This window comes from Phocoena phocoena, chromosome 21, assembly GCF_963924675.1.
Source record: "Phocoena phocoena chromosome 21, mPhoPho1.1, whole genome shotgun sequence".
NCBI classification, from domain to species: domain Eukaryota; kingdom Metazoa; phylum Chordata; class Mammalia; order Artiodactyla; family Phocoenidae; genus Phocoena; species Phocoena phocoena.
Genome location: NC_089239.1, coordinates 10,541,525 through 10,685,703, shown reverse-complemented (window position 1 = coordinate 10,685,703; position 144,179 = coordinate 10,541,525). Strand labels below are relative to the sequence as shown.

Here is a 144,179-nt window from a genome sequence, read left to right as displayed (position 1 = left end):
CCAGAAAAAATTATTATAACACCAATTGGAGGAAGAGACATTCTAGGAGGGAGGAATAGCAATAAACTGAAACATTACTGTTTCAAAATCATTTTCTTATTATCTCTTTTATGCTCCAAAAGAGCTATGAAACAGTTGATTTATTCACTCATCTTGTTGAAGAATGGATTCCAGAGGCTTAGTACGGTGTGTAACGTATGACAAGCCTAATGAGGAAAAAGGGAGATAAAAGAAGAAATAAAGCCAGGGCAGATGATACGTGAAGCTAGAAATAATAAAGCTATTATTATTGCTCTATGACCTAGGAGGGGGTCAAAGACGTCCTACGGAAAAAGTGGTAGATCCTAGATTAGGTCATTTAACTAGTGTTCTTTCTCTTAAAAGAATCGACAATTACCAATGAGGGAGACCCTAACAGTAACAGATAAAATAGTCTGCAAGTTCTCTTAAAGGAATTTAGATTTTTGCAGATTTACTTCTGTATGCTTTTCCTACCACCACCTGAATTACGGTCATTGCACAAAAGTCACTCTAAGTCCATGTAAAGTTGTCTTATGAAAGAACCTTGCGAAACCGGATTGGTCTAACGAGCTCTCACCTCTGCCTCCATTCTTCTGTGTGTTTCTCCGAGCCCACAGAGTATTTTCGTGTCCTCTCATGAACACAGATGACTCTGTGTAATACTCCTCGGTGATCTGGTAGCTTTGAGAGCTGTTGCTACTGGGCAAGTCTGGGAAGTAAGCTGGGTGTGGGGTTTGTGATCACGACAAGGAGAGGTGGTGATAATGATACCTAAGGAGGCAGCCTGCTAGAGGGGTTAAGAGTGAAGGGCATGGAATCAGAATGCTGTATACAAGCCCTGCTTTGCCGTTTAGCGTATGATCCTGGGCAAGTTACTTTTCCCCTCTGCTAGTCTCCTCTTCACTTGTAAAACTGAAAATATAGCAATAGCTGCCTCATTCAGCGGATATGAGCATTAAAAGAGATAATACAGGAAAGCATTTGGAAGAGGGCTTGCTGCACAGTAAGCGCTGAAAAGAAGACTATTATTAACGTATAAGTGCTGGAAGTGACTTTCTCTGAAAAAGGGAATTTAAATTGCTTCCCTGGTCCCCTCACCTGATAATTTACAGTAACAATATGGAGCCTGGGCAGATGGAGACCCTTGTGTTGGAGAGGCGTCTGCCACTCAGCCAGCCCTTCCCAGTGACTAGCAAAGCGGGCGGGCAGCATTTCTCAGAGAATACCGGAAAGAAAAAAAACTTCCTAAAGAAATCGATTGGTTAAAATTTAGCACTCAAAGGCTCCACTTTGAACACAGGTAAAAGCAAAAGCCAAAAGGATCGAGTTTAAAGGACTGACTACAACTAATAGAGAGGCGCAGAGAGCTTTTTTAAAGAGACTACTCGGCCTGCCCAATATAATTTCTTCAAAGGAGAGGCTCACTCAGGACCCGCAAGCTCTTCACACAGCGCCCTCTGCTGAAGCCACAAGCACGGGATTCACCTTCCAGAAAGGACCACAGAGAGCGGACAGGCAACAGATGGAGGAGGAGGGTGCCAGTGATTCCTCTTCCAGCTAAAATCCACCTCCCTTCTCTTCTCTCAGCTACGCACCTTCTCAGAAGTCATCTCTGTGTGAAAGCTAAATTATAATGTATTGTACAGTATTACTATTATTTTAAGAGCTATTTTATTATTGTTTAAAGCTCTTTGACATTACCCTATCTAGAGTTCTTTATTTTCCTGTATATTTGAATATATAGAAATAATGGGAATTCCCTGGCGGTCCAGTGGTTAGGACTCCGAGCTTTCACTGCCGAGGTTCAATCCCTGGTTGGGAAACTAAGGTCCTGCAAGCCCCACGGTGTGGCCAAAAAAATAAAAGGAATATACAGTAATAAGGACTTTGGAAAATGCACTTGCCTCCAGGTGAATTTTCAGTCCCCTAATCGTTTTGCCGTAGATTTTTCAACCATGGATTATCCAATGACAAGTTTTAAAATTCTGACTCTAATGGTTGAGGAGGAATTTATGTGGTTTATATGTATTTCTTTTATTTTTATGTGCATTCTTATTTTTTATTATATTTTTTATTATTCATTTTTTAACATCTTTATTGGAGTATAATTGCTTTACAATGGTGTGTTAGTTTCTGCTGTACAACAAAGTGAATCAGCTATACTTATACATATATCCCCATATCTCCCCCCTCTTGCATCTCCCTCCCACCCTCCCTATCCCACCCCTCTAGGTGGACACAGGGCATCGAGCTGATCTCCCTGTGTTATGCGGCTGCTTCCCACTAGCTATCTGTTTTACATTTGGTAGTGTATATATGTCAATGCTACTCTCTCACTTCGTCCCAGCTTACCCTTCCCCCTCCCCGAGTCCCCAAGTCCATTCTCTACATTTCTGTCTTTATTCCTGTCCTGGCCCTAGGTTCATCAGAACCTTTTTTTTTTTTTTAGATTCCATATATATGTGTTAGCATACGGTATTTGCTTTTCTCTTTCTGACTTACTTCACTCTGTATGACAGACTCTAGGTCCATCCACCTCACTACAAATAACTCAGTTTTGTTTCCTTTTATGGCTGAGTAATATTCCATTGTATATATGTGTCACATCTTCTTTATCCATTCATCTGTCGATGGACACTTAGGTTGCTTCCATGTCCTGGCTATTGTAAATAGTGCTGCAATGAACATTGTTGTACATGACTCTTTTTGAATTACGGTTTTCTCAGGGTATATACCCAGTAGTGGGATTGCTGTGTCATATGGTAGTTCTATTTGTAGTTTTTTAAGGAACCTCCATACTGTTCTCCATAGTAGCTGTATCAATTTACATTCCCACCAACAGTGCAAGAGGGTTCCCTTTTCTCCACACCCTCTCCAGCATTTATCGTTTGTAGATTTTTTGATGATGGCCATTCTGACTGGTGTGAGGTGATACCTCATTGTAGTTTTGATTTGCATTTCTCTAGTGATTAGTGATGTCGAGCATCCTTTCGTGTGTTTGTTGGCAATCTGTATATCTTCTTTAGAGAAATGTCTATTTAGATCTTCTGCCCATTTTTGGATTGGGTTGTTTGTTTTTTTGATATTGAGCTGCAGGAGCTGCTTGTATATTTTGGAGTTTAATCCTTTGTCAGTTGCTTCGTTTGCAAATGTTTTCTCCCATTCTGAGGGTTGTCTTTTCATCTCATTTATGGTTTCCCTTGCTGTCCAAAAGCTTTTAAGTTTCATTAGGTCCCATTTGTTTATTTTTTTTCCATTTCTCTAGGAGGTGGGTCAAAAACGATCTTGTTGTGATTTATGTCAAAGAGTGTTCTTCCTATGTCTTCCTCTAAGAGTTTTATAATGTCTGGCCTTACATTTAGGTCTTTAATCCATTTTGAGTTTATTTTTGTGTATGGTGTTAGGGAGTGTTCTAATTTCATTCTTTTCCATGTAGCTGTCCAGTTTTCCCAGCACCACTTATTGAAGAGGCTGTCTTTTCTCCATTGTATATTCTTGCCTCCTTTATAAAAAATAAGGTGACCATATGTGTGTGGGTTTATCTCTGGGCTTTCTATCCTGTTCCATTGATCTAGATTTCTGTTTTTGTGCCAGTACAATACTGTCTTGATTACTGTAGCTTTGTAGTATAGTCTGAAGTCAGGGAGCCTGATTCCTCCAGCTCCGTTTTTTGTTCTCAAGATTGCTTTGGCTATTCGGGGTCTTTTGTGTTTCCATACAAATTGTGAAATTTTTTGTTCTAGTTCTGTGAAAAATGCTATTGGTAGTTTAATAGGGACTGCATTGAATCTGCAGATTGCTTTGGGTAGTACAGTCATTTTCACAATGTTGATTCTTCTAGTCCAAGAACATGGTATATTTCTCCAACTTTTTGTATCATCTTTAATTTCTTTCATCAGTGTCTTACAGTTTTCTGCATACAGGTCTTTTGTCTCCTTAGGTAGGTTTATCCCTAGGTATTTTATTCTTTTTGTTGCAGTGGTAAATGGGAGTGTTTCTGTAATTTCTCTTTCAGATTTTTCATCATTAGCGTATAGGAATGCAAGAGATTTCTGTGCATTAATTTTGTATCCTGCTACTTTACCAAATTCGTTGATTAGCTCTAGTAGTTTTCTGGTAGCATCTTTAGGATTCTCTATGTATAGTATCATGTCATCTTCAAACAGTGACAGCTTTACTTCTTCTTTCCTGGTTTGGATTCCTTTTATTCGTTTTTCTTCTCTGACTGCTGTGGCTAGGACTTCCAAACCTATGTTGAATAAGAGTGGTGAGCATGGCCATCTTTGTCTTGTTCCTGATTTTAGAGGAAATGGTTTCAGTTTTTCACCATTGAGAATGATGTTGGCTGTGGGTTTGTCATATATGGCTTTTTTATGTTGAGGTAAGTTCCCTCTATGCCTACCTTCTGAAGAGTTTTTATCATAAATTGGTGTTGAACTTTGTCAAAAGCTTTTTCTGCATCTACTGAGATTATCATATGGTTTTTATCCTTCAGTTTGTTAATATGGTGAATCGCATTGATTGATTTGTGTATATTGAAGAATCCTTGCATTCCTGGGATAAACCCCACTTGATCATGGTGTATGATCCTTTTAATGTGCTGTTGGATGCTGTTTGCTAGTATTTTGTCCAGGATTTTTGCGTCTATGTTCATCAGTGATATTGGCCTGTAGTTTTCTTTATTTGTGACATCTTTGTTTGGTTTTGGTATCGGGGTGATGGGGGCCTCGTAGAATGAGTTTGGGAGTGTTCCTCCCTTGCTATATTTTGGAAGAGTTTGAGAAGGATAGGTGTTAGCTCTTCTCTAAATGTTTGATAGAATTCGCCTGTGAAGCCATCTGGTCCTGGGCTTTTGTTTGTTGGAAGACTTTTTTTTTTTTTTTTGCGGTACGCGGGTCTCTCACTGTTTTGGACTCTCCTGTTGTGCAGGCTCAGCGGCCATGGCTCACGGGCCCAGCCGCTCCGCAGCATGTGGGATCTTCCCAGACCGGGGCACGAACCTGTGTCCCCTGCATTGGCAGGTGGACTCTCAACCACTGTGCCACCAGGGAAGCCAATACTAGCCCATTTTAATCACTGATGCCCAGCTCTGGCTCAGCTTTTGAAAAACCATCTCCTTCCTTCTCCTTTGCCAACAGCCCCACCTGACCAGCATTTGACTCATCTCAAACAAATAGATGGCAAATTTCATTCCATTAAAAAAATTAAAAAAGGAAACAGTCACTTATTGTCCTTAAAGCTTCTGGCTTTGCTGCCTATGAAATCCCATCAGTGTCTAGAATCCATTTGCTTTCCATGCTCCTAGATTATTCCAAATCTTCTCTTATCTACTGAAATCCACAACTCTGCCACCATCCTTACTCCCAGCTGATGACATTACTTCCTACTTCACTCAGAAGTGACCTTCCACAGATTCTCACAGCATATCTCCTGCCTTCCCACCTGTTAGTGGATCAACTTGTCATGTTCCTATCCACATGGGTACCAGGTCCCATGTCCTCCACCTGCTCCAGAACTTCACTCCTGAATTCTCCTTTCTCTTCTATGTCATCTAGTTTTAGTCTCTACTGTATTATTCCCATCAGCATACTAACGTGCAAGTCCTTCTCTCATCTTGGAAAAGAAAAGGAAAAGGAAGGTGACTCCACTTACCCCACCAACTTATACCTAATTCCTTTGCTCCCCTTGGTAGCAAATCTCTTTGAAAGAGTTACCTATACTTTCTGTCTCTCATTCCTCTCTTCTTATTATCTCTTAAACCCACTCCAGTCAACTCTGTATGAGATGCTGAAGCAGTTCTCAACTCAACACCAAGAGGTAGGGCAATGGGGTGAAAGAACGTAAGCTCTGGAGCTGGCCTGGCTGAGTTCGAATCCCCACTCTGCCACAGTCCAATCGTGTGAATTTAGAAAAGTTACTTAATTCCTCCGTTCTTCGGTTTCTTTATTTGTAAAAAGGGAACTATATTAGTATGTACCCCTAAATTTGTTGTGAAGATTAAAATTAGAAGTTGCATGTAACCTGCTTAGAACAGGGTCTGGAACACACTGCGTCCTCAGTAAGTGCCAGTTACTATTATAATCTAGAGCAGTGCTATCCAAAAGAAACATAATGAGAGCTACATATATCATGTCAAATTTTTAGTTGTCATGCTTAAAAATGGTAAATGGGAATTGGTGAAGTTACTTTTAATAATTTCTTTTATCCCGATACCCCAAATATCATTTCAACGTATAATCTATATAAAAATCATTAACAAGATATTTTAAGTTCTTGTTTTTGCATCAAGTCATCAAATCCAGTGAGTATTTTACACTGACAGTATATCTCAAATCCAGACTGTGCATATTATTAAGTGCTTAGGAACCACATGTAACCAGTTGATACAACAGAAGAAACCCATGGGGAAGTGCCCCCTCTTTGGCTTGCTGGAACCTAAATTCTAGGTTATAATGCTTTCTTGCAATACATGTCATTTGCCTTAAAGCTAAGGTAGAAGTCCCAAGATTCAGTCCACCATCAGTGTCAGAACCAGAAAATTAATGGGGACTTTAGTTTATAAGATCCTACACCTAATCTCCCCAAGTGGACCAGGTTAATCCATCCTTTTCCTAAGACATCATCCATTTCCTCTTTGAATGGGCGCACTGATGCTGGCATTCTGCCATCTGCCATTTTTCCGAAACATTTCTTTCCTTTCATTTGATTCATGTTCTAATTCATGTATTGATTTGTACTTTCTGTCTCTTTCTCTTGCTTTTCTCATCATCATCATTTTCTGGAAATGAGACATGGAATCAGACGACAGCTGGGTAAGGGAGAGGTCGGAAGGAGAGCTAAAGGAATGAGTTCCATGATACCAAAGTCAGGAGCTAGATGAAACATCAGTACTGGAGTATTGCGAGTGGATGTGTGGGGTGCCAGAGGGTGAGAGGAGGGATGTAAAAGCCTCCCATTTCTCTCCATCTTCACTGACACTGTTTCATCAGGTCACCCCACATACACACTGGACCAGAGCAATAGCCCCCTGACCAGCGAGTTGGAAACACCACGGTTAAATTTCTATCTCTTTTGTTTAGCTCAGCAGTGGAAGTCCTAACCGCTGGAGGCAATGGAATTCCCCATTTCTCATTTCCTAGGGGTCACTGTCCTTCACTACCTGATGTCCAATGCCTTAAAAACCATTGTTTTATATATATTGTCTGGGTGGTTGTTGTTGTTGTTTCTGGTAGGAGGATACATTTTGTTCCTGTTACTCCATCTTGGCTCAAGGCAGAAGTCTGGGATGGTACAAGTGTAATCTTAGTGAATTTGGAGGCTTCTCCCTGCTCTAGGATTTTATCTAGGATCAGGACACCTCCTATAATGCGGAGACATGGACTGATGTGAACCTATCGGGTCCTCAACCACTGGTCCATGCAGGTGCTGCTGAGACAGCCTTTGTCTCCGTGACCCTTCAGCTCTGGCAGCTCGTTACTGCTTCTGGGCTGTGTTGGACGTCTAGGAGCCTTTGTGAGTCTCTTTAGCCCCATTACCCCCTAGACGCACTACCATGTAGCCATGCTCTATCTTTCTGTGATCTGTTCATCTCTCCAGGCCTTTGCTGGAGAGGATGTGCAGGTTTCTCTCCTAGGATCATACTGATTTCTTCGCTCTTATCCTCCCCATCGCTCTTACACCCTCCTTAACCTTGGAGGAATTGTTTTCTTATCTTGGATGGGAGTGGATTTTGGAGACTGGTTTATAAGTGAATCCTTAAATTCCCCCAAGGGCTGGGGCTTTGGGAACACAGAACACAACCTCTCAAGCCTTTCATGCTTTCTGCCTGTCACATCCTTCCCCGTAGGCCACATAGAGAAAGCTGATTATTTGCCTGAAGAGAGGAGGTAGGAAAAGAGAAAATACCATAATAAAAAATTATGCCGAAGTGATAAGAAATGCTCTTTATTTTGTTGGGACATTTACCTTTTGAACTTACTCCATTTATAGCTATTTTAAAAGTAGCAATGTATTTTTTAGAGAGAGTGCACTGAGCAGAGGCTTAACTTAAAAATTCTTTTTAGTACCACTATATTTGTATGGCAGGTGTAAGCTAGATTGAGGATATATAATAACTTGGCTGTGTTCGACAGTAATGTTCAACATGGCGTACAAAGCTGTTATTTTTAGCATCCTGAATAAAGATGTTTTCCCTTCTTAGACTCCAGTCTTCCCTGCCACATCCACCCAAGTTAACCTTGATACATTATTGATGTATCCTCAATATTGTTTCTATACATAATTTTTAACCAATAAAAACTTTTAAAATATTTAAGATGCATAATTTCATCACTGAATTCTGATGTATTTAGCATGGTCTGGCTTCCAGCCTCTGTAATCCTTCTTTCCTATATGGCTATGGCCACGGACCCCAAGAAAGCCAGACGCTGGTCTCTAGGATGAATTCTGGCCTCAAAATAGGTGAAATTATGATTTTTGTGCCCACATTGTGAGATGAATTTCCAAGTGGCTTCTAGGTTGCCCCTAGCCTTTGGTTTTTTTTGATATTGAGCTATATAAGCTCAATATCAAAATTTGTATACTTTGGAAATTAATCCCTTGTTGGTCCCATCATTTGCAAATGTAATGCTCTTGAAAAAAATGGGTTATTATAATTGTTGTTTTTGTTATGGCCCTAAGAGGCAAATATTTAGCGACTGAATACGAGGGTGGTAATATCTCTTCATTACCTCCCTGTTAGAATATCCATGTGATGCCTTATTCTATGATTCAGTGGTTTCTCCTTTAAGCAGATTCCTTGTTATCCTTAAAGACACAATTCTCTCTGAACAATGTCTGTTTGGTCTTCGAGATGCCCTGTTTTGGGGATTGAGTCCTGCTACTGGAAATTTTCCCCACAGCCAGTGAAACATCACACCAGAGTCAGACTATGGCCTGCTGAACCATCTGGCAGGAGGTATTCCAACAGTGGTACCCCTCCTGGGCAAGTAGGATATCCAGATGCCACCTCTTTAGCATATGCTCCACATTTTCAGAAGGGTTCACGCTGAAAGTTAAAGGAAATGATAAAGTAAGCTAGTTCAGAGAAGGACTATATAAGCCAGGGAACGGTCTCATACATCCAGCTCTTCTGGGTTGAGAATTTAATATGTACCAGACACTGTATTGGGTGTTGGGTGTACAGAGATGAAATAGATGTGAATGAAATAGACATGGTGCCTACACTTTGTGGAGCTCACTCTGGTGTGGGTCTGGGGAACAGGGGCAGGTGAGCTCATAAGTAGGTAAACAAATGCATAAATCCATAATTATAAAATGAGAACATCCAACAAAAGGAAACAAGCAGCCAGCGATCATAAAGAACAATGAGTAAGGGTCAGAGAAGGCCTGCTTTAATCAGTAATATAAATATGCAACTTCAAGGAGAAGATAGATATTAAAATTCATTCCCAACAGAGAAAATGACAGAACAATGGCTCTAAGGCAGTGATAATCGCAGCAATGGGTTCAATCCCTCGTCGGGGAACAAAGATCCTGCATGTTGTGTGGCGTGGCCAAATAAATAAATAAAAGAAGTGAGAAACATTAAGAGATGAGCCCTAAGGTTGTCCCAGCTGACTGCCTTGAGAGCACTTCCAGGCTGCAGCTTGAGGAGGGGGGACCCAGGAGAAGCCCAGTGGATTCCCTGAGTTGAAGAGACAAATCTGAGTGACTGGAGTGACCAAGACAGCTAGAGTTTGTTAATCTACAATTTAAATCTAGCAGAAATATCTTTCACAAAATGAAGATGAAAGAAAGACTTTTTCTGACTTATAAAAGCTGAAAAAGTGTATCACCAAAGGGAAATGATACCAGATGGAAACAAGGATCTACAGCAAGCGAGGAAGAGCACGGGAAATGGTAAGCACTTGAGTAAATATGTAAGTCTTTTCTCTTCTTAATTAATCTCTTTAAAATATACCTGACTATTCAAACGAAAATAATAGCAATGTATTTTGCGGTTCATAGCATCTGTGTAAGTAAAATGCATGGCAACAACAGCATAAAAGCTAGGAAGAGAGAAAAGAAAGATTCTTATGCCATATGTGAAGTCGTGGTATATCGCTTGAACATAGACTGTGCAAAGATAAAGACGCAAACTATAAACCTTAAATAAATGACTAAATAAATAACAAAACAAAACAAAGTTATAGCTAATAAGCCAACAAAGGAGACAAATGGAATCGTAAGGATTACTCAATGCAAAAGAAGTCAGGAAAGAGAGGGCTAAGTTCCACCAGGAGACCTGGGTTCCAGCCCCAGCTCTGTCTCTGGCTGATGTAGGAACTTAGTTTCTCTCTGGAACCCAGTTTTCCTCTCTGTAGAGTTAGGTGTTTGGACTAGAGTCTAGTCTAGTCACTAGGTGATCTACAAGGCTCCATCGAGCCCTAACATTCTAGAGCATATGACCTTTTTGTCAGAATGTCACCTGAGATCTTAGACATGAGGGCTGGTTGAAGAGGCAAGAGAAACTCTAGCAGAACTTCCTTCTGGAAGGATGACTGGACTGGGAGTCAGGACACCTGAAATCAGTTCTACTCTTCTGCTGCCCATTCGACACCTGCAGACCTAGATTTCAGAATCCTCCTCAGTGAAGTGAGCTGACTGATGAATTCTCAGGTCCTGTCTCCTCCAACATTTCAATTTCTGATTCTAAGTATCATCCCCTATTGTGCCCAGGCTCTTAGTCAGTACCCAGGAGAAATAAATAAAAATACGTCTCATGATCTCTGATCACAGTCTGAAATTAGACAGTAAGTCCCCTACACATGAACCTTCAAATTGTGAACTTTCAAAGATGCGAATGTGCGTTCACATGTCCAATCACGCAAGTTAGTTCACGTGTCTGGCGTACACTGTCACACGCGTGCATCCTCTACAAGTGGTTATGCTTTTGTGTACTTTACTGTACAGTACTGTATAGAGTACAGTAGTACAGTATCTTTATTTCAAGCCCAGGATGTCCGGAAGCAAGCGTAAAAGCAGCAGTGATGTAGCTGGTACTGCTAAGAAGCACCAGGAATTGGAGGCTCAGAGAATGGACAAAGAGAGACAAGAGGAAGAAGAAGTAACTGAAGAACTGAAGAGATTCACGATGCAGGAAATGGCAGGGCATTTTCTTTATTTGAGGAGGCACTGTTAGGTTTTGAGGCACAGGAACCAAACGAACGTAGAACGGTACACAAAGGTTGCAGCAGCCGTTCAGAATGCAACCCAGTGCTACCGCGTCATCTATGATGAGAAAAAAAGAGCTACTACCCTGACATCACTGGATTGTTTTTTCAAGAGGGTAGATAGGCTTGAATCCATCAAGGAACCAGAACTTGTGCCATCAACGTCAGCCATGAGTGAAATTGCAGCTTGCCGTCCATCTCCTATTGCTGACGATCCTTCAGCTCTACCATCTCCCACCTGCTCTCCCTCCTCCAGTCAGTAACTCTTCCTGCCTGTCCACTTGATGCCAGCCCCTGTGTGCCAGCTGCTGTGCTGTACTACTGTAGCTTTCAAGGTACTGTAAGATTAAAGATGTTTTCTTTATTTTTTCTGTTTGTTTGTTTTTTATGTATTATTTGTGTGAAAAGTATTATAAACCTATTACAGTACATATAGCCGACTGTGTTAGTTGGGTACCTAGGCTAACTTTGTTGGACTTAACGAACATGCTCTCGGAACAGAACTCATTCGTACGGAGGGGCTTTACTGTATTATCCTTTAGATGATTATGGATACAAAAAGAATTTTCAGCCAAGTCCTGGTTACAAATAAAGCCAACCAGCTACTTGGCAGAGGAAAACTGAAGTACATGGTCATCCAAGGCAATGCTTCCTTCTTTAAGTCACCATGGTTTCAAGCAATTCTACTATAAAGGGAAGTCTTCAAGACCCAATTCTCCTGCTTAATTACCAATCCCCACTCTGCCTATGATTTATCTTTTTATCTTTAATGCCTTTTCTATGCCTGAGTGGATTAAAAATAGGAAGGGATGGGAGGGTTTTGTTCCAAAACTATAATTCTGTGACCACTTGAGAAACACTGCTTTCATGTGGATCTGTTGACTGGGTTCATGACTTGAACTGAGTTCTATTTCTGACAAATAGAGCCATAGAATTCTAGAGTTTGATGGCCCCTAATAGATCTCTGATGTATTGCTAACATGTAGAGAAAAAAAATCACAGTATGCAGCATTGTTCGGGTCCCCGTAGAAGACTGGCCATGTGGCCAATCACAAGATACCTGTTATGGGTTGAATTGTGTCCCCCACCCCCGCCGCGAAAAGAAGTTGATCTCTAACCCCCAGAACCTGTGAATGTGACTGTATTTGGAAATAGGGTCTCTGCAGATGACCAAGTAAAGATGAGGTAATTAGGCTGAACCCAAATCCAATGTAATTGATGTCCTTATAAAAAGAGGAAATTTGGACAGACGTGCGCCCAGGGAGAGCACCACGTGAAGATGAGGGCAGAGATGAGGGTGACGTATAACAGGCCAAAGAACAGCAAAGATTTCCAGCAAAGCTTGCAGAAGCAGGGAGAGAGTCATGGGACAGATTCTCCTGTTCCATGAGGAAATCAACCCTGCAACATCTTGATCTTAAGCTTCTAGCCTCCAGAACTGTGGAACAATAAATTTTTGTTATTTAAGCCACCCAGTTTACGGTACTTTGTTACTGCAGTCCTAGCAAGCTAATGGAATAGCCAAATGTGTTAAGAAAGCATTTTGGTAAAAGAAGACGTAGGATGAAATCTGGAAGAACAACAAGAAAATCTGAGGCAAGAATAAAAAGCAAGAAAACACTGGAGGGAACACAAAGAATAAAGAATTGAAAAAGAAAAAACAAATACATAAATAAAAGCAGCCTCCCCCCAACCCCCGTCATTTCTTTCTTTGTTACAATAATCAAGGCTGTTGACACTTTACTGAGTTTGAAGGTAACTGAAAAGGTTTACTATAAGAGAAGGGGGTCGGGCTTCCCTGGTGGCGCAGTGGTTGAGAGTCCGCCTGCCGATGCAGGGGACACGGGTTCGTGCCCCGGTCCCGGAAGATCCCACATGCCGCGGAGCGGCTGGGCCCGTGAGCCATGGCCGCTGAGCCTGCGCGTCCAGAGCCTGTGCTCCGCAACAGGAGAGGCCACAACGGTGAGAGGCCCGCGTACCGCAAAAAAAAAAAAAAAAAAAAATCTCCTGGCGCCAAAGACCACCCAAACTAAGAAAGCTCGTGACAGCTCCTTTTCCACCCTGATCGTTAGCTCCTCTGCAACGGAAAACCTTTATGTTTCATCTCAGACTTCATTTTGTTCAGTTTGCAGCAACAGCTCAGAGCCATACCTTATATCAAATCCTCAGAAAGCGATTTCTATCCTTTCTCTTCATCTCCCTGAAGTTTCATAAAATTACTGGTCTAGAGACGATCATCTGATACAACCTCCACCTGATGAGACATTCACACTCTTCCATGGTCAGAGTCATCTGTGCTTCTAGCATCCAGGCAGTGAAACACGTGTACCACCCTCCTCCATATCCCACTATTTCTGCTGCTGGTGTCTCTTCATTCATTCATTCATCCATTAACATCTGCTGTTAATTAATATCTACTGAGAACCTACTCTGTGTCAGGTACAATTCTAGGCTCTGGGAATACAGTGGGAGGAAAAGGCACAATGAACGCCCTTGTGAGTGTAATTTCTAATAGGTGAAGATCATAAATAAATAAAGGAATAAAGCATGCCCAGCGTTGATAAAGACTACTGAGGAGATTTAATTAGGGAGATGGGATGGAGAAAGGGGTCAGGTGGGAGTGCAGTTTTAAAAGCGTAGTCAGGGAAAACCAACTTCTGGTTATAAGAGCAAAATGTAACTACCAAGAGTACTTGATTGTACAAACTTTGTGTGTTGCTCTGAATGGCAGTAGGTTTTTCCTTCTGATTTTCTAGGAAAGTGTCATCCCCCCAGTGCCCAAGATCCATACCTTTTCTGTCACCTCTTTGGGAAAGCTTCTTTTCCAACCTTAGCCCCTCCCCAGTCATACTCCTCCCCTCTTTTGGGGGCTAATAGTTGCAAGTATTCTGGTGGCTCTGCCCCAGCCGTACTCTCTCTGAATATGGTGCCTAGAACTGATACCCTATTCTGGGTGGGCTCTGACCAACCCAGAATAAAACGGGACCATCACCTCTGACATTCTTTATTCTGTGTACTTTATATCTGATGGTGCAAACACAACTGTGCCTACTTCTTTGGGAGGGAGACGCAAGAGGGAAGAGATATGGGAACATATGTATATGTATAGCTGATTCACTTTGTTATAAAGCAGAAACTAACACACCATTGTAAAACAAGTATACTCCAATAAAGATGTTAAAAATAAATAAATAACCATATTGCACAGTTGATTCATACAGAACCTAGAATCAGTAAGCCTGTGCTTAGAAATTGTTATGTCTTCTAACTCTTCAGCCCCACTCCACTCTGTGGAGTCTCCTCCCTCTCGATTTATTGGCTTTGGGGAAAATTAAAAGCTAGTTAGGGCAGTAGCTGTGGCAGTCAGAACACACAGCATGTGCTGACCTCTAGGTATCCTCTTCTGTGCATCTAACTCTGCCTGTCTTATCCTGGAGATGTGATTAACACCATCACAATCTGCAAAGCTTTACAGTGCTGAGTTATCATCTGCCTATTTTCCCCCCTCTAATGTTTAAAAAGAAATCAACTGATGGCAGCTTATGTTTCTGTCCTTTGCCTCCCTTGCCAGAGCTGAATCCCACTGTTTCTGTGTGAGAATGGGCTGTGTGCCTGCCCTGCAGCCTCTCCAGCTGAGGGTGGGACCACAAAGAAAATCCATGTTCCCTTCTCACTACCATGCTCCCCCTTGTGAAGATTAAGCCATGTGGTGTGGAGGCGAAACCTTTTTCACATCCAATCTTTTATTGGTTTTACTGGTGTTCTTTTTCACTCTTTACGTTCCAAAATCAACAGAGAAAAATCATCAAAAGAGGCACTAAGATACAGTTGATTATCGATGTCATGAGGGTTGAAATCCAATTACTGGCTGTAGAATCTTGGATAAGCCACTCAACTGTTCTGTGACTCTTTCCCATCTGAAAAATGGACTTAATAATAGTAGCTGTGTCCAAAGCACATTGTAAGCATTAAATGAGGTCACATGTGGAAAGCGCTGGGGCACATAGTGTAAGGGTTAGCGTCCATTTGGAGTTAAAATTAAATACATAAATTCATAGTTCACTCCCAATTATTTGGAAGCAGATTATCTGCTCTGTGTTTTACCTGGGAGGGGAGAAACAGCATGATATAACAGGTCCTGGAATCAGACAGACAAAAAAATAGTATCTGACCTCAATTGCATGACCTTGGGAACATTATTTATCCTAGGTAAGCCTCAACTTTCTCATCTGCCAAATGGTGATAATAACACCTCCTGCACAAAGGTGAGGGGGTGGATCCCGGTGACTCAAGTGGTCACAGTGCCCCATACAATGCCTGTGGAATTTACAGCTTCAAATGCACAAAACGCGCACCCTTGGTTGCAGAAGCTTGTTCTTTGAGGAAGAAAAATTAATCCCACAAAGAGACCCTAACTCCTGACTTGCCTTTTCTAACAAGGGCCCTTTCTTTTGTCCTGGCCATCCAGGTATCCCTGTAACTAGGCACAAAGGCCTCAGTGCCCTATCTTTCCCTTCCAGCCCCTGTGAACTTCCCGAAGGCTTCTTTGCCGATAGCCCATCCATTATTCAGAACCTTCTTCCAAATCTGGCATCCATGAAATAAAACCTCCCCAATAACTGTGAGCTTATTGGTTATCCTTTCTGACTTGTTTGTAGTAAGGGCTTTCTGTGGACAAGACCAGGAAGAGCAGCAAGCGGGTGGGCACAGCAGGCACTGAGACAGGGTTGGCAAGAGTGGGAAGCATGGTATCTCCCAGGCAACTCACTCGGTCATGAAAACAGGTTGCCAAGTAGCCCATGTGACTGGTGTGTGCATAATTCTTCGACTGCCTCAGAAAAAGATAGCATTACACCGGTACAATATCATATTTCTGACTGCATCAGATTTTCTCTAGATGACCTGATGATAACAGTCTGAGGCTATACTTGCAAAATGACAGAGTTGGGATTGCCTTTGGGATCCCTTCTTCCACATGTCTTATTTTACACATGAATAAACTTAGACGTGAAGTGGCTTGCCCATGGTCACAAAGGTAAGAAATGACACATCTGGTCTAGTGCCCTGGTCTCAGCTTTTGATCTACTATACGTTCCACTGCATCACACAATTTCATATTCCTGCTGAACTTTAAATATCTCAACAACAGTGATACAGATACTTTGCTCATTTCTTGACTTTAGCCCTTTATGATACACTTAAAAGAATGCTTACAGAGCGCTCCTCTGTGTGTAAAACCAAGCGCAAAATGCTTCAACGAGCTAACCCGGAAGCTAGTCCTGCCCAAGAAATGCTTTCACTATACTGTCATCCTTGAATCCCTCAAAATGAATCTGTGCCCTTGTTCATCTAATTTTCCAAGTAAATATCATCAGTCACCTTGAAGCAGGTCATTTCCTGCTGATAAAAACAGTCTTTGTCAAGGCTGTAAGCAGTCAGGTTTTACCACCTGGTCATTAATCCCTAGAAATGCCCTATACCCAAATTCTTAATTGCTTAAACAAATGGTTTCCACGGGTGATTAAACATCAGAGCAAATCTGCAGCACTTGCACAGCAGTTCTTTGGGCGACTACTCCCAGGGAACTGGGAATGAGAAGTTGAGAGAACAATGGTGGTCAGAGAGAGGAGGTCTGAAGGTGAGGGGGGACTGTATTCTCACACCCTCCTCAGATGTCACTCCGAGAGCAGGTGAAACTATGAAATATGGGCATGTAAGACAGAAAGACCTGGTGGCGAAACACTGGAGTCTCAGCCATGATTTAACAAAGTTCTGTTGGGAAGCTTTAAATAAAAGCATACTTAAACAGGATTGGGGGTCACAGTTCTTGGAGAAACGGTCTCACAGCTGTCATGTTATGCCCATATCACTCTTCTATATTGGCTACATTGGCATCTCACTCAACCTCTAAGACATCTTCACATGACTTTGGCTTCTCATAGCAGGGTGGTCTCAGGATAGCTGGACTTCTTACTTGGTCACTGGATTTCCCCAAAGATATTGACCCAGAACATCACTTCTGCTGCATTATATTGTCAAAACCAAGTCACTAATACCAGCCCAAAGTCAGGGAGAAGGAAATAGACTCCACTTCTCAATGGGGGAATGGCATACCTGTGCACAAGGGAAAAAGTTAATGGTGGCCACATTGGAGACAAGCTACTGAGTATTCCTTATTATCTACCAAAAACTCAGAGCTCTCCTAGGGAAATAGCTCTTCTACCACTCTGCCACACCTCAGCCCAAATGGCACTTCCTCCAGGCAGTCTTCCTTGATTCGCCAAGAATATGTTAGAGGCCCCTTCTGAATGTTCACATGCTAAGTGCACATATCATAGCAATTGCTAGTACTCTTTACAAAGATTACTTGTTCAACTCTACACCCCCTTGCCTAGCTGCTGCTGAGAACACTGGTCATGTTCACCATTGCCTCCCCACTACCTAACATGGTACATCATGCATGGTGGACCCTCAGCAAATGTTTAGCCAATCATGGAAGCCTACTGGAGTTATCCTTCGGCTTCAAGAGTCAGGATTGAATCCTTGGTCTTTGTGTCTCTCTTCACTTGTTTCCCCATAACTTTTCTTCAGCCATATAAGAACATCTGTTTTCACATTAATAGCACCATCAAAACCTGTCCTGAACTAGTATTTTTTTTCTGCTGCAGCTCCTGTGGGCTGGAGTGGTGATTATCATGCACAAGAAAGATGCAGGGTCGGGGCGTAAGCTGCTCTAGAAAATGAGTCTGCCATGATGCACCAGCCAGGAGCTTAATAGGGAGCATGATCTCCAATTTGCTGAGCGTAGCTCGACAAGGAGCCCTGAGGTGGGCTTGTGACATGCCATTCCTCAGAGGGTTTCAGCTGCGGCTGTGCTACAGAGAAGGATTAATGACTCTGCTAAGAGATTTGAACACAGTCCTCTTACAAAACAGAAGGGCTGGGGTTGCTGGGCTAATTGGAGTTGCAGGCGTGTGTATGTGCACGCCGTACATAATCACGCATGTATCTTATATACGTAAAATAGAAGGGTAGAATATTTGAGAATAAAACAAAAGCCAAAAGGACAAAGGCAACAGGCAATCTAATCCACTTAATGGGTCAAGGAGCTCGGAGCTGAGCCGCAAATGCATCATTTGATAACAGTAATGAAAAAGACAGCAATCTGTATCTACAAATAGCATTATGGCAGATGTGGTTTAGAGGCCAAACTAAGTTGATGTGAAATTTACGAGACTGGCTGTCTCTCGGATATGACTGAGGAGGGAAGGCACATTCAATTCCTTCTTTCTTCCTTTGGCACTCAGTGTGAATTAGATCTTATTTCCAAGGTAGGCTTTCCTGCTATGTGGGACTTCGTTCTCTTTAAATAACAGTTAAGCGTTTTGCCACCCAAGTTTATCTTAATACGGAGGAGGCCAATTTTACAAGTGGGTGAGGTCTCTGTCCAGCCTCTGTAGGTCTCTTGCGCACCCACGCCACATACACATGTCCTCGTGTGCACGTGTGCATGCGTGCACACACACACACACACACACACACACACACACACACGGTTCAAAGTTGCAGGTGGCTTGAGCTGGAATTTGCAGGAAAGCCTGTGTCTGAATCATGACTTAGCAGCTGGTCCTGGAAAATGTCTGAAATGTGTCCTGATGATTTGGACAGTATGTTTTGTGTCTGCAAAACTCATTACAACATTCCTGTGCAAAATGCTGTTGGAAAGGTGCTTCATTTTCAACCAAAGTACTAATACGTCCTCCACGGAATCACAATACATTGCACCGCAAAATATGCAGGATGCATTAAGCTTTTTTCTCCTTACGATGCCTCAGTCGGTATCAGGTAGCACTTACAAAGGGTAAGGAAGTCTTCTTTCAACACAGCAATGTTCCTACAGTTGTGTGCTGACTGACCTTAACTTTGTGCTGTGCTTGCAAAGAAAGGGGACCCTGACAGACTGTACAGAGCAGAGCATGTACAAGTCAAGTGGTTGAAAGGAAGCAATAAGCTTGTTACTGCTGCGTGTGAAGTGAGTTTCACCCTAGACTTGCTCCTACTTCAACAGTGACAGCAGACGCAATCAGAAGTTTGGGGAGGGATTTTGAGAAAACAGTTTTTAAAAAAAGTCACCCCTGGATTTAGGTCTTCACCTGTTTTGTGAGAAATTTTATAATAAGGGAAGTCACTTGACTGACTGATTTCACACATCAAACCTAAGCAAATTCTCCCTTGTGAAGGAAATATGAATTCTGCATAAGATGCAACTACAGAGATAAATTCTCTTCCCTCTTTAATTTTCTTAATGCCTTTTGCAGGTCTCTCTCCTTTGGTCAGGGTAGGTAACTACCGTAAAGTAGACTCAGAAATACATAATGATTCAAGAACAATAGACAATGTATTTTTTGCTCACCTAACAGCCCAGCGCAGTTTCAAGTCATCGTGGTTGGTGGTGAGGGTGTGGAATGCTTTGTTTTACGCATCACTCAGAGACCCAGGCTGATGGAGGATTCATCAACTACATATGATGGTCTCCCTGGAGGTCTCCATCCCAGTCAGCTGGAAGGGAAAGGAACATGGAAAAGCCCACATGAAAGGTTGCATGGAGTATGGCCACATCACTTCTGCTCACACATTCTGGCTAGAAATCCGCCACACCAAGCTGCAAGGGAGGCTGGGTAATGTGCCCAGGAAGGAGAGGATGTGGATTATGGTGAGAGCTGGCCGTCCCTGCCACACTCCTCTCTTCCCTGTTCTTTCAATGGTGGAGTTCCCAGTTTCCCAGGGTCTCTCTGTCTTATAATAGGACATGCTCCCCCCAGACACTTTCAGGATGCAACGATTACTATCTATGGAATACTCTCAAGTGTCCAGCCAAAACACACCTCCTAAATTCAAGACTGAAATTTCCAAAACCCTACTGTACATCTATCTGACGATCAAATGAGCACCTCAAATTCGACACACGTGATACCAAATCTGTTATCTAACCTCATCTGTAAGATGGAGATGATAACAGTATCTATTCATAAAGTTGTGATGAGGATAAAATGAATTAATATGGTAAACCACACAGAAAAGTGATGGTACACAGCGGGGGCTCAATAAATGCTGGTCATTATTATTTTTTTCCCCTCCCTCCTTCTTCTCTGGCAAATCTGTTCCCCTTCCCGTGTTTCATAGCCTTCATCACCTACTTATTAGACCAAGTTAGAAGCCCTACTGGACTCCTTTGCAGCTCTTAGCACCATCCAGTGACTCTCACTAACTCTCAGAGCCGCTGTCTCATCTTCATTCTCATTGTCACGCTCTGACTCAGACACTCGTTACTTCTCAACTGAACTGTTGCAAAAGCCTGCTCAGTGCCCATCTGTTCTCTGCTGTCTTCTCCCTCTAGCTCTTGTTTGCCAGAGTAATATCTTTAAAATGTTCTAAACTGTGTTCTCAAATACTCCAATGGCTTTTTATTGTCAATACATATAAAGTCCACAACCCTTAGAGCTGGAAAAGCGAGTTAAGCCAAGTTGGCACAGCCTTGAATTCTATCCTGGTTCTTCCCTCCCTCCATTAACTTCAGGACGAATCATAATTGGTAAGTGATAGAGGTATGAATAAAATGTTGGCGGGGGGTAGGGGCAGACTAGATGGATTCTGATTGGAGGTGGATGGCTGCTCTGAAGACATGACATCTGAGCTGGAAATGAGAAATTTGAAAGAAGGAAAAATAGGGTGGGCTTTTTTCCAAATTTGGTTTCATGTGTGTCGGATTTGAGGTGCTCATTTGATCGTCAGATAGATGTACAGTAGGGTTTGGGAAATTTCAGTCTTGAATTTAGGAGGTGTGTTTTGGCTGGACACTTGAGAGTATTCCATAGATAGTAATCGTTGCATCCTGAAAGTGTCTGTGGGGAGCATGTCCTCCCTTCCTGTTCCAACCATAGCAGATTACTTACACTCTTTGCTCTCTGTGCCTTTTTGACTCTGATCCTTGTACCGTGAGAGCCCACCCTTTTTTCCTTCTTTCAAATTTCTCATTTCCAGCTCAGATGTCACGTCTTCAGAGCAACCATCCACCTCCAATCAGAATCCATCTAGTCTGCCTCCATCTGCCCCCCAGCATTTTATTCATACCTCTATCACTTATCAATTATGATTTGCCCTAATGTTAATGGAGCCTGTCTCCTCTACTCACCTGAGTCCTTGAGTGTCCCCAAGCAGAGTTAGTCTCGCCACCATGATACTTTAATGTTCCAATTTTCTCGGCTTACTGGTATATAAATATGGAACAGGAACTACCTGCAACTGGGCTACGTGAATTCCCTCTTCCTTACTGGGCAGTAGCTCCCTTAACAACGTGGAGTAGACTCCATTAATTTCCAGTACCTGTTAGATACCAGAAGGTCTCGTGATCTGGTTGAGACCTCTCCTCCTTCTCCTTTCCTAGCCTTACATCCCTCAAGTGTTGAAAAGAGAGAGGAGGCACGGTGGACCAGAATCTCCTTGCGTGGTAAGGGGCTCTCCCCAAATTCACTGTGATACAGTCTAGTTCCACCCGCAGCTGGTGGCTGCCAAGTAGGTGGGGTGATGATGTTCTTAGAAAAAGATTAGCTTTAACCAAGCACCCTCCACAACTGAGGGCCTCTCCCAGAAGGGTGCCACCATCTCTTGTGCTCACTAGGCAGGCTCACTGCTACTTCTCGGTTAAACCTGGTATCCTTCACAGAGAGTGGCCAGGACTGCTGGAGTCCTCTCCTATACCCTCTAAGGCCGATGAAGAACTTGAATGAGGTGCAAGCTGTCCCATCTTCTCCCCAAACACCTTATATTACAACCCATCAAGCCTGCTAGCCTGGCCTCCTGCAATGGGTCCTTCATCCTCAGAAATCTCTAGATCTGAACTCTGCTGGTCCCAGGATGTCCCCAGACTTCAGGGAACTTGTGAGATTCTGAGACCCAAAAGGACAATGTAAGCTCTGCCCTAGAATTCCAGCACGCTCCACCAATAACCCTGAGAGCATTCACAGCACATGGGAGCATCAGAGTGTCCCTGGGAGGCCGACAGCTCAGCACACGGCTAGTCAAGGAGCAAGCTGCCAATCTCCACATACTGAAGTTCCCTCCGGTCTTTAAGAAAAATTCTATTAGAAGCCCTCTTGTTTGGCTTTAGGAACGGGAGGCAATGGTCTCTCACCTGGGGCACTGCGCTGTAAGACGCCCCTGCCCTCCCAACACTCTCGCCTGACAGTGGATGGTGGGGCTGGGGCCAGCACGACTCTGGTCCCTCCCAGTGAGCCCTAAGGAGGCAGTACTGGCTTGTGTGCTCAGGGGTGTCTTTGGAATGTGGCATATGTGGGACCTTCCTCCAGCTACAATTCTGGGGCAGAGAAAAACCCATTTTGAGGGCTTCCCTGGTGGCGCAGTGGTTAAGAATCCGCCTGCCAATGCAGGGGACACGGGTTCAAGCCCTGGTCCGGGAAGATCCCACATGCCGCGGAGCAGCTAAGCCCGTGCCTCACAACTACTGAGCCTGTGCTCTAGAGCCCGCGAGCCACAGCTACTGAGCCCGTGAGCCACAACTACTGAGCCTGCAAGCCACAACTACTGAGCCCGCGAGCCACAACTACTGAGCCCGTGTGCCTAGAGCCCATGCTCCGCAACAAGAGAAGCCACCTCAGTGAGAAGCCCGAGCACCGCAACGAAGGGTAGTCCCTGCTCGCCACAACAATTAAAAGCCCGTGCCCAGCAACGAAGACCCAATGCAGCCAAAAAACAAATAAATAAAAATTTAAAAAAAGCTTTATTTAAAAAACCCATTTTGACACACTGTTAAATGTCTTTTAAGTACATACAGTCCTGTTGGCCTTATCACTGTTTTTTATAACACATTTTCTAAATGCACGTCTCCCCGCAGACGCTGGAAACTCTTGAAAAGACTTCATCGTCAACAGTTTGTTTCACCAAATGAGCACTTCATAGGCGGTCAATAAATGTCCGATACATTATTTTCTAATCTCCAAAAAAGTTAAAGTACCAGGATCATGAGATGCCAACCTCCTTATTTTTCAGAAGGCGAAACTCAGGTCCCAAAAGATGAGGTCGCTTATCCAAAGGCACACAGCTAGTTGGGACTGCATTTCACATACAAATTTGTACACTTAATGGTATAGCAGAAGCAGAAGCCAGCCAAGCAGATTTGATGACTGGCCTTTGGAGAAAAGAAAGTGGGTAATGGAAAACACTGTACAAATTCCAAAAGGTAATTTTTGCAAATGAGGCACATTTTTCATTCCCTGGTCTGGTAAGGTTTGCCAGTGTGTGCCGTGACTAATTCCTGTTGGCCCAGCCTAGGATTCTTGTTTGCAGGGCAGCATGACAGATTTGTTGGTAGAAGCTGGCTTTAATTCATTTCAGGCCAATCCTGGAAACCAGAGGCTCTGTCATGTCTTCATTGCAACATTAACTCCATTTTTCTTTCTTCACTCCTTCTATTAATCAGCAGAGGCCATTCCATAGGGCAATCTTAACTGCCCGCTGAAGGTGGCAGCCAGAAGTATAAAATAATTCTTCTCACGGACCCTTTTCTTCTTTTCCGGGAAGAGTAGTGGTTTTGTTCTTGGGCAGGCTTCCCAAGAAGGCGCAAGTCCTCCAGTGCCATCTGATGAACTCCCCGGGATTTGGAGTGGCTACAAGAATTCCCTCTAAGCCCCAGTTGTGTCCACACTTAACTCCATCCAGGAAAGCGTGGAGTGGTTGGAACCTGAGATATTATCCAGGGAGGTTTTTCCCCTGCTTTGTCTACAAACACAAGAAAGCAGCTGACTTATTGAGAAATCTCAGAATAGGGGTGGAGAGGAAGAAAGGTGAAAAGCGAAGCCTGCAGCTGTGGCCAGGGTCCTCCACGTGTGGGTGGATCCACAGGGGCACTCGGAACAGTCTGCGAGGGAGGGCGGTCTCTGGGCACAGCCCCCAGCAGAGGCACCTGTCTGTCTTGTTCATCTTCATGCACTGGGAAAGGCCTCATCTAAATCTACCCAAGTCCAAAGCCGTCCTTGGCAGAGAAACAGAAGCCAAACACTTTGTTCGCCGGTACGTCCTTTGCCTCACCAGGAACTAATCAGCTCAGCCAGGGCAACGTGGAGCCCCAGCTGGGCACTGTGTGCCGTGTGCCCACACCCAACTCTATGAAGGGAAAGGGGCACCCAATGAATAGCAGAGGGGCACCCACGAGACATGGGGGGCAAGGCAGAGGGTATTCCGCTGAGAAGAGTGCTGGGCAGACGTCTATACATCAGCACAAACCCCTATACACTTTTCAATTTATATTCTTAAACTCACTCATGAAAGCATTACCTAAGGTAACTGTGGTGTTTCCCTTAACATTTAGGTACTTATGTAAGGCCTAGTGAATCTATTGGACATAATATTAAAATGTATTGTACTCTTCCAGAGACTGTTAGGCCGTGTACACAACACCCAGGAACTGTAGAGCCTGCCTACATTCTGTGCTTTTCCAGCAACGTACCGTATGTCAAATTTCTGTGTCAAGTGTCCTATCATTCCCAACCAATTTCTCTTCTTTCCCACCTCGAAGAATCACATGGCACAGTTTTAGAAATACGCAAGTATTTCAGAATGGAAAAGATGGGGAAGGCATATTGTCATCGAGACGTCATACTTATCTATGGGAAAAGCTGAAATATAGAACATCTAGAGGGTCTAAGAATAGTAACTGATTATGTTCAAGTATGTTTTCAGAAAGCAAAGCAACAGTAGAATCTTCTTAGACAAAACCTAATTCTCACAGACTCACAACTTAGAGAACCAACTTATGGGTACCAGCGGGGAGGGGTGGGGGGAGGGATAGATTGGGAATATGGGATTGACATGTACACACGGCTATATTTAAAATATACAACCAACAAGGACCTACTGTACAGCACAGGGAACTCTGCTCCACACTCTGTAATAACCTAAATGGGAAAAGAATTTGAAAAAGAATAGATACATTTATATGCCTAACTGAATCACTTGGCTGTACACCTGAAAGTAACACAACACTGTTAACTGTACATTTTTTATTTATTAAAAAAAATAATCAAACAACTTCCCATGAGCACTACTTCCCAGGAGGCCCTTAATAAAAGCTTCATAACGATGGCAAAAAAAAAAAAAAAACAAGCTAACTAATTCTCACAAGGTGTATTAAAAGAGAGGCTGATATCTCTACTAGGATCTGGAAAGTTAGGAGTTCCCTTTTCCTTAATACTTCTCGTTTTTCTCATTCTGCTGCTGGAGCCGTGACCATTATTTCCATGACAAAACTCCTTGATACTGCAAAGGTAACACTAGGCTGATTGCCCCATTCATCACATGAGGTGACCGGGAGTCCCCAGTACTACAAACACCACCACACACAAGCAAGTGCCAGGTCCCGTCATTTTCATTTCACTCTAAAGTAAATGCAGGCAGCCAAGAATTGTGAGTGTTCGTCATGGGGTGTTCTTGTAAGGTTTCATACGTTTCTCGTCTGCCATCAGCATAACACTAGACTTTGGTATTTCTTATAAATGGGTCTTTCCTCTTCAAAGAACATCTTAGCTGCTCTCTGTCCAAAGATTCACTTAAGAAAAAGCGTGACCTAAGGGAAAATAAAAGAATGACCATCCCCTTTACCTTCTAAATCTTCTCACTAGCTCTAAAGGGAAGAGATGAGAAGATGCTGGGGTTACTGATTAGAGGAAGCTCTAATCCTTAGGTAGAAGGGCATTGCTCTAAGCAAGGCAAGGATGGAAAAAGGGAGAAGGAACGATAATTCCTTATAATGGTTGCTTCACTCCAAGCACTCCCTTAGTTATGAGGTTGACAAAGATAAATAGAAAAAGATTTCCATCCCTCAGAGAAATCAAACTCATAGGGAAGACAGACATGCATACTAACTAGAAAAGTGTTTCATGCATAGATGGGGTCCATTCAATGCTTGTTGGCCTGATGATTTACCTATAATAAAATTCAAATTCTCATACGGCACCATACCTGGGTCAAACTCTGGCTCCACCGCCAACAAGCTGTGTGGTATTACACAGGTTACTCAACATCTCTGTGCTATTGTGAACTACTTTGCTCAGTGCCTGGCAAATAAATGTACTAGTAGTTAATATTATTATTGTTACTGCCTGCCTCATCCTTCATCTCTCACTATGCTCCCCCATCATCCCTTCCTTATAAACTACACTCCGGTCATACCAAGCCAGGGGCTGCTTTCTGGACACACCATGCTACTTCACGTTTCTGAGTTTGAGATTTTCGTTCTGTCTCGTCCATCGAGAGTGGGCTTCTCAAACTGGCTGCGAACGCTTCGAGGGAGGCACTATGCTTTTTCACATTCATCATTACAGCACCTGGCACATTTCCTGGAACAGGGTAGACACTTAACAAATATTTGTTGAATTAACTACGTGTTAAACTAAATCATGTGAATAAAACTATACACATCAAGGTAGGGAAAAAGTGAGGAATTCTTCATAGGGAATAAATCAGAGAAAGGTTTCCCATAGGAACAGTTTAACTTGCAAGTTTAATTTGCAAGGCTTTGAAGGATAAATTCATCAGGGGCTGGAGGTTTGGTGTGTGTAAGTGTTGCAGTCAGCGTAAGAAAACGCAAGACGTTGCATAGGGTGGGTGCTCTCTAAGCAGGGAGCTGAATGAAGGAAAGAATGGAGACACACGTTTGTTCTCAAAACAACAGCTTTTCTTTTCACGCCAAGAAAAAGCCCAACTTGGATTGTTGGGCTTCATTTTAGTCTCTTCCCTGCATCAATAATATTATTTTTGTAACCTTGTGAGTAATGAGGAAGGAAAAGGTCTTAGACGTTTCTCAGACTTTAATAGATAAACCAAATAACAATAAACAATCCTCACTATTATTCAGTCCCCTCATCTTCCAAGTCTCCTTTGCCCCAGCTCTTTACTCCCCAAAGGCAATGGCAACCTCTTCTCCTTTCTCTTCTACATCATCTTCATCTGAGCCTGTGGAGAAGCAGACCTCAGCAACCTGACGTTCGTGGGGAAAGGGAATTTTGCTCAGAGCCACACCTTTATAAAATGTATACAATACAGACCAGCTACTTCCTGTTTATCCGTGGACAACAAGTAATCCAACAAAAGGCAAATGTGCTACAAGACCTAAACCAAGGCATATCACCACACCTCCCATGAACGCTGCCTCTAGACACTCTGCTAGGGTTGGGTGGAAAGACATAAAAGGCTAAAAAAAATGAGGAAGGGGCCACACAGAAGATCGGCGAGGACCAAGACCTGTGGCAAGAGGTACTTGGTATGTTTGGGGAAGAGCAGGGAGAACAAGGGAAGCGGGGAGGCAAGAGTGGCAGGAGGTGGTGAAAGTAGAAAGATCAAGGACCAGACAGGTAAGGTGTTGATGACCATGGTAGACTCTTTGGATGCACAAGACAGACATACTCCCATCCTTTATACACAAGTGGCCTACCAGGGAAAAGATACATCTAAGAAACAGTTGTCACAAACATGACAAGCACTACGAAATGAAAATGCAAGTATTAGAGGGTCATCGGATGAAGGACACTCATGCACCTAAGGGATTTGCAAAAGGCTCCCCAAGTTCTTTAAGGAAAGTATCAGTCAAGCAATAGATGAGTTGGGGTAGCAGGTAGAGCATTCCAGGGAGAGGAAACAGAATGGACCAAGTCTCAGGATAGAGAGAGAGGTAGAGAGAGCACTTGAGGCTAAACAGTGAGTCTAAGGAGGAGAGAGGCGCTGAGGAGGGAGACCACAGAGCGTGACAGGGCTGGATCTTAGGAGCCCTTGTAAAACATGGCAGAGATTTTGGGCTCTATCCTAAGAGCTACAGGAAGCCACCTTAAGCGTGGAGAAATTTATCAGATGGGAGTTTTAAGACGGTCGCACTGGCAGGTAATTTAGTGTGGCTGAAATACAGAGTGTGGAAGGGAGGTGGCGAGAGATAACACTGGGGAAGTTAGCCGAGGCCAGGTTGTGCAGAAAAAAATCCAGAAAGGTCCTTCTGTCCCAAAATTTTTTAAAAAGAAAGAAAAAGGATAGGCAATCTAACAGGCACGAAGGAAAGTATCAGACGTCTCTCTTGGGAAATACTGCTCTCTTGCCCACTAACTTTATCTTCTTGACCAATGAAGCTTATGTTTCCACCTTGTTCTTATCTTAGCTACACAGTAACTGTCAACGTATGGGTCATCTACACTAGTGCTTTTCACACTCACTTGAATGTGCATTAGGATCCCTGGTGACATTAATAAAATGTAGATCCTTGTTCAGTAGGTCTGGGGCAGGGCCCGAGACGCGGCATTTCTAACATGCTCCCAGGTAATGCTCGGGATGCTGGTCCGTGAACCACACTTTGAACAGCAAGCCATATACAGCTCTAGAGCTAAACAGAAGGTATCTGGGGCTTTCTGAACATATATGTAATAGCAGTGTTAAAAATGCAAAACAAGTAAGCAAAGAGAACCAGCAGATTATGCCTCAGTTACTGTGCTGCCTGCTTTCGGAGAACCTGGGTGTGACGTGTCTTTCTATAAAGAGACTTGAGGAGATGTTCAGTGTGTGACTGAATGGGAAGCAGCTCAACTCCAACAATCCTTCTCTATGAAGCTCAAAACTGGAGTCCTTCTGACTGTGACCCTACACCACAGTGACACCTGCTGGTGGATTGGTGGATTACATGTTAAGGCTTTGAGAATAATTGAGTCAAGTGAGCAAAACTTTTTCACACACAGCTTTAACGGAAGTGCAACTTCTGGTTGTGAAAGGACCCTTTAAAATAAAATGTCAGAAATACCTTGATAAGGATTAAGGTCTGCACCGTAGTATGCTGATAAAAGTTCAACAACTGGCTCTCCAGGAAAAAAATACGTGAGTAAACACATATATTATAAATTTTACTCATATAAAGGATATGCAGCACATGATTTATCAATAACAATAACAGGTTTTGTGGTCAATTCTGAATAGAAATTTATTCTCACAGAATACTTTCTCTTATTTTGCCAAACTCGTATCCGTTGCTAATCCATAATTGCAATTCGACAATGTTTTGACAAAAATAGTCTCTGAAACAATGCTTGTTGAGTATGCAATCTGCCAAAACTCCATTCATGTCACTGATGGCACGAATGTCGCTCTGACATGAACGTTGGCTGGTATTTCTGTTTACGTTAATGAATAAAACAATGAAACGACACAGACATACGTTAGGACACCACTCACTACTCAAGGACATGAGAACGACTTTTTTGTGAAACTGGACGACAGTTTTGAATACTGGAAGACGACTTCTTCAATTTGGGGACTATTTATAATATAACAGGTCACGACATGACACAATTTTAAGTTTAATCTGCATTAATAGCACTTCTCCATCATTTTCTTAGGTCTAGTTGATCAACAAAACAATAACTCTCGACCTGATCTGTGGCATTTTCCAGCTTCCATGTTGTAAATACTCCCACCAGGACCAGTTTCAAGCTCCTGAGGAGGCACCACTGCCTGTGAAGTTGGGGAGATGTGCGGCAGCGCACAACTCTATAGTATTTCTACCACGCAGGTAAAACAGAAGTACATAACCTCAAGGGTACAGGTAATAGAAACCTGTAGCGAAATAATCAAGAAGCAATGAAGTTTTGAGTGTTTTTAACCTCTGTTTAACCTTTGTTAACCTTTGTTTTTAAACAGTTTATCTAATTGTAATATTGTATAATTTAATTTTTAATAGTGACTGTTTTTAACAACCAGCTCACAACATTCCTAAAACTTTGACAGCTGGTTCTCATGAGCCAGGAAGAGGCAGCTCTAGCAACACCACTGGGTCTTTGGGATGGGGAGGTTTGAGGATAACATAGAAAAGGATTCAGGGAGCTTGGAGGCTACTCTAGGACTTGAGACCTAAGAAAGGTCTAGGCCAGCTCCTGACCAGGTCAAAACAAAATGGCAAATGAAGTCATGGAAGTCACAGTGAATATAGAACTACTCCTGATGTGGGGAAAGAACTAAGACAAGTTGCTCTACTCAACAGTGGACTTTAGCAGGGACATGGAAGGGACAAGGCAGGGGGCTGAGGCAACGACAAGGTTGCCAAAAGGGAAAGAAGGGGGAGAGGGCAGACTCCCGGGGCATAATCTCTTCCAGCAAATAGAAGAGGAGGAAATACTCCCTGATTCATTTTATGAAACAGGTATTACTCTGATACCAAACCAGACAAAGTACAAAAGAAAAAATTACAACTACAGCCAATATCCCTCATGAATGTAAACACAAAATCCCTTAATGAAATATTAGTATATAGAATTCATAAATATATTTTTTAAATTATATGTTATGACCAAGTGGAGTATAATCCAGGGATGCAAGAATAGTTCAATATTTTTAAAAAATCAATGTAATCCACCATACTAGCAGGCTAAAACATATGACATGATCATATCAATCAATGCAGAAAAAGCATTTGATAAATTTCAATACCCATTCATGACTTAAAAATTTTTTTTTAATTCGGAAAAATAGGAAATAAGGTGAACTTCCTCAACTTGATAAAGTGCACCTACAAAAAACCTACAGCTAATATTATACTTAATGGTTAAATATTGAATGTTTTCTCCCTGAGATCAGGAACAAACAAGAATATCCACCCTCATAACTCTTATTCAACATAGTGCTGGAAGTTCTGATCAACGAAATCAGGCATGAAAAGGAAAAAAAAGACAGAGAGATCAGAAAGGAAGAGATAAAATTGTCTCTGTTTACAGATGACATAATGATTGTCTACACAGAAAATCCCAAGGAACCCAAAATAAATTCTGGGAACTAATAAGTGAATTCAGCAAGATAAATATACAAAAATCAATTGTATTTCTCTATAGTAGCAGTGAACATATGGACACCAAAAATTAAAAGTACGATACCACTTATAAACAATACATAGGGGTAAGTACAACAAAACATGTTCCGACTCATATGCTATAAACTATACAAAACTGAAGAAAGAAATCAAACATCTTAATAAATGAAGAGAAATGCCATATTGATGGATTAGAAGACTGAACACAATAAAAATGTCAATTTTCTCCAAATTGATATACAGTTTTAATGCGATTCCTAGCAAAATGTCAGCAAGTTTTTAAAAAAATATAGACAAGATTATTCTAAAATTTATATGAAAATGCAAAGGAACTGGAACTAAAACAATTTTGAAAAAGAGGAATAAAATGGGAGGAATCATTCTACTCATTTCAGGACTTACTATATAGCTACAGTACTAAAGACTGTATGGTACTAGTGGAGGAATAAACACATAGATCAATAAAACAGAATAGAGAATCCAGAAATAAACTCACACAAATATGCCCAACTGGTTTTTGACAAAGGTGAAAAGGAGGAAAGATAGCCTTTTTAACAAATGGCACTGGAGAAACAGGATATCCACAGGCAAAAAAAAAAAAAAAGAACCTCGAGCTAAGTCTTATACCTTATATAAAAATTAACTTAAAATAGATCACAAACTTAAATATCAAATGTAAAACTAAAAAATTGTTAGGAAAAAACAAGAGAAAATCTTTGAGATCTAGAGTCTAGGCAAAGAGTTCTCAGACTTAACACCAAAACATAGATCCTAAAAGGAATTAATTATAATTAAAGTCATAAAATGATAAATTCAAAATCAAAAACTTTTGCTTTGCAAAAGATCCTGTTAAAAGGGTGAAAAGACAAGCTAAAGAGTGGGAGAAAATGTTTGCAAACTACTTACCCAACAAAGGACTAGTATCTAGAATATTTTAAAACTCTCAAAACTCAGCAACAAAAAAGGAAGCAATTCAATTAGAATATGGGCTAAAGACACGAAGAGACATTTCATAGAGAAAGATATAGAGGTGGCAAAGAAAGCCCATGAAAAGATGTTCAACCTTATTAGCTATTAGGGGAATGCAAATTAAGACCACCATGAGATATCACTACACCCCCATCACGATGGTAAAAATTAAAAATAGTGAGAACACTAAATGCTGGTGAAGATGCAGAAAAACTGGATCACTCGTACGTATTTGATGGGAATGTTACAGCCACTCTGAAAAAGTTTGCCAATTTCTTTAAAAACTAAATATGCAATTACCATATGACCCAAAAATTGCACTTCTGGGCATTTATCCCAGGGAAATAAAAACTTATTTTCACACAAAAACCTATATCAAATTTAATTTTAAAATATTTCATTGCCTTCTCAAGATTTACACAGACGTATAAAAGCAGACACAGGACAAAATCTCTGTCCAGTCTCCTGCCTTGTCACCACCTCTCTGTTCATTATATCTGGAATGGCATGTAAGTTTTGTCTTCATCTGATGGATAATGGATGCTTGCAATTCTGTGATGAAAAGGATTCTAAGGCCTTAGAATGCCAAGGTTGGCAGGAAAAGTTTTCACAATTAATTAGTGTTGTCTGCCATGACTATAACCAGTAAGAATGGCAATATACAAGCTTAATATTTGCCAGTTGTAAATTGAAATATGTTGCCTCACCAATCATAGAATACTAAATAAAACCAGAATAGGTATTAGCAATAACCAAGTAGATAACTCTTTTATTGTACTGATGTGGAAACCAAAGAAGTAAAATAAGAGAGAGCCAGACCCCAAGTTTATTATCTGACCTCCTCCATTTTACCAAGTCCAGCCTTGCTTCCAGTGGTAACTGAGTAGATATTTCAAGTCCATGAGTTCTCTCTTTGTGTGGAAGGGATTTTACTTCTGTGGTTATTTCTCACAAACAGCTTCTTGATGCTGGAATTGTCCTAGGAAAAGGGGGAGAGCATTCTAGAAAAGAAAACATCCAACTCCAAAAATTTGAAACAGAATCTCTTTCATATTCATCATCTTGCTAGTCAGGCTAAAGTTTTCAGAGACTATCTGGCCTTATTTTAAGAAGTACAAGTGTTCTCCTCTCATATTTGGGGAAGTGGTAGAGTAGAGACATGTAAAAATGCGATGCTGGTACCTTCAAGCCCTTTGCCTGTGAAAACCTGATCACCGCATCATGCTGGGAATTTACAGAGGTCTTTTCAGGCTTCCAGAAATAGCAGGTTCCATCTTCCCTGTTAGTTCCTTTGCCTGCTAATATCAAAGAGATCACTAAACTAAACTCCATGAATAAATGGAATCAAGTTAAGGTGTTCAGATTTTGACTTTTATGTTTTAAAAGAGGGAAAGAAGATGGCTACATAAACCCTTTGCCCCTGAGAACAAGCTGTGCTAAGAGATCTGAACTCATTACTGGCTGCTTTGGTTCCATGTGCCCTGAGACCTACAGAAACTCTGTCTGAAGCCTCGCTACAACCTCCCCAAGTAACTACGTAGTGACGGTTAATGAATATGCAAGAATTTGAGGATCAGGCTGGGGTGAGCAGGCCTGACATTTGATCTTTTGAGAGAAACTCAGGATAACAGCTCTCAGTGTGCTTTCTGAAAGCCTCCCATGGCCCTTACTGCTGCCAGCCTCCCACCTTATCTGCAGGCACCGAAAGCTTCAAATTACAGCAGCTAATCAGATGAAAGCAGAAATGCATCCTTCTAATGGAGGGAGAGGTTAATGCCCTGACCTTTTTCCTTCACTGGCAGAGGCAAAACAAAAACACAGATGAAGGTTGTCTTGCAGAAAAGCAGATGAGCTCTGCTTCAGAGCCCCCAGAGTGGATGTTCCAGCTAAAATCTAAGACGTTTTACAGACTACAGACACACATCAAAAGGACAGAAAACAACCCAAGACAGCAGTTACCAAATTATCCCGGAGACAATATGCAAATCCTTTACTCAGTAAAAGTGATCAGTAGAATTTACTACCATACATAGGTAAGTTACTTTGCACCTAAAATTAATTTCATTTATGGCCTGGTTTTATGATATTTTTATATCTTTGACACCCTGTATGAGCCCCAGGAATAAACAGAGCTGAAAAATAAGAAGCATCGAAATAAAGATTTAATGTGAAATGTACAATTGTCTAATGCAGTAGGGACTCATAATTTAGCCAAAAGAGTATATTTTTCTTGAGTATTCTGTTGCACCGACAGATTTCTTCTGGACTGATACAGTTTGTATTAAAAACATATTTGCCATTGATTCAGGAAAGAATACTCTTCTGACATCAACCTATTTGATCGAAAGGGGCGCAGTTAAAAATGTCTATGCGGTAATTTCATCTTTTTATTAAATTACTCTGTAGAGCAATGTTACCATAGGGTGATTGAGACACTAAAATTCAAAGAAACTTGAGAACGAGATAAATTGGATTTATATCATCTGAAAGATAAGTCTGAGATCAAGGTTCTGGGTGATTTTCTTCTGACAATCACCATGTGTGGTACATTTTAATGTGTTTTTATACTCCATTTTCGAGGGATGAAATATTTGAGCGCCTGAAGGAAGTATCATCCTGATGGCAGGGGGAACAGTGGGGAGTGAAAAGAGGAAAGATGATAGTAATCAGGCAATTACAGAACTTGGTATCTAATACATTTTTAAATAATAGCCTACCACTCAGTGCGAGGGAAAGAAAAAGAGAAAACTCTGTGAGAGGCACTGAAGATGCCTAAGAGTGGGCTAAATTTCCTCTCTGGAGTACTCACCTTATTGTTTTGGATAAACTTCTAGATCAATAGAGGCCCATCATGTTCTGTCATCTGAGAGTTTGGTTCACAGTGTCAAACCAACAAACCCATCTCTCTTAACCACCAATTAAAAGCGGAGCCTTGGATTATACACTGCACAAATGACCAATGTGGAACAGACGTAACATTCAGATGACAAGAAGAATATACCAATTCCATGACCAAAAAAGTGCTGCTTGTCCGTTTTATTTTGTCAGCTAAGGGATCTCTAAGTACATGCTTTGGAACAATTCTGTTTCTTTAAAAAGTATATTGCAGGGCTTCCCTGGTGGCGCAGTGGTTGAGAGTCCTCCTGCCGATGCAGGGGACACGGGTTCGTGCCCTGGTCCGGGAGGATCCCACGTGCCGCGGAGCGGCTGGGCCCGTGAGTCATGGCCGCTGGGCCTGCGCGTCCGGAGCCTGTGCCCCACAACTGGAGAGGCCACAGCGGTGAGAGGCCCGCATACCGCAAAAACAACAACAACAACAAAAAACACCATCTGACCTTCAAGATACTTAGTCTGCAGGAGACAAACATGTAAACAGATCATTAAAGTGGCTATACAGTAAGTCCTCTTAGAGACATTGCAGGATCAGTTTTTCCCATCTCACTTTTCTCCTCCTGATCTCAGGTGCACACCAGACAAGGATGAGAGGAGGGAACAGGAGACACATGGTATTTTAGCAGGACAATCTACAGGACATGCCTATGGGATTGCAGATGCTACATCGTCCAGAATATCAGGGAAGCCTCCTTCCCTCCACCTGGGGCGGCATCCAGCAGAGGGCTTAGCAGTGCGAGGAGACTCACCTGCAGGGAGAAGCAGACCCTGAGTGGGCAACAAAAAGTAAACGTGCTAAGTCTCAGACCAGTTGAGACAGACCAGAGAAGGAGAAGTTAATGAACTGTGGCAGGAGCGACTCCCAAAGCCTACCTCCTCATTGAAACTCTTAAATGAGCTAGAAGGTAGATCCCCAAATCAAAAACTCTTCAATGTTCTTCCTCGTTCCCTGTGGGTATGGGGCTGTGCACACATGTAAGTATGTACACATGAGCTTACCCTGTCAACTGTCAAGACCATTTGGGGAATGGGTTGTCCTGTTCACTCCTTCTCTACACTGGAGTATAATCTTGGTGATTACCAAGGAGAAATATACAATGTGTAATGAAGGAAAAGAAGAGAAAATAATAATAGTCTTTGAGGGTACTAGGGAAGGCTTCACTGAGGAAATCATTTGAGCTGAGTCTTGAAGCATAAATAGGGATTCATCAAACTGATATTCCAAGCAGAGGAAATAAAAGTGTATACAAAGATGCAGAGGTCTGAAGAAAGCATGGAGTGTTCAGGCAATGTACAGTTAGTTTGGTACAGCAGAGCACAGGGGCATGCTAATAAACGGGGAAGATGTAAGAAGTGAGCTTAGAAAGTCAGGGAAGGGCTGTTTCAGAAGAGTCTTTATCCCAGAGGGAATGTGTGGTTATTAAAGGATATTAAGCTAGGGAGTGTCTGATTTACAAGAGGAAGGTTTTTGTTGAAAGAAAGGTTCCAAAGTGAGCAGACTACAAAGTCAACACCATGTAAATATATTGGGGAAAGGCTATGCAAAGGTCTTTGAGCTGCAAGGTCGAAGGATGTGGGGCGTTACCTTGGAAGAGACCCACGGAGCTCCTGAACTTGGTGGGACTAGACTGTGGTTGGTGAGGTCCTACACAAAAAAGTGGCAGAAGGAAGGAACTGATGTGAATACATTAAAAGAGTAGATTGCTAAATAGGATGGGTTAACATGGAGAGAGAGGATGGTTGGATGTGTAGTTTTAGAGATTTGACAGACCAATCTATGGAGAAAGATCTCGATTTCCATCTCGTTAAGGTCAAGGGGCCTGGGTTGAATCTAACTCAAGTTTCCCAGTGGGTAGTTGAACATACACTTTGATCATGATTAGAAGCGTGGCTTTGAGGAGAAAAAAATGTTTGATGTCAGAAGACAGATCCCTGATTATCTAGGGCCAGGAATGGGGGAGTATTTACTAGAAAGGGGAACAAGGGGTCTTACTGGGGTGATATACATGTTCTACATCTTGACTGTGGTGGAGGATACACAGCTGTACACATTTGAAAAAAACTTATTGAACTTGAGATGGGTACACTGTAGTTTATGTGATTATAATGCAGTAAAAGTTCATTTTTTAAGACGTTTTGTCTTAAGTATACGAATGATAGTTGAAAATGCGAAGTGGACAAGATAGATGAGAAAAGTTATGGAGATAAGAAGAGGATGGAGGCAAGAACTGTATCACAGGGGTAGGAGAGGAAAACTCGCAAAATCACCAGCTAGTGTTTAGTGTTTAGCCATGAAACAGAATAGTACCATCTTACAGCTCTTTGCAGGGGACTTCCCCAGTGGCCTGGTGGCTAAGACTCCACGCTCCCAATGCAGGGAGCCCAAGTTCGATCCCTAGTCAGGGAACTAGATCCCGCATGCCGCAACTGAAGATGGTACACGCAGCAACGAAGATCCCACGTGCCACAACTATGACCTGTCGCAGCCAAATAAATATTTAAAAAATAAAAATAAAAAAGCTCTTTGGGGGCTTATATGTCATCTAGTTCTACTTCATTTTACATATGAAGGAACTGGGATTCATACTGAGGTAAAATGCTTTGCTCAAGGTCACAAAGGTAGTTAATAGCAAAGGCAACACTAGTTCCAAGCCAGGACCCCTGAGCCTGGGATGGCTCCGTCCTGGACTACTTCATCAGTGGGACTCAAATGTAAAAGGACACCCTACACCACAAAAAAGAGGTCCCACTGGTGTCCCACTGGAGTTGAGCCATATATTTCCTCCTCTTAGTTACTGCTTTCTTGTGCAGGGCTCATCAAAGAGCCATGTGACCCTAAGAGCTTGCAGAAAGCTTCAGAAGACAAACCCACCTTCCACTATCTGAGGTTTTGGAAGTGAAAGGAATACGGTTAGATCTAGACGTGCACCACCATGACTGAAAACAGAGGAGGCATTTTTTTCATCACACAGATATCTACCTACAAAGCAGGGGTTTGGGTTTTGTTTTGTTTTCCTGGGATGACACATCTCTGCACATTGCACAGGCACTTTCTGACAAATCAAATAAATGAACATGTCACGAGTCAGTGAAAATTAAGAAAGAGGAGGAGGTGTAGAGAAGGTATTGAACAATTTATCAAGCCAAACACAACCTTTCCGTTTTTATTTTCTTTTATGTTTCTTCAAAAAATGAACTCACATAAGTGTACTTTTGTTTATAATAAGAAAAGAGACCAAATGTTGACTTCCTTGGTGAGTATTGAACAGATGGAGCCAGAAGCATCGAGGGGAGAGGAAATGGAGACAAATACGGTTGTCATGGTTTCTTTGAGATGCAGTAAACGAAGGGACCCAAATGGACAATGAAAGCCCCCACTGGGTAAAACCACGTCACTCCTTTCTTTTTAGGTAATTGCCAAGCTCACTTGGAAGGTCTGAAGTCCATGGGAGATGAGAAAACAGCAATGCTGTCACTCACCCCTGGCTATTCTCAAATTACTTACCCTGGCACCATCCTATCCTCCCATATAACAGACATCAAACAATTAATGACTACCTCAGATTAATCTGTTACCCCAGTGCGCAGTGCCCTGCAGAAATATGTGACACATGTAAACACAAGATGTGAGGGAAGCTGGGCACTGCCCGAGACCAAGTTCTCTGTTTCACTGGGAAGCAGCAAGTACATATGCGAAGAACAGCATTGTGAAAGATCTGTAAATCCTGGTGACACTTCAAGGTCCCTGTCTTGGTGTCACTTTCCAGTGCTCTCCAAATTAACCCAAACCCACCTCCACTGTATTCCAGGTAATATGTAGATTGGACGAGAGCTTGATATACCTGTATTACCCAATCATGTCCCCATAATTTGTTTATGGGGGTGTTGGAAAGGAGAGAATGGGAGTAGAGAGGGACCCCTTCTCAACAGCTTTTCTGAGGGTCAAATTGAAGTCCAGCACAATGAAGACTGTCTCTACGTGATGGAGAACAGGCGAACGTCGGAAACATTCAAATGTTTGGCTGAACTCACGTGTTTTGTCTGGAGGTTCTGATCAGGTTGATACAAGGTCTTTTCCAAGGTCATCGTAGAGGCTGCCAGCGCTGAGATCAGACTGTTTCAACCCCGAGTTCTACAGCAGTCCCCGTCCGGTGCCTGCCAGAACGGATTCTTCCCAGTCCACACAAGATTAGGGGTTGTTTTCTCCTTGTTCTCCATGCCCTTCGTGAATGACCCTCTAGTTTGTTACGGACTAGTGCAACATGAGCAGAGAGGTCCTGTGTCGAGGGGAGGAACGTGGCTGTGTTTAGGAAACACTGGTTCTGGGGTGCTGGGTGGTGATACGCCGGGCACCCGAGCCAGCTGCAGACAGAAGGAGGAAGGGGGGCTCACCTTGGCTTGGCTGCATGTCCTCAGAAGCCAAGAAGAGCAATTTTTAGGCTGCTGAAATGTATCTCTCTCGTGAGTCAGTCCCCAAAGCCCAAAGCCTGCAACATCTCATTTCCTCTTTGGGGATTTCCTGAAATCAAAACGGAGATGTTGGCCTCTGTAAAGAAACCTGTAGGAAGACTCTTCTCTGGAACTAGGACCGTGTGTCTCAGCTTCAGTGTACAATTTGGCCTCACCAGCTTGAGGCTCTTTTTCCATCTCCTCTGGAAGTGCATGTCCCACACCTCTCCTTCATTGCCCATACCCTCTGCTCCTGGTCACTGGCACTGCCCCTCAGTTTTTGAAAATGCAAAAGCCTCTTATTATGAAGTTTATTTGGAGGTATTGCTTTTCCAAAAGAGGGGGGCAGAATCTGAATTTGGGGGAACCACATTATCCCCTATAATTGCAAAATGGAAGGAAAGTTTGGATAAGCATCAAATTTGAAAGAACACAGCCTTGATGAATGGTATCTTTGTTTCTTAGATCCGGGACTTGTGTGGGGAGGGTGGAAATGGGTATAATAAGTAGGCCATAGGAAATGACATCATACACTCTTTTCTTTCACCCTTAAAGCTGGTGTTCCATAACCATGATCATGGTTTACTAGAGTGTCACTTCCAAGATCCAAACATTTTTTTTTTCTGAGTTCTTGTTGTTCACACAAATACATCATCATTACTTCACAAGTCCTTTGTGAGCTTTGCTCTGCCAGCTCTCACAATGGGGAAGAAGGACTTGTGTCTACAGAATTGCGTGAGCTTCTGCAAACAAGCAGGCGCAATACTAGCAAACGGAGACCTTCCCAAAGATGGGAGTATGTCTAAGGCCAATGTATGGGCTTTCCCAAGTGTTTCCCTTCCCCATATATACAAACCAAATTACTTATAATTCCAATATCATGAGAAAGCTTCTGAAGAAGAAACAGACTGACTTATAAGCATGACACAAACTCCCCTCCACTAGTAAAGAATTTCATACCTATTTTAAAGGCTATAAGGGAAGAACTAGATTTTTCCCTATCAGTGGGGATAGGGACATGTTTTTTTCAGAGGTACGGTAAAGAACTGCAGCCACCTCTTTCTCTCCCCACGGGAGAAAACGGAGTGTGGCGGAAAGAACGTGAACAAAGAAAACAATCTTGGGTTTGAAATTCGGATCTGTCATTTATGAGTGATATGGTATTGCATAAGCTATGTATATAATTACTGTGTCCTGCTTCCCCATCTTAGGTGAAGTAAAATACAGTTCTTTTAATATGAGCTTCCACATTCCCTATCTCAAAAAGGATTTTTTCTCAAGGGAATGCTCCTACACTGTTGGTGCAGCCACTATGGAAAACAGTATGGAGGTTCCTCAAAAAACTAAAAACAGAGCTACCATATGATCCAGCACTCCCACTCCTGGGCATATATCTAGAGAAAACCATTAATTCGAAAAGATATGTGCACCCCAATGTTCACACCAGCACTACTCACGATAGCCAAGACACGGAAGCAACCTAAACGTCAATCAACAGATGAATGGATGAAGATGTGGTACATATATACAATGGAATACTACTCAGTCATTAAAAAGAATGAAATAATGCCATTTGCAGCAACATGGATGGACCTAGAGATTATCATACTAAGTGAAGTAAATCAGACAGAGAAAGACAAATACCATATGATACCACTTATACGTGGAATCTCAAATATGACACAAATGAACCTATCTACAAAACAGAAACAGACTCACAGACGTACAGAACAGACTTGTGGTTGCCAAGGAGGAGGGAGTGGGGGAGAGATGGATTGGGAGTTTGGGATAAGCAGATGCAAACTATTATATATAGAATGGATAAACAAAAAGGTCCTACTGTATAGCACAGGGAACTATATTCAATATCCTGTGATAAACCATAATGGAAAAGAATATGAAAAAGAATATATATATGTATAACTGAATCACTTTGCTGTATGGCAGAAATTAACACAACATTGCAAACCAACTGTACTTCGATTAAAAAAAAAGATTATAAAAATCCATTTTCAATGGCATCCCTAGAGTTACTGCAAAAATAAACAAATTATGGAGAGGGTGTCAGAGCAGATGTGTTTCATTTTCTTATTTCTGCTTCATCACCTCCAGGCTAAAGACATACACTGAAGTTGGGATTTTAGACCATAAAAACAGGAAGTAGAAGACATCTGGGATTATACTTTACTACCTAAAGATGTTCATCTAAGTGACCTGCATTCTCTCAGACTAGCAGATAATATTATTTCACTGGTGAAATGAGTCTTCTTATTAATGGTGTGTGAGCTATATACACGATGACTGAATGTGGCTTGTAAGATAAAACTTTTTCAGGTGCTGCAACTAAGTGAATATTGACTCGCCCCAGCCCCTGCACTGAGGGTGAACAGATGGAGTTTAGCCACACAGCAGGACGGCTTGCCCGGTGAGCACACCATTGTTATTGCCATTCCCAAGTCAGTTCTTATTCTTGCCGGAAATCACATGACGTTGACAGGAGAAATGTCTCCTCTTCTGGGGAACAGGAATAAAACAATAGAGTAAAAAATGAAAAGAACAGAGAAAGAATTTGCTTTCAGACTTGCCAACTCACTCTGAATCTGAACTTTCAGTACTTTTAACCATCTTGTCAATATAGCACATCTAATACACTCTATCAATATAATCCACTTATATCATATCTCATGCTTCAAATAGAGTAGTAGAAATTCAGGAAGTAAATTCCATCTCAAGGGGCTCTTACAGAATAAAGAAACAAAACCTTCCTGGAAGTGGTTTGTATTTTGCTAAGGCGTTTCCATATTCATTCCCCTACCAGAATTAACACAGAAGCTCTATGGTGGCAGGGGTTTTGTCAGTTTCACTCACTACTATAGCCTCTTGGCCCAGAATAATTCCTGGCACATATTAAGTGCTCAATAAAAAATTATTGAGTAAATTAATAAATTCCAGGCAGCCTGACATTCTGAGTGACCCAAATAATGATAATTTCCTTGATAATATTTTAAAAATAATTCTCTTGTTCTTGAATACATTTTTTCCTTGTTTCCCTAGTGAAAAAAACCAAAGGCTTCTTTTCCTTCATGGAAAGTTCTGATTACCTTTTACCTTACCCCAATTTTCAAGTGATCAATAATTTTAAAAATATCCACTAGAAACTCCATTTTCCCTTATGGAACACTTCAACCAAAAAAACTAATTTAAAACAAATGCTCTCTCTCTCTAGTATACAACACTATTTCTTCCTTCCTTCAAATTATAAAAACAAACTAATAAACTAAAAACTCCTGGCCTTTCTCACCTTCTGAGATGGCCCACACTCTATCTGTGGAGTGTGTTTCTCTCTAAATAAATCCACTTCTTACCTAAAAAAAATAAAAATAAAAATTCCTTTACACGTCATCACCTCTGTTTCCATTCAATGTCAAAAGTAAAATTTGTTAGTCTCATCAGGAAAGTCTCAAGAATCAGGAGGTTGTCAAGTTCGAAGTGGTGGAAATTAGTTTTCCAAAATTTTAATTTTCATTTGAAAGCTGAAATTTTATCATTGGCAACAAAGTCTATTGGTTCTCTTAAAGTGACAGGCTCACTACATTTCCATGAAGATGACTGACAAAAACCCATCACTGAACTACCCACAGTTTGCCAGACACTCTTTTGAGCAAAAATGGTTTTCCAGGGAAAAGTTTAGCTCACAACTCAAACAATCACACAGTGCTTTTCTTTGAGATTCCCATTGTGCTTTGGTGTGCGGCAGACATGCCTTATATATACGCCCCATTTTATCACATAGAATATTAAAAAGACATGTACTCGAAGGTCAAGGTTTTATAAAGTTAGTCATTTTTATTACTTCATCAAGGACATCATTAAGTAAACTGGCTTTATTTTTCTGTGAGTGTGACTCACCAGATGAGTCTGCAGTCACGTTTACTCTGTATACATACGAAGCGATCTATGTGAGGCTCATTCCAAAGGCTCCTGGGATACTGCCCTTGCCTTAAAACCATTAACGGCACCAGCTACCTACACTGATAGTCTCTAAAATCTTTAATTACCTACTCAATCAGTGTTTTTTTTAATTAAGGAGTTTGTGATAGTAAAATTCCAAGTATTCCTAATGGCCTATTGGGGCTGGTTGTATAACCTCCTCCGGGGAGCAAAGCTGGATGATGAAGTAAGTCATGGTTTGCAATGGGAAATAAAATAGGGAACAAATTTTTGACTTAATGTCCACAATTCTCCTGGAGACATTGATCAACGTTCAGTCCTGATTCATTTCAGAAGCTTCAAGAGACAAAGAGCTGAACGGCGCATGGCACTGGCTCCTGGGGGATACCGCAGAGCAAGGGTAGTTATCAGGGAAGAAGCCCAGAAAGGTGAAAGGAGGTCTCTGTTGATCATGATAGGTCATACCCTCCTGGGGATACAGTCCACCTCTGACTGACCCCAGGCTTGGCAGTTAAGCCCACTGAGTTGAGAGGACAAAAATCATGGAGGGTCACTCCTGCTCCTTCTCACACCTTGCATCCTGCCCAAGTCCTTAATAATCCCCCTTCCACCAGCAGCAACGGGGTCACTAATTTAATGGGTTGGGCCCAGGATATTGATGAGGTCACATTTACTAGTCAGAGAGGTTACTATGACTCAAAAGGGAGCTCTCATGCAACGCACCCCATATTCTTGCATCCATAGCAAGTGGAGAGCAAAGAGGGCTTGTCTCCTAAGAGGTTTCCCCCTCTTTTATTCCTGTTTTGATCCTTGGTTAATGAGGAAGCAGGGTGAGGACCTACAGACTTTCTCTCCTTTCTCTTGGCACATTGAACAGGCTGGTCCTAAGACTGAGAATTGAGAAACAGAAAGGCCATAAAAGATGCTCCTTAGGCTTCAAATCTAAATTATATGTTCAAATCCAGCTTTTACCAGAGTTCATTGCACTGGGTTTATTTGGGTTTGCACAGCTACTATAAAGAGGTTGCTGAGTTTCATTATGCTCTTGGGAACTTTGTGTAAAACTCCATCTGAAATCCCACGGAAGGGAGAGACAGTTATAGCACAATTCAAGCCTTCCTCTGTCCCTGGTTTTAATACCATCCGCGTATCACAATGCCCCTCACACCTTTCTCCATTGTCCTGCTTGTATCTGCTACAGCGCCTACCACAATGCCCATCTCATAACAATAAATATGTTTGAAACAACTAAACAAAGAACAAAAGGGTACCATCCCTGGTCCAATCATTAGTCATTCCCTTTTCCTGAACCAATCTCAACCCGGGTCTTCACAAACAGAAGGGTGATGGCCACAGATAGCTGGAACAACTACAGCTCGCATTTACTGAGAGAAGTATGAACACAAGCTTACTTAATCATCACAACAACCTCACAGGGAGCAAACATGACACATGAACAAGATACAGCTTTAAAAGGTCGAATAACTTGACCAAGGTAATAAAGATGGTACATCAAAGAGTAGGGACTAAAATCAGGTCTTTCTCATTCCAGTCACAGCTCATAATTCTATATTCCCTCTGAGTTCCTAAAGCATTTTCATTCCTGTAATCAGAAGGAAATAAAGATATATGTTGACATTAGAATTATGCGGTAAAGAAATTATTATCTAAGATATTACCTAACGACAACAACAACAAAAATGGAAACAGAGGAAAGAAATTTCTGAAAGAAGGGCGAAAAAATTCTTTGTAAAATATTCAAGATTGCAAAGGTACTTGAAACATAAACTGACTACCTTTATTTGTGGCCTGTGGGCTTCTATACTGTTTACTTTGAAGATTCTAAGAAAGACATATGTCATTTATACAGAGTTATACTCTCCTGACTTTAGATAATCAACATTATTCATTGAAAATTAACTTTACACTGGATTCCCCTAAGGAACTGTTGTCTTTAGCAGGAATTATGTGCTACTAATAATTTTTAATGCACAATATTACAATGGGTATTTCAAATTTCAAGTTCGGGTCTGGACTGTGCTTAGATCCTTAAGGTGTTCTATTGATACTGAGCCATTCTCCTATGTGTAATACACAATGTTTGACCCTGAAAGAACCATGCTCATTTTTGCCTTTGTCTTTATTTCTGAGAAGTGCACAGAACACTGTATGCATTCAATCTGTTACTAATAATGATAATGACCTCAACTGATATTTTAGTTGCTAGAATCCAGTCCTTAAGAGCAACAAAGAAGCCAGTCAGCATTCAGATTTTGAAACATTATATTTACTACGTGACCAAAGGTCAAAGTTGCCTCCATTTTCAGGTGAAGAAGTAAAGACTATTAACTAACATTAGTAATCATTTTCTTCAATATTCTGAAAAGGTTTCTGCCCACCTCGTCATACTGCTTTGAAAATCAGTCTTTGAGAAAATCCAAGTAAAGCGTACTGAAGCACTAAACAGAAAGCTGCATGGGCAGAAGACCTAAATAGACATTTCTCCAAAGAAGATATACGGAATGCCAACAAACACATGAAAGAATGCTCAACATCATTAATCATTAGAGAAATGCAAATCAAAACTACAATGAGATATCATCTCACACCAGTCAGAATGGCCATCATCAAAAAATCTAGAAACAATAAATGCTGGAGAGGGTGTGGAGAAAAGGGGACACTCTTGCACTGCTGGTGGGAATGTGAATTGGTTCAGCCACTGTGGAGAACAGTATGGAGGTTCCTTAAAAAACTACAAATAGAATTACCATATGACCCAGCAATCCCACTACTTGGCATATACCCTGAGAAAACCAAAATTCAAAGAGAGTCATGTACCAAAATGTTCATTGCAGCTCTATTTACAATAGCCAGGACATGGAAACAACCTAAGCGCCCATCATCGGATGAATGGATAAAGAAGATGTGGCACATATACACAATGGAATATTACTCAGCCTTAAAAAGAAATGAAATTGAGCTATTTGTAATGAGATGGATAGACCTAGAATCTGTCATACAGAGTGAAGTAAGTCAGAAAGAAAAAGACAAATACCGTATGCTAACACATATATATGGAATTTAAGGGAAAAAAATGTCATGAAGAACCTAGGGGTAAGATAGGAATAAAGACGCAGACCTACTGGAGAACGGACTTAAGGATATGGGGAGGGGGAAGGGTGAGTTTTGACAGGGCGAGAGAGAGTCATGGACATATACACACTAACAAACGTAGTAAGGTAGATAGCTGGGGGGAAGCAGCCGCAAGGCACAGGGATATTAGCTCGGTGCTTTGTGACAGCCTGGAAGGGTGGGATGGGGAGAGTGGGAGGGAGGGAGACGCAAGAGGGAAGACATATGATAACATATGTATATGTATAGCTGATTCACTTTGTTGTAAAGCAGAACCTAACACACCATTGTAAAGCAATTATACCCCAATAAAGATGTTTAAAAAAAAAAAAAAAAAAAAGAAAGCTGCACTGCAGGAAGTCCTTCACAGCCATGAGCCGTTCCACACAACAGCCTGTGAGGTAGGACACTTGCTGAGTCATATTTCAAAAATGGAGTCACTGAGGTAAAGAGAAAGGTGTCTTATGATGGGGTCAACACAGCTAAAATACACGGAGGGCCTTCCATGGAACTCCAAAAGCAGAGCTCCCGTTTTGCAGATAAGAATCACTCCATGACAGCAATTATCACAGATGAGAGGGCATTATCTTATTAATGAAAACCCTACTGCAAAAGACACATATGTTAAGCAAAAAATAATAATAAAGTCTCAAATCTATGGGTACTCACAGAGTTCCAAAGAATCCTTGGTTTATTTTCTTGAAATACACCTCACTTTTATTTTTAAATTTTTTACAATTTCTTTATTTTATTTTATTTATTTTTGGCTGCGTTGGGTCTTTGTTGCTGTGCACGGGCTTCCTCTAGTTGCGGCGAGCAGGGGCTACTCTTCATTGCAGTGAGCAGGCTTCTCATTGCAGTGGCTTCTCTTGTTGCGGAGCACGGGCTCTAGGCACATGGGCTTCAGTAGTTGTGGCATGCAGGCACAGTAGTTGTGGTTCGTGGGCAGTAGAGCACAGGCTCAGTAGTTGTGGCCCAAGGGCTTAGTTGCTCCGCAGCATGTGGGACCTTCCCGGACCAGGGCTCGAACCCGTGTCCCCTGCATTGGCAAGCGGATTCTTAATCACTGTGCCACCAGGGAAGGCCTTATACCTCATTTTTAATCCCATGAAATTCCCTCTCCTTTATCCTCTTCCTCCACAAAATTTTTATACCACATTAAATGAGCAATGATTTTATTTCACTAAATTTGCTCAGGGCTACATACTGTATACAGGTTTAGGGTGAATTTGATCGATGGACTCGTGAAGAAGAACCAAGCAGAACCAAAAAAACACATGAAATGTTGGGGTTTAAGACCTACATGCAGGGAATTCCCTGGTGGCGCAGTGGTTAAGAATCCGCCTTCCAATGCAGGGGACATGGGTTCGAGCCCTGGTCCAGGAAGATCCCACATGCTGCAGAGCAACTGAGCCCATGCGCCACAACTACTGAGCCTTCATGCCACAACTACTGAAGCCCGTGCTCCACAACAAGGGAAGCCACCGCAATGAGAAGCCCACACACCACAATGAAGAGTAGCCCCTGCTCGCCACAACTAGAGAAAGCCCACACGCAGCAATGAAGACCCAACGCAGCCAAAAATAAATTAATTAATTAAATAAGTTAAAAAAAAAAAAAGACCTACATGTAGCACATAAGAACTGGGGGGTATCTGCTTAAGGCATTTGTGAAGGAGAACTGAGTCTACTCGATAATGTCTCATCAGAGGCACAAATCATATCCTGGGCTTTTTTTAAGAGTGGGAGAAAAAAGAAAGAGAAGAAAAGAAACAAACAAATGGGTTTCCCTGGTGGCGCAGTGGTTGAGAGTCCGCCTGCCGATGCAGGGGACACGGGTTCGTGTCCCGGTCCGGGAAGATCCCACATGCCGCAGAGCGGCTAGGCCTGTAAGCCATGGCCACTGAGCCTGCACGTCCAGAGCCTGTGCTCCGCAACGGGAGAGGCCACAACAGTGAGAGGCCTGCGTATCGCAAAACAAAAAGAAACAGACAAATAAACCCATTTAAAATACAACTTAAAATCTGGCCTTTCCAATCCTTTCCGTTTTGATACTATCAGATAAAAGAGCAGAGAGATAAATAAATTCCTTTCCATCCCCAACACTACCCAACAAGTATGCTTCCTCCTTTAAAGGAGAGTGTGCTTCCCTTGAAAAACACAGTGGCTCTAACCTAGTTTGTTACTGTCCTAGTAAAAACACATACAAAATGAAGCTTCTTAAATTTTGATAATTAAAGAATGTTACACAGAAAAGAACTTCCAAGACCAGTCCAATCACTTCTTTTTAGGTACAAAAACTAAGGCCCAGGGAGGTTAAGAGATTTGTTCAAAATCATAGTTAGTTAATGGCAGAGCTGGGATGGAGAAGAACCCAGTCAGAGGGGAGAAACAATGTGACCCCTCTTGCTGCTAAAAGAATGTACTGGTTTCAGTCCTTATTTCTCTGGCACAGCCAGAAAGACAGCTACGTAAGGAAGAGATCACCCTTGGCAGGAACAGAAAGGCACTGGCCTGCGATACAAAGGCAGGTGGTGCCGAGAGGGTGCTTTCCTCAGTTTTCCCCTGATGCCACATCAGGGACATGAGCACCCAGGACTCGTCCTGTCCTCTGGAGCTTACGTCTTTCCACAATAAAGAATATCAAAGCCGTCACACACTGGGTGGCAGCAGGCTTTAGTGTGATCTAGAAGCCACCCCACGCTCACAAGGAAAGAGAACGAGAGACAGTGTTTTCTCCTTGTCTTCCGAGAAGCTCCAGCAGAAGCTCCAGGTAAGACAGCTGAAACTGCTCTGTGACAGGATCAGAAATGACAGGGAATGCTCCCAAACTGGCAGGGCTGCCCACCACTGCAGGCTGCGCGTCACCCTAAGACAAGACAAATCCGCTTCCACACCACTGGAGTTCCCCAGGGCACTCACCTTCATGCTCACAGCGATCAAAATGCACAGGCTGTCCAGCCTGAACCACAGGACTCTGTACTATTCTGCTCAGTGGAATAAGGGAACATAGGGAACTACTCACCACTCAAAACACACAAGGAAGAGGCACGTCTTCCCAAGACGTTCGCTCCAGGGAGGAACGGGGGAGGACGCAGGGCAAGGTGGTAATAAGAAAGGTGGGAGAGGTGGCTGAAAGTACGGAAGAGGCAGAGACATGCTATGTTCTTTAGATTTGGGGAGACAGCGGATCAACCCCATGCAGCCTTCACTACTCACTCACATCCCTGGAAACCAACAGATGGCATCCCTCATTGCCAAGTTCTAACGCATTTCATGTTCCTGCTCAGCGTCGGGACACTGGGCTTGCCAAATACCAATAAATACAGCCAGTGAGGTGAGTGTAAGAATCCACAGCTACACCCTCTGCCTTCCTTGCAAGGACTCTTTCCTTGCAGCAAGGAAAACACTCATTCTACAGTAGGTGAATTTCCACACAAGGCGGCAGGGATGTGGGTCCAGACATGTACACTGAAGGTGACCAGTGTTCATAAGAAATATTTCTTTTTTACTATAAAAAACAGAGAAGTGACCCCTAGGGGTAACTCATATCTATTATTCAATAGAGCTCATTATGAGTACTGCACCCATTAATTCTCATCCTAGTGGGCTGTCCACAGAGCAGCTATTATATTCAGAAATCAAGGCAACCTAGAAAATAGAACTCTGACACTTTTTGATATTAGTCCTTGAATACTAGGGCCCAAAACTCTTGAGTTGAAAAGTTTTGATTCCTATCAACCAGCCACCTTAGTGCTTGGGCTTCTTTCTTGGATTGTTGGAAGCTTGGTATCCACATCTCTCGCAGAGAGCTCCGACGTGGGGCGAGGGGTGAGAAAGCAAATGCTGTAGGCTCTGGACAGCTCAGGTGGGTAATGTCTGCCTTCCATCGTTTGAGTGGTAAGCCCTGCATTGAGAGAAGGGGCGGGGTGGGGGGAGAATTAAAAACATAAGATAAGTTAACACAAGTCTCATGTTCCCTGAAGCAAGTACCTTCACTCCATAGAGTCCACAAAGTTACACGCTGAACAGTTGAAGGAGAAAGAGTCTAACATTGAGAGTATTCTGTGCACTAGATACTTTGCTAGGCGTGTTACATAGCTTGTCTCATTCAGTCCTGCAATCCATTCAACATAAACAGTCTCGTGCCAAAGTACATTCTTATGGAATTTTATTTATTTATTTTTAATATTTATTTATTTATTTGGCTGCGCCGGTTCTTAGTTGCGGCATACAGGCTCTCAGTTGCGGCATGTGGGATCTAGTTCCCTGACTAGGGATCAAACCCAGGCCCCCTGCATTGAGAACGAGGAGTCTTGGCTGCTGGGCCACCAGGGAAGTCCCATTTATGGAATTTTAGAACACAGGGAAAAAGGAAGAGATTCTACAACATTCCTAAGAGGAAAAGATCAATTCTGAGGGTCAGAAGTTAGGATGGTTTTGGATTTCTGGACAGGAACACTGGAAGTTAAAAAGCAGTGGTGAAATTCATTGATGAATATTAACATTAGTTAGTACAACTTTAAGGAGAAGAAGGGTATTTGCATAGCCTCAAAATACCTCCCCCCCAGATATTTATTAATTATTGTGGTGGTTTTAACATATGTCCACAAATTATTTTATATTCCTCCCTCAAGGAGGTGAAGCTTAATTCTCCTCCCTTTGAGGGTGGGCTGGACTTAATGACTCGCTTAGTGGAAAGAGAAAATTAGCAACTTCACAGAGGAAAAATCTAGCAGACACCACCTTAACCAAGTGATCAAAGTTAGCATCACCAGTAACATGTCATGTTGATATCATTTATCCTCTGAAATGATACAATGAGAAGACCTTTTTCACCTCTGTGGTATTATTCTCCCAAATCCAAAACCCAAGTCTTAACATGAGAAAACATCAGAGAAACCCTACGGAGGGACATTCTACAAAGTATTGACCAGTCCTCTTCAAAAATGTCAAAGTTATTAAAAATAAGGAAAGACTGCACAACTGTCACAGACTTAAAGAGTCTAAGGCGACATGAGGAGTGAATACAGTCTGGTATCCTGGATCTGATCCTGGAACGGACAAAGGATATGAGTGGAGAAGCTGGTGAAATAGGACTGAAGTCTGTAGTTCAGTTCCTAGTAGTATTAACAGTCAATATTAGTTTCTCAGTGTTGACAAATGTGCCATGGTTATGTAAAATGTTAACATTAGAGGAAGCCAGGTGAAGAGAATTCAGGAACTTTGTACTATCTTTGTAACTCTTCTGTCAATCTAAAATCATTTCAAAATTTAAAGTTTTTTTTTAAGCCAATAACAAAATGCCTTCAAAATTCTGAGAAAAACTGATGACCACTGTAATACTTTACATTCAGCTAAACTATAGCTTAAATATTAAAATAAAATGAAGACATTTCAGGCAACCCCCATACACCAGGAAGCTATATGAGGATACAATCAACCCACAAAAGAGGGAAAGCTAAGAAAAAAGGAAGAAAACATACAGGAAACAGAAGTGTCAACACAACAGAAAAAGACAAGGAGATTCCCAAAATGCTGGGGAAGGGAGATCTCAGGCTGATGTTCTACACAGTGCAGAGGGCAGCCAGACGTATTGATGTACGTCAGAAGGCTCCGGGAGAGATTTACTCAGCAAGATGAAATGAACTGGATGCCTGGTATAGCTGAATGTCTTCAAAGGAGATTTAAACAATCAACAAGGATTGAATTAGTGATTAAAATTTTTAAATAAACAAGTAAGAAATAAGACAAGTATTAACTAGAAGGAAACCAAAAGCTGTACAAAGGGAAACAAATCATAGTATACTACATTGCTCGTATCTATAATCAGAGAAACACTGAATATCAAAAAATTAGTGTATAAGAGCATGTTATTTAGAAACATTGAGTAATAACCAAAATAATTAGCTAACTATGGTGATTAGTGGCTGCTTCTAGGGAAGGAGAAAAGGGAAAAGAAGTAGAAGACTTTTTTTTAAAACTAACTTTGCAGAACTATTTTTTTTTTTTTTTTTTTTTGCGGTACACGGGCCTCTCACTGTTGTGGCCTCTCCCGTTGCGGAGCACAGGCTCCGGATGCGCAGGCTCAGCGGCCATGGCTCACGGGCCCAGCCGCTCCGCGGCATGTGGGATCTTCCCAGACCGGGGCACGAACCCGTATACCCTGCATCTGCAGGCGGACTCTCAACCACTGCGCCACCAGGGAAGCCCTGCAGAACTATTTGATACTTTAACCTATGCACATGTACATCTTTTTCAAAAAAAATTTTTTTTTCTAATGTGAAGATAGTAGGGTTTCGGGGGTGGAGGCAAGATTGTGGACTAGGAGGATGCGGAATTCACATCCTCGCACAACCAGAGCACCTACCAGGCACCAGTGGGCCACCACGGACACCTAAGGGGATGGGAGGAACCCCCAGCGACCGGGTAGTACATGGAATGTTGGGGGGAATGAGGGGGGAGGAGAAGTGGAGGTGGGACGGGACTGGAGCCCCTGAGGGGTGGCTGGGGGAGGGGAAGGGATCCGACACTGAAGGGGTAAATTGGGGGACCATTGGGAGGGCAGAGGATCAGAAGGGAGCATGGACAGGTCTCCCCCGCCCACTTGGGCCCCCGGGAGCCTGCTGAGATCCTGGGCCTGATCTTCTGCCCACTGAGGCCTCCTCCAGCCGCATGGGTCCTGAGGGAGTGGGAGGGAGGAAGGGGGAGCAAAAGTAAAGGCCAGACCTCAGGGACCTGGCACCCCTGGGGGCGGCTGGGGGAGGGGAGGAGTTCCTACACCCAGCGGGATCCACCCACAGTTAAGGGTCCAGTGGGGACAGGAGAAACGCTGGCGGAGACCCCTGAGGTGTGGTGTGGAGGAACAGAAGGGAACGTGGCCAGCGCTTTCCCTGTCCACGTAGGCACCGGGGAGCCTCTTGGGCTACCGGGCCTAATCCTCTGCCCGCAGAGCCTTCCTGCTGCCTGCAGAGCCCAAGCCCCACCACTACCCCCCCACCCAGGGCCTTAACTCCAAACTCCGGAACTCCACATTTCCGAGGTCCCGCTTTGGATCAGCTGCGTCTCCCCTTCCGCACAGGTCCTAGGCAGGGGCCCCACCCTATGCTTGAATGTTGCCACACCCAGGCTCAAATGTCACCACCCCAGACTAGGTCCCACCCCTACCTAACTTCCACCCCTGCCTAAACTCCACCCCCCATAGCCAAGGCTTTTTTTTTCTTTTTTCCTCTTTTAGATTGGGGTTCTGTTTTACCTTGCTGTTGATTCATTTATATTTTTATGTTTTCTAATAAATCTTTTATTTTTCTAATTTTATTTTATTCTTTATACTTTGTTATTGTTCTGCTCCTTTTGGCTTGTTCCCCCCCCCCTTTTTTTTTCTTTTTTCTGTTGTGGTTTTGTTTTACCTTGTTGCTGTTGTTTAAATTATATTCTTATTATTCCTAATATATTTTTTATCTTTTAAATTTTATTTTGTTTTTTATTCTTTGTAAATTATACTGCTTTTGACTGTGCCATGCAGCTTGCAAGATCTTGGTTCCCATGCTGGAGGTCGGGCCCGAGCTCCTGTGGTAGGAGCTCTGAGTCCAAACCAGTGGACTAACAGAGAACCTCAGACCCCAGGGAATATTAATCAGAGTGAGGCCTCCCGGAGGTGCTCATAAGCACCAAGACCTGGCTCTATCCAACTGCCTGCAAACTCCAGTGCTGGACGTCTCAGGTCAAACAACCAGCAAGACACGAATACAGCCCCACCCACAGAAAAAAAAAAAAAATACAACAAAAAAATATGTTACAGATGAAGAAGCAAGGTAAAAACCTAAAAGACCAAATAAATGAAGACGAAATAGGCCACCTACCTGAAAAAGAAATCAGAGTAATGATAGTAAAGATGATCCAAAATCTCAGAAACAGAATGGAGAAAAATACAAGAAACAAGAAACAAGGATCTAGAAGAACTAAAGAGCAAACAAACAGTGATGAACAACACAATAACTGAAATTAAAAACACTCTAGAGGAATCAATAACAGGATAAATGACGCAGAAGAACGGATAAGTGAGCTGGAAGATAAAAAGGTGGGAATAACTGCCAAGGAGCATAGTAAAGAAAAAAGAATGAAAAGAATTGAAGACAGTCTCAGAGACCTCTGGGACAATAGTAAACGCACCAACATTTGAATTATAGGGGTCCCAGAAGAAGAAGAGAAAAAGAAAGTGTCTTGAGAAAATATTTGAAGAGATTACAGTTGAAAACGTCCTTAACATGGGAAAGGAAATAGTCACACAAGTCCACGAAGCACAGAGAGTTCCATACAGGATAAACCCTAGGAAAAACATGCCAAGACACATATTAATCAAACTAACAAAAATTAAATTCAAAGAAAACATATTAAAAGCAGCAAGGGAAAAATAAAACATAACATACAAAGGAATCCCTGTAAGGTTAACAGCTGATCTTTCAGCAGAAACTCTGCAAGCCAGAAGGGAGTGGCAGGACATATTTAAAGTGATGAAAGGGAAAAACCCACCACCAAGATTACTCTACTCAACAAGGATCTCGTTCAGATTCGATGGAGAAATCAAAAGCTTTACAGACAAGCAAAAGCTACAAGAATTCAGCACCACAAAACCAGCTTTACAACAAATGCTAAAGGAACTTCTCTAAGTGGGAAACACAAAAGAAAAGACAGACAAAAACAAACCTAAGTCAATTAAGAAAATGGTAATAGAAACATACATATCAATAACCACCTTGAATGTAAATGGATTAAATGCTCCAGCCAAAAGACAAAGACTGGTTGAATGGAAACAAAAATAAGACCCTTATATATGCTGTCTCCAAGAAACCGGCTTCAGACCTAGGGACACATACAGACTGAAAGTGAAGAGATGGAAACAGATATTCCATGCAAATGGAAATCACAAGAAAGCTGGAGTAGCAATACTCGTTTCAGATAAAATAGACTTTAAAATAAAGAATGTTACAAGAGATAAGGAAGGACATTACATAATGATCAAGGGATCAATCCAAGAAGAAAACATAACAATTGTAAATATTTATGCACCCAAAATAGGACCACCTCAATACATAAGGGAAATGCTAACAGCCATAAAAGGAGAAATCAACAGTAACACAATAATAGTCGGGGACTTTAACACCTCACTTACACCAATGAACAGATCATCCAGACAGAAAATTAATAAGGAAACACAAGCTTCAAATGACACAACAGACCAGATAGATTTAACTGATATTTATAGGACATTCCATCTGAAAACAGCAGATTATACTTTCTTCTCAAGTGCACACGGAACATTATCCAGAATAGATTACATCTTGGGTCACAAACCAAGCCTTGGAAAATTTAAGAAAATTGAAATCATATCAAGCATCTTTTCCAACCACAAAGCTATGAGACTGGGCTTCCCTGGCGGCGCAGTGGTTGAGAGTCCGCCTGCCGATGCAGGGGATGGGGGTTCGTGCCCCAGTCTGGGAAGATCCCACATGCCACGAAGCGGCCAGGCCCGTGAGCTATGGCCATTGAGCCTGCGTGTCCGGAGCCTGTGCTCCACAATGGGAGAGGCCACACAGCAAGAGGCTCGCATACGGCAAAAAAAAAAAAAAAAAGCTATGAGATTAGAAATCAATCACAGGAAAAAAACAGGAAAAAACACAAATATATGGAAGCTAAACAGTGCACTGCTAAATAACCAAGAGATCACTGAAGAAATTAAAGAGGAAATAAAAGAACACTTAGAAACAAATGACAATGAAAACATGATGATCCAAAACCTATGGGAAGCAGCAAAAGCAGTTTCAAGAAGGAAGTTCATAGCAATTCAAGCTCACCTCAAGAAACAAGAAAAATTCAAATAAACAATCTAACCTTACACCTAAAGCAACTAGAAAAAGAAGAACAAAGAAAACCCAAAGTTAGTAGAAAGAAAGAAATCACAGAGATTAGAGCAGAAATAAATGAAAAAGAAACAAATAAAACAATAGCAAAGATCAATAAAAATAAAAGCTGGTTCTTTGAGACAATAAACAAAATTGATAAAACTTTAGCCAGACTCATCAAGAAAAAAAGGGAGAGGACTCAAATCAATACAATTAAAATGAAAAAGGAGAGATTACAACTGACACTGCAGAAATACAAAAGATCATGAGACTACTACAAGAAACTCTATGCCAATAAAATGGACAACCTGGAAGAAATAGACAAATTCTTGGAAAAGTCCAACCTTCCAAGATTGAAACAGGAAGAATTAGAAAATATAAACAGACCAATCACATGTAATGAAATAGAAACCATAATTAAAAATCTTCCAACAAACAAAAGTTCAGGACCAGATGGCTTCACAGGCAAATTCTATCAAACATTTAGAGAAGAGTTAATACCTATCCTTCTCAAGCTCTTCCAAAAAATTGCAGAGTAAGGAAAACTCCAAAACTCAGGCTACAAGGCTCCCATCACCCTGATACCAAAACCAGAAGAAGATATCACAAAAAAAGAAAATTATAGACTAATATCACTGATGAACATAGATGCAAAACTCCTGAACAAAATACTAGCAAACAGAATCCAACAATGCATTAAAAGGATCATACACCATGATCAAGTGGGATTTATCCCAGGGATGCAAGGATTCTTCAATATATACAAAACAATCAATGTGATACACCATATTAACAAATTAAAGAATAAAAACCAGGGCTTCCCTGGTGGCACAGTGGTTGAGAGTCCGCCTGCCGATGCAGGGGACATGAGTTCATGCCCCAGTCAGGGAAGATCCCACATGCCGTGGAGCGGCTGGGCCCATGAGCCATGGCCGCTGAGCCTGCACGTCCGGAGCCTGTGCTCTGCAACAGGAGAGGCCACAACAGTGAGAGGCCCGCGTACCGCAAAAGAAAAAAAAAAAAAAGAATAAAAACCATATGATCATCTAAATAGATGCAGAAAAAGCTTTTGACACAATTCAACACCCATTTATGATAAAAACTCTCCAGAAAATGGGCATAGAGGGAACCTACCTCAACATAATAAAAACCATATACGACAAACCCACAGCAAACATCATTCTTAATGGTGAAAAACTGAAAGCATTTCCTCTAAGATCAGGAACAAGACAAGGATGTCCACTCGCGCCATTATTATTCAACATAGTACTGGAAGTCCTAGCCACAGCAATCAGAAAAGAAAAGTAAATAAAAGGAATCCAAATCGGAAAAGAAGTAAAGCTGTCACTCTCTGCAGATGACATGATACTAAACATAGAAAATCCTAAAGATGCCACCATAAAACTACTAGAACTAATCAATGAACTTGGTAAGGTTGCAGGATACAAAATTAATGCACAGAAATCTCTTGCATTCCTATACACTAACAACGAAAGATCAGAAAGGGAAATTAAGGAAACAATCCCACTTACCATCACAACAAAAAGAATAAAATACCTAGGAATAAACCTACCTAAGTAGGCAAAAGACCTGTACTCAGAAAATTATAAAACACTGATGAAAGAAATCAAAGATAACATAAGCAGATGGAGAGATATACCATGTTCTTGGATTGGAAGAATCAATATTGTGAAAATGACTATACTACCCAAAGCAATCTACAGGTTCAATTCAATCCCTATCAAATTACCAATGGCATTTTTCACAGAACTAGAACCAGAAATTTTACAATTTGTATGAGAACACAAAAGACCCTGAACAGCCAAAGCAATCTTAAGAAAGAAAAACGGAGCTGGAGGAATCAGGCTCCCTGACTTCACACTACACTACAAAGCTATAGTAATCAAGACAATATGGTACTGGCACAAAAAACAGAAATATAGATCAATGGAACAGGATAGAAAGCCCAGAGATAAACCCATGCACATATGGTCACATTACCTTTGACAAAGGAGGCAAGATGGAGAAAAGACAGCCTCTTCAGTAAGTGGTACTGGGGGAAATGGACAGCTACATGTAAAAGAATGCAATTAGAACACACCCTAATACCATATACAAAAATAAACTCAAAATGGATTAAAGACCTAAATGTAAGGCCAGACACTATAAAACTCTTAGAGGAAAACATAGGAAGAACACTCTATGACATAAATCACAGCAAGATCCTTTTTGACCCACCTCCTAGAGAAATGGAAACAAAAACAAAAATAAACAAATGGGACCTAATGAAACTTAAAAGCTTCTGCACAGCATAGGAAACCATAAACAAGATGAAAAGACAACCCTCAGAATGGGAGAAAGTGTTTGCCAAAGAAGCAACTGACAAAGGATTAATCTCCAAAATATACAAGCAGCTCATGCAGCTCAATATCACAAAAACAAACAACCCCATCCAAAAATGGGCAGAAGACCTAAACAGACATTTCTCTAAAGAAGACATACAGATGGCCAACAAATACATGAAAGACACTTAACATCACTAATCATTAGAGAAATGCAAATCAAAACTACAATGAGGTATCACCTCACACCAGTCAGAATGGCCATTATCAAAAAATCTAGAAACAATAAATGCTGGAAAGGGTGTGGTGAAAAGGGAACCCTCCTGCACTGTTGGTGGGAATGTAAATTGATACAACCACTATGGAGAACAGTATGGAGGTCCCTTAAAAAACTAAAAATAGAACTACCATATGACTCAGCAATCCCACTACCAGGCATATACCCTGAGAAAACCATAATTCAAAAAGAGACATGTACCACAATGTTCACTGCAGTACTATTTACAATAGCCAGGATATGGAAGCAACCTAAGTGTCCATCGACAGATGAATGGATAAAGAAGATGCGGCACATATATATATACCATGGAATATTACTCAGCCATAAAAAGGAATGAAATTGAGTTATTTGTAGTGAGGTGGATGGACCTAGAGTCTGTGATACAGAGTGAAGTAACTCAGAAAGAGAAAAACGAATACCATATGCTAACGCATATATATGGAATTTTAAAAAGCGGTACTGATGAACCAAGTGGCAGGGCAGGAATAAAGACGCATACATAGAGAATGGACTTGAGAGCACAGAGGGGAAGGGTTAAGCTGGGATGAAGGGCTTCCCTGGTAGTGCAGTGGTTAAGAATCTGCCTGCCAATGCAGGGGACACAGGTTCGAGCCCTGGCCTGGGAAGATCCCACATGCCACAGAGCAACTAAGCCCATGCACCACAACTACTGAGCTTGAGCTCTAGAGCCCGCAAGCCACAACTACTGAGCCCACGTACCACAACTACTGAAGCCTGAATGCCTAGAGCCTGTGTTCCACAACAAGAGAAGCCACGACAATGAGAAGCCCGCGGACTGCAACGAAGAGTAGCCCCTGCTCACCGCAACTAGAGAAAGCCTGCACACAGCAACGAAGACCCAACATAGCCAAAAATAAAGAAAGAAATAAATTTATTTTTTAAAAAAGCTGGGGTGAAGTGAGAGAGTAGCATTGACATATATACGCTACCAAATGTAAAATGGATGGCTAGTGGGAAGCTGCTGCATAGCACAGCGAGATCTGCTCAGTGCTTTGTGACGACCTAGAGGGGTGGGATAGGGAGGGTGGGAGGGAGGTGCAAGTGAGAGGGTATATGGGGGGTATATGTATACATATAGCTGATTCACTTTGTTGTACAACAGAAACTAACACAACATTGTAAAGCATTTATGCTCCAATAAATATGTGAAAAAAAAAGATAGTAGGGTTTATAATGTGTCAGGTTTGTAATGATTAGACTCTTCATACATACTAAATTTAGAAAGCAGAGCAGAAAAACCAATCTGAAATAGAACAATGTAGGTGCCTACCAGCGGTTGGGTAAGCATATTCTCTTTCCTTAAAACTCCAATAGGAAACGTATGAGAAGACACTAAAGGTGTTTAGCCTGAAAAAGAGCTGACTTTGAGTGAACGTAAAGCTTGTTTTGAAACATCTATAGGGACTATAGGGGACTTCCCTGGTGGTCCAATGGTTAAGAATCCACCTTCCAATGCAGGGGACGCAGGTTCTATCTCTGGTCAGGGAACGAAGATCCCACATGCCGCAGGGCAGCTAAGCTGGCGCACGGCAACTACTGAGCATGTGGGCCACAACTGGAGAGCCCACACACCACAGCAGTGGATCCCACATGCCACAATGAAGATCCCACGTGCCACCTTGAGTTACACATCGATTCCTTGACCAAATCACTGAACCCAGGAGGAGACAGGTACCTGCCTCCTGACCAATTGTGGTGACCAGGAAAGTAAGGCCACACATAATGACAACTCCCTTTCTAATTACATGTCTAGAAGAGTAAGGCAGAAGCAGAATCGGAGGAGAAGGGGCAGTTCTGTCCCAGAAGACAGGAAGAGTGCTAGGCAGATAAAATAAATGTTCCCACCTACACAAGTGAGAATCCGAGTCAGCTGGGAGAACATTTTAAAATTAAACAGCGAATCTTGCTATCTTTCCACATGTGGTAAATTGAGAGGTGAACATGTGTCTTCTGAAAGAGCTCTCTGGGAGTTTATGATAGATATCCTAACCCCGGAGAAGCCACTCTTATATAATGGTGTGTTACTTGTGTAACAAGTGTGTGTGTAACTAGGCACCACAGGCCCAAGGGTAATAATAGGGAAATAAATAAAAGCATAGATTCACCAAATCAAACTTTAAATAAATAAAGTAAGTTAATGTGAAAAAAAAAAAAGATCCCACATGCCACAAAAAAATTTTTTTAAATATATTTTTTTAAATGTGTGGGTGTACATGTTCCTGTAAATAAATAAATAAATAAAAATAAAGGGACTATAGGTGGAAGAGTGAACTACCTTGTTTGGTAGAGCATGAAGGGTAGAGTTGCCTAAATCCTCCCTTCTCTTGAGCACTACTGACAGATGGTCATAGAGTTTGGCTTCCAAGAGCCTGAAACTAGAGTAAGGATTCTTTACCAAGACAAAATTGGGGTTACTATATCCAGAGTCCATGGTTGGGTGGAGACTGTATTTGGAGCAAGACCACAATCAAATAAGGAGGACCCCAAGCAATTCTGGAAAGGCCATTGCTCACCTTTATTGACTGATGGGTACGGACGCAAGGCTGTATCTCACTGAACTAGAGTCAGAAGCAGGTAGCTAAGAATGAACTATAGAACTATATTGGGTTCAATATAAAGACAAATATAACTGTCAAAACTAACAAAAGATAAAATTTGCTACCCTAAAAAATAATGAAGTTGCCAGCACTGGGAATGTTCCAACATAAATGAGTGGATGACTTGTCCATGATACTTGAATCATCAGTCAGCTGGAAGCTGTACCGACTACATAACTTCAGTGGCCTTCCCAGCCCTGACCTTGCATAGCTTTCTACGTGAGAAAGTCAGTAGTAATGCTCTCTTTCCTTGCCTGCCCACTCAAAGTTCTTCCAACAGTATAGGATAAAGTTCCATCTGAGGTGACGTCATAGAGAAAAGAAGCTTGTGAAATGGACTCTTTTAACTCTAGTGCTCTTCCAGAAATATTTCACAGTGTGACCTGAAGGAAGTGTGTCTGAGGAAATGGTTATGACATGTTTAGAAGTGACTAGCTTTCAGCATCCTAAATTGCCTTTCCAGAGGAGGTCCTGGGCAGAAAAAGAAGCTGTTCCTAAAGTACAATGAATAAATATTTTGCCTCCAAGGAGAATACGGCTACTTTAACAATAAGGAAAAAGTCAGGTAATCTACAAATTCATAACTTTCCTTGAGTTCATCGGGGAACCGAGATCACAACAACCAAATAAACTAAATCCCAAAGAGTGATATGCCCCTCCAAGGAAAGATGGATACAGGTTCTATTTCACCTTTGGCGGAACACAGGAGAATGAGGTGGCTACCACACAGGTAACAAGAAATCAACTAAAATTTTAACAAATCCTTAAAGGTATGGGCTACCATGTCAGTTTGGAATAGCTGGGAGTTTGCACCAAAAAAGAGCTCAAACTCACTCAAAAGCTCTTTTCCATGGACCTCCATCAGATGCCCAGGAAGAAGACAGGGGCCAGGGCAGGACCCTGGAAACAGGTCCCCTCCTTGGCCCAGTGCAGGGAGGGAGACATTCAGGAAGCCCCTTCCATCTACCCAGATTCTTCCCTCACAAAGAGAAAAAGCCTTAAGACACTGAGGAAGCAGGAGCAAGGGGAAAATCTACCTTTCCCCCACGCAAAATTCATCTGTCTCATGGTTTGAGGGAGGCTGGAAACTACTTTAGGCCTAGGATCCTACCGTGATACCAAAGGTCTCCTACCCCTGAGAGGGACACAAAATTCTTTCCCATCCAAACCAACCCCAGATAAAAGGCAAGGTTTGGCTGCCATATGAAGGAGAGGCAAGAACAACGAGAAAGCTTCACTCCTGAGGTCCAGGAATGCAAAGCCTGTCTAAGCCTGAGGCTGTCAAGATAACAAAGAGTGCACCCTGCCCCCACCGTGAGCCTACCACTAAGTAACAGGCAACAGCAATTTACTGCCGATGGAGGCGCAAGAGCGTGGAGACCTCCTCTGGGACTCAGAAATGCAGGAACTGCCAAGAGCTGAGGGTAGGGGAGAAATGCTGAGAAAAACGATTTAGTCCCAGGTCCCACTGAAAGCACAGGTAATTATTATAATTATCAATAATAATATTTAATTATTATAATTATAAATACTGGAATATTTTGAAGTTGTGGAGCATTCAAGGTAACAGTAGCAACACAAACCCAAATTTAGCTCAATTCCTGATTAGACCGACTCAATCCCACATACACTAACAGCCTGACAGAAAAAGAGGCATGCCCATTTCTGAGAATAAATGTTATTTCCCTCAGTCTCTGTACTTCCGTACATCACGTCCAGCAATCAATCAAAAATCATGAGACTGGGCTTCCCTGGTGGCGCAGTGGTTGAGAGTCCGCCTGCCGATGCAGGGGACACGGGTTCGTGCCCCAGTCCGGGAAGATCCTACATGCTGCGGAGCGGCTGGGCCCGTGAGCCATGGCCGCTGAGCCTGCACGTCCGGAGCCTGTGCTCCGCAATGCGAGAGGCCACAGCAGTGAGAGGCCCACATACCGAAAAAAAAAAAAAATCATGAGACATATTAAACAACAACACTGTCAAGAAAAAGCAAGCAACAGAACCAGACTCAAGGATGACTCAGGTGTTGGAACAATCAGGCAGGAATTTTAAAATAACTACCATTAATATGTCAAAGAATACAGTGGAAAAGGTAGACAACCGGCATGAATATAAGGGGAATTTCAGCAGAAAGATGTAATATAAATAAGAGTCAAATGGAAATGGTAGGACTCAGCAGCTTAAGAGATACTGAATTAGGTGATCTCTGAGCTACTTTTAACCCTAACATTCTATGATTCTAAGACCACCACTTCAATAAAGTAAGAGAAGAAAAATCAAAATAATGAAATGGATGGTTTACATGGAGAAAACATGAGGCAACTGGTAATTGCACACTTGGAATTGTTCCCTCACATCTTCAATTTAAAATACTTTTAAAAATGAGAAATTACTATACACACCTTTGGTTAGAAAGTAAATTCTATTAACCTAAAGACAGACTGTCTCCTTTATTTTATTTTTTTAATAGATCTTTATTGGAGTATAATTGCTTCACAATACTGTGTTAGTTTCTTTTGCACAACAAAGCGAATCAGCCATATGCATACACATGTCCCGTATCCCCTCCCACTTGAGCCTCCCTCCCACCCTCCGTATCCCACCCCTATAGGTCATCGCAAAGCACCGAGCTGATCTCCCTGTGCTATGCTGCTGCTTCTCACCAATTACTTTACATTCTGTAGTGTATATATGTCGATGCCACTCTCACTTTGCTCCAGCTTCACCCTCCCACCCCATGTCCTCAAGTCCATTTTCTATGTCTACCTCTTTATCCCTGCCCTGCAACTAGGTTCATCAGTACCAATTTTTTTTTAAGATTACATATATGCGTTAGCATACGGTATTTGTTTTTCTCTTTCTGACTTATTTCACTCTGTATAACAGACTCTAGGTCCATCCATCTCACTACAAATAACTCAATTTCATTTCTTTTTATGGCTGAATAATATTCTATTGTATATATGTGTCACATTTTCTTTATCCATTCATCTGTCGATGGACACTTAGGTTGCTTCCATGTCCTGGCTATTGTAAATAGTGCTGCAATGAACATTGTAGTACATGTCTCTTTTTGAGTTATGGTTTTCTCAGGGTATATGCCTGGTAGTGGGATTGCTGGGTCATATCGTAGTTCTATTTTTAATTTTTTAAGGAACCTCCATACTGTTCTCCATAGTGGCTGTATCAACTTACATTCCCACCAATAGTGCAGGAGGGTGCCCTCCTCACCACACCCTTTCCAGCATTTTTTGTTTCTAGATTTTTTGATAATGGCCATTCTGACTGGCAAAAGGTGATACCTCACTGTAGTTTTGATTTGCATTTCTCTAATAATTAGTGATGTTGAGCAGCTTTTCATGTGCCTCTTGGCCATCTGTATGTCTTCCTTGGTGAAATGTCTATTTAGGTCCTCTGCCCATTTTTTAACTGGATTGTTTGTTTTTTTGATATTGAGCTCTATGAGCTTTTTGTATATTTTGAAGATTAATCCTGTGTCAGTTGCTTCGTTTGCAAATATTTTCTCCCATTCTGAGGGTTGTCTTTTGTCTTGTTTATGGTTTCCTTTGCTGTGCAAAAGCTTTTAAGTTTAATTAAGTCCCATTTGTTTATTTTTGTTTTTATTTCCATTACTCAAGGAGGTGGGTCAAAAAAGATTTTCCTGTGGTTTATGTCAAAGAGTGTTTTTCCTATGTTTTCCTCTAAGAGTTTTATAGTGTTCAGAACTTGAGTCTTTAATCCATCTGGAGTTTATTTTTGTGTATGGTGTTAGGTAGTATTCTAATTTCATTCTTTTACATGTAGCTGTCCAGTTTTCCCAGCACCACTTATTGAAGAGGCTCGTCTTTTCTCCATTGTATGTTATTGCCTCCTTTGTTGTAAATTAGGTGCCCATATGTGCGTGGGTTTAACTCTGGGCATTCTATTCTGTACCATTGATCTATATTTCTGTTTTTGTGCCAGTACCATACTGTCTTGATTACTGTAACTTTGTGGTACAGTTTGAAGTCGGGGAGCCTGATTCCTCCAAATCCGTTTTTCTTTCTCAAGATTACTTTGGCTATTCGGGGTCTTGTGTGTTTCCATACAAATTGTAAAATGTTTTGTTCTAATTCTATGAAGAATGCCATTGGTAGTTTGATAGGGATTGCACTGAATCTGTAGATAGCTTTGGGTACTATAGTCATTTTCACAATATTGATTCTTCCAATCCAAGAACATGGTATATCTCTCCATCTGTTTATGTCATCTTTGATTTCTTTCATCAATGTTTTATAGTTTTCTGAGTACAAGTCTATTGCCTCCTTAGACAGGATTATTCCTAGGTATTTTATTCTTTTTGTTGCAATGGTAAATGGGAGTGTTTCCTTAATTTCTCTTTCTGATTTTTCATTGTTGGTGTATAGGAATGCCAGAGATTTCTGTGCATTAATTCTGTATCCTGCAAACTTACCAAATTCACTGATTAGTTCTAGTAGTTTTCTGGTGGCATCTTTAGGATTCTCTATGTATAGTATCATGTCATCAGCAAACAGTGACAGTTTTACTTCCTCTTTTCCTATTTGTATTCCTTTTATTTCTTTTTCTTCTCTGTTTTCTGTGGCTAGGACTTCCAAAACTATGTTTAATAAGAGTGGTGAGAGTGGACATCTTTGTCTTGTTCCAGATCTTAGAGGAAATGCTTTCAGTTTTTCACCACTGAGTATGATGCTTGCGGTGGGTTTGTCGTATCTGGCCTTTATTATGTTGAGGTAGGTTCCCTCTATGCCCATTTTCTGGAGAGTTTTTATCATAAATGGGTGTTGAATTTTGTCAAAAGCTTTTTCTGCATCTACTGAGAGGATCATGTGTTTTTTATCCTTAATTTGTTAATACGGTGTATCACATTGATTGATTTGTGTATACTGAAGAATCCCTGCAACACTGGGATAAACCCCACTTGATCATTTTGTATGATCCTTTTAATGTGCTGTTGGATTCTGTTTGCTAGTATTTTGTTCAGGACTTTTGCATCTATGTTCATCAGTGATATTGGTCTATAATCTTCTTCTTTTGTGATATCTTTGGTTTGGGTATCAGGGTGATGGTGGCTTCGTAGAATGGATTTGGGAGTGTTTCTCCCTCTGCAATTTTTTGGAAGAGTTTGAGATTGATTGGTGTTAGCTCTTCTCTAAATGTTTGATAGAATTCACCTGTGAAGCTATCTGGTCCTGGACACTTGTTTGTTGCAAGAGTTTTCATTACAGTTCCAATGTCATTACTTGTGATAGGTCTGTTTATATTTTCTAATTCGTCCTGGTTCAGTCTTAGAAAATTGTACCTTTCTAAGACTTTGTCCAGTTCTTTGTGGTTTTCCATTTTATTGGCATATAGTTGTTTGTAGTAGTCTCTTATAACCCTCTGTATGTCTGCAGTGTCAGTTGTGATTTTTTTTTCATTTCTAATTTTATTGATTTGCATCCTCTCCCTTTTTTTCTTGATGAGTCTGGCTAAGGGTTTGTCAATTTTGTTTATCTTCTCTAAGAACCAGCTTTTATTTTTATTGATCTTTGCTATTGTTTTCTTCATTTCTATTTCATTTATTTCTGCTCTGATCTTTATGATTTCTTTCATTCTACTGACTTTGGGTTTTCTTTGTTTTTCTTTCTCTAATTGTTTTAAGTGTAGGGTTTGATTGTTTATTTGAGGTTTTTCTTGTTTCTTGAGGTGAGACTGTATTGCTATAAACTGCCCTCTTAGAACTGCTTTTGCTGTGTCCCATAGGTTTTGGGTCATCGTGTTTTCATTACCATTTGTTTCTAAGTATTTTTTTACTTCTTCTTTGATTTCTTCAGTGATCTCTTAGTTATTTAGCAGTGCACTGTTTAGCTTCCATATATTTGTGTTTTTTCCTGTTTTTTTCCTGTGACTGATTTCTAATCTCATAGCTTTTTTTTTTTTTTTGCGGTACTCGGGCCTCTCACTGTTGTGGCCTCTCCCGTTGCGGAGCACTGGCTCTGGATGCGCAGGCTTAGTGGCCATGGCTCACGGGCCCAGCCACTCCGTGGCATGTGGGATCTTCCCGGACCGGGGCACGAACCCGTGTCCCCTGCATCGGCAGGTGGACTCTCAAACACTGTGCCACCAGGGAAGCCCTCAGTGGGGCAAACTTTTGATCAACAGGAAACTGGAGCAATGGATAAATTCTCTCCCCTTCTTTACCTTAAAAGAATGGTCCTGAGATACAGTAAATGCTCCTCGGGGTGGTGCCCCAAGGATTAACCAATGCATCCCACTTAGAGGCACTCAGTTCAGTACATTCTCAAACTGGCTCTCGTTCCTTCACTGCTTCACTCACCCATTCCTCACTCCCCCCTTTCTAGGACTGTACCCCCAGTCAAACCAAAGCACAAATGCCTCTGCTTCCATTTCCATTTCCTGTGTTAAAGAGTTGGTACCAGAAGTCGTCCTAGACAGTATTATTCACCTGATGGCAATAAGGTCCCACTGCCAATAGTAAATCACCAATAAAATTGATAAGGCTGTAAACTGTTCATCATCAGCACTCAGCACATAAGTGAGAAAGGAGTCCCTGATCATAGAGGAAATAGCTTATATGCCAAAAGGACCTGAAGGACCTGGTTAGGATGTATGCAAGAATTGGGGCATGTGTAAGAGTGTATCTTGAGGTAGTGTATCTTGAGGGTGGGAGGAATATAAGGCTAAACAGGGCATTATGGACCTGGAGGGACTCACTTATGACATGGAACTCAATGTTCCGGCAATGTTCTGAAGCTGGTCCTAACAGCTGGTTGAATGGTTCTTTAAAACTTAGACATGATGACAGTCTACTATAAATGAGATAGAGATGCTTGTGGATGGGCATTAACATAAAAAGTTGACTGGCACAGCTCTGATCTGCTATACAGATACCAAATTCAGCAAAGCAGCTGCAGTTGGTCTACTGTCAAGTTAAGTAAATGGTCATCCCCCACCGTTTTCCATGATTTATCTTGTTTTTGTCAGTGGTCAGAAAGGTAAATTAAATGTGGGGGCAGATATGATGGGCCCGTCATAAATCCCATCATAGCGTATGCCTAGTCAGTGTAGTAGAGGAAAAAGGAAGAAGTAAAAGACAGACTGAGGGGGACAGGGGAAGAGTAAAATTGTCTTTATTTGTAAATGACATGATCATTTACATAGAAAAGTCCTAGGAATTCAAAAAAAAAAAAGATACCAGAACTAATCAGTGAGTTTAACAAGGTTGCAGTATACGAGGTCAAACATAAAAAATCAATTTTATTTCTATATACTAGCAACGAACAATTGGAAAATAAAGGTTTTTTTAAAAAAAAAAACACTTACTGTGGTATCCAAAAATGTGAACTTCTTAGGGATAAATTTGTCCAAAGAGTTATAAAACTTGTACACCAGAAACTACAAAATACTGTTTAAAGAAGACCTAAATAAATGAACAGATATATCATGCTTATTGATTAAATGTCTCTATATTGTTGTCAATTCTCCCCAAATTGACATATAGATTCAACAAAATCCCAATGAAAATCCCATCAAGGATTTCTGTAGAAACTGACAAAATGAATCTAAAATTTATGTGGAAAAGAAAAAGACCGAAAATAGTGAAAATAATTTTGAAAAAGAACAAAGTTGGAAGATTAACACTACCTCATTTCAAGACTTATTATAAAGCAACAGTACTCAAATATAGATATACTGATCAGCACAGAAACTGACCCATGCATATATGGCCAATTGATTTTTTAAAAAAGAAGCCAAGGTAATTCAATCAGGAAAGAATAATCTTTCCAGAAAATGAGGCTGATACAATTGCATATCCAAATAAACAAACCTCAACTCTTACATTATACCACAACACAAAAATTAACTCTAAGTGGATCATAGACCTAAATGTAAAAGTTAAAACAACAAAACTTCTAGAAGAAAACAGAAGCAAATCTTAGAGACCCTGGGTTAGACAAAGATTTTTTTAAACAAGCCACAAAAAGCACAAGCTATAAAAGAAAAAATTTATGAGCTGGACTCATCAAAATTAAAAACTCTACATTTCTGTAGACACTATTAAGAAAATGAAAAGACAACCCACAGACTGGAAGAAAACATTTGTTAATTTTATAATTGACAAATGACTTGTATTCACAGTATATAAAGAATTCTTACAAGTCAAGAATAACAAGTCAAACAATGCAGTTTTTAAAAAATGAGCAAAAGACTTAAAGAGATATATTACAAAAGAAGATATTGACAGCAAATAAGCCATTAAAAGATATTCAACATCATTAGTTATTAAGAAAATGTAAATTAAACTGCAGTGAGATACGCTCAATAGAAAGGCAAAAATTAGAAGACTGACCATACACCAACTGTGAATGAATGAACTCTCATACAACGCTGGCAGGAATGTAAGATGGAGAAACTCTAGAAAATAAATTAGTCGTTTCTCAAAATGTTAAACGTACATCTACCATATGACCTAGCCAATCCACTCCTAGGTATTTACGGAAGAGAAGTGAAAGCATATATCCATACAAAGATCTGTACGTGAATGTTCACAGCAGCTTTATTTGTAACAGCCAAAAACTGGAAACAGGCGTGTGGATAAGCAAATTTTGGTATATCCAAACTTCAGCAATATAGAGAAATGGACTCTTGATACACACAGAATTGTGGATAAACGTCAACATTATCATGCAGGATGAAAGAAGCCAGACACAAAAGAATACACACGACATGATTCCATTTATACAAAATTCTAGAAAACTGCCTTGGCTTCTTTGTCAAAAGTGACAAAAAGCAGATGAGTGGTTGCCTGAAGAAGCGGGTGGAAAAGGGATAGATTACAAACAGACATGAGGAAACGTTTAGGGGAGAATAGAAATGTCTGTCATCTTGACTGAAGTGATGGTTTCACAGGCGTTTGCACATGTAATAACTAATCCAACTGTAAACTTTAAAAATACGCAGTTTATTGTACATCAATTATACCTCAATAAAGCTAATTGTTTTACGTTTATCCCAATTCTGTAAAGTTATATTCCTGGTTATTCCATGTTGGCTCCCCTATTATAGCCTCTTTGAAGACAGGATAATGTATCAATAAATGTTCTTTAACTAACATTAACTCCTGGGTTGGTCTCTTCAATACTGAAAGACTTTCCCCTTCATAAATCAAGCAAACGACACCGAGAATAAGCCCACTCAGATTCGCTAGGTGTGAGGAACAGATTCAAGATGGCCCCATGATATCCACACCTCCTGGTATTCAATGCCCTTATGTTATCCCCTCCCCTCGACTGTGGGTGTTACTTGTCACTTGCCTCTAGCCAACAGAATATGACAAAGGTGAGAGGATGTATGTGATTACATGTATGTGGTTACACTCATGAGACTGTAGCACTGGTCTTGGCATCTCCCCCTCCCTTGCTGGCTTTAAGGAAGCAAGCAGCCATGTGGGGGAAGCACAGGACAGGGAACTGTGGGTGGCCTCCAGGAGCTGAGGGCAACCTACAGCCTACAGCCAGCAGGAAACTGAAGCCCTCAGTCCTACAGCCTCAAGAAACTGAATCTGCCAACAAGCATGTGAGTTAGAAAGCAGACCTGTCCCCAGTTAAGCCTCTAGATGAGAACCCAGCCCTGACTGACACTTTGATTGCAGCCTTCCAGAGAACCCAGGTAAGCCATGACCAGAATCCTAACCCACAGAGACTGTGAAATAACAAAAGTTTGTTGTTTTAAGCCGCTAAGTTTGTGGCACTACTGTTTAAACAGCAGTAGATAACTAATCTACTAGGTTTGTACGTTTATGAGAGGAGGAAGCAGAATAGAGGAAGGGGAAATGCATTGAATATTCTAATAGTGTTTTGTACATCTAAATACCATGATTTAAACTACTATCAATCGTAAGATAAAAAATAATCGAGTTGAGGAGATCAAATTATTTCTTTCAGCTTTTATTTGTCTGAAAGAGAAAAAGTGAAGAAACATTTACATAGCTTACTTTAAGGCATACCATATATATAAGCTGTAACAAATCTTATAAACACAAATGAAAACAGCTGGCCCAATACCCTTTAATTTACTTTCATGGTATGTTTTGTTCTGCTTTTCAATAATGAGCACATTTGCGTTTGAGAATTGTACCAAGTTCTCTGAAATGCAAGCAAAGATTTCCAGTCACCTCCACTGACCACCTCTCTGGGAGGAATGAGAGCATGCTGGAGGACAGCTTACTCTGTTTCTCCTCAAAGACTCCAGAGAGAAGGGCATTCAACTACACCACCTTCCGGCACTCTGAAATACCACAACCAGACAGCTGGTTCCGTGGGAAATGCACGAATGTATGTATCCTCCTATATCTTTGAAAAAGCTATTCCCCAATGTCACTATACCCTCTTTTCCAGTCCCCAGTAATCACCCCAATAGGGTTTCTGTGAGATGCGGGAGCAGTTAGGGTTTGTGTGCTTCTTTCAGTTTTCTGTGAATATAATCTCCAACATGGAAAAGGATTGTGAAAATGAGCCCAGGCAAACCTTCATCCTCAGAAGTTCTGTTTTCTGCCTTGATATATTTTCAGAGTCAATCATTGGTATAGCATGGGCAATTAATGTGGTCTCTACTTTCTCATGTGTTTTTTGCAGCGGCGTGTGTGTGTGTGTGTGTCTTTTGGTTTTTGCTGTAAGGTGGCCCTATAAATTAGGTCATAAAGGAAGTCACTGGAAATCAGGATGCATTCCCTGAGAAGAATGATGTAATATTTAGTGTTCCTGTTGCTGACCAAGACGTTCAGCTTAAAATAAAGATTTTATGAATAAAACTTTGTTATAAGAAACCAGATAAAATAATTTAAATTCTCATCATTATTAAAATTAGGAAAATAATGTTTCACATATTTTAAATTTGTCTAAGCATATACATATTTAGCACATGAAAGCCTCATACAGTATGTGTTCAATACATTAAAATAATTCCACACACTATTTAGGTTTATATGGCCTGAAATTTCTATGCTAGCTAAAATAAACATTTAAATATTTAACAAAATTGTCTGCCTTCAGAGAATTTAGATAAAACGTTATGTGTATATGGGAGTCAAGGAAATGATGCGTGACAGCCAAGTAGGGCCATCTCACTTTTTTTTAGATTTCAAAGATAGTTGAAAGTAATCTTTTTCTTTCAACAAGTTTCATTTTAATGAATTTGCTTCTCTATAAAGTGGAACCATTCCTGTCATAAATAATAAAGTAAGCAAATAAACATTAAGAGCATCTAGAGGGCTTCCCTGGTGGTGCAGTGGTTAAGAAACCGCCTGCCAATGCAGGGGACACGGATTCGAGCCCTGGTCCAGGAAGATCCAACATGCCGCGGAGCAACTAAGCCCATGCGCCACAACTACCAAGCCTGCGCTCTAGAGCTCGCGAGCCACAACTACTGAGCCCACGTGTCTAGAGCCCGTGCTCTGCAACAAGAGAAGCCGCCACAATGAGAAGCCCACGCACCGCCACGAAGAGTAGCTCCTGCTCCCTGCAACTAGAGGAAGCCCACGCGCAGCAACGAAGACCCAATGCAGCCAAAAAATAAAAATTAATTAATTAATTTAAAAAAAAGAGCATCTAGAATTTGAAGATGTTGCTAAGAACTTTAATTTTAATAATTTAAGAAAAAGAAGTCTTTTAAGGGTTATCCCCAACATTATTTGAATATTCTCTTTATATTAATAAGCATGTGTGTGTACCACACACAGAAAGAGCAACAATCAGGGAGTGACAGGAAGTGAGAGAGAGAGAGAGACAGAAAGAGACAGAGAGAGAGAGGTTAACTGAGTGTGTATATGAAATGAAAATAAGTTTCAAAATGGCAGTCCATGGGGCATGAGCATAAGGGGTCTGGCATAAACCACAGCCTTGATGGAGAGGTTAAAGGACTGACCATGTGGATAAGATTCAGAACTTTCCATATTTTAAATTTTTTGGCCTTCTCCTTTCCCTGCAGCTTCCTTGTATTACTGCCCAGCACCTGCAGTATATTATCCTCCAGAAGAAACAATAAAGGAGAATTTAAGGCCTTCAGGAAGAGGGACAGGACTGGTAAACTTCATGACAGTCCTCGAAGAATAGAAACGAAATAGTCATCCTTGCCTCAGAGCCTGGCCTCTCTGATAGAAGTGAGGACCAGTGATGGGGCAGCTGCAACAGAATAACACAGAGCAGCAGAGAACATCAAGACGGCCATCCCAGCACCTCTCTGCCAAACCTGGATTTGCTTACCTTTTCCTGGAGCCTAATGTTATCCCACACCTTGGTGCACACCATACACTCAAATGCGTCGATGTAGTTGTCCTGCTTGATGTCCTGCACCCCCCATTTCCGTTCCCTGAGAGCAGTGAGAAGTCGCTGATTCGAGATCTCACCCTTCAGCTTCCATTCTATGTAGGCCTGGTAGAGTCTGTCGTCGTGATCCAGCTGTCTGATGTAACTTGCCAGTTCTCTAGGGTGAGAAAATTCTGATACCAGGATAGCACTTCTGTTACTTGGAAGCCAGTCTGCGATGCTGGGTGATCCGTAATACACAGGGACGACCCCCAGTTTCAGAGGTCTCCAGAACTTCTCAGTGACGTAGTCATCGCAAACCGCGTTCTCAAAAGCAAGGATAAACTTATACTGGGCAAGGATCCTATAAAAGTCACCAGCGTCCATAGAGGCTGGACCGTTCAGCTGCTGAGGCAGAGCTTTGTTTCGCAAACACTCGCCGTAAGAATCGACCTCGATGTACGTCATCAGCTCTCGAACGTAGCTGTCTCTGTCTGAGGGTGGGTCACAGTCGGACTGTACGTACACCAGAGGAGCGAGGCTTTTCCGAAGGTGGTTTTTGGACTGCAAGGGGACCAGGTATCGGAGTGACTTCAGGACTTCTGTGCCCTCCAGGTACTGGGTAGTTAGTGGCAGGTGGGAATGCCGGCTGAAGGTGGCCGTGTAGTTGAACAAGGTGATGACTGGCTGGTGAAAGAGCTTATAATTGTTTTTCGGAGACTCTTCGTGAAAAAGGGCCCAGTCGTGATGGGCTTTCCGAGGCAGAGGTAAGCTATCTATGTTAAAGTCAGTACCTAGGAGAAGAAAAGACAATGTAGTGTGTCCAAAGAACTCTGGGGTTTAAGTTTGAGTCCACCTGGTAAGGTTAGTATACAGAGGAGTTTGAGGCTATAAATAAGTAGCAAATTACGGTGTCTGCAAAATGCCTGGCAGTCAGTCATGAAGCTTTCACCCTAGAAACTGCTCAGGGAGAGAATCATCAAGGAAAGGGACCCCCTCTCTCATTTTATGAAAAGGGAAATGGGAGAAGTGTCTATCCTGATTCTAAAGAATTTATTCCACTGCCTCCTGGCTTTTCTTCCAGAGGCATTGCCTAAGAGAGGGAAGGAGAAATGAAGAGATAGAGAGTTCTTTAAAAAGAAAAAGCGGGCTTCCCTGGTGGCGCAGTGGTTGAGAGTCTGCCTGCCGATACAAGGGACATGGGTTCGTGCCCTGGTCCGGGAAGATCCCACATGCAGCGGAGCGTCTAGGCCCGTGAGCCATGGCCACTGAGCCTGCGCGTCCGGAGCCTGTGCTCCGCAACGGGAGAGGCCACAACAGTGAGAGGCCCGCGTACCGCAAAAAAAAAAGAGAGAAAGGAAGCTAAAAAGGGAAAAGCAACCAGCTTGGCAGATTGATTAACTGAAAAAAAGTGAAATCATGCAAAAGCAGCCAGAACAAATATACAGGAAAATAATATTTTTTTTAAATCCAAAATGATCAATTTCAACAAAGCGCAGCGAATCAACCTTAGTAAAAATGGTAGACAAGAGGCTTTTAAAGACTTAAGAGCTGATAACAGCACTATGTTACAGACTGCTACACGATGAACATGAATTAACAAGCACATCAAGGAATAAAGAAGGCATAACAGGATTACAGTTATGAGTGATTCCAGCTTCCACAAGATTAATTGGGGAAATCTTTGAAACATGATAATGTGCAGACAGAAATGATGGATATGGTAAGCCATTGTTTCCTGACTGTGTGCGTGGAGACCCAATCAGGAAAAAGTTATGTCTGTAACTGAGAAAGAAGAATTAAGACAATTATCACAATACTTAATACAGAATTTCTAAGGTGTTCCAGACACTGGTGATTTTTTGGCCCTGTGATTTGATTTTTTAAATATAAGAAAATGGCACACATACAAAAATCCATCTTCTAGCATCCACTGGGGAAAAACACACCAAATAAATTCTTCCAGCATAATAAAACATATTCTCTGGTAGAATTCATAAAGATTAATTATTTAATGCCAGTGCACACGCTCTCAAATAAATATATACTCTTTAATGCCAACAGTACATCAGTGAGGAATCAGTTAATCAAGAAAGATTTGGAGAACAGTATGGAGGTTCCTTAAAAAACAAAAAATAGAACTACCATATGACCCAGCAATCCCACTACTGGGCATATACCCTGAGAAAACCATAATTCAAAAAGAGTCATGTACCACAATGTTCACTGCAGCACTATTTACAATAGCCCGGAGATGGAAACAACCTAAGTGTCCATCATCGGATGAATGGATAAAGAAGATGTGGCACATATATACAATGGAGCATTACTCAGCAAAGAAACGAAATTGAGATATTTGTAGTGAGGTGGATGGACCTAGAGTCTGTCATACAGAGTGAAGTAAGTCAGAAAGAGAAAAATAAATACCGTATGCTAACACATACATATGGAATCTAAGAATAATAATAAAAAAAAGGTCATGAAGAACCTAGGGGTAAGACGGGAATAAAGACACAGACCTACTAGAGAATGGACTTGAGGATATTGGGAGGGGGAAGGGTAAGCTGGGACGAAGTGAGAGAGTGGCATGGACATATATACACTACCAAACGTAAAACCGATAGCTAGTGAGAAGCAGCCGCATAGCACAGGGAGATCAGCTCGGTGCTTTGTGACCACCTAGAGGGGTGGGATAGGGAGGATGGGAGGGAGGGAGACGGAAGAGGGAGGAGATATGGGAACATATGTATATGTGTAACTGATTCACTTTGTTATAAAGCAGAAACTAACACACCATTGTAAAGCAATCATACTCCAATAAAGATGTTAAAAAGAAACCAAATAAAATTATGCTAGAAGACATATACTGAGCCCATAGAAACTGCTGAAGAAAGTACATACTACTGTCTTGATAACAGGCTTTCATTTCTCAGTGATCAGGAATGAAAGACTAACATCTAAAAATGGTCACATATTTGTTTACTTGGCATTTGCTACATTGGACCTTTAGCATCAAAAAAGAATTTCATCCACACACCTGAAATGTAACGGCATGCAGAGCTGGATGGTCAGTAATGGTTAATAGCCAAACATGAAGACATGAAAGAGAACTTGAGAGGAAAAGCAATTTATCACATTGAACTAGCTGCTGCTCATAAAGGTTCTAGGCTGGTCAAGTGGCCAACAATGGGAACTGAACCCATAAATTTGAGTTAGAACATAAAGCTTCCACCAAAGGCAGAGCAGAGAATCAAGGCCATCTGCCTGGGACAGGAAGAACCAGAGTCCAACCCATAGGAGTCAGAGGCAGGGATCCAGATGTAAGATTAGAGACTGCAGGGAATACAGTTAAAACTAATGTGGGTCTAGAATTAACAGGGGGATCTGGCCTGTGCCACAGGCCACACGAGTGGCTGTCTGCCGCTGTTATCTGGCACATGGGTGATTCTTAAGCTGCCTTACCCTGTGGTTGCCACGGCAAAGATCCAAAATGCAGAGCAGAAAGACACAAAGCCTACCTCCAGTGCTTCAGAGAATGGAGAGGGCCTGCCTTTCATCAGTGTTTGGCTACATCAGTGAAGTATTATAAGAGGAACTAAAAATGGCTGTCAAGACCTTTTCAGGGCCAATATCTAGGTCTGTGTGTTGGTAATAGGAATGAGACTTGAAACTGGTACCAGTTATAATGAGCTTTTCATTCATTATAACTAGAGGCGAGGCTTCCAGGCTCATTCAGCCAAGTTGCCACTGGAACTTTGATGTTGGGAAGAAGGATAGAAGAGCATAAGGTCCCTCAAATGTGCAATCTGTAGTAGAAAAAAAAGCCTGCAGAATCTAAGCAAGAAACATTTATTTATATTTGTGCCCTAAAAACAAACACAGTTTTTTAAAAATGAGAGCTTGAGGTTCTCATACATCTGAATTCTGTTTCGTTTGTAGGAGTGGGACTATCTTTAATAGTGGGGGAATGCCTCTTTAATAGAGAGGAAAGTTTAAGGGACCTAACTTTCCAGAAACATTTCCCATTATTTGCTACTTTAAAAAGTATTTCCAGGGCTTCCGTGGTGGCGCAGTGATTGAGAGTCCGCCTGCCGATGCAGGGGACGCGGGTTCGTGCCCCGGTCTGGGAAGATCCCACATGCCGCGGAGGGGCTGGGCCCGTGAGCCATGGCCGCTGAGCCTGTGCGTCCGGAGCCTGTGCTCCACAACGGGAGAGGCCACAACAGTGAGAGGCCCGTGTACCACAAAAAAAAAAAAAAAAAAAAAAGTATTTCCTAGTTACTTCCCTAAGATACACACACACACACACACACACACACACACACACACACGATCACATTAAAACAGGTTTTTCTTCCAAACTAAAATTCCCTGAGGAAGATTAAAAAACGTCTGTCATTTTGCCCAGCAAGCTCCTCTCCTAAACTTAGAGCTTCAGATGGTAAACACTTCAGAATTCTAAAATTAGAGCCATAACAGACCTAAAATACTTCTTTGAGGATATCACGACCTAGAATGTGAGTGGTGATATTGAGCAGTTTCTGAAAGGTATCAGATGTGGCTCAGGAACCAGCTGAGTTATCTGGCTCTGACTCCAGGGCAATGCCCACTATAACAAGAGTTGGAAACTGGGGTCTTTAAAGAAATGAAAATCAGTTAAACTATGATAAATCCATAAAAATGTGACTAACTTGCGTATGATTGGTTCAGTAGTTTTATACAGCCATCTTCACTGGCTGTTACATTTAACAACTTCAGATTTAAACTTTCGTTTCTCTGGGTTATTTTGTGTTTACTGAATACTGACAATTTCATTCGTTCCTTTAACAGCTGACAGAGAGATCTTAAGCACTAAAGTAAAGGGAATTGCACTTGGAATTTCCCTTTACTAAAGTAAAGGGAAAAGCACTGTAAAAGGAATTGCAACTTGGAGAACAAATGGAATAAAATTAATGCTGGCGAACGATGTCAGATTGCTGACGATGGGGACTGAATCTGAAATGGCAGAGAAGCAGAGGAGTGACTATCCTTTATGATATGTTTATATGCTCCCTTTCTTCTGCAGGGGCATATACTCTTCTTTTATGGTTCCCACACAAACTGGTAGAAGCAGAAGGCAACACATATTATTAACCCCACGCTATGAAGAAAATTGAGTTTGAGTCATGTACCTGGAGTTAAAGATCCCTGGTGGGGGCCAGAGTTTTCAGACTAGCTAATGGTAAAGGACCAGAGAGATCACTGGCCCCACTACAATGCTGATTCTGTTGAATAACTTACTCTTGGCACTCCCAAGACACTCACGGAAATATTACCCAGCTTAAATCCAGCCCACTTGGGAAGAGGTACACCTTCACTCAGAAAAAACAAATACTCCCACACAATGTCCCCCAGAGGTCACCTGTTTCTAAAAAGAACCTCTACTGTAAAATGGTGTTTTCCCATAAAATGTGATCCCACAAAAATACCCCGGTAGAGGAATCTAAAACTTTGGAGGAGAAACAATCTAGGCCAAGGGGCTGCCTCATGATATTATCATTTGCATAATTCATTGCTACTTTTAAAGCCATTTCACACGACTTTTCTTAACCAACCCACACAGCCCCACCAGGTCATCTATTTTCTCTAAGGTTCTGAGGGTTAACTAAAAATGCCACACAGGCACCTCTGCAGACAGCCTGGCTCTAGCCAATTCAGAGGGGCTCTGGCAGGAGTCCTAACTTCTAGACCCATATTCTTCCCTCTTCTCCCATCTTCTCTGTTCATGAGTCCTTTTACTTGCCGCTTAATCAATTCTACGTCACGTAGTCCTCTCTCAAGTATACGTGTTCAACTAGGCATCTGTCCGTTCTACCCCTGGGCGTGGAAATTTCTCAAGCCCCCTTACTGAACCCATGCTGAGGGCCAGTCAATAACTTTGTAGTCCCCTTCCTAACAGCGCAGGGCCAGAGGCAGCAGTACAAAGAGAGTCCCGCCCACCATAGGCCTGAACATTTGAAGGCTATAAATCAATCTAACACGCTGCTAAATGTTTTACCCTTCTACCTTTACATACATATAGATTCATGACGCTTTTAAATGTGCAAAGCAATGGTTCACACCAAATGTGGATAACATCTATTCAAAATTAACATCATTCTCTGCCACAAACCATGATTCTCTTTGGAGCCTGGCATGGGGTGAGAAGAGGAGGGAGAGGATTCTTCCGCATTTGTTGGCTCACCCGCACCTAATCCCTCAAACCTTCCCCTCCATTCGCTCAAGACACCACAGGGGAAACACCCACTTGCTCTCCCTCCTCAGGGTCTTGCCCTGTCTGTCCCCACTGTCCAGCTGCCTCCTGAAGCTCTTCGGTGTGTTGTCTCTAAGGTTTCTCCACCACTGAAACCAGACAACCAGTCCCCACCAGACAACCTCCGCCCCACCTTTCATGGCCCTCAAAGGAATCTGCAGCTGAAGGGCAGGTTCCATTCAGAACTCTCAGACCCCTCCAAGTTCCACACTAGAATGCAGGTGTGCCTGTCCCCCATTCCTTCCACCCCTGGCTCTCTCCCACACCTTTCGGACCCTGCGCACAGGGACGCAGACACCTCGTTCTGCGAGTCCAAGTTCTGTCCTGCGTCCTCTGCTCACTACGCCGCAAGCTCGGCTGGCCACCTCCCTGGCCTGCAGAGCCCAGTTTCAGCAGGGAATCCGGCTATGTTGGTCTAGGGAGAATGCCCCACCTTGACGTCTGACCAAGTTCCTCACCCCCGACACTCGACGGCTCAGTCCCCCGGCTGCCTTTAGCAAGAATCCTGTGGCCTTCCCTGGTGGTGCAGTGGTTAAGAATCCGCCTGCCAATGCAGGGGACGCGGGTTCAAGCCCAGGTCCGGGAAGATCCCACATGCTGCAGAGAAGCTGAGCTCGTGCACCACAACTATTGAGCCTGCGCTCTAGAGCCCGTGAGCCACAACTACTGAGCCCACGTGCTACAACTACTGAAGCCCACGCACCTAGAGCCCGTGCTCCACAACAAGACAAGCCACTGCAATGAGAAGCCCGTGCACCGCAACGAAGAGTAACCCCCACTCACCGCAACTAGAGAAAGCCCACACACAGCAACGAAGATTCAACGCGGCCAAAAACAAATAAATAAAATTAATTTATTTTTAAAAAAAGAAAAGAAAAAAGACTGCTAGCAATACAGCACTGCTTAAAAGAGTGCTCCACTATCATCTCTGAGATTTTTCTCCCAAACCAGACACCCATTCCCAAGTTTTGATGCCGATGCTTTCTTGGCGTGACCAGAAGATGTCAAAGAAAGGTTTCCGACACCAACTTGACTCATATTTTCCTCAAATGGCCCTTCACTGGTTTGTGGATGGAAACATCCAAGGGCTGCAGCGGTCCTATCGTGCCAGGCGGAAGGACAGCCCAGTTCGTGCCCACACAAGGCAATCGCAACTACATTACTGCCGATGCTCAGGGGAAGGCTAGAAATGCAAAATACATGCTGACTTCAGAGATATTAAATTTGAAAAAGAACAATGCTTTTTAGAATTAGGGAAATTTTGTTTACCTAAATGAATACAGGCTATCCACACTGTTGTGAACCTGGCATTGTCCATGAAACTACCATGGGGATATGTCCATGTCAGGGCAGAGGTGGCTGCCCTAGTCTTTTTAACAGTCGTGTAGTATTATTCCATTGAGAATACACAGTCATTTCAATATTTATTCTCCCAATTTTTCCACTTTGTGGGACAAAAATCTAAACTCTGAACTAGCAACTAGAACTTCAGAGCAGGCCATCCATGCATCTGCCTTAGACGCTTGGCTGGAGGGACATTTTACAGAAGTCAATCCCGTATACAGCAAACTATCTCCAAGCTAATGACATCCTCTGAAACCAAGGATCAAGAGAACAACTGAGGCACTTCCCAGGGGGCACAGTGGTTAAGACTCCACACTCCCAATGCAGACGGTCCGGGTTCAATCCCTGGTCAGGGAACTAGATCCCACACATGTCGCAACTAAAAAGCCCACCAACCACAACTAAGGAGCACATGTGCCGCAACTAAGGAGCCGGCAAGCCACAACTAAGGAGCACGCCTGCTGCAACGAATACCTGGTGCGACCAAATAAATAAATAACAACTGACTGCTTTTTCCAAAGCAAGTCTACCCACCAGGTAGATAGAGAACTGCCAAATCATTCCATCCCACTTAGCCTTTGAGCCACTTTTTGACCCTAGTTGGAAGCTATGACCTGGAAAAATAAACTTTCCTTAGAGTCTCTCTCTACCCAAGAGAGAACAGTGCAGAATAAAGCACTGTCCTCCAGGGGATTCCCTGGCAGTCCAGTGGTTAGGACTTGGTGCTTTCACTGCCAGGGCCCGTGTTCGATCTCTGGTTGGGGAACTAAGATCCTGCAAGCCATGCGATGAGGAAGGAAGGAAGGAAGGAGGGAGGAAGGGAGGAAGAAAGAAAGAAAGGGAGAAAGGGAGAAAGAAGGGAAGGAAGGAAGGAAGGAAGGAAGGAAGAAAAAGAAAGAAAGAAAGAAAGAAAGAACTGTCCTCCAAAGTTAATCATGTCTAGGATACTCTCAGCTTGATTTTCTAATATACACAGAAAATCTAATCTTGACCAAGGATTTTAGGTCCACATTAAGGATCCTTAGTAACATAATGAATAAATTATATTTTATAGGCCCAAGTTTAATACCCTAAACAAATAAAATGCACCCCTCCTACGGCAGTCCAAAAGAGACAGTAAACGCATAAAGCAAAGAACATAAATACTTTCCTATAATTGTTATTTTATTTAAATTTTTTCATCCAATTCCTCATATAATAAATGCTCGATACAAGAAATTTTATTGCACTAAAAAAACATAAAAGAACCACCAGAGGGTAGAAGGCAATGGGAGGAGAAGAAAGATCATCCATATTCCCAAAGGAAAGCAATGTTTCACATTGGGGTGTATGGGTGTCTGAGTGTGCATGAGTGTGCCAGTGTGTCAGTATGTGAGGGTATGTAGGTAAGATTCAAATAAGAACATATTTACTACAACTCTTCAGTAGAGTCACAGCTAATATGGCTTGAAAAAAATTCACAGCGATAATAGTTCATGCTATAATTGTTCATACTCAAAGAAAGATAAAAGTTGTCCCAAAACACACTCTATCCTATAGAGACCGTGGGCCCCAAAATCAGAAATGAAAATCCCCTCATACACTCTCATCCTGACGCGGGAAGCCTAACAGGTGAGATGTCTTGCTTCGTGGCTCAGTATATCCCCACCTGCCCTCCAAAGCTGCAGTGCCAACAAGTGAGCAGGTGTTTGGGAGCAAAAGTACAAGACATGGAGTGAGAAAATGAGGCTGCTCGGAGAGGGAGGTCATCACACAAAGTCTGGGGGTTGATGGACGTGCTCAGGTAGCTGAGGTCACAGAGGTTTCAGCAGCCACAGCCGTTAGATGACCATGTGCAGAAATGGCAGAGGAGCAGGACGCTTCTGTGACATGGTGAACCGCTGAACAAACAGGGCATCCTACCCCAGATTTCTGGCTGATTTAAGAAATAAATGCCTTGATTGCTAAGCCGCTTTTTTAAAAAATAAATTTATTTATTTATTTTTGGCTGCGTTGGGTGTTCCTTGCAGTGCATGGGCTTCTCATTGCAGTGGCTTCTCTTGTTGCGGAGCACAGGCTCTACGTGCCGGCTCAGTAGTTGTGGCTCACGGGCTCTAGAGCGCAGGCTCAGTAGTTGTGGCGCACAGGCTTAGGTGCTCCGTGACATGTGGGATCTTGTGTGCCAAAACTACTGAGCCTGTGCTCTAGAGCCCACGAGCCATAACTACTGAAGCCCACATGCCTACAGCCTGTGCTCTGCAACAAGAGAAGCCACTGCAATGAGAAGCCCATGCACTGCAACGAACAGTAGCCCCAGCTCGCTGCAACTAGAGAAAGCCTGTGCGCAGCAATGAAGACCCAACACAGCCAAAAATAAAAACAAGTAAAATAAATAAATTTATTTTAAAAAACATAAAAGGATATATTAAGTTAGGGAGAAAGAGGTGAAATGAATTGATGAGAAAATCACTACATCATCTTAGGACCTTTCTCCTGCCTCATTTACTCTGACAAATATAGCAATTTTATTTTAATTACTTATGGTAGTACTCAATGGTAGACTAGTGACACTACCACCCCATAAAAAATAATGAAGTCTCAGTCACACTTTGACATCCAGTTATTAATTCTTTGCAAAAAAAAATCTGACAGAGTCAATGATTTGAGAAAGAATTAGTGAGTTATAAAAATTAAAAAATGAGATAGTAAGGAAAAGCTAAAGAACTAGACTCTTAACTGATCTTTGGTATGGAAGATCTTCTAGGCGGAGGTCATTTCTGGACTATTCTATGCTGACCACAGTTTCATTAGTGTTTATTCTATGGAAACATCTTAGCAGTCAGTCATGGAAAATCATTAAAATTCATTCTAATCCTGAGCTCATGCAAAGTCCATGAAATTATAACTGGCAAGTTAAATCAATAAGCCAAGTGTCTTGTCCTTTCGGAGCTTTATAGGAATCAAATGTATAAGTAAGCAATAAATAAGATTTTATTAAAAGCAGAGCAAATTCCCAATTTGCTGTTTGAGCTTGCAAAATTTAATTATCCATTTTCATTTTTTTTTAACATCTTTATTGGAGTATAATTGCTTCACAATGGTGTGTTAGTTTCTGCTGTATAACAAAGTGAATCAGCTATACATGTACATACCATTTTCATTTTGTTTCAAATTTTTCACATGTTAAAAGAATTCAAACTTTGAGGGGAAATTGGTACAGCCTTGTCGAGACCCACCTGGCGCTATGTCCCAAAGTTTAACTTAATTTACCCATTAACACAGCAACTCTATTCTCAAATATCTAGAGAAATAAGGGTATATATGGGCAAAGACATAGAAGTATGTTCATGGTAATGTAACAGAAAAACAGCAACCTAAATAACCATTGACAGGGGAATGCTTAACTAAACTTAGGTGCCTCGATACCAGTAAATCAACATAACTTTAAAAATAATGAAGTAAATTGATATAGTCTAACATGACAAAAATCTTTAAAACATACGTTGAAATGGAAAAAACCAATATATATCTACAGTATGATTCAATTTAAGAAAAAAACAGACAAAACTACAGGCTGGGGGCTTCCCTGGTGGCGCAGTGGTTGAGAGTCTGCCTGCCAATGCAGGGGACACGGGTTCGTGCCCCGGTCCGGGAAGATCCCACATGCTGCGGAGCGGCTGGGCCCGTGAGCCATGGCCGCTGAGCCTGAGCGTCCAGAGCCTGTGCTCCACTACGGGAGAGGCCACAACAGTGAGAGGCCCATTTACCGTATAAAAAAAAACAAAAAACCACAGGCTGAATTCAATTATACATAAAAATTCTGAAGGATCACCAACAATCTAACTGGGATGGGGATTAAGGAAGTAAGGTTGAACTTTCCTTCTTTGCTTGGTAGATTTCTTTGTTGTTTAAATTGCATTAGTGATATATTTATGCCTTAATTGTGTAAATTTTAAACATCCAAAAATTAGAGGAAAAAATGAGATACCTCTCTGAAGAGAAGCATTAAAAAAGTCTCACAAACTTTGTATAACACGTAAAGGCTCACAGATACAGCCCAAAACTGCCATATCACCCCAGTGCTACTTAGGAAAGATTGCCCTTGGAGTCTTGCATGCTTACAAGAGTATCATATTTCAGAATTTATGTGGAAAATTATGTGGCACAGTTAACTGCCAGGAATTTCATCCGCCCCAAGAAGGAGAGCAGGCAGATTACAGCTTCCTTGAACATCAGCAGGTGAATGTGTTTGGCTAACATCCAGTGAATGAATTATTTCAGATATAAACGAGAGATTAGCACACATCCTCAGAGAAGCCACATTAGGGCAATGCCTTGTAATTCAGTTGAAAAAGTGGTTGGAGTTTTAAGATTAAACATATCAAAATAATCAAGCTGGAGCCCATCAAACCAAGCACCTTGAAATAATAATTATTATTTTAATTTGTTAATCTTGGTGCCTTCAACATGTACTTCACAATTTTTTTGATCACAAATGTATTAACTGTTGGCAATGTCAGAGCTCTTAAAATAGTATTCTGGAAAGCAGAAAAGTAAGGAAGCATAGTATGTCCTTAATAGGGAACCAAACTATAAAAAATATTTTTTAAAAAAATCAGTTGAAATCAGGTAAGTGATACAAACCCAGTCCTCCAGCTGCATGGCTTATAGCTGCATGGCTTCCAGAGGGATTCTCCCAGAGTTGGGTCCCTTGTAGCTGAGCCTTAAGGTGAAGAAACATAAAATGTCCATTTTTCTTGCCTTTCCTCTATTGTTTAGATGCTCATTCCCCTGGTGCCCTAATGTTCTCTACGGTATCTAGTAGAGGGGGCTAGGGCAACCAACTCATCCCAACTTGCCTGGGACTTCTCCAGTTTTATCAGTGAGAATCCTGTATCCGAGGAACCACGTGAGTCCTGGGCAACTCCAGACAGTGAGTCACCCCCAGGCCACACCCCCACGAAAGAAAAAATCATCCAGGCAGAAGGGGCATGAGTTTTATTGCCTGTCAGTGTGGGCTACAAATCAGAGTTTCATCTCTTTTTGACTGGAAAATAGAGTAATCTCAAATATATGCTGCGAGACAGAAGCCAGACAAGAGAGTCCACAGTATGCAATTCAATTTATACAAAGTCTCTAAACGAGCAAAACTAACCTCTAGTGACAGAAATCAGATCGAAGGGACAGCAGAGAGCAGGGAGTAGGGGCGGACTGGCTTCCAGAGGGGCACAGGGGAAATGCCTTCACTGATAAACTGTCACCAACTGCTGACTTAGAATGTGTGCGTTTGTTACATGTAAACTTCACCTTTCAAGAGTTGACTTCTAAAAGAAGAGTGAGATCTTCCATCACCCAAAAGATTCAGGACAGACTGGGGCAGCATCTTTTAGGGATGCTCTTGGAGGGATCCCTGAGGCTGGGGGAACGTCAAAGATCTATGGTCACTCTCAGCTCTACGGGAGCATCACATTACCCTGGTCCCTATACAAAATAAATTCAAAATTCACTCAGAGCTTGTGCAGTCCTTGCTACAGGAAATTGTACAGATTCCTTCTCTGGAAATATCGAAAGAAAAGCATAGCTACTGTTCTCCCATTCTACGTTGTTGTGTTGTTGTTATAACTATAAGCTCATCGAAAGACTAGAAGACCAGAGGTACAATAGAAAGGGAGGTGGGGTAGATTTCAGCGCTTCTAATAATGCACTAGAGCAGCCCAACACAAACAGCTTTTAGTACAGAGATAATCCCAGCTGTGGGAACCTAATCTAATAAAAACGTGCGAAGTGGCTTTTGTTCAGGAGGTGGTCTCCATTCTGACCTTGAGGCCCTATTTACTTACTTTGAGGCAACATCTGAGAGTTGGCTAGATACTAGGGGATGGAGGAAAAGACCTCCAGGATGAAAGGATGGGGTACCTGAGAGGGGAACAGAGGATTCAAACCGATGCCCTTCAGTGAATCGTTAAGTGACCCTACCCTTCAAGGGAAACAGACCTTGAGTATTTGGTTTTTTGGGATGTTAACCTTACCCTGATGCACCATCACTTTGCAGTTCTCTGCCTCTTAACCTTACCCTGATGCACCATCACTTTGCAGTTCTCTGCCTCTTCCTTGATTCTAACACTACCCAGAGAACTGGGAGGCGCTGAAAATAACTGGCATCTGAGGCTGGAACGGACGGAATCTGCTTTGCTGCTAGGCGGTCCGGCGACAGCTGTGATCCCGCAGCACCCACAGGAGGGGAGGCTCTGCATGCTGGTGGTCACTGTGGACAAGAAAGCAGTCCAGCCTTTAAAAGGCCCGTGGGGAAGCTTCCATGGACTTGCACTGGAAATTTCTCAAGTGAAAAGCCAGAAGTCTCCCACTTGTTACATTATCTGGTGAGGGCTAAGACTCATGGGCCTCGGGCGTGTGCATGCGTGTAAATTTCCACGTGCCAAATGTCTGCGGGTTCCCGTTAGCCAGGAAAGCGGCTCTTTGCACTGCGCCAACAGAGCCAAACATCTTCCCAGAATTAGTTCCCAACTGGGAAATGGAAAGTTATTGGGTTGACTCTCCCATCTGCTGGTACGTAATGAAGTCCAGTCCATAGCTGAGATCCTGGCCCAGGGAAACATCAGAGCCAATTCCCTCCTCTGCCACTGTCGAGCTGAGCTGGCACGCAGGGGCCCCAGAGCAGTGCCATCTGCCCAGCCAGACCCTTCAGGCCAGCCACCTGTTACTGATGACCACCCTGAACAGCCATTCCACTCAGGTTTCCTACCATATTGTCAGGTCCCCTCCATCTAATAATGAGCAGTGGATAGCAGCCGGGTGTTATGGTCCAGGCCATTCAGATACCAAGCCTTGAAAATAAATCCTCCCCCAGTAACTCAGAGCTAGTGCTCAGGAAAAATAATGGCACCACAGAGATATCTTTGAGCTTGCATAAAAGGAGTGAGAGGATTAGAATTGGTGAATGACGTTATGAGGAAAACAGCACATTCACTGATCCAAGGTACATAAGAAAATTAAGATAGAATAACACAAAATCAGGATGAAGGAGACAGACAGGGAAACGCTGAAGTAGTTTTAATCTAGAGCTCAGCTGGAATGAGGCCAAAATGAACCACGGAGCTGTATTTCTATTAATCTGCTCCCTAGCAGATATGCTGAAGAGGAGGTGCTGGTTTCCACTTTACTGAATGGTTCCATCTCGAATGAAAAACTGCCTAGTACCATTAGTTAATTAGAAAAGGAATCTTTAGAAAAATCTTCATTTGGGGTTTAGAACAACATGCCAAACTAAGAGGGGGTAATCTGGAAGACCATTTCAGGACCAGCTCTAAATAAAGCACATGTGAATCTCACTGAGCAGCATCAGAGAGTTTTTTGTTTTTGTTTTTTTTTTTGCTGTACGCGGGCCTCTCACCACTGCGGCCCCTCCCGTTGAGGAGCACAAGCTCCGGACACACAGGCCCAGCGCCCACGGCCCACGGGCCCAGCCGCTCCGCAGCATGCGGGATCCTCCCGGACCGGGACATGAACCCGCATCCTCCGCATCGGCAGGCGGACCCCCAACCACTGCGCCACCAGGGAAGCCCATCAGAGAGTTTTGAAACTCAAAACTCTTAACTGTACTTGCCAAGCATTCACCATTCACAGCTCAGAACAGGCATGTGACCACTACCAACCAATTCTGGTTGAACACCAAGTAACACCTCCTCGCGGACATTATACAGGCCACTCAAACCACTTTGACAGAGTTAACAGATGAGCAGTGATTAAATAACAATGCACCATATTTAAAACCCATCCTTACTAACTACACATTTTCATTGTCTTTAAGTCTAAAGACCTGGGACAGTAAAGCCCTCAATAGCAGTGAAACTCTCGACCTTCGAAATCAACATTACCAAGCTACTTTTTGGAAGAAGCCCTCAAAATATCTTCAAAGACATAAATACAGAGCCAAGGAGAGCAAAAGCGAAGCCCTGGGAATAAATAGTGAACCAGTGAGAAGCTAAAAAGGCCTCAAAAACACTCAGCAATGACTATACCATTGGAACTGCAATTCGATCCAGTCAATTCACTCTTCAACCTCAGAGCCATGCAAGGCAAGACAGAAAATACTGGCCATGTCATTCACAGGCCTAAGTGTCCATCGCAATGGGAAAAAAAGACCCACACCAAGCCACAACACCATGAATTTTTAGAAAACTGGTTATTTACAAAGGAATGGGAAGCAAAATACTACCAGATACAAAGAGGTATACATACAAAGAGGTATATATAAAGGTGAACCCAGTTCCAGCTACTGGTATTCTTAGTTAGTACTTATGGTACCTTTCCTTCAAAGACAGAAAGCTGTACCAAAATCAGAAATCTAACGCCCCTTCATTAAATTAGCCTGTGTGACTGACTGGTCACAAAGTTCACTTACAAAGGAAAAAGAATCAGAATGACATCGGACTTCTGGAACCCAACGGAGCAAATCTTTCAAAATTCTGAAGGAGGATAAACTGGCCTTATACTCTTCTTAGGAAACAGTTAGAAGGGGCTGCAGCCACTCAAGGAAGTAAGTCAAGAAAGTGGGAAATAGACGTAGGAAATAAGGAATCCATCACAAAGCAGCAAAGAAAAAGAAAAAAAAACCCTCAGGATATTCGAAATTCCAGGATGAGAATATTCAGCAGAATTAGCAAGTAACAAGTCTAAACTGAGCGGGAGGGGTGTGCAAACAAATGTTCCCTGGAGGAGAAATAAAATGAATAGATTATCTAATACGTCAGACCACTTATTTTTTAAACTTTATGTACCTAAAATTTATTTGTTTTATATACACAAAAATTCTACCTACATAGATAGGCATTTCATATATCGGATGGAAAACTGTTAAAATAAAATTAATGATAATGAATTAATAAAAACTACGTAATTTTTTAAAGATGATTATTAGCTCTAGGTTAAAAAGTATCAAAAAAGGAAATGTAAGATGATATAACGTTTAGAAATTGTTTAAAATAATGAAGAGGGCAAGGAGGAATGTAGGGATAATCAAACACAAATAAGAGAAGATTGATGATTGTTGAAGCTGGGTAAAAAGTACCTAGATGAAAACTTAAAATTCTAACAATTATATAGTAAACAATTATTTCTGATGTCATTAAAAATAAACCAAATAACTGTCTCAAGAAATACAAGTATGCACATACTATTTAGATATATAAACACAAATTCCAGGAAAGCTACAGGAAACAGGATAGGAGAGAGCGAAAGAGAACTTTTTTTCATTTAAGAAAAAACCTTTTAGAAGATGTGGTACATATATACAATGGAATATTTACTCAGCCATAAAAAAAGAATGAAATAATGCCATTTGCAGCAACATGGATGGACCTAGAGATTGTCATACTGAGTGAAGTAAGTCAGACAGAGAAAGACAAATATGATATCACTTATAATGTGGAACCTAAAAAGAAGGTAAACCTTCTTTTTAGGAACCTAAAATGAACTTATCTACAAAACAGAAATAGAGTTACAGATGTAGAAAACAAACTTATGGTTACCAGGGGGTCTGGGGGGCGGTAATAAATTGGGTGATTGGGATTGACACATACACACTACTATATATAAAATAGAAAACTAATAAGGGCTTACTGTGTAGCAAAGGGAACTCTACTCAATACTCTGCAATGGCCTAAATGGGAAAAGAATCTAAAAAAGAGTGGATATATGTATATGTATAACTGATTCACTTTGCTGTCCACCTGAAACTAACACAACAGTGTAAATCAAATATACTCCAATAAAATTTTTTTTAAAAACCTTTTAATACCATTTCATTTTTTAAACTGTTTATGCATTACTTTCGTAAAATTTAACAAAATTCTTTATCCTCATAAGATATTTCTTGTTATGGCTGTATATAATTTCAATGTCTTTTCCCCTTTATTTATTTAATGAAATGAAAAGAATTAAGGGGTGACACTGAACATAAAAAAGCATAACTGGAAATGATAAGAATTCAATAGCCCGTTCCATTACGAGGTTTGACTGTATATACTGCCCTCTAGTGTCATGTCAAGGGAAAGCATCTCAAATTTTATAAACTATAAATTTACTTAAATCTTCAAATGTCACATGCTCTCTTTCTCTTGGATCGTCTCTTCTCTCTATGTAGTAATTCTCCCACTTCTAGGATCCAAAAATCAGGTTTGGACTATTAGTTTTATGGTCTGGCTTCATTATGGATTCAAAAGGTTTTGATGGGAGGGTCTTGGAACCTGATCATGATTAATGGGGAAGTGTTCTGAGTTCTTAATAACTGTTTATTCAGTTGGGGAAAAGAATGCATTTCTTTGCCATTTCTTCAATCCCTTGAAGGTATATTCCTACAGAATCAAATACAGTGCTGGACAGAAGTCCAACATGTAGATGCTCCAAAAAGATTGAGTGAGCCTGGCAAGTGACTGATTTCAGAACTCATTTTGCTATTTGTGGACAGTCAGGTGGGATGAAGGGTCACATAGGAAAGTGCTCACTGTTGTCATTAATAACTGCTTAAACCAAATATTTAAGGAATACGGACAAGGCAACATGGACAATATAATCTAAATCATTCCTGGGGAGAAAATGGAGAGATTAAATGACAGAAGGTTCCCCTTGACACCCTCTATCCCCTCCCAAGAGAAAAAACAAAACCAAAAAACACCCGCTTTTCACCACACTTTTGCAATGAAAAGAATGCATTTTCTTCCTAAGCTTTATTAACTATTAGATAAAATCACACATCTCTCTCTGCCAAAAGGCTGACACACGTTCAGTTCCAAGATGTGTTCAACTGCTCTTCGATAAGGGGGGAGCCCTGTGCTGTCCCCCACCCACCACCCCAACTTCAACCATTTTCCTTTTCCAGAATGGTTGCTCCTCCTCCCGTCCCACCCTTGCTTTGCTGATCACAAAGAGATGCATTTGGACCTGCGTGTTCAAATCATGCTGTGTCAATAGCTACAACAGCGTGGGCTGAGTTCTCTGTAGAAGCATTCCCTTGCAGGGCTTCACACAAATCTTCCTCCTCCAACAGTTCTAGTCAAGGTCGGAAATTCTTTAACTAGCTCAAGGTCATTCTAATGTTGGCTCTTGATCTATGAGCAGAGATCCTATTTCCTACATCCGTATTCCCTTGATTAACACTTTGGCCAAGAAAACAGTACAGTGAGTTTGTATCCATCCATATAAAACCAGGATGATAATTCCTGCAACGTTTGAACCTCATACACATGCACACAGACCTTCGACATTTCAGATCCTGAGTCTCTGTTCGGAGATTATAAACTGTCAGTTACACAGATGTAGAGAATGGACATGAGGATGTAGGAAATAGGAGGGGATATGGGGATATGTGTATACATATAGCTGATTCACTTTGTTATACAGCAGAAACTAACACAACATTGTAAGGCAATTATACTCCAATAAAGATGTTAATAAATAATTAATTAATTAATTTTAAAAAAACTCTCAGGGACTTCCTTGGTGGCACAGTGGTTAAGAATCCGCCTGCCAATTCAGGGGACATGGGTTTGAGCCCTGGTCCGGGAAGAGGCCATGTGCCGCGGAGCAACTAAGCCTGTGCACCACAACTACTGAGCCTGCGCTCTAGAGCCCACAAGCCACAACTACTGAAGCCCGTGCGCCACAACTACTGAGCCTGTGCTCTAGAGCCCATGTGCCACAACTACTGAAGCCCGCGCGCCTAGAGCCCGTGCTCCGCAACAATAGAAGCCACTGCAATGAGAAGCCTGCACACCACAAAGAACAGTAGCCCCCGCTCACCGCAACTAGAGAAAGCCCACGCATAGCAACGAAGACCCAACATAGCCAAAAATAAATAAATTTATAATAATAATAAAACAAATTGTCAGTTAAATTGCAATTTGGGGCGGGTTCTTTTTTCTTTTTCTTCTTCCAGATTTAATGAGACACAGTTGACATACCGCACTGTATAAGTTTACAGCATAATGATTTGACTTACATACGTCATGAAATAATTACCACTAGTTTAGTGAACCTCCACCATCTCATAGAGATTAAATTGCAATATTTTATATTTATGGTACACTTGCTTTCCCAAGAGCCAACAAGTCCGTAAACAGGGATAATAATTTCTCGTGTAAATGCTGAATCTACCAACATGGGACAAAACTGAATAGGGCCTGTTTCTCTTTAGGCATAATAAGTTTAAAAAGGCCATTGCCAAAATCTTTCAGAAGTTACCAGAATATCTAAGAAAGAGCATGGGTTTTTGAGCCAAGGGAGTCAGGGCTAAAAGCTCAGTTTAGCCACACGAATATGACTTGGAGCATATTATTATACACTCTGAGTCACAGCACCCTCATCATTCAAGTGGGGATAATACTGACCTTCCAGGACTACTTTGTGCCTGTAACACAGAGGGTACCTGAGAAATACTAGTTTCCTCCCCTTCCTCTTCTCCTGTCCCAGCACCCCGAACTCCCTCCACCCTCCCACCCCCTCATCAGTCCCGTCCCCCATGCAAGGAGTAGAACTCCCACCATGTGTCATAAGCTCCCAAACAAAGCTGTGGCTGGCAATGAGACCGGCTCCTCCCCTTTCTTTACATCTCCATCTGCATCACACGGCTTCTCGGTTTATTGGGGCAGGAATCTCTCCAACCCTAGAGAGGCCTCCTGAGAAGCAATAAGCCACAAACTTGACCACCTCACATCTAAGCAGCCCCCTTCACTTCTGCCACCCCAGGCTCCTCTACCAAACTCCAGCTACAAGTTTCTCCCTCTGGTTCCCTTTCTCTTCTGGATAATCTGTTCTTTTGCTTCTCAGTTTTCACTCGTGTGTTCTCCCTTCCTTTTCCCCTTACTCCTGATTAAACAGCCTGACAAACTGCATTTTCTAACCTAAAAGACAAACCAGAGGCCTCTCCTCTGGCAGCTCTCTGCTGCCCCCTCTTGTCACAAAACAGAACTGGTCACCACTCCGGCCGCAAAAATCTCATTTCAAGCTTCAGGAACACTCAGCATTTATTGAGGGCCTACTGTGTGCCAGGCACTATGGCAAGTATTGGAAATACAATAGTGAGCAAAACCAGAAACGCCCCTGTTCTCATGGAGCTTACAGTATACAGTGGAAAAGGCAGGCATAAATCAACTGATCACATAAGTAAACGTAAGGCCAGAACTCTAACGTGTTATGAAATGCTAAGAGAGCCTATAATAGAGAGGTCAGAGAGGTCAAGGAGGGCTTCATGGAGGCAGTGACCCAGGCTGAGACTGAAAGACGAGTGGAATAAACAAATGAAGAGGGAGGAGGTACATCCGGGGGGAGGCAGCACGTGTTCTAAGGTCTATGGTAGGAGGGAACAATAGGAACTACAAGGGACCACAGGAAAATCGGTGCATCCAGAGGAAGGGGGAGAGGGCAGCTGGGTGAGCTGGAGGCCACAGTGGTGGCCCAGTTATGGTGGATTAGAGTAAAGCTGTAAAGGTAGAGCCTGAGAAAATGAAGAGATTAGAAAAAACATTTAGAAACTATATGCTGTATTTAGGAAATACAATCAAAAGAATTTTATGGTGGACTGGATACCCATGGAGGGTAAGGGGGAGGAGGGCGCCAAGGATGACCCCTACTTTCCTGACCTGCATAAATGGATGCACACTGCAGCCATTACCTGAGTTTTGAGGTGACTTTGTGACCCATAAAATGCATACAAGCAGACAATCAGTTATTCAGATACGGAGGGCAGAAGAGAGGTCTGGAGTGAAGACTTAAGCGTGGGTGTTATCTGCTTTTGGGCTGCAGCCCCTGCCCAGGAGGAGACGGCCCAGGGCAGTAGTTCTAAACTACTGCGCAGGACCCCCAGGGGGTATGTGAATTTTCTGGGGGTAGGGAGATGGGGGCGGCTATCTCACAGTGACTGGGGATTGCTACTGCCATTCACAGGAGGGGACCCAGGGTGCCAGACACTTTGCAAAAGGCACTGCAGTTCACAGAGAAGAAATGTCTCATGCCCCACATGCCACGGAGGTTAAAAACCTGTTTTTAATTATCTGAGCCTGGAATCTAACTTTATCTACCATATAAACACCAAAGCTTGTATTTCTTGCTTCGTTTCAAGTTACACTGAATTTTCCAGGAATGTAGGAACCATGTAAATTAAGGGAAAAGCGGACTACTGTTTGGTATTTACCCAGACCTACTCACCATTTCAGAAAATCGCATCACTGTCTGAGGTAACTGAGTGCCAGTTCAACACCTCTCTGTCTGTCTACAAGGTAGAGTCTCCGTAAACAACACCCACATTCACAACCAATGATTCTACACAGAGGCACAGCACTTAGCACTTAGCTACATCATTATGAGTTCATATGGCCAAGCACACACATACTGAAATGTCTATTACATATAAACTACTTTTCTTTATATTACAGAGAAAGCATGATATTTTTTAAATTACATATTGTTATAAGAAGCAGGCATTTAGGCTGATGGGATTGGAGACCACCAGCCAAGGGAGAAAGTCTAGAGTAAGAAACAGAGAGGAACGTGGATGAGTCTTGATGGCCAACATTCAACAGCCAGCTACAAAAGGGTCTTGTGAGGGCAGAGGGCAGACAAAGAAGAAGAAAACCCAGAAATGCTGGGCTGGAAAAGCATAGGAAAGAGGATATTTCAGGAAGGAAGACCTAGATACCGATGTCAAATATTGCTGAGAAGTCAAGTACGTTGAGGACTAGAAAATGCCTCCAATTCAGTTAGGAATCTGGAGGATCTGACAACAGGGATGTCACTGATAACTTAGCAAGAGCTGTTTCAGTGGAAAGGTGGGGCTGGAGCAGAGAACTGAGAAGCAAGTTAAGAGGTAGAGGGAGAAGATGGAGATGATTAGGATATGCTTCTTGGAGAATTTAGGTTGTACAGGGAGAAAGATAAAAGGTGATAAAAGGTGAGTAGGGGATTGTGTTTTTGTTTAAGGGAATGATTTGCCTACACGTATTTGCTAACATGACCTTTGTTTCCCTAGTGGAAAATGATGACGTGGGCTCCCTCTACTCAGGGGAGCTTAGGTTGGCTGGAGTGGGCAAGAGAGGAAGGGGAAGAAGGTGGGACCGCGGGCTGCACGTGGAGCTGGGGCCTGAGTTCAGACTGGCCCCCCTCTCACAATATGCAACATTTTAAAGAGCCCATAAAATTCACCTATTGGAGTTTATGAAATTAAGTTCAACTCTGTACGTTTTGAATTAATCCTTCACATTCAAGCTTCCTATAAGCAGGAGAACAGGTAAGGAAAGAGCAGGTAAGAAAGGAGGTCATTAATAACGAAATTCACTGACTCATTAAACTAATCAATAATCTTAAGCATGTGGTTTAAGATTTCATGAAATTTAGGAACGCTATGTCTCAATTTAAAAGTTTGGGGCTTCCCTGGTGGCGCAGTGGTTGAGAATCTGCCTGCTAATGCAGGGGACATGGGTTCGAGCCCTGGTCTGGGAGGATCCCACATGCCGTGGAGCAACTATGCCCGTGAGCCACAACTACTGAGCCTGCGTGTCTGGAGCCTGTGCTCCTCAACAAGAGAGGCCGCGATAGTGAGAGGCTCGTGCACCGCGATGAAGAGTGGGCCCCGCTTGCCACAGCTAGAGAAAGCCCTGGCACAGAAACGAACACCCAACACAGCAAAAATAAATGAATTAATTAAAAGTTGTGGTTTTTTAATTTATTTATTTAATTTTTGGCTGCATTGGGTCTTTGTTGCTGCATGCGGGCTTTCTCCAGTTGTGGCGAGCGGGGGCAGTGCAACGGGCTTCTCACTGCAGTGGCTTCTCTTGTTGCAGAGCGCGGGGTCTACGTGCATGGGCTCAGTAGTTGTGGCTCACGGGCTCAGTAGTTGTGGCTAACGGGCTCAGTAGTTGTGGCTCGCGGGCTCTAGAGCGCACGCTCAGTAGTTGTGGCTCACGGGCATAGTTGCTCCGCGGCATGTGGGATCCTCCCAGACCAGGGCTCGAACCCATGTCCCCTGCATTAGCAGGCGGATTCTTAACCACTACGCCACCAGGGAAGCCCAAAAGTTTTTTTTAAAACACTATCTATAAGCATTTCCCAACTTCAGATACAATGTGTCCCTGGAGATCGCATCTTTTTTTTAAATTTATTTTATTGAAGTATAGTTGATTTACAAGGTTGTGTTAATTTCTGCTATACAGCAAAGTGATTCAGATATATATATACATATATATATATACATTCTTTTCCATTATGGTTTATCACAGGATATTGAATATAGTTCCCTGTGCTATTCAGTAGGACCTTGTTGCTTATCCATTCTATATCATTTTCTATATAACACTTTGCATCTGCTAACCCCAAACTCCCAATCCATCCCTCTCTTGCCCCCTCCTTGGCAACCACAAGTTTGTTCTCTATGCCTGTGAGTCTGTTTCTTTTTCATAGATAAGTTCATTTGTGTCATATTTTAGATTCCACATATAAGTGATATCATATGGTATTTGTCTTTCTTGTTCTGATTTACTTCACTTAGTATGATAATCTCTAGGTCCATCCATGTTGCTGCAAATGGCATTATGTCATTCTTTCTTATGGCTGAGTAGTATTCCATTGTGTATATATATGACATTTTCTTTATCCATTCCTCTGTCGATGGACATTCAGGTTGTTTCCACGTCTTGGCTATTGTGAATAGTGCTGCTATGAACACTGGGGTGCATGTTGAAGGTCACTTCTTAAAGGGATTGCAGATATAAGGTGAACTCCAATCACACAGGAAGCACTGCCAACATCTGTGGACAGTATTGAATGAGCATTGAATGTGAAGTAGTGAAAAATAGGGACTGTGTCTATTCCATTTTGGTGCTAAATTATTTTTTGAAAAGTTCAACCACTGGCTACAAGGCTTATAGTGATCTTGTCTAAAGAGCTTTAGAGACCTTGGGAAAGAAAGCACAGCAAGGATGCAAAGAAGCTGTAGGAAAGGCAATTAATTGTACAGTGATCAGCCTGCAAAATTTGCTCACACACTGCAATTCAGACACGGAAGAGGAAATGGAGTGTTTCTCCTGTATAACTCATCCATTTTTGCTCCTAAATCCCCATCCACTGGGCATAAGGGAAAAGCAATGGATTCAGTCCAATCTAATGGAGAACCTTAAAACAATGCTCCTAGGTACTATCCATTCTCTCCAGGTAAAAAGGTCTGTCAGCCTTCTCAGATCCTACCTCCCTCTCTACCTCCTCTCCATGGCCATGTTTGCCAGGGGAAAAGAGTCCTGGAACCTGTGTGGTGTCCTCTGATTTCTCTGAGCTTGAAGTGGACATCCTGCTTTGACAGCTGACGTCGGCACCTGGTGTAACTCGTGATCTGGTCTCCTGAGAAGCCCTGCCAGGGCTGGGGATGCCCTGCTGATGACACAGCTCCCCCTTACTGCTCTCTGGGGACACACCTCTCTGAGGATAAGCACATCATTTATGGTACAATTAGGACACTTTTAAACAGAAGGCACTGACCGGAGAGGATGCTGGCACTGCAGCTGAAAACAGGACTGTCCCGGGCAAACTGAGCCGTCCAGTCACACTGCACCTGAGTCTCTGCTACCGGGCATTAGCCAGGTATCCACCCACAGCCTTTGCTGGTGGGCACTTCCCCATTAGGAGACATACAACACAAGAACATAGATGCCCCCTGCCTGGCCGGGCTGCTCTGACCAATGAACCATCACTGGACCCCACAAAAACCTGCCTGTCTTTGTGGTTTCTTCACCTGATCAAGATATTTCTAAAGGCTCCTCTTCACAATCTGAGCCCGAAGCAAGATTTGGGGTTGATAAGGACAAATGTAAACCTGCCTCCACCTTCCTCCTCTTCTCTGTCTTGGGTCTTTTCCCCCCAACACCTAGGACCAGAGAGGATGAGCTTTCTCCCTTCCTTATACCAAGGAGCAGCGAGGCGTGTGACCAAGCTGTCACAGCTGGAAGAATGACCTCAACAGGAGAAACCTATGAGCCGAGTACTCTAGTCTTAGTTCCTGTTATGTTAAAGCGGGAGCTAAAATAATTTAGAAAACCCCCTCAGGAGAACAGTCTGACTTTAGAAGGCTGTTATTATCTTACAGAAAATATCTTATCATGAAATTCAATGCTGAATATGAATTTCAAGCTTTTCTTCTGTAACAGTCCTATCTTCCCCCCAAACAGAGAGAGGATGTGGACCAGCAAGAAAGACAGTAGCCTACTCAGAAGGAAAGAAATCTTCTTTACCCAAAAAATCATCTCTATTAGTTTAGTTTTTAAATCTATTACAATCCTATTATCAGCGCTCTTTATATTAGGTCACCTAAATATAAACATGATAACAATCTTAAGTGTGTATACACTTATCAACAGACTGTCAAACTACATGAGGCAAAAACTGATAGAAATGCAAGGAGAAATAGACAAATCCACTATTAGAGGTGGAGACTTCAGCACCCCTCTATTGGAAATGGACAGGTCCAGCAGGCAGAAAATCGGTAAAGACATAGTTGAATTCAACAGTCAACGGGATATAATGGAGGTCTATACACAACTTCATCCAACAACAACAAAATACACACTCTTCTCAAGCTCACATGGAATATTCATCAAGAAAGACTAAATTCTGGCCATAAAACATACCTTAACAAATTTAAAAGAATAGAAATTATACAATATCTGCTCTCAGACAATGATGGAATTAAACTAGAAATCAAACACAGAAAAATAACTGGAAAATCCCCAAATATGTGCAGATTAAACATCACACTTCTAAGTAATATGTGAGTCAAAGAAGAAACCTTAAAATTAAGAAAAAATTAAACTACATGAAAATGAAAACACAACTTACCAAAATTTGTGGGATACAGAGAAGGCAGTGCTTAGAGGTAAATTAAATGTATATAATAGAAAAGAAGAAACATCTAAAATCAATACCATTGTCTCCACCTTAGGAAAGTACAAAAAAGAAGAGCAGATTAGATCCAAAGTAAGCAGAAACAAAGAAATAATAAAGATTAGAGCAGAAATCAATGAACTTGAAACCAGAAAATCAAATGAGAAAAATCAATAAAATCAAAAGCTAGATCTTTGAAAAGATCAATAACACCAATAAACTCTAGCCAGGCTAAAAAAAAAGAGAGAGAGGACACAAATTAGTAATATCAGAAATGAAAAGGGGGACATCACCGCAGATCCCATGGACATCAAAAGGATAATAAAGGAATACTATGAACATAAACATTATGGTAACTCTCAGGTTATATTAATAGTTCTATGTCATTATTTATTGAGCGTCTACCATGCCCCAGGCAACACAATGTGCATTTTACATGAATTATCTTAAAACTTCACAAAAACCTTAAAGAAATTGGATTTATCCTCATATTACAAACAAGAAAAGAAGCTTAAAGAGTTTCAGTAACAGTGCTAACGTCACAGATCCAACAAGTAGTAGAGATGAATCCAGACCAGCTCTTACTGACTCTCAAGACACCAGGTCTTTGCATTCCACCACAGAGTTCCTCAGCAATTGGGGGTATATAGTTTGCTTATGGTATAGCTCACCCTACCCTCTCGCTGCCAAAAAAAAAAAAAAGCCACCATTATCTCTGAAAAGTATGGAAATATCAATACATAAAATTGACCTGCCTTTAGTCATGAAGAGAGAAGTTCTTCTTGTCAGCCTGAGCCTGAGTATTTAATAGTACTCTGGCTAGTGTAAAACAACTTTCAGCTTCTTTCTCCCAAGGAATAATGTGATATAAAAAGGAGCATGACAGCAAAGGAAACCATAAACAAGACGAAAAGACAACCCTCAGAATGGGAGAAAATATTTGCAAACGAAGCAACTGACAAAGGATTAAACTCCAAAACATACAAGCAGCTCATGCAGCTCAATATCAAAAAAAACAAACAACCCAATCCAAAAATGGGCAGAAGACCTAAATAGACATTTCTCCAAAGAAGATATACAAATTGCCAACAAACACATGAAAGGATGCTCAACATCACTAATCATTAGAGAAATGCAAATCAAAACTACAATGAGGTATCACCTCACACCAGTTAGAATGGGCATCATCAGAAAATCCACAGACAACAAATGCTGGGGAGGGTGTGGAGAAAAGGGAACCCTCTTGCACTGTTGGTGGGAATGTAAATTGATACAGCCACTCTGGAGAACAGTATGGAGGTTCCTTAAAAAACTAAAAATAGAGTTACCATACGACCCAGCAAACCCACTACTGGGCATATATCCTGAGAAAACCATAATTCAAAGAGAGTCATGTACAGCAATGTTCATTGCAGCACTGTTTACAATAACCAGGACATGGAAGCAACCTAAGTGTCCATTGACAGATGAATGGATAAAGAAGATGTGGCACATATATACAATGTAATATTACTCAGCCATAAAAAGAAATGAAACTGAGTTATTTGTAGTGAGGTGGATGGACTCAGAGTCTGTCATACAGAGTGAAGTAAGTCAGAAAGAGAAAAACAAATACCATATGCTGACACATATATATGGAATCTAAAAAAAAAAAAAAGGTTCTGATGAACCTAGCGGCAGGACAGGAATAAAGACGCAGACGTAGAGAATGGACCTGAGGACACGGGGAGGGGGAAAGGTAAGCTGGGATGAAATGAGACAGTAGCATTGACATATATACACTACCAAATGTAAAACAGATAGCTAGGGGGCTTCCCTGGTGGCGCAGTGGTTGAGAGTCCGCCTGCTGATGCAGGGGACGCGGGTTCGTGCCCCAGTCTGGGAAGATCCCACATGCCGCGGAGCAGCTGGGCCCGTGAGCCATGGCCGCTGAGCCTGCGCGTCCGGAGCCTGCGCTCCGCAACAGGAGAGGCCACAACAGTGAGAGGCACGCGTACCGCAAAAAAAAAAAAAAAAAAGATAGCTAGTGGGAAGCAACTGCATCGCACGGGGAGATCAGTTCGGTGCTTTGTGACCACCTAGAGGGGTGGGATAGGGAGGGTGGGAGGGAGACGCAAGAGGGAGGGGATATGGGGACATATGTATATGTATAGCTGATTCACTTTGTTATACAGCAGAAACGAACACAACCTTGTAAAGCAATTATACTCCAATAAAGATGTCCAAAAACATAATAAATAAATAAATAAATATCATGTTTAAAAAAAAAGGGGCATGACGGGGTGTTACAAAGAGAAACTTTCTATAGTTAATGACAGAAATGCATGAAGCAACTGAGGAGGAAGAGGAGACAAGGGCAAAAATCCTGGTCAGTAAATAAGGCAGATGAGGTATGAGTGCAGGGGAAAAGGAGGAGAAACACTTGATCTTAACTAAAACAAAAAGAAATAATCTAGGGACTTCCCTGGCAGTCCAGCGGTTAAGACTCTGCACTTCCACTGCAGGGGGCACGGGTTCCAACACTAGTTGGGTAACTGAAATCCTGCATGCCGCGAGGCCAAAAAAAAAAAGAAAGAAAGAATCTAGTTCATATTTAAGCCTAGCAAACCTTTCCCATGTGCTGAAACTCACCACCAACACCATTACCAACCACCATCTCATACGCCGAAACTGGACTGCGAAAATCAACTACTTGTATGAGCACAATGGTGCCCTGGTACCAAATGTCAACTGCGACAGAGCATTGGCTAAGGGGATCAAAGTTATAGGATAAGCAGAAACCAAGCAGTCACTTGGTTACCATGAAAAGCAAAAATGCTCATTTCTTCTTTATGCTTTCAACTCCTCTCCAGATACTGGCAACCCAACCAGGGAGTGTTTGGAAAACTGAATTTAGAGGCTGAAAGTAGGCAACTTGAGAAACTGGAGTGAGTACTCACCTTCCCTTCAAATTACAAGACAACTTAACTAGGAAGGTTGCAAGCTGCTTGATGTCAGATATAAAAATAAAAACTAGAGTTTAAAAAAACAAAACAAAAAAACTAGAGTTTAGTTGCCTGGAGAATAAAGAAAAAAATAGGGCCACGCTAGCCGATCATGTAGCAAAGACTCGAATCTCTGAAATTAGGAGCTTTACAGTCATTGATCAATGGGGAGTTTAAAGGAATCATTTTGCAGGAATCTATGAACGTGTGCACTGCAAAAGATAGCTGAGTCAAATGACCTTGAACCCCTGGCCCCCTTCCCCAGCCAGCCTCACTCAATAATTTTACAGTTTTACAGCAACACACAGAATCCTCTCCGCCCTCCCCAAAGGATGTGCATTCTGCGTCTGTGCACCACTGGGTTGAGACAATCAAGAAAAACCTGTATCTCATCCCTCCTGGATCCATGCTTTTGCTCAGCATCAGCTCAATAATAAGAACTGATTCTAAGCAGAGGCCCCTGGTTCTGACGTTTTCAGGCATCATCAGATGCTGCACTGCTCCAATAACTAAGTGCTCCCGAAAGACGAAATTGTGCCCAGGCGGTGAGAACACCCTAAATGCATAAATCCTCTGAAAGAATCATCAGAATCCACATTTTCAATTACAAAGTTTTCCAGTCTCAACATAAAACATTCTTGGAAACTTTGCCACAAGGCAGATGTCTTTAAAGGGGATTTTATTTTCCCAAAGGCATGAAGTTATAATTGGATATTCTGTTACCAAACACTAAGCATCAAATAAATCACAGGCATACAGAAGTGACAACAGGATATGAAAGCAAAGCCTCATCCACAAATTCCCATGATGGAACTTAGAGATTTTATATTAAGGCATAAAATATTAGTGGTGGAAGCCATCTAAGAGATCATCTAAAAGCTGGTCCCAATACCCCCGCCAGACTGGCCTCAACGTGACTTCCTGGGGAGCTTGGTAAAGAGCACAGATTCCCAGACCTCATCTCCAGAGATGTTGATTTTATATGAAGCGGAAAACAAAATACTGTATTTTCCTCTTAATTTTTCCAGGCGATTCAAGACTCTTGGAAGGGGGGGCATGACCCCTATATATGACACTGCATGTTTTTCTCCTAACTTACTAGTTAAATGCTAATGGCTTCATCAGTAAATGAATGAGCCTGATGAATTTGTATTTACATTTCTAGACCTTAAATTTTTTGGTGGTGAATTATGTGACTACCCTTGCACACACAGATTTGAATCACTGCTCCTCACATGCAGCTGAAATATATAGTCACCAATGATTTGGATGTCAAATTTAGATGTCTGTACTCAGGAAAGTAAAATATGCAGGTGTCAATAACCTTAAGGACTAAATATTTACATATCTATGAAAGCAAAATATTTAGCGATCAATAATTTACTGACTTATTATTTTCACCTGTCAGGAAGGAAATGAATAGCATTTTTTATCCATCACAGTTGTGGTAAGTTGGTAACACAAGGTGGAACTAAGTATCTGAGAGGCCAAGGAGTTAAATGAATATGCATAGTGAATTTTTCTCCTTGGACACCTGCATAAATGAAAACAGATACCACTAAGACAGCAGGACATCAATTCTATCTTGAAAACACATCTCAAATCTACCCATTTCTTTCTCCACTGCATCCCACCCTAGTCCAGAGCAACATCACTTCCACTTATTTAATAGAAACTGTGTCTTGCTTCCACTTTCACATTCCAATCCATTCTCCGAGGAGAAGCCACAGGGACCTTTTTACAGCATAAATGAGAATAGAGCAAAACAGAAGTCAGAGCATAGCACCCCTGCCTAAAACCTTCTGCTATTTCTCCATTGCCCTTAGAACACATCCAACTCTCTCACCCTTTCTCGGGGAGCCCTTTCTCACCTGGCCCCTGTCTCCCATTCGAATCTCATCTCATTCTATCCTCCTTCACACCCAGTCTGTACCCAGCACAGTGACCCTGTTTCTGACCCTCCATCACATCAAACTCCTTTCCACTCTCATTTGCATCTGCAGTTCCCTATACCTGAAATTAATTCCCTCCATCTTCACAGGACTGTCTTCTCCCACCTTTCAAGACTCAGCCTCAAATGTTACATCCTCAGAGAGGCCTCCCTGATCAATCCATCTCAAGCCAAAATGCTTATCCCTGCCTGGTAGCATCCTATTTACCCATTTCATAAGCTCCATGAGGGCAGAGCCCCTTGTAGACAGGCTTATAGAACCAGGTAATAGAACCACTATAACCCCAGCACCTAACACAGGGCCACACATATAATAAATGTTTCTTCCATGTCAGTTGTACTAATGAACAGGTCTCCAACATCAGGAAGGGATACATCCTGAGACATTCTCAAACTCTCCCAAATCATGAACACCGGTAGCACGTGATTTCCTCAAAAAAACGGAGTTATGTGGTCTATTTCATACAGATCCAAACCTTAAGTTAGCTCAGTATTCTACTCTTTAACCTATTTAAATAGCTAACTTCTGCCTGATAACCACTGTTTCTTAAAATACTTCTCTTGGACCTCATTTCCATTATCAGCATTAGTAGTTTACTTTCTTCAAAGAGGTTATTTTTTCACTAATAAAGAAAGTATTTAATATTTCAGGAGATTTCCAGCATACACAATATAACACAAAGCCAGCTGAGAGATGGACAGATGCTGGCTGTTCTTTTTTTACTTCTTCTCTTTTCTTTTTTTAAAATTTTTATTTTATATTGGAGTATAGTTGATTTACAATGTTGTGTTAGTTTCAGGTGTACAGCAAAGTGATTCAGTTTTACATATACATATGTCCATTCTTTTTCAGACACTTTTCCCATATAGGTTACTACAGAGTACTGAGTAGAGTTCCCTGCGCTGTACAGTAGGTCTTTGTTGATTATCTATTTTATATATAGTAGTGGCACGTGAGTCTCCAAGTATCCCCCCTCCAAGGTCAGGAGACTCGAATCTGTGCCCTAGAACTTATTGAGGTGGTGTGGGTCAAACTGTGAATGTAAACTCTGCAAAAAAGAAATTTTCTGCTGTACTTACTCTTTAGTTGAAGTTGTTTTAGGTTTGTTTTGTTTTTTAATTTTTAAGAGCAAGAAAACGTATTCATTAAAGCTTGCTGGTTTTTTTTTTTTTTTAAGAGACAGGAAGCAAGCTCTCTTGCCCCTCTTTTTTTTTATTAATTTTTTATTTATTTATTTTTGGCTGCGTTGGGTCTTTGTTGTTGCACGCAGGCTTTCTCTAGTTGTGGCGAGTAGGGGCTACTCTTCGTTGCAGTGCGCAGGCTTCTCATTGCAGTGGCTTCTCTTGTTGCAGAGCATGGGCTCTAGGCACGCAGGCTTCAGTACTTGTGGCTCGTGGGCTCTAGAGCGCAGGCTCAGTGGTTTTGCCGCAGGGGCTTCATTGCTCCGTGGCATGTGGGAACTTCCCGGACCAGGGCTCAAACCCGTGTCCCCTGCATTGGCAGGCGGATTCTTAACCACTGAACCACCAGGGAAGCCCAAGCTGGCTGGTTTTATTCTGAGCGCCTGTGAGAGAAGGGCACCTATGAGAGATGTGCGCCTATGTTGTCTGCTCTGAAGAACAAGCTGCCAGCTGGTCTCAGAGGGTCCCTGAGAATCTGCCTAGAACTGGATGGGCGCCAGCATATCCGTTGGCGCAAATGGCTGAAACTGCAGTAAATCTGTCCGCTGGCTCCAGCAGGAAAGCGCCTGACTCTTGGCCCTTGTCACTACTGTGCTTCCTTTCAGACTTTTTTTTTTTTTTTTTTTTTTTTTTTTGCGGTACGCAGGCCTCTCACTGTTGTGGCCTCTCCCGTTGCAGAGCACAGGCTCCGGACGCGCAGGCTCAGCGGCCATGGCTCACGGGCCCAGCCGCTCCGCGGCATGTGGGATCCTCCCGGACCAGGGCACGAACCCGTGTCCCCTGCATCAGCAGGCGGACTCTCAACCACTGCGCCAGGGAAGTGCATTCCTTTCAGATTTTTAAGCCCAACCTGAAAAGCGCTTTCCGATTTTCAGTCACTTCTGCTCTTCCTTTGATCTTTACACTACCACAGGCGCTGGAAGACCAGAGAGGGTCAAAAAGGCTGAATCAGAAACAAGGGGAAGAGAACTCCCAGTCCTGACCAGAAAACCCTTAAAACTAAACATTATGAGACTCACTACAGCCTATGTCCTTATATCAAAGTAAATCTAGCAAAACTCAGCTGATTTATTTTTTTAGCTGGAAAGATTGAAAATCAGATAATATTAATAGGCAATTTTTTTCATGGAAGGAAATGAGTACCTTAGCTGTAAAATAGTAATGTCTTTGCATAATGAACATTCTTCCTAAAATGTATCGATAAGCAAAAAAGCCTAGGAATTGGATAATTTATTAATAACTGTTCTTACTGTTTTTGTGCTTAACTATCTCCTAGGACAAAATGTCTCTGTTAATTCACTTTTTATTTATATCAAATTAATACCTGCATATAGCTTTAAATGCAAAACAGTTTTATCAAGACGATAACACAAGACAGCAGGGTGCTGCCCTACTCCACTCCTTATTTCTACATGCCAGAGATCACCACCGCAATTTTTTCAGGCATTTCTTCTGTATTTGCACTTCAAAAATATCTAAATAACAGGGTTAACATGGTATTTCTTGATTTTTCGGTTTTAGGTAATACCTATTGTCTTGTTGCTATGGAAGGTGTAGATTTAATTCTCCCTTCCCCCCATATACCTGTCTTCCTTCCTCATCTATTTTTGATTCAGGGTATACCCAGTACTTTAATTATTACAAGTATAAATATTGTTTACAGCTGCACCAAACCAGTGCATTACCGTTGTTTTCTTTCTTGAAAATTTGCTTTGTTTTGTTTTGATTTGATTTGGTTTCAAACCTCTGGCCACACCTTTCAAAAGCCCTGTGAAATGCTTCTCTAGCCAATGTCCCACGTGGGCAAACTGACATATATCTGACAGATTATGAGTCTTCAACACTAGAGATTCTGGGTAAGTTTGGAGTGTGGCCCAGAGACTTGGGGGTTGGTTTGTTTGTTCATCTATGATCTTGGAATGAGCTTGGTCTGGGAACCACTCACCCACAGCAAAACAAGTAAGATCAAAAACGCTCAAGTTTTAGGGCTTCCCTGGTGGCGCAGTGGTTGAGAGTCCGCCTGCCGATGCAGGGGACACAGGTTCGTGCCCCGGTCCGGGAAGATCCCACATGCCGCGGAGCAGCTATGCCCGTGAGCCATGGCCGCTGAGCCTGTGCGTCCGGAGCCTGGACTCCGCAACGAGAGAGGCCACAACAGTGAGAGGCCCACGTACTGCAAAAAAAAAAAAAAAAAAAAAACGCTCAAGTTTTAGAAATTTAAGTGGCAGAGAATTTTGGTTCAGCTCTCCACCATTCTCGCATCACTTGCAGAAACTTTCTAGAGGTGGAAATGAATGTGAAAGAATGACCCACACCTTCTATTGCATGAATGATTAACAAAACTATCACAACTCCTATCAAAAGGGCCAAAGTTGGGCTTCCCTGGTGGCGCAGTGAACTCCCTTCCTCCTTTTCCAAGTAATAGAGGGTGCATTTGTACTTTCTTGGCTCTTTTTTGTCAGACAAATCATGAATAAACCTTGGTTCAGAGTTAGAGATAACAATAAAAAAATTTTAATAATTAAAAAAGATAAAAATAATAGTCAAGAGGTATTTTTTTAGGGCATAATCTCAAAGAGGCAAAGAGAGATAATTAAATAGCAATCATGATGGAAAGCAGCGAGAAGAGAGTCACTGACTTAGACTCCAGAAGGATTAATCTAAAGCCCACAGGGGAAGGCCAATGAGCCACCTAATTTACCCATAAGCCCACAGAATGTTCAAGAATTTGACAGCATTAGGTGTAGCTTGTAAACAAAGAGAGTTGCTCACCACCCAGTTCTAGAAGGATTAAGTCATAACCCACTGCAGTTGCTGACCGACAGAACATTCTGAGAGGAAATTAAGATGATAACAGGACGCTCTGTGCTTTGGACAAGCAGGTCCTTGGATAGTTAGATGCGTATCTCAGGAAGAATTTCAATGCACCAGATTCCTCCGTCTTTCCATACATCGACAAGCACTAAAATCATTAACTTGAGATATCCGTTCCTTGTGACTAGCAGTAATCTTCCACCAAGACGTGTGCTAGAACACGTGTATCCCCAGCCAAAAATCACGTATAACTGGCTCCTCCCTGACCGCTTTGGAGCAGTTTCCTCAGAGCTAGCTGAGAGGCTGTCTCCTGCGTTATAGTCCCCAGTAAGACCCTGAATATAACTTAAACTCACAGCTCTTATGTTGTGTGTTTTTCCTTAAGTCAACAATCCAAAAATAGAGATGAAGATGGGACTAAGCACAGACGACTGTTTAAAAGTCAGCTTAAGGGACAATTAAAAGCCCATATCCCTTTATTCTGTGCAACTGAGCAACTGTCCCCTCCCCACCCTGAGAGAGTCCTGGAGGTTTCTACTCTCAGGAGTTCAAAAGAAAGGGTCTTCGGGCAGGGGGTACATGGTCTAGTTGAGGTCAGGGGTATCACACTGAAAAAAGAATTAAGTGATAGTTTACAGACTGAGCAGTAAGAAGCTCCCAGAAGATGACCACCCCTGTTATACCCTCCAGGTAGAGAACTGAAAGGATCCTCTCTGGGAAATGTGACCAGCCCAAGAGAAAACGCCTAAAAATACTGACACGAAGGGTAATCATACTACATAGCTGAGCTGTGAATTGCAATTATGTGAGTTATAATAACGTAAACGCTGAATAACAATCTAACTGAAATCCCCATGTTCCCTTAAGGGAAGTCAATGGATAATGCCTCAAATTACAAATTCCAAAATTGCAAAATTAGGAAGTAAAAATATAAGCATGTTATTAAGAAAAGAGAGAGCTGAAAGAGCAGAAAGTGATTGCTTCTAGGGACTGGAAAAGGTGCGCAGGTTCTGCTGTTTCTTTGAAATAAGCCTTGTACCAGAGTGTTTAATTCAACTAGGTACACAAATAAACTTGATAAAATGTAATTTAAACAAACCAGAGTTTTAATCATAGGGTCTAATGCACTCATTCAAGAAGAATGCCAGGCACAACCTGGGTAAATTATATAACATCTTAAGACCCAGTGAAGATGATAATACCAATGTTCTCATTTCCTCCCCGACTCCATGTGAGGATCAGGCCGGCTTCACTTACTAAGTCATCCATTCGACAACGTTGCCTGAAGCCTGGCTAGTGTCAGGCACTGTTCCAAGCAGTGCGGTAACAGCAGTGAACCCAACGAAGTCGCCGTTCTCCTGACTTAGATTCCAACATGGGGCACAACAGGTAACCGGTCCCAAAATAGTAAGAGAACTTCTGGCGGGGGGGGTAATAAGTGCTATGAAAAGAAATAAAGCCAGGCAAGGGTCCACGCCATCAGAGAGCCATGTGGGAGGAGAGCCCTATTTTGGAAAGAAGGTGAGGAAACAGGTCTCTCTGAGAAAACATCACTCCTGCAGAGACTCAATCGGTGGGGAGGAATAACCCGGGGCAGCGCATCCCAGGTGGACGAAGAACAAATGAAAGCTTCTGAGGCTAGAACGGGCTTTCCCTGTTTGAGGGACAGCAAGCGGCCCGGAGGAGAGAGGAGTGAGCCAGGGAGACAGACCAAGGGTAAGAGACAGACCGGGAGTGGGGCAGAGCCTGCAGAGTCGGAGGCCATGCTGAGGACCTGGAATTTTAACGCGATGGGCAGTCACTGCGGAGTCTGAGCAGAGCTCTGAGAATGGCTTTACCTTCTGTAAAGTATTATGCAATAATTATTTGCTTAAACAGAAATAAAGTCTATTTTTTTGCAATTTTTAAATTGAGATATAGTTGGTTTACAATATTATATTATTTTCAGGTATACAACATAGTGATTCACAAATTTATAGATTATATTCCATTTGTAGTTATTATAAAATATTGGCTATATTCTCTGTGCCGTACAATATAGCCTTGTAGCTTATTTATTTTACACATAGCAATTTGTACCTCTTATTTAAAGTAAGGGGTTTGATTACAGCAAAGATGTATATATGTAGATAGATAGATAAATACACATTTACATCTCTATACATTTATTGTATATCATATATGATCTATCACTTAGTTATGACCTTCTTTTTCACGTTCAACTTTGTTGCTGTCCACACAGTTCAAGTAAGTCCATTTTCTTGCCATCTCCCAAGTAAGTCTTAACCTGGCAAAAGCAATTACCTACTATCTGCATTCAATGCACAGGGCCCAGGAAAGTCAACCTCCAGAAAAAAAGTACTAGTAAGAATCAACTCATAATGGGTGAGACTGGCAGAAATTACCCCGAGAACAGTTCACAGATGTGTCACTCATGAAGTGTCAGGGACACTCAGTACAGTCAAGATGACCAGGGGCAGCCGTATAAGGAAGTCTATCAAGGTTGTTACCGTATCAACTATGATATAATCTTACCAAACTGTACTTGTTTGTTTTCTGTGCTTCTCCAACACGTGGCAAGGGACCTGGCAAACTGTGACTCTGCAGAGACGTTGTATCACTGAATGTTGGGATGCAACTGACAGGACAGATATCAAGATTCAAAGTAATTGTGAGACAGAAGCCCCCACTTGCAGAATTCACAGAAGGAATGAAGGAGAGCTTGTCCTACGACTCTTGAATTCCTCAGCAAGGTCAAGAATACAGAAAGGGGTGAGACAGAGTGGGGAGTCTTGGGTCCTTCTAATACAAAGAGCCCCAGGCGGACATAGAGAGCTCAGCAGAAAGAAGCTGGATGTGTTGCGGGTACCAGGAGCTGGAAAGTTGTCCCACGTGACTATCTGGAACAGAGAGGCGGCTGGCTGGGAGAGGACACTGGAAAAGGGTTCCATCAGGGAAACTCCAAATGCCATGAAAATGCCCCAAAATAGAAAAAGTACACTTTAATCATCCACCAGACCCACTCAAGGCCATCAGATCGAACCATCTGCTGAGTTCACAGGACATAAAGCCACACGGGCCAACCAAGAAATGTCCAGTCTCCTTAATTCTCCTCCCTTTCCTCACAGCAACTCTGCTAGTCTCCAGAAAGCAGCAGATGAGGGAGGAAGAAGGAGGCAAGCAGAGTGTAGAGAGAGGAAAGACCTGTACTGCAGAAGAAGGACCGCAGGCCTGCAGCGGCGTGAGAGAGGTCCAAGCTGGGGATGCAAAAATATGTAACCCTAGGCATGGCATGTGGCTGAATGCTCCATTTACTAAGTTTGAAAGTGTGTTTGCAACTTAAAGTGACCATAAAACTGTCCATTCCCTGAGAATGAGCACAAAAGCCGGGGCTCAGCCAAAGCTTCCAATTAGAGGATGGTGAAAATTAACCCCCTTAGTGAGGTCTTAAAGGGACAGTAAGAAACATAAATAAAGAATGTGTGCTTACAAAAATAAACTCAAAGTGGCTTAAAGACTTAAATATAAGACATGACACCATAAAACTCCTAGAAGAGAACATAGGCAAAACATTCTCTGACATAAATCGTAGCAATGTTTTCTTAGGTCAATCTCCCAAGGCAATAGAAATAAAAGCAAAAATAAACAAATGGGACCTAACCAAACTTACAAGCTCTTGCACAGCAAAGGAAACCATAAGCAAAACGAAAAGACAACCTATGGGATGGGAGAAAATATTTGCAAGTGATGTGACTGACAAGGGCTTAATTTCCAAAACATACAAACAGCTCATACAACTCAGTAACAAAAAAACAAACAACCCAATCAAAAAATGGGCAAAAGACCTAAATAGACATTTCTCCAAAGAAGACATAAAGATGGCCAACAGGCACATGAAAAGATGCTCAACTTCGCTAATTATTAGAAAAATGCAAATCAAAACTACAATGAGGTATCAGCTCACACCGGTGAGAATGGCCATCATTAAAAAGTCTACAAATAATAAATGCTGGAGCGGGTGTGGAGAAAAGGGAACCCTCCTACACTGTGGGTGGGAATGTAAATTGGTGCAGCTACTGTGGAAAACAGTATGGAGGTTCCTTAAAAAACTAAAAATAGAGCTACCATATGATCCTGCAATCCCACTCCTGGGCATATATCCAGAGAAAACTCTAATTCGAAAAGATACCTGCACCCCAATGTTCACAGTGGCACTATTTACAATAGCCAGGTCATGGAAGGAACCTGAATGTCCATCTACAGAGGAATGGATAAGGAAGAGGTGGTACATATATACAGTGGAATACTACTCAGCCATTAAATGCCATTTGCAGCAAAACACGGATGGACCTAGAGATTATCATACTATCGATAAGTAAGGTCAGAAAAAGACAAATATCCTATGATATCACTTACGTGGAATCTGAAATATGATACAAATGAACTTATTTACAAAACAGAAACAGACTCACAGACACAGAAACAAACTTAGGATTACCAAAGGGGAAGGGGTTGGAGGAGGGATAAATTAGAAGTTTGAGATTAGTAGATACACACTACTATATACAAAATACATAAACAACAAGGTCCCACTGTCTAGCACAGGGAACTATTATATTCAATATCCTGTAATACACCATAATGGAAAAGAATATGAAAAAGAATAGATATAAATATTTTGAAATCCATGGATGGGGGGAGCAAGAAGCCTGCACGTGGAATGAAGGTCCGGGGGCCCCACCAACCACTCAGGATCCAGTCCTGGAGAGATGGATTGTAGTCTTCCTTTGAGGAAGACCAGTCCCACATTCTTCCTGTTTGTAACCTCCAGACTTCAACAAGGTGTGCTAATATCCACTTTCCGGAGAAGTTAAACATTTCAGTAGCCTACTTTTCTCTTTCTGTCCATGTACCTGTATTTACTAAAGTTTCTATTTAGGAACTCACCCAAAACAAAAGCAGTTCCCGACCCTAACTACCCTCATTCTAATCAAAGGCACTCCAACCCCTCTCTCATGACAGACAGGTTTCAAGAGAACTGTTTTAAAATGCAGAGTTGTGTTTTGAAATCACTACAGTGATGGTTTCTAAGACTAAATTCTCTAACTCTAAGGACTTTTGTTTTTAAAAAAATTATTCACTTGTGACTGCTTAATTTTTGTTTCAGAGAATTGCTGATGTAGCTGAAGACTCATGTCTCAAATGACTGAAACCAGACACAGAATTCACTGTATTTCACCGTGAAAGTCTTTAACTATTACTTCCAGAAATGTGTTTATATTAAGTAAATGAATCATCTCTAGAAAGAAAAAAAAGAAAGGAAGCTATAAAGGAAGCAAACAAAGTCAAAAATATTCCTGGTTCTGGATAAACAACAAGGTACTACTCTATAGCACAGGGAACTATGTTCAATAGCCTGTAACAAACCATAACGGAAAAGAATATGAAAAGAATATATATATAACTGAGTCACTTTGCTGTACAGAAGAAAATAACACAATGTTGTAAATCCACTATACTTCAATAAAATCTAAAAAAAAAAATTCTGGTTCACAGAAGCCTCAAGGTCACATAATCCTTTGAGTTTCCATTCCTGTTAATTAGGTCAGCCTTTGACACCTGAATCATTTTCCTGCCTTTTCTTTTTCAATCCTGCTGTACCAGAGTACCATTTGCAGTTGTAAGTGACCTACTTAATTAGAATATGGAACCCTCAGACAGAAAAGTGTATTGTATTCACTCTATTTCGCTCAATAGACCTTATTAAAGAACTGAATTTCTAATTTGGTTTGCTACAAACCATACACTGTAAGCAATTCCAAAATCCAAATATCCAGGTTTTATTATAGTCAGGAGTGTACATTTAAATACAGTTGGGGAGGAGGAGCACAGGATCAGGTGTCGGTGCATCTTGGTTCTCTGTCCAGCTCTGACCCTAACCCCTGTGTAATTGGGGGGCACATCCTTAACCTTCCTGAGCCTCAGACTCCTCACCTCGACAAAGAGAAGGTTAGACTCCCAGGTCCTTTAGGTCTCTACGTATCTGTGACTATTTCCTGAGTGCCTAGCATGTACAAGGCACTATGCTCGTTATAGAGGAGAGGGGAAGTACAAAGGTGAAGTGTTGCCCTGTCATCAAGAACTTTGCACTCTAATATGGAAGAGAAGATGATATAGGACAAAACCAAATGCCATAGTTACCTTATTTATCTTCTTCATTCCTCATCATTGGCATTGTGCCTGGCATATTGTATTAATAGATGCTCAATTAAATGACATAAAAGAGATATAAAATGCCTCTGGACATTTAGAGAAGAGAGGCTACATCCAATGGAAGGGAATCAGAAAGCATTCATAGGTGTTATATTTGAGTTGGTTTTTAAAAGGCCATTCAACTTTCACTTGCTCCCTAACACCATCCTCTAATTTGATGCAAAATCTTAAGCCAAAGTTCAAGATTCTCCATGCTCTGGTTCCAATGTATCCTTCGATCTTAGTCTCTCTCTTACATAAAATCATGCTGTAGCCAACCAATCTCCTTGCTGCAACCTCAGATATTACCCATAATTTTCTACCTCCATGCCCCCATTCATGCTGTTCTTCATACTGAAATGTCCTCCAATCCCAACATAATCCAATTCCATTATCCTTCAAGGCCTACTTCAGATTTCTCCTATTTTATGAAGGAGATCTTATGAAGCCTTTCCTGACCCCTCCAATCATGTGTGCTCTCTCCCTTCTCTGAAATCCCACAAAACTTGTCGACATTTCTCTTATGGTATATACACCCTTCAGCACTGCATGACAGTTCGGTAATATCTGTGTCTCAAGATTATACTATTTGACATCAAAAACTGTATTATTCCTCCACATTGCCAAACAAACGGTAGCGTTCAGTAGATTATTTTGACAGGACAAATTAAAAAAACGCTCCAGGACATAGAAATTGAATGAACAATGGTGCTAAGTCAGGAACATCTGTGGCATATGCCTAAAATGCTGACTATTCCAGTTTGATTTTTGAACATAAGTTTAGCTGATATAATCACAGGAGTCAATAAGCTCAGAAGGCAGGCCTGAGTCTTTACACAGAGCCTTAAGTGGCAGGGCAATAAAAATGGCATATATTCAGTTCTCAGTGGGAGAGCTGGACAGTGACAAAATCCGAGATATGAAAAGCAAACCAGAAGCATCCTGGTTGACACATCAGTCTCCTGGGAGTTTGGTTAGAGGCAAGTCCATCCCTGAGAGAAGAATCGGGTCTTAAGTGTGCAGATAAAATTAAGTGCATGCTCTGCAGGTCTGTGAGTCCAAAAAACTCACTAAGTAAATACTGCTTTGTAGGCTTCCTGGCAACCAGATATATGAGTGCGCATCTCAGTAGAAGGAAACAGACAAACATGAAAGCAATCATTACTGAATTTCCAAACTGGTGAAAAAGCGAAGGTTCTCCGCAGAAGGGAGAAGGGAACAAAAAAGCACGCCACACACAAAGGGCAGGAAATCAAAATAGCTCTGAATTCCTCAGCAATAACACTGGAAGCTAGAATACAGTGGGAAAATGTCTTAAAAATTCAGAAAGAAAAGAATTTCCAACTTAGAATTCTATGCTGAGCCAAACCATCAGTGAAAGTAAAGGCAAAATAAGCACATGTTCGCACATACAAAGTTTCTGAAAACTTACCTTCCGTGAACCTTTCTCAGGACACACTGAAATAAAGGCACAAACCGGGACTTCCCTGGTGGTCCAGTCGTTAAGACTGCACTTCCACTGCAGGGGGCGTGGGTTCTATCCCTGGTCAGGGAACTAAGATCCCGCATAGCCAAAAAAAGAAAAAAAAAGACACAAACCAAGAAAGGGGAAGATGAGGCATAACAGAAACAGAAAATCCACACACAAGTGAAGTACAAGGAATCCCCAGACTGATGGGCAGCCAGGACAGCACCTGGGCACCAGGCAGAAAGGATGACGGCTCTAACTGGACATGTCAGGAATCTCTGGGAGACATTTCTTTAAGAATATCTGGGGGCTTCCCTGGTGGCGCAGTGGTTAACAATCTGTCTGCCAACGCAGGGGACATGGGTTTGAGCCCTGGTCCGTAAAGATCCCACATGCCACGGAGCAACTAAGCCCGTGCGCCACAACTACTGAACCTGCGCTCTAGAGCCTGCGAGCCACGACTATTGAGCCCGCGAGCCACAACTACTGAAGCCCTTGCACCTAGAGCCTGTGCTCTGCAACAAGAGAAGCCACCGCAATGAGAAGCCTGCGCACCACAACGAAGAGTAGCCCCCACTCGCCCCAACTAGAGAAAGCCTACACACAGCAATGAAGACCCAATGCAGCCAAAAAATAATTAATTAAATAAATTAAAAAAAAAAAAAAAAAAGAATATCTGGTGCCACTACAGGGAAAACAATTTGTGCAGGAAAAGAAATCTTAGTATCTTAAATCGTGGCTCACTGTGACTACATGATGATGTAAAAACTGGATGTTAATCTATCTAAAATGATGATATAACTTCTGTGGAAGAATATGGGTCTGAGAAATGAGTTGAGGGAGCAAGGGTGAGGGAGGAGAGTTAAATACTCATCTTCCGTAGTAAGAATCAATATATAATGCCTAAAAGTGAAAAACCAAGAAGTCATAATCAAAGTGTTACTTGAAAACACAGGAGCTCTATGTGCACGTATAACATGTTAAAAAGTTTTAAATGTTTAGCCCCGGCCCGGTCCGGCCCATCCCCCTCCCCTCCGGGTCCTTGAGGCCCAGCCTGGTCAGGCTGCTAGCGGCTGGGAGCCGACGGCCGGGCTGGCCGGACAGACAGGTGCACGCGAGGACGGACGGAGGGATACATGGAGGGCCGAGGGGACGCTCGACCCGGGCCTGTGCTAAGAGGCCCGCCCAGGAGGGCTGGGGCAGCACTCAGAATTTTTATTTGGCTGCTACCTTAAAATACAGGCCCTAAAAATGCCAGCTTGTTTGGACTTAGATGATCTGGATAAATGATAAAAATTAAGAAAGACATTTTGGGTATTTTTATTGTCTACTTGGCATATGCTTCTGGAATAATATTCACCATGGTTATGGATGACCTTCCAAACTTAGAAGATATCTATACCCCCTGTGTTCATCAACAGTGGAGGACTCAGAGATGGACTTTGACTCTGGACTAGAAGGTGATGACTCAAAAAGTGATAGTATTTTGGAGGATTCCACAATCTTTGTGTCCTTCAAAGGAAATACAGATGATAAAGACTTCAAATGGAAATTGGACACAATATTGAAGAAAGTACCCGATTTATTACACATGGAATCCAGCAAGCTAAAGGTACAGAGGTAGAGGCCTGGAACAGTGACATTCAACATCTCCCGGGAAGCAGCGGAGCGGCTACGGATCCTGACTCAGAGCAACAACCAGCAGCTTCAGGATCTGGGAATTCTCTCCATTCAGACTGAAGGGGAAGGTGCTATCAACCTGGCTTTGGCTCAGAACCAAAGCCGAAACGTGAGAATGAATGGACCCATGGGAGCTGGAAAGTCAGTTAGGATGGAGGCGGGCTTTCCCATGGCAGGTGGTCCAGGAATGCCTAAACGCCTCCCACCTGGCTTCGCAACAGGACAGGCCAATCCGAACTTCATGCAAGGTCAGGTGCCTTCGACCACAGCAACTACCCCTGGAAATTCAGGAGCCCCTCAGCTGCAAGTAAATCAACATGTCCAGCATGCAGGTGGTCAAGGAGCTGGTCCTCCTCAAAACCAGATGCAGGTGTCCCACGGGCCACCAAATATGACGCAGCCCAGCCTCATGGCAACTCATGGCAACACGAACAGCCAACAGACTGGTAGTTCTGGGGTTCCTCAGGTGAACCTGGGCAACGTGCAAGGCCAGCCCCAGCAGGGCCCACCATCTCAGGTGATGAGCATGTACCAGCAGATCTTGCCCTCCCAGGGCCAGAAGGCCCAGCAACAAGGTCCCTTGAACCCTCAGAAGCCTATGATCCTTTCAAGGGCCCAGCTTATTATGCAGCAGGGTCAGATGACAGTGGATCCTCAGAGCCAAAATCCTGGGCTCTCGTCCCAGAGGACAACCCCACCCAAGCAGATGCTTCCCCAGCAGGGCCCACAAATGATGGCGCCACATAACCAGATGATGGGGCCTCAGGGGCAAGTTTTGCTTCAACAGAACCCAATGATAGAGCAGATTATGACCGATCAGATGCAGGGGAATAAGCAACAGTTTAACACTCGGAACCAATCTAATGTCATGTCGGGACCAGCACAGATAACGAGGAGACCAACTCCAAACATGCAAGGAAACGTGGTGCGGCTTACGGGACAGATGTCAGGACAGATGCTGCCCCAGCAAGGGCCCGTGAACTACAGTCCATCTCAGGCTCAGGGACAGGTCTTGAGGCCACCGGCACCCAGTCCACATATGGCCCAGCAGCATGGCAATCCTGCCACTACAGCAAATAATGATGTCAGCTTGTCTCAGATGATGCCTGACGTCAGCACGCAACAAAGCAACATGGTGTCCCCCCCTCCCTGCCGAAGTGTAGGCCATGCTGGGAAACAGTGCCTCGGGAACCCACTTCTCGGGCCATGGGATGCCTTTCAATGCACCTTTCAGTGGAGCAATGGAAATCAGATGTCCTGTGGTCAGAATGAGGCTTCCCGGTCAGTAAGGAGGTCACACTAACAAGCCCATTGTTGGTCAACTTATTGCAGAGTGATATCTCTGCAGGCCATTTTGGGGTAATGGATAAGCAAAATAATACCAATGCAAATAAACTGAAGAAGAAGAAACCCCCTCGGAAGAAGAAAAATAGTCAGCAGGATCTAAACACCCCAGGTACTCACCCACCTGGTCTGGAGGAGGCTGATGAGCAGCCATTGCCTAGAGAACAAGGAATTAACCTGGACAACTCAGGCCCTAAACTGCCCGAATTTTCAAAGTGACCACCAGCCCTTTCACAGAGTTTAGTCCCGAAGGAAACTCCAGCCACAGCACTGCAGGGGTCTGTTCCCAGACCAGAACTCGAGGCAAATGCTGCCATAGTCTCTAGACAAAGCAGCGAGCCTAAAGAGATAACTGAAAAGTCCAAAACTCCAAGCCGAAGAAACTCCCGAACTGAAGAGCCAGCTGTGGCTTCTGAAAGTGTGGAAAATGGACATCATATGCCATCCTCTTGGCCTGCTCCAGCCTTCAGCCCGACTGAAGACATAACCAGTGCAGTGCAATCCAGGCGAAGAAAATCCAAGTAAACAAGCTGAACGACGACTTGTAAATGTGTGTGAAGTTTACAAAAAGCAATTTTGAGCTGTGACTGTTTAAAATCCATTTTAATAATGTGGTCCTTTTCCTGGTCCCTGCAACCTGTTTCATAAAGTGCAATGGGGAAAGCAGAGTTGTTGAACCCTTTTGGTGTTGCAAGATGAAGTTCAAGGTTTCTATTCTGTTGCCATGTATTGAGAGGAGCTAATGTGATTATGTTATTAGTTTTCACATTTCCTAAGCAGCCTAGAGTACAGGGTGAGCATTTTTAGATCTTCTAATAATGTATGGTGCTGTGGAAGTACTGTGTCTGAATAGCAGTAGTGGGGCAAAAGGAATCTTCTCATTTGGAAATGTTGTAAATAATTTTATTATATAGTGTTTTAGTTGTATTTGTTGTAGAAATGGACCAGTGAATAAAGAGAATGTAAGGGTTTATACAATGTGGGAAAAAAAAAAGTTTTAAACGTTTAAATGATAGTGACTGTGATACAACCACTCTGGATATTGGTCTGGAAATTCATAACAAATAATTCCACTGCTAGGTATGAATCCTCATGAAAGCTCACACATGTACATGGATCGTTTACTGTAGCATTTTTTGTCATAAGAAAGTTTTTTTAAAACAACCTAAATGTCCAACAATAGGAAAATGGTTAAATGAAGTGTGATATATAAATACAATGGAATTCTATACAACAGTAAAATGGGTGAACTGGAGCTATAAGGATCCAACATTAACAAACCTCAAAAACCATGTAAGAGAAAAAGTAAGTTACAGAGAGAGAAAGTTAACATATCATACTATTTACGTAATTTTTAAAACATACAAAAAAATATTATATGTTGTTTAAACACACACACAGACACACACACACACCAACTTCAGGATCATGATTCCCTCCAGGTAGGAGGAAGGAAACAGGATGGGGTCAGTGAGGGGCTCATAGAGGCTTTCAATTTTACTTGTAATATTTTACTTCTTAAGCTATGTAGTAAGTACATAAGTACCCATTACATTATCTATATATTTTTGTGTCTAACTGAAGTATGTCTAGGGGCTCCTCGTAAAATTTGGGAAATTAAACTCATACATTTAATGTTGCTTCACCTCAAAACACCCCTAGAGGATTATAGTCCCTTATCCAAACTCTCAGAGATTTATGTGTTTCAGAATTCAGAATTCTTTGGATTTTAGAAAAAGGTATCAGGATGCAATCCCATATGTTACATTACACCTTCAGTGGGACCTGAAATCAAGTGATGCTCAAAATAAGCATCTGACACTATTCAGATGGTTGTTTGCCCCTCAGAAAAAATCAGCCGCCAGCCTGGCCCTGTACAAACAGCCCTCACTCCTCAGACCTACACTGATTCCCCTCTAAGAGCAGAGGAGGAAAGCAAGTGCATGGGGACACCTGCAGGCCTTTGGAGGCTCTGGACTCCACCACATCTGGATGCGTAAGTGCCTGGAATTCCCTGCCTCCTCACCTCTACCAGGCATGAGTGCCCATTGCTCTGCAGCCCTGACCAACGGTGGGGCACATACACCGCCTGATTCCTGCCGAGCCCATTTTCTGCTTTATTTAAGTTGTTGTTGGGCAGATCACTGAGGATGACTCAGCCCTACAGCCCAGTCTCAGTCCTGCCACTCCAAAGCCAGCACTACACACACACACACACACACACACACACACACACACACACACACACACACACACATTCATACCACACTCTAAAGCAGATGTCCTTTCACTGACTTCCTAACTTTAGTGATTAACCTTGCCTATCTTTGGTCGAGCTTGCTAATCTGTATTCCCCCGTGCCCCTATCACTCAGCACCCAGGAGCTCCATCTTTCTAACAGCTGTTGGCATCTTGCTACCTCCAACTGGCTGGGTCTGGCTGCCCTTCAATGCCAGCATGACATATAATCAGCCTCGGGAAGTGATGAATACCAACTTGCTCTTGAAAGCCGATGTTGAACAATCTTTTTATTTTTATTTCTGAGTAATGAAATCATACTGTGCTGAGCTTATGTCCAATTAAACATCTGTTATGGTCATCAAAATCTCCTGGCCATTATCACAGATGACATTCTGAATTGATATCAGCAGTATAATCAATAGCCAATTCCTAAATAACAAATTCAGTAAGCACAACACCCAACTGTGAAAAGGTGAAAAGAACTAGGTCTTCTCCCCCATAAATACCAAGTGGCCCAGCCAACCACCCCTCTGTTGGTCCAGCTCACTGATTTATTGTATTTGCTCAATGCTCAGGCCTTCCACAGAGCAAGTGCAGAGGAAATCGGGCGTGTCAAGTGCTTTCAAGGGGAGCCCACCATCTCTTCCTTGGGAGAAAGGCAGTAACTCAGCGTTGAAGTAGGATGTCAGCAAGCTAAGGGAGAAAGGCAAAAGCCCTACTTACCATAGAAGAGGAAGGCTTTGGTCCTGTGATGATGGAGGTAGGTCCGGTTGATGGTGAAGAAACAAGTGTCTGCCCCGCACTGGCCTAGCCTTCCAGTTTCCCCAGTCAGTGGGGACCACCAGAGCATGATGGGGTAGCTATCAGCTGCCAATGTTTTTTTCCTATTCAGGGTCAGTCCTTCTCTCTTAAGGAATGGATGGAGATGTATAGGCTCTTCTTCCATTTGTGCATGTCCGTCGTTCAAATTAGAATTTTTAAACTTCTTCCTTTCAAATTTTCCCAGCTCAACCACTACCTAAAAGAGATGACGATTATTACCAGTGTCAGACTGTTTAATTTCCTTCTGTACATCTCCCATTCATCTTGATGATTTAGCTTCTTATTAGTTTTCTATTGCTACCATAACAAATTATCACAAACTGAGCAACTTAAAATGATGCAAATTTATTATCGTACGATTCTGGAGGTCAGAAGTCTGAAATGCTCTCACTGGGCTAAAATCAAGGTGTTGGCAGGGCTATGCCATTTTTCAGGAAACTCTGGTGGGGAATTCGTTTTCTTGCTTTTCTTTTAGAGGCACCCACAGTTCTTGGCTCACGGCCCCCTTCCTCCATCTTCAAAACCAGCAACGTTGCACGTCTCTGACCCTTCTGTTATCGTGTCTCTCTCTGAACACAGCCAGGGGAGAGTCTTCTCTTTTAAGGACTCATGTGATTACACTGGGCCTGCACAGATAATTCAGGGTTATCTCCTCACCTCAAGGTGTGTCACTATAATCCCATCTATTTACAAAGTCCCTTTTGCCAAGTAAAGTAACATATCACAGTTTCCAGGGATTAGGGTAGGGACATAGCCTCCAAAATATCTACCAACAAGGATGCTTCATTCCACTGAACACATAACAGATACATGTCTCCTCCATTTCATAGGCAAATACAGAATCCAGAAGTGGTTGTGTCTCTTAATGAAACCTGTGAGAGTCAGGGTTATTCTCTGGCTATTGCTGGGGATTACACTCTGGGGGAAATAAGTTATAAATTGCCAATTGGTTTCTTTTTAGTACAATTAAAGGAATCATAACATGGATTTTATATTTCCAATAATATCCACTATGGCATAGAGACGGCATAGGTACTGGGCTCCTTCTCACTTAAAACCTTGTTTTTAAATTTATTTCAAGAGAGTCTGGGTCCTGGAGAGCTACGTCATCAATCACAGTAATCTGAAGGGCAGGGTGGACTGAGTGAAATCAGAGGGGCAGTAGTTCTCCAAAAGTGCTGCCTTTTCATCAAACTTTAAGGTTTGATATTGACATGGCATTACAGAAATATGTTAGAGAGAGCAGTATAAAGTAGGGGCTGGTCCGTTTCATATATAACAAAACATTAGTAGTCACACTATACAATAAATAAAGCCGGTAAAAGAAGGCATATTTTCACGTATTAACTGGCCCACTTGTCAACAGAGGACACTACCTGTGTGGCCCGCAGACCCCACTCTCAGCAGCCAGTGGTGGTGCCTTCTTTATGTATTTGTTACCTTTAGCGTCAGAAAAGGGCCCCTGCCCACTGAGGTGATACAGAGTCTGTAACTCCCTGGGGAGGGTCTATAACGTTCACTGGATTCTCTGAGGGATTCAAGGCCAAAAAAGCTATTAAGAGCCACTCAGCAAACGCCACATAGTATTCCAAACGGAAGAGAGAATTCTGTTTTTTTTTTAAAAAAAAAGCACAGATCACTTGTGACACCAAAGTCATCATTAGAACAGTAAGACCATCACTGAAAACTAAAAGCCCTTGCCAATAGCTTTCTAAACCTCTTTATGATAACGTAATAATGTGGCTATTCCCCAGTACCTTGATGGAATGGAGTTGACTTGTAGCTACAAACACTCTTTTTCACCCAACCTTTCCCTGCAAATATACAACCAGGAACTTGAAAGAAACACGTTTAGAAAGCCATGTTTATAACTTCAAAAACAAATTTTGCTCCACATTTCTGATCAAAGTCTGCTATGTGAGGTATAAGGTCATATCCAAATAATAGGGACTGGGACCTCCCTGGCGGTCCAGTGGCTAAGACCCCACGCTCCCAATGCAGGGGGCACGGGTTTTTTTCCCTGGTTGGGGAACTAAGATCCTACACGCCACAGGGCGTGGCCTAAAAAATTTTTTTTAATAAAAAAAAAAAACATCGAATAATAGGGATTGCTTTAAGGAGAGAGATTTCTAAAGCAGAAAACTTCAGCCCCTCCAGTTCAAGCAGGTCCTGGATACCCACCTCCAAGACAGACAAGCAGGGAGCCAGAATCCCAACCTGGCAGTGGAAGGTGGTGGAAGTACAGGGCAGTACTATCTGCCGAAGTCCTTTTATAAGCATAAGCTCATTCAGTCCTAAGCGAGGAGAAGGGAAGCCCTCCAGAATAACACGCCCAGAGAACACTTCTGTCTCCTTCAGTTCCATGTCTGAAATACTCACATCCACAAATAATCTTTAAAAGTCCTTTTGGATTTTGAAATTGACAGCTGGTCCTTGAGTGGGTGCTAAAATATCTCAACTTGTATTTCTACTTTTAATATCACTGTGAAACTTTTATTTTACTTTGAAATCAGCAGATGAAGTTGAGAATAACCAACTAAATGAAATAAATGGGGGGACTCAGGAAACGTTTCAGGTCACTTACCCCACTACAGACAAATCTATTAATGCAGATGTGTGTGTTCTGCAGAACAACAGCTTGTCCTCAGAATAGTCACTACTTCTTCAAGAATGGCATCTTTCGGGGACTTCCCTGGTGGCGCAGTGGTTGAGAGTCCGCCTGCCGATGCAGGGGACATGGGTTCGTGCCCCAGTCTGGGAGGATCCCACATGCCGCGGAGCGGCTGGGCCCGCGCACCACAACTGCTGAGCCCGCGTGCTGCAACTACTGAAGCCCGTGCACCTAGAGCCCGTGCTCCGCAATGAGAGAAGCCACCGCAATGAGAAGCCCATACACCGCAATGAAGAGTAGCCCCCGCTCGCCGCAACTAGAGAGATAAGCCCGCACATAGCAACGAAGACCCAACACAGCCAAAATAATTAATTAATTAAAATTATTTTTAAAAAAACAGAAGGGAGTTTCCTGGCGGTCCAGTGTTTAGGACTCTGTGTTTTTGCTGCCAAGGGCGCAGGTTCAATCCCTGGTCAGAAAACTAAGATCCTGCAAGCCACACAGCAGGGCCAAAATAAGAAAACAAAACAAAACAAAACAAAAACGAATGGTATCTTTCAGAAGGGATCATGACTTGGAGGAAGCCATCCAATTCTGACCCAGTAAGACAGACAGAACTCTACCTTCTGTTACTGTAAAACCAGTACCCTGCAAGAGTCACAAACTGATCCCCTAACCCACTGATTTTCTTTCTACCTGACACATCCACTCACTAAACCTGACACATCCGCTCACTGAACCTCAGTTTCGTCTGTTAAAAAAGAAAGTATTTTCCTTGCTTACATAGAAAATCCTGATCCTGAGAGATGATGCAAAAAGTAAAGTACTTGGAGAGAATGGGGTGGTGGCAAAGGCCCAGGAATCAACCCTGCACAACCCAAATTCTTGGTACCTGGAGTGTGACGAGCAGAAAGACAGTGGCTGTGATGCACAGGCAAGATGCCAGAAGCTTCCTCCTCTGAATCCGCACCATGCTGCCCTGCCCTGGGTGACTGACAGAGGGCTAGCCTGGTTACCAGGTGTTCTCGAGTCGGCCCGCAGCCCAAGACAACTTCACGTGGAGGAACCATCTGGGTGCCAATTTCCTCCACTGCCATTCCTGCTGGGACCTGGTCTCCATGGAGGACTGAGAACTGAGGTTCTGAGTGGGCCTGGCTTGGCATTGAAAGGGAACAGCATGCAGTCTTCTTAAGCGATCATCAGAGCAGCTGGAGTTTCTTTAAACCAGAAGGCATCAAAAAAAATCTGTAACAAATGAGCAATGTTTTAGCCATAGTGCAGAAGATTTCATAAATGTAGTCTTGCAGGGTTACCATGTAGAAACCCAAAGCTTTAAAACTAAAAGGAGCCTTTGAGATCATTTAGACCTAATACCTCACTCACAGATGAGGAAACCAGGACCAGAGAGGTGAAGTGACTTGCCCAAGGTCAGAAAGTCCATTACAGGAGAGTGAGAGATCGACAATCAGGTCCCGAGACTAAAATGATGCTTCCACTTAATTTTCCCTGCCATCAGACTTGAATTCCAAAAGTCATTGACATGTAGTCATTTCCTTCTATCTAAGTTTCAAAAGAGCAGAGAAGTGGAGCAGAAACAACCAGGACTGTCCACCCACTCCTGTAAAAATTAGGGAACAAACAAATCAAAGTTTCAGGCATTGATTAGAAATGGAAAATGATCAACTGACCCCAGTTCCCCCCAAGGAAAACAACTTCAGCTACAACATAAGGAATTCAGATTACTGATTTATTTCTTTAATCTTTTATGGCAAGTGCACTAAAGCAGTGGGTTATATGGGCAGTACGGTTCTCTGGACATCTTGAAATAAGATTTCCATCCATCTGAAATGGATGATCTTTTCCAAAAGTTTTTTAAATGCACTAAATAGTCCCATAGAATGCCTCTTATTCCCGGGGTTCTCTGAGGTCAAATGTCTTGAGCAAATGACCCTGTGGAGTTCAGAGGAAAGCAAGGATCAACATTCCAGAGGAAGGGAGTGCTCCAAGGGTTGATCCTAAGATCTGCCTGTACACCTCTCAGATACAGAATTGAAGATACAATGAGAAATATAAAAAAGATGTAGAATTCTGGCTAAATGCCTTGGACTTAAAGGTATGCTCCCCTCTCATGCATCTACCTTAATTAACTTTTAAGTCTAGGCTATTTCTTCTCCTCAGAAACAAAATAACTCTTGGTCTCAGAAACAGCCAAAAGCGCAGTTTTCTTCTTTCATCCACGGAAGTCTCACAATCCACAGCGCCTAAGAGAACGGGCTCTAGAGTCAGCCTGCCAGGATTCAAACCTCAACTCCCCAGCCTCTCCTTGATTCAATTCCCAAAATGTAGAAAATAAGGTGCCTAATCAGAGAGTGACTGTGAGAATTCTATGAGATATAACTGGCAAAACACTTATTTCAGAGCCTGACACATAATAAACAGCCAAGAAATGTTTGCTATCCTCATGTTTAAATATTATTATAATTTTTATCATAGCTTTAAGTGGAAAATGAAGTTGAATTCATATAAAGTATGATACTGACAGATCAACTGGAACTTCACAAGGAGGAAATACTTTGCCAAAGAAAAGGAGATCACGAATATTTGCTGAGTGACCTATTACGTCCTTTCTTAAGTACTCAGCATGCATGAGCTCATTCAGTTCTCCCAACAACTCATGAAGTAGCAATTTTTAGCCTCATTTTTAAGGGTAAGAAAACTGAATTTGAAGGAAGTAAAGTAACTTGCCCAAGACTGTAACTTTGGTGAGTAATACAACCAGAAACTAGTCAGACTCCGAAGTTCATACATTTTTTTTTTTGTGGTACACGGGCCTCTCACCGTTGTGCCCTCTCCCGCTGCGGAGCAGAGGCTCCGGAGGCGCAGGCTCAGCGGCCATGGCTCATGGGCCCAGCCGCTCCGCGGCATGTGGGATCCTCCCAGACTGGGGCACGAACCCATGTCCCCTGCATCGGCAGGCGGACTCTCAACCACTGCGCCACCAGGGAAGTCCCACACATTCTTTTTATATTTTGTTAACACAAAGGCTATAAAATTCCCACCAGATAATACTAACACTCACAGCTTATCCGCCTAAGTCACAGAAAAAAACCTGTGTACAAAAGCTCTCTGTCAGATGATGTACCAGGGAAAAAAGTATCAAAAGTCCAAAAGAACCTGAAAAGCGCCTTTCCTTCTACTCAGTAGATGCTAGTAGCTATTAATCACATAAAATGGGGAGCTAGCACATTTGGGCACCAATCCTAGCTGTTATTTATATGTAATATACATTTGGACAAGTTGCTAAATCTTTCTAAGCCCCAGTTTCTTCACAGTAAAGAATAAATGTTAACTCATTATTTCTTTCCCTTTTATAACAGAAAGGTTATCTATTTTTTGTTTTATATGCAAAAGCAATTTATTATAACTATAATTAATGTAACCCAGATTAGGTAATGAAATAATATTACCACTTTAAATGGATATAAAGCTAAATCATTTTCAAAAGATTTTTCAATATAACACTCTGCTCAATCTTATCCATTAACCACTTTGTAATGTAGGTACGGCCATTATTATTATTCTCGGTTCCCACAAATAAGGAAACAGATCCTTGGTAAGTTTAAGTGATTTACCCACGATCATAGTTTTTAAAGATGACGTGGGTCTAGAAATCAGGTCACCTGACTCCAAGATCAGTGGAAAAGAAAGAGAAGGGGAAAATAGTGACAGCTTGTTAAGAGTACAAAAGAGTCAGGAATAAAGGAAAACAAAAGATGGAGAGAGTGTGTGAGGACACAGTTTGGGATATTTTTACAGCTAGTACATGGCTCAGACCTGTCCTCGGGCCTTTTTAAGTCTTTACATGGCTGTACAAATTATGACAGAAGAATTTAAGGTTACAAATTCCCTTCCATCCAAAGAATCTCAATTTAGGTTATATTCCCCAAACCAGAAGTACATAGTGTGGTCTCAAGGACTGAGCTGTGAGTAAATACCCACCACTGAAGAACAGAATCAGCTAGTGTAGATGGTATTATGATTTAGAGCAGGCAGCAATCAACCAGGCCTTGGGGCACATCAACCGAATATACCTATGGCATTAATTACCTGGGAGTTTTTCATCAAGTAAGCAGTTCCCCGGCTGGTGGGACAGATGGGCTTGCAGAGAGCACCGTGAAGGCCAACAAGCTCCAATACAATGGAACTCCAATGGGTCCCCAAGAAGAAAGCTCCCTTCTGTTTCATCGTTGCCCCCAGGGTGAATCTCAGAGTCCTCCAAGAGAGTGCCCCAGAACAGTCCTTCCCAGGCTGGAGTAGTGTGTGTTTGTTCAGACAACCATGCAGATAACATCTGAAATGGACTTACTAACCGACCCTCTTGACCCAAGCACTGAGCCCTGAAATGCATCGTACGGCTGTGTGCACGGCCTGGGGCCGGCCATCTGCTGCCCAGAGAGGGGTCTGGAGCTGAGCGTGACCATCTCACACTCCTGCAAATGCTATTCCATCAAAACCAGCAACACTTTCACTCCAAAATAATTTCAGCGTTGTCCACTTTACTTTGAATTAAAATGGACAGAAGAGAGACTGAACATCTTAAAGTGAATTAGCAGCCTGAGGATACCAGCTTCAAACGTCAGCCACACAGGGCCGGCCCAAGGTGCAGGTTAAGGGTCTCAGAAATGGGACTAAGAAGACTTCCGCCCTGTGTCTCTGAGTGTAAAATGAGAAGCCAACCCTAGGTGACACACACCGGGGAGCTCTGGGAAGCCTCCTTGGATCATCTCTTCTCTAGTGATTGGTGAGTCATTTGGGTTAATGAGCGACTGTCTTAACTGAGTTTAAGGGTATATCAGGGAGAGCCTTTCAAAGGAATGTATCTAATTACCAAACAAATTATTCACACCAAAGTGCCATTTTCAAATAAGTTGACTCTCCCAACCTGTTTTCATTTTATGGCGGGTAAATCCTCAGAGCGTCCCTTTAAGTGGGGTGCTGTCCTGGGAAAGGCTGATGACAAGGCAGGCAGATGGGAAGGTCTAAGGGCCTCCGGACAACTCTCCAGGCAATTTTTAACTAACTCTCTTCAATTCTACTTGTCCTCACGGACACTCCTCATCCATTCCTACTTGGTGACTTCAAAAGCTTGATAACTGGGATTTCTACCAGTCTGACCCACTAGCATCCTCCATTCAGCTGTAGAGATGTTGTTGGAATGTAGACTGGATATCTCTCCTCTGATTAAAATCCATCAATGGCTTCCCAAAGAGTTCACGATAAAGACCAAATTCATCAGTTTAGGAAACAAGACTCCCTGGACCCCGCCCTACTTCTCTAGCTTCTACCACACATACCCTTTGTTCTGGCTGTTCCTGGGATACAGCTTCCTGTTCTGTGCTCTGGTCCCTACCTACAACACCCATACCTCTTTCACTACCATAGCCATTCTCCTGGATGTTCAAGGCTACCTGCTTTGGGTAGGGTTACTCCTCCCTAGTACCAAGTCAGGAGATCTAGATCCATACCTTGTGCTTGTTTCTATCACAGCAGTGGAGAGAACGCTGGGGGGTTTTAGGAAACTCTTTAAAGCTGCTTTATTGGGTACATATAAAACTGTCGAACATTAAAAAGTTGACTAATGTAAACAAAAAAAAAAGTTGACCAATGTTGTTAATTATCAGAAGACTGTCCCTTGGCCTGATGAGCATGGTGTGATGGTTCCACAGTTTCCACTTTCATCCAGTTTTCTTTATTAACATTTATTTGTGTTAATGTGTTCCTCAACCTTTTTTAATAGACTTCAGATTTTGCTGAGTATTTATTTTTAAGTAGAGTGCTCTGGCTTGCAGATTTCTATCTGGGAAGGTGATCCTCTTGGCCAAGCACACATTGCAGGAGAAACAAAGAGAATAATGAGAGAGAAAGGGATACTGACAGCCTCATGAATCAAGACTGGTGATTAACAGGGGTGATTAACTGGGGGAAGGAAGTTGTAGCACGAGCACCTTTACTTTTCTATTGCAGAACTGAAGGTGATGCCATTCTTAAATTCCAGACACATACTGAAGCACTCAAATTATACAGTATTTATACAATCTCACTTAGTGGGTCTACTTAATGTAGAAACTAGATAAAAACAAACCCAGACAGACAACTAAATAAAAAGACTCAAATAAAAGCATTCCAAAAAAATAGGTTTTTTAAATGGAGGAGAGGGTCCAAGACTGGGAAAACTCTGTGTCACACTAAGAGCTGAACAAGCGCTTCGAGAACACGACTCTTTCTTTCTCGTCTTTTTCCTTGGAAGGTGTTCTTTGTAACTGTTCTTTCTCCAACAAGGGCTTACTGGTTACTCAGTAACAATTTTCCTTCCTGGCAAAAGGTTGTGAATTAAAGGCCCTCACTGCTTTGATCATTCATGTAATCATGAGTGAGGGACCGATTAACAATGACAAAATCTGGCTAATACTTCAGATGCCTAAAGACGAAGGGCTGGACCAGATGATCTTCTGAGGTTGCATCCCAAAACTAAACTCTCTGATCTCATGAATAGTGCCCAAGAGCACCACATAGAAGAAAAATTAATCAAGTAAAGAGACAGTGATCAAGACATTCTGAGTCATCACAAACTAAAGATTTCTGGAAATATATAAAACAAGAAATATTTCTATATGACAAGTTTTAGGATTACTTGATCTTTATTCTCCTTTTGAGTAATTCAACATTAACTTCTGAAAACTCAAATTTTATTCTCAATATCTGAAAAATACTGTAAATAAAGATAAACATTCTTTTTTAATGTTTAAAAACTCATGGTCAAGAACCCTATTACAAATGTTTATCATAGAATGCTGGTAATTGAATTAGGTACTAGACTTCTTACTGAAATCAACTCTTTACATTCCAAATTTAGAGAGCATTTAAATATGGGTTGGAAATGTCTGCAAACTGAGCAATAATTACACATATATGAATCACATCATTGTTTGTCCAAACAATACGTTCATTTTCTTTATTTCCTAACTTTAACCCTAGTGTGAATTTTTTTCAAAAAGGTTGTTTTAAGATAAAACTTGAAATCTACTTTTTTTTTTAGTTGAAGAATTTAAGATGAGCCATAGAACAGTAACAGCGGAGACTGTATATTTAAATTCACTGTTACACACTGCCATCTAGCAGGAAGGCAGCAAATGAAGAGTCAGGACAGCAATTTCAAAAATGGGGCAGACCTACATGATCCTCGGATGCTAGGACATTGCCTCTGGCTTACAGGCAGGAGAGGGGGAAAGTTCTAACATTGAGGCTAGATTGGTGGCTCTGCCCCTTTATTGTGCAAATACCTGGACCGCTTGTTCAATGCAGATAGTAGCCAGGACCCACTTAAAGAGTCCCCCTTGGGAGACCACGTGGACCAGGCAGGAGAAACAACGCCCTAGTTGTAGAGTGACATCACTAATAAGCTCACCAGTGGTCATGAGCTTCTAGGGTGTCTCATCTTCAGAGAAGGAAGGATGTATAAGGAGATTGAGGTCCTGAAGACCAACTTGCCAGATTCAAAATTACAAGCAGCCCTCAAATGACATGAACAATCCAAGTCATGACATGCATACTACTCTACCTGACTAACGCAGGGCGCTGTGACAGTTGGGGCCTGCTGGAGCAAAACAGTTATTTTGCGTGGCATTTGCTGTATATTAAAGAAGCGTTAAAGGATCTCCCCAAAATGTCTTAAAATCACACCAATGTTCTTTTTATACATTACACTAGCTGAGTTCTGAGGGCGCTAATCAGGTGCAAAAATACTTAAGAAATGGCTTGCATATGATAAGCAAAGCCTGCAGTGCCGGGGACTCTCGCGAAGCATCTTCTCCGTTAAATACGCAATGCTCTCTACAGCTCGACAGCCAGAATCGCTCCTACTTCAGCACACAAAATTAGCAACAAGTGATTCTCAGTCAAGACACGGGGAAGAAGGAAGCCGTTCACAAAGCACAGAGGCGGAGTTAGGTTCTGGAATTGGTGGGGCTGGGAAGATCGTGGCAGAGGGGGAGGTACAGGAAAACCTTCCTTGGGAGGGGGGTAGGGGTGGAGGCGACGGAACCCGCGCGCTTCCCGGGGCTCCCGCCGAGGCCCCTGCTCATCACCCGCCTCCCACCTGTGCTTTTCAGCAGCCAGATGGGTTTGCATCTCAGGCAGTGTCCCTGGAAAGCACTGCCCAGGGTTTCCCAAAGCAGACTTGGATTCTTTCTCAGCATACTACTCCGCCTTCCTCGACACACACTCCCGTCTGGGCACAAAGAGGTTTCCTACGGCTGTGAGTCCGGTGGGCAGCGTCCCAGCTCCCGCGCGCGTCGGCCAAGTCTCTTTTCGTTTCTCGGCACCGAGACTCTGCTCCCACCAAGCCACTGCTCAAGCCAGGAAAGACCCAGAGGTTCACACTCACCTCGTCACGGAGAAGTAGGCTCCCACGGCCGGCTGCAGCCCCGCGGTTTTTCACTTTCAGTTTGCGCCCGGCCGGAGTTCAGGCGAAGACTCGGAGAGGAGATTTGGGAAAGGGGATAACCCTCGGCGCGTCCAGGCCCAGCGATCCTGGATCCGGGTTTTCATGGATGCCCCATTTAAAAGCCTGCGGCGCCTCGGTTCTGCAGAAACACACCCCCGCCCCTCACTTGCCAGTCCGGGGCGCGCAACCCTCTCAAGTTCCTGGGAGGCTCCTGAGACCCTCTTTCTTCTGCTTCTCAAACTCTAAGAGTGGAGCTCCTTCAAAGTCACCTATTCAGGAAAATTGAGAACCTTTTAAGCAAATCAGAGGCCTGGGTACCTTTAATCAGCTGCCAGTGTTTGGTAGCCTGAGCAGGATCATTTAGCTCTATTTTACTGACTTTTAGCTACTGAATTCCAAACTCAGAGAACCCAATTTAAATTATTTTGGCCTAGTCTAGACAGGAAGTGATAAACCTAGGGAGGTCTTTCAAGACCTTGGGAGGGCCAGGACTGAGGTGAGGCGTCTAGGGATCAACATTTGAGGAGGGATTGACCCTCAGAGTCATGCACATGTTGGGCACGCTTGCAGGAACCTGACAGTGATTGCTGCCAGAGGCCTGCCTCACTCTCCTCCAGGTCCTGAGAGCTCCAGTGCCAAGCACCTCAATTAACTTCTCTGTACAAGCAGGGTGATAGTAACGATATCAACTTCTAGAAAACACCAAACACAAAGGGAAAGACTGATAAACTGGATGCCATTGAAAGTAAGAAATACTGTTCATCAAAAGACACTATTAAAAGAATTGGAAACAATCCAGGGAGTAGGTGAAGAAATCTGCAATCGATTTATCAAACAAAGAATTCATATTCAGAATAAAGCAAGAACATCTACAGTGCAATAAGGAAAACACAATCTAACAGAAAGGGGGAGGAAAGGGACCAAAGACACACAGCACTGCACCAAAGAGGAATCGAAATAGCCAATGAGTACGTGAAAAGATGCTTAACTTCGTTAACCATTCAGGGAAATGCAACTTAACACAACAATGATATACTGCTTACACACCCACCAAAATGGCTACAGATTTTAAAACTGATAATACAGAGCAAAGGCAAAGCTGTGAAACACATGGAACTCTTGTGCACTCTTAGTGGGGGTGTAATTGTTACAGCCACTTTGGAAAACTTGTCTATCAGTATTTACTAGAGTCAAATAATTTTACTCCAAGGTACATGCCTAGAAAACATGCATACGTATGTACATCAAAAGACAGGTATGTAACGGGGCCACAAAACACACCTTAACATATTTCAAAGAATAGACATCATACAAAATATGGTATTAGACCACAGTAGAATTAAACCAATTAAATCAGTAACAGAAATATTCTAAAATACTTGGCAATATTTTGGAACATCCCCAGATATTTGAAGATTAAACGACACACTTCTAAATAACACATGGGTCAAAGAAAAACTCTCCAGAGAAATCAAAATATTTCGAACCAAATGTAAATGAAAGTATAACCTATCAAAATTTGTGGGATGCAGTGGAAGCAGAGCTTAGAGGGAAAATTGTAACACTGAATTATATCATTGAATGTTAGAAAAGAAAACATCTAAAATCAATATACTAAGCTTCCACTGTAGGAAACTAAAGAAAGGGGAGCAAATTAAATTCAAAGTAAGCAGAAGAGAAGGAATAATAAAAATTAGAGCAGAAATCAATGAAACTGAAAGCAGGGTATTGATAGAAAATCAATGAAACCAAAAGTTGGTTCTTTGAAAAGATCGATAAAATTGACAAACCCTTACCTAGGCTAACCAGTAAAAAAGCGAGAAGACACAAATTACTAATATCAGAAATAAAAAAGGGGCCATTACTACCGGCCCCATGGACATTAAAGATAATAAAGGTCAAGAGAATGAGACAAGTCCAGACTAGGAAAAAATATTTGCCAAAGTTATATATGATAGAGTCCGGTTATCCAAAATATACAAAGAACTCTTAACACTCAACAATAAGAAAGCAAACAACCCAATTAAAAAATGGGCAAAAGACCTGGACACATCACCAAGGAAAATATATAGATGGCAGATCAGCATATGAAAAGATGGTCAACATCATGTCATCTTGACTACTATAATACCTTCCCAACAGCTCCCTGCTTTCACACTTGCCTCCACATGACAGCCAGAGTGATCCTTTCAAATCACAAATCAGATCATGTCCATATTCCACTCAAAAACAGCCATGTAAAATAAAGTCACAAACTATAAGGTCTTATACGATCTGGCTTTTGGCTACTTCTCCAATTTTCTTTCCCAGTATTCTCCAGCTCACTCACTGCTTTCCACCCACACTGCCCCCTTGCTGTTTCTCAGACACACCAAGCCTGCCCAAACTCAGCCCCTTTGGATTTGCTTGTTCATATGCTTAGAATGGTCATTCCCCAGGCATTTGCATGGCTCACTTTTTACTGTTTCATATCCAGGAAATCGTGGTAGTTTGTGTTTTTCAAGGGATTGTTTCATTTCATCACAATTGTCAGATGTATGTGTGTAAATTTGTTCATAGTATTCCCTCATTATCCATTTGATATTTTTAGTGATATCCCCTGTTCCATTCCTGATATTGGAAATTTATGTCTTTTCTCTTTTTAAATTTGTTGGTCTCTACAAGTTTGTCAATTAATCTTTGCAAAGCACCAGCTCTTTGTTTCACTGATTTTCTCTATTGTTTTCCTGTTTTCAATTTCAATGATTTCTGTCCCTATCTTTATTATTCCTCCCTTCTGCTTGCTTGCGGTTGATTTTGCTCTTCTTTCTCTTGGTTCTTGAGTCAGAAGCTTAGATTATTGGTACTTTTCCTCCTTCCTGATGTATTTGCATTTAATGCCATAAATTTTTCTCTCAGCACTGCATTAGCTGTGTCCCACAAATTTTGAGATGTTGTATTTTTAATTTTCATTCAGTTCAATGTATGCATTGATTTCCCTTGGGACTACATTGATTATTTATAAATATATTATTTACTTTCCACATGTCTGGAAAATTTCCTATTATTCTTCCAGTTATTAATTTCTAGTCTGATTCCATTGTAGGCAGATAACATACTCTGTATGATTTCAATTCTTTTTAAATTTATTGAGGTTTGTTTTATGGCTCAGGATATGGTCTATCTTGGTATATGTTCCATGTACACTTGAAAAGAATGCATTCTATTGTTGAATGGAGTAATTTATAAATGTTGATTAGATCCCATTGATTCATGGTGTTGTTGAGGTCTTCTATATGCTTGCTGCTTTTCTGTCTAGTTGTTCTATCAATTGTTGAAGTGTTCAGCTAAAATTGTGCATTTGTCTATTTCTTCTTTCAGTTCTATCAGTTTTTGCTTTATATATTGAGCACCTCTTTTGTTTGGTGCATACACATTTAGGTTTGCTTTATTTCCCTTTACATTTCTTTACCCTTCACCATTTATAACATAATTGTCTTAAGTACTTCCTCTACATACATTTAGAACCACATTAAACAATGTTATAACTTTTGCTTTAACTGTCAAACATAATTTAGAACATTCAAGAAGAGAAGCAAAACCTACTGTATTTATCCATAATTTTTCTTACCACATTCTTTCTTCCCTCCTGATACTCCAATGTTGATCATTTGATTTCTGTTTAGAGAACTTCCTTTACCCATTCTTTTAGGATACATCTACCAACGACAAATTCTCTTAGTTTTTCATCTGAGCATGTCTTGATTTCTCCTTCATTCCATATTTTTACTGGTTATAGGATTCTAGGTTGGGGTTCTGTCCCATTTCAGAGTTGGGACCAAAATCTTAGGGACATTTTCCTCTTTTGTCATCTCTGTCATAGTATCTGACCCAGACCTTGTGGATTCACAGACACATCTAACTCAAATGTAGTCCTGCTTGGGAGATGTCCAGAGCTTTAATCTGTTTTACTAGTATATTTTATTTTTTAAAGGTGGCTTACTGCTCTGACCCCCAGTTGCACACATGTCCTTTTTTTTTTACCAGGTGGCATAAGGGTTGGAGGCATTGTGGCAAGCGGGGAATAAAAGTTCTCTAAAACCCCAACCCCCTACAAAGGCTTATATTCTTTTACATTTTTAGGAGTTGTATAGTCTTGTATTTTACCAAAAACCGTGTTGGGGATAACTTGCATCTTATCTGACCAAATGACTTTCAGAACCTTATATGGTGTCTGGAGCTTTAATTTTCCCCGGGTTCACTGTCCATCTTTTGTTTTTTCTTTTTTTCCCACATGTTTCAGCAAAACCTACAAAGTGTCCTGCAACAGAGGCAAGTCTTCACGTGTTAATATTATATCATTAATGTAACTGGCCCGTTTTACTAATGTGAGGAAGGAGACCAGGGACAGGTCTTGGGTTACCATCCCATGACATATGTGTAACCTGTGTAGGTAACCTGGGGGAAGCACTTGAAAGGTTTATTATTGTCTTTCCCATGTGAAGGCAAGTTGATCTTAGTCATCAGAAATGTGTACTTGTTGGAGCTTTTTTTTTTTTTTATAAATCTCTTTGAAGGTGAAGCACCTTTGTAGAAACACCTTTGTAAAAGCATCACAGTAAAACAATAACTGTCTGTAAATGATAAAAGACTTTAAAATAGCCATGGTTAAAGAGCTGATAAAAATTTTTTAAACACAAAATCTTTGTATTCTGGGCAGACTATATTAAAGGTAAAGAAAAACCTTTGTTCACAATTTTTTAAAAAGCAGAGTAATAATCTAAGAAAAATTTATTCTTTTAACAGAGAGAAAACCAAATTTTAATTTTGTACCATGTACTTTTGACATTAATTTTTTCTTAAATTTAAATAATTTAGTTTAATCTTAGCTTGACCACAAATAAATTTTTAAAGGTTTTTCCTTCACAAATCTTTTGATTTTTACAAAACTTGTGATTTTACAAATCTTTTGTGATTTCCATAAACATTTTGTAACTTTTTATATCTCATTAGGTTTTATCTTTTTAAATTTTGAAATAATAATTTTATTTTAGGACAAAATTATTATCTTTTTAATTTAAAACATGTCCTTTATATCTGTGGACAAAAAGATGTCTGACATTCCAGTAAACAACAAATGTTCCCCACCATCAGTCCATCAGCTACCACAGTCACCCCTGATGGTGCACCCTGAGGGGAATTCAGAATGGAAAAAACAGGATACTGGCCCTAGATAGTTAAGTGCATATCAGTGGAAAAATTTCAGTGAACCCAGATGCTTGCATCTTCCCATACATAGAAAAGCACTAAAATCATTAACTTGAGATGTCTGTTTTTGTGATTAGCAGTAATCTTTTGAGGTTTGACTACATAGTTTTTGTGTGTTTGTTTTGGTTTGTTTGTTTGTTGCAAAAACTCCTATATTTAGGCTCCTCCCTTACCTCTTTGCAACAGTTCCTCACTAATGTCCTCCAATAAAGCATAATTCTCAGCTTTTACGTTGTGCAACATTTTTTATCTAAAAACAAAACAAAACACATTTTATTTTCTTTACCAGAAGTGCATCTCACCCTTCTTTTACCAGAAACACACATTCTACTTTTTATATACACTGATTTTTTTTCATCCTTATTATTTCTACTAGCTTTGTAAAACAAAAAAAGCAAAACAAAACCTTAGTTCTTTTACAAATCGATTTTGGCAAGAGAACTTTTATGAAAAAGCCCTCCATCCATTCACCCACCCCCTTTTTTTTAGTATCTATGGGCAATGTTTTGTTTAACTCCTGGGGTGTTTACGTTTTAAAAACACAGTAAGATTTACAACCACAAGGGACAGAGAACAAATGTAAGTTTTCTCCTAGGCTTTGGGGTAATTGTTATTTAAAGCTTCCCTTTGTATTAGGAGTCAGATGGCAAGAGGCTTTTTGTTCTTTTCTCATCAATCACTTCAACATCCTCCTCTTTTTCTTCTTCTTCCTAGAAACTCCACCTCTTGGTATCCTAACCAGGTTTTGTCACAAGCTCAGGTCTCTAAACTTACCAACCTGCTCTCCCACCCTGTGTGTCAGCCCAGAGCTAGAGAGCAGTGGATACTGCACATCCTTCCGTACCTCAGCTCTTCCTTTAACGTTTTAACTTTCATTTCAGCCTCTAGTTGGGCATCGATGCCCAGCCTGAACTGCCCCCAGTAGAGGTCAGCCCCCCGTGGCAGCCACAAGTTTCCCTTCTTTGTCACAGGGCACTCTGCACAGTTCCTTAAACAGCGCATGGCAGCAGCCGGCGTTCTCAGGGCGCCCCCGTACTCATGCATTGCCCCACAGGCATCCCACACATCGGCCACGCCTGCCCACGGAGAGGTGGAGGGCCCACCTGAGATCTCCCCCTGTGGATCCCTCTTTCCTACAGCCCATTTCTTTGGTCTCCTGGCTCACTCTTCCGCTGTTGGTTTGCAGCCTCCCAGGGAGCTTCCTGGGTGAAACGTGAAATCACCACCTTACCCCAGCACCACCGCCACCACAAGCAGGGAAGGGAGAAACCAAAGAGGCAGACCGCTCCAGACTGGTGGGCAGCAGGTTCAATAAGCAAAGAAACTTACATCGAAGGCTGTAAGACAAGTAGATTTCCGTACCCACCCACCAAATCTTACAAGTTTACCCAGAAGTTTAACTGGGCTTGGTCATGTACACAGTCCATGTGGTCTCAACATTGCATGACTGTCTCCAGGCTGTGTCCCTGGGCAGCTTCTAGATTGGGGAAGGCAAGCAGAGGGCACATTTCAAGGACAGGGAGGGAGTGAGCAGCCGCTGAATGCCCGGGTCCAGCTTGAAGGCCAAACCTGGGGTCACATCTTTCTGATGACCTTTCCCAACACATGGCTATGATGTCATCCAACATATTCCTACATCCCTCCTATTTCACGCAGCATGATATTTAAATCATGAAACTTAATCAGATTCAAAATCAAATTGGTTTTTGGTGAGGATACTTCATAAGTGGAGTTGTGTATATTGTATATATCATATCAGAATAAGAATTTTGGTTTATCCTCTCCATCTGTGATTTTATGATTGATGGGGTGTACTTTGGACATTCTGCTGATGTAAAATGGTATCTAGTTATATTTGTAATTCACGTTTCACAATTATAAGTTAGAATGAGCACATCGTTTCCTGTGTTTATTGACCATCTGTGTTTCTTTTTCTGTGATGTACCTATTCACATATTTTGCCCACTTTCTGTTGATGTTTCTCTCTTTTTTACTGATTAGTAGAAATTCATCATGTGTTCAGGATTCTAATTCTTCTTCAATAATATACATTTCAAATTGCTTATAGTCCCTGTTTTTTCTTTTCATTTTATTTTGACTTTTTAAAAATTAATTAATTTTTATTTTTGGCTGTGTTGGGTCTTTGTTGCTGCACGTGGGCTTTCTCTAGTTGCGGTGAGCAGGCGCTACTCTTCATTGTGGTGCGCAGGCTTCTCATTGCAGTGGCTTCTCTTGTTGCAGAGCATGGGCTATAGGTGCGCAGGCTTCAGCAGTTGTGTCACATGGACTCAGTAGTTGTGTCGCTCAGTCTCAGTAGTTGTGGCGCACAGGCTTAGTTGCTCCGTGGCATGTGGGATCTTCCCGGACCAGGGATCGAACCCATGTCCCCTGCATTGGCAGGTGGATTCTTAACCACTGCACCACCAGGGAAGTCCCTTTATTATGACTTTTAATGCCCACAAGCCTTTCATTTTTGTGAAGGTTATAATTACTAATCCTTTCCTTTATGGTCTGTGCTATTTGTATCCTAATTAAGAAATCTTTTTCTACACTGAGATCATAATGATATCCTCCTTTATTTTCTTTTTAATATTTTGTTTTCACATTTAGGTCTTTATTCTTCTATGAAAAAATTTTTAGAATATCCAATTTTATCTTTTTCCACATGAATGACCCATTGTCCCAACACAACTTATTCATAATTCATCCAGTCTGCACTAATCAGCAATGCCACCTCTGTCATATATTGGCTTTCCTTCTATGAGTAGAAATGTTTCTGGTTCTCTGTTCTGTTCCACTATTCTCTTTCTAAAACTTGGTGCCATTGCACATTGCTGCAAATACTATATCTCTAAAATAAAAATTTATTTTTAGATGTTGGGGGTAGCTTATTAATTAATTTATTTATTTTTGCTGTGTTGGGTCTTTGTTTCTGTGCGAGGGCTTTCTCTAGTTGTGGCAAGCGGGGGCCACTCTTCATTGCCGTGCGTGGGCCTCTCTTGTTGCGGAGCACAGGCTCCAGACGCGGAGGCTCAGCAGTTGTGGCTCACAGGCCTAGTTGCTCCGCGGCATGTGTGATCCTCCTAGACCAGGGCTCGAACCCATGTCCCCTGCATTAGCAGGCAGATTCTCAACCACTGTGCCACCAGGGAAGCCCTAAAATAAATTTTAATATCTTGTCAGGAAATGGTATTCACCTTGTTCATCTGTTCCGTGCCTCACAATTAGGTGTTTTGTAGCAGGACAGCTATCTCCCTTGAAGGTGGTTGATATTACCATTGTTAAAAATTATCAAGAAAGGTTCCAAAGTAGTCTAACTTATTTCTGACCCACCCTACTACCAAGAACAATTGTTAAAGCTGACAGAATATGATGAAAAGATGACAAAATATGAACACTTGCCAGGCTTACATCCTGAAGGGAAGGGAAAGCCAGAGCGGTGAGCCCACTTATACCCTCAAGGAACCTACATTTTGAAGGTGGCAGTCCAAAGGCCTAGAAGGTGAGCAGAAATATGTAGCTGAAAGGATGTTGAGATGCTGAGCAGAGCTTTCAACAGTTTCACAGGGCTGTGGGGAGGAAAAATGGTCTAGGAACCATTAAAAAGGAGGGCAATATATAACTGACTATAATAAAATTTAAGAGACATATGAGACATGTTGAAAAGTTCTAACAGAAGTGTCTTAGTCAATTTTCTACTGATAATAATCGCAACGATAACTCATTCCATAACGTTTTTTTCTTAATACATAAAGCTTTAAGATTACAGGATATTTTTAAAAACTATCTCAATTTATAACAATATTTCTGGTAGGGAATATGATAGGATAATCAATAAAGCACTTCTCAAGATTAAAAATATATTACATTAGGATAAAATTCTGTTTAGGAAATAGAATATATTTTTGTTCAAGAAGAAGGGGAACTATATAATATTTCTGACTGTTAGGGTTTATTCCATTTTTTTAATTAAAGATTTTTGTTTTCAAATCTCTATGATAGTTAGGTTCCAAGAATCCAAATGTAATCTTCTAACATGTCCATGTTTATAATATACCATAAATTACATAATTTTAACTATTTAAATTTACGATGAAAATTCCTAGGTATCGGTTTAATAATGTGTGATGGAGCACACAGTTTTCCAAAATTATTTTAGGGAGCACCCCAGAAAAAAATGTCAACATTACAGCTCTAAGGTGATCTCACCAGGTTCACGGTTTTAATGAGCTCCAAGTGTATATCTATAGTGTTATTTCTCCCCTGAATCCAGAGTTGTATACTAACTGCCTTTTCAGCATTTTCACTTGTATATCTAATTTGGCATTTTGAACTTAACAAGTCCAAAACTGACCACCCACCAAATTTGCACACTTCACAGCACATTTTGGTCACCTAGCTAGCTGCTCAGACCCTAAATGGCAGAGTCATCATTGACTCTTTGCTTTCTCTCACATTCCACATCCAATCCATCTGCAAATCTTCTGAACCTTACCTTAAAAATATATCCTACTACCTTCTAACTACCTAAATTCAAC

The 144,179-nt window shown here is 41.9% G+C and overlaps 1 protein-coding gene and 1 pseudogene across 1 annotated transcript; one reads left to right on the top strand and one right to left on the bottom strand.

Moving 5' to 3' along the window:
* Positions 1 to 50,041: 50,041 nt before the first annotated feature.
* FUT10 (fucosyltransferase 10) lies at positions 50,042 to 134,399 on the bottom strand. Its single transcript, XM_065899919.1, has 5 exons — positions 134,335 to 134,399; positions 126,784 to 127,136; positions 123,182 to 123,476; positions 73,950 to 74,785; positions 50,042 to 50,436 (listed from the first exon to the last, which is right to left on the bottom strand). The coding sequence occupies exons 2-5, from the start codon at positions 126,862 to 126,864 to the stop codon at positions 50,212 to 50,214; spliced, it is 1,437 nt and encodes a 478-aa protein (XP_065755991.1). The 5' UTR covers positions 126,865 to 127,136; positions 134,335 to 134,399; the 3' UTR covers positions 50,042 to 50,211.
* LOC136141878 (nuclear receptor coactivator 6 pseudogene) lies at positions 118,555 to 120,742 on the top strand (annotated as a pseudogene).
* Positions 134,400 to 144,179: the final 9,780 nt, after the last annotated feature.

Excerpts from the sequence above, each read along its gene's own strand:
- FUT10 (XM_065899919.1), bottom strand. The coding sequence starts at position 126,864 with ATGGTGCGGATTCAGAGGAGGAAGCTTCTGGCATCTTGCCTGTGCATC. Across the intron at positions 123,477-126,783 it reads TTCTGCTCGTCACACTCCAG|GTAGTGGTTGAGCTGGGAAA; the intron begins GTACCAAGAATT and ends CATCTCTTTTAG. Across the intron at positions 74,786-123,181 it reads CAAAGCCTTCCTCTTCTATG|GTACTGACTTTAACATAGAT; the intron begins GTAAGTAGGGCT and ends TTCTTCTCCTAG.